Source organism: Globicephala melas, chromosome 19 (assembly GCF_963455315.2).
Source record: "Globicephala melas chromosome 19, mGloMel1.2, whole genome shotgun sequence".
Lineage (NCBI taxonomy): Eukaryota > Metazoa > Chordata > Mammalia > Artiodactyla > Delphinidae > Globicephala > Globicephala melas.
The window spans coordinates 18,145,072-18,271,895 of record NC_083332.1 but is presented as its reverse complement, the minus strand read 5'-3'; the positions used below and the strand labels follow the sequence as shown (position 1 = coordinate 18,271,895).

Sequence of the window (126,824 nt, the reverse complement as noted above, 5' to 3'; positions counted from 1 at the left end):
CAAACCAGCATTTGCGTTTAACCACTATCCACTGATGTAACTTAACATTATTTCCAGTCTCCCCCCACGCCTCCAACACACACACATACACTTATGCATAGTGAAAATACAAGAGAAAAGTTAAACTCTAGAATTTGGCCGGTGTTCCAACCACCAAAACTTAATCTGTATCAGCGTTTCAACCTTTTTTTCATTATCACGTCCCTAAGGAACTTTTTTTTAGACTTTTCCTGATCACCCCCCTCCATGAAATTTGAATACCTAAGATATACTGTATATCTGCACTTTATATATTAAAAGAATAAGGTTTTTTCCAACCCCCAAGAGCCAATTTTCTCCCTGTTGGGGGCGGAGGGGGTAATATCACCACGGAGAACGTATGCTCATATAAATGAACTGGTTGGTGACAGTTGTGAGAGGAAACAAACTTTGTTTCCTGGTATCTTGACTGAAAAAAATTTAAAGCCATCAAGAGACTGTGATTAAAAACCTCTCAGAGGTAGCTGTATTCGTTCCTCCATCATGTGGGGAGCACAAAAGGACAGAGCCTACCTACTCCAATCTCCACACAACTATTGGGGTCGTTTGAGTCCTAGCAGCTTTCAGGCCTGGTGAGATGCAATGAAGCCTGTGAATTCCTAAGCATAAGTCCTTCAGGCTAGTTTATTAACATCCATGGGTGGACTCAGGAAGATCTGGGGACAGCACGTGGTTAAGTGTTAGTGAAAATCCAACCCAGTGCTAGATTAGCCATAATTTAAGGCATGATAAAATATCTGAATTTGAGGGTATTAGAAACACATACATTTCTGGCTGAAAGTCCTACTTCGTCCTACCAAAAAAAAAAAATCCCAAGCCAGACTGTACACCTTGGCATCTGTTAGTAGGAAATGTCTATTTCTAGGGTTTTTAGACACCTGTTGTATATACCTGTTTTGCAGGGAATGACATTAGAGCAGTCCAAGGGAACAAATTGGAAAGACCAGCCAAGGCTGGTTTGTGGACTAGAAGAGCCAACATCTAAGAATCATCACACTTCGCCAAAAGCTTATTATGTGATAAAGCACCATCATCTGCTTTAACTGGATAACCTGACTATTCGTGTCCTTATTCAAAAACATACAATAGTTATTCTAACCATGGAAATGGAAAAGAAAGGCGTAGGTGGAAACAGCAGACAAGTAGAGGGAAGAAGAGTACCAGGTGTTGAAGAAAATGAACCAACCTTGACAATGTTTAAATATTTTGTTAACTTTATTTAATAGAGTCCTTGGATAATTATACACCTATGCTAATCTGCCTATAAATTTCATTCTTCTAAACCATTACAAATCTAGTTAATACGAAGTTGATCAAAGGAAGAGAGAAAAAGTAACTAACAATATTACATAATACCTTTTCTTAAGAATCTTCCCAGGGAAGGAGGCAAGTATTTTAAAGGCGGGGGGGGGGGGTATGGGGAAGGACTCAGGTGTAATGCTGATTCCTGTGCAACTCTGGAATGATCTGTGAGCACTGAGAAAGCTGATCTCCAGGACTCAGCATGGGTTGCCTAAGACCAAGAGTGCCAAACTAGGCTCGGAAGAATGCCGTAGACACGGCTGATCTCTGAGGTCTCTGACATGGGTCATACGCAAGGAGTGTATAAAACAACCCATGGGATGTAGGAAGAACATATTAGGATTTCCATATATTGCAATACATAATGTGTATATATATGTATGTATACACACACATATACGTGCACACGTTCACACACAGAGAGGACAAACATTTTTGATTGATGAAGTTTTGAGATCAAAAAGTTTGGAGACTACTGCTCTGACTTTTATTAAGACACTTGAAAAACCAACCCTGTGGACGAGGTGGCAAAATAAGATTGCATGAAACTACTGTTGCAAAAATATGTGTAAGTGGGCCAAACTGTCTTCAACTGAATATGTGTTTCTGTAAAAGAATACTCAGTATTGTAAAGATCTCATTTCTCTCAAAGACTTCTTTACCTTTTATACAATTCCAGTAAAATAATCTCCATGGATTCTTTTTTGGAAACTGGTAAAAGATTATAAAGTTTATATGAGCAAGAAAATATGCAAAACTTGCCAGAACATGTGTTTAAAAGAAATACAGTATGTAGAACTGTTGCAAACTAGTTCTTTTTAAAAATCATTTAAACACAATAAATGAGTTTACAAATAGGCCATATACGTACTAGAATTAGTATGTGATGCAGATAATTCAAATCAGTAAGGTAAGAATGATGGTGAAACAACTGATTCTCCAATTAGAAAAAAAATTGTCAGATCTCTCTCTTCATATTAAAAAGGTGCAATATTTTTTAAAACTAGGAAAAAGTATTTTTAAAATTTTACAATCTTGGGATGGTAAAGGTTTTCCTAAGTATGTTGGAAAAACCCAGAAGCTTTTATAAAGGGAAGATGATAGACTTGATAACAGAAAATGGAAAACCAATGCAAAGCGAAACACACTATATGAAGTACACAACACTGAGAAATACCTGCAAGGTATACAACAGAAAGTTAATATCCAGGGACTTCCCTGGTGGTCCAATGGTTAAGACTACGCACTTCCATTGCACGGAGCACAGGTTCGATCACTGGTCAGGGAACTAAGATCCCACATGCCACGCGGTGCAGCCAAAAAAAAATGTTAAAATCCATAATCTATAACTAATCCCTTTATATAAAGATTAAATCGATGATTGGCCAAAGAACATGAAAACATAAATCACAGAAAAAGAAATACAAACAGCCAATAATGTCCTGATATTATCTCCACCTAATACATTTAAAATGATATATCATTTGTCGCCTAAGATTGGCAAAGATTAAAAATATCCATTGTTGACAAGGACACTGAAATAAGCCCCGTAATGCACATTGGTGGAAGTGTAAATTAATACAATTTTTAACCTTTTGTAATGTAGTTTGCCAATGTTTATCCTAATTTAAATTCTAGCAATTCTATTTCTAGAAATATATCCTAAAGAATTACATAAATATAAGGATATTCTCTATGCACTGCATGTAACAGGGTAAAGCTGGAAACAATCTAAATGTCCAATTAGAGGGCAATATTAAATAAATGATGATACATCCATACAGAGGATGACTACTATATTGAATACCCATCATTGTATAACAAAATTACCCCTAAACTTAGTGGCTTTAAAACAAATATAAACATTTATTATTCTTACCGTATCTGTGCATGAGATATTTGGGAGTGGCATGGATGACATGGAGCTGGCAGATCTTCCTCCTAGGTGGCTCACTCACATGGCAGGCTGGTTGTTGGCCAGAGGCCAGGTGCCGCCCATGTGGCCTTCTCTACACGATGTCTGAGTGTCCTCACAACATGGTGGCTGGCATCCCCCATAAGTGCGCAATCCAAGAGAGGATAAGGCTAAAACTAGGATGTCTTTATGACCTGGCCTCAGAAGTCCCACACTGTCACTTCCACCGTATTCTATGCATCACACAGAAAAGCTATGATTCAGTGAGAGGGGAGTATATAAATATCAAGCAGCAAGGATCATTTAAGCTGAAATTTAAAGGCTGAATAGTAGTTAAGTCAGGCACTTATAAAAACTTGGAAATTTATGAATAGGAAGTAGGGATGAGGCTGGAGAGGTAAATGGAGCCTGACTCACAGCAGTACTTTCAAGCTTGTTAAGGAGCTTTTTATATAAAGCCAGTAAGCCACCAAAAGACTTATATCTTAGTAAGATCAGTATGTTTTTTATATGGAGGGTGGACTGAGTGGACAAGGCCAAAGGGCAGGAATGGTGGTAAGGCAATCGGTTAGCAGACTATTGAAATGATCCAGACAAAAAATTGTGCCTTGGATTACAGTAGTGGCAATGGAGATGGGGAAAAGTTGGGCAAGTCCTGAGATATTTAGGAATAAACCCAATGGGACTCAGTGTTTGACTGGATATATGGGCTACACAACAGGGAGGAATCAAGTTTGGCTCCTAAGTTATTGACAGCAATTAGGAAAAGGGGGCACATGGGATGAAAAGTAGGTTTGGGGATTAGAAAAAGTTTAATTTTTAACGAGTTGAGTTTGAGTGCTCTGCACACATGGAAATTTCCAATAGGCACTACATGTATGGGACCTGGCTGTCAGGAGCTATGCCTGGACATAAACACTTACAAGTGATCAGAATATCACTGGAAATTGGAGCCATGAGCCAGAGAGGAAGAGTTTACATGAGACTGAAAAGGAATGCCAGAAAGGTAGAGAGGAGGAATACTGGGAGAGTCTATTGCCACAGAAGGGAATAGTGATCCAGAGTGTTCATACTACTAAGCCAAACTACTGAAAACTGAACAAACATCATACATCAGACAGGAAAAAGCCAATGGAGAAGGAGAGCTCTCTCCCTTGGTCCAACGCAAGATGCTTTTATGGGAAGGATGTGACTTCCCATAAGAAGACATTAATGACTTCGCGTGCAGTGCTTCTCAAAGTGTGACGTACATACAAATAACCTGGAGATTATATTAAAATGCAGATTCTGATTCAGTAGGCCTTGGGGAGAGCCGGAGAGCCGACATTTCTAAGGTCCTAGGTGAAGCCAACACAGCTGGTCCACAGACAATATTTTGAGTAGCAAGGTCCTGCTATGGCTCTCAAACTTTGCTGAACGGACCCACATGGAGAACTTCTTAAAACCAATTATTTGTCCCTGACCCCTACAGATTATGATTCGGTAGGTATGTCTAGAACCCGATAATTTCCAACAAGCTCCCTTATGATGTTGATAGTGATGCCACAGGTTTCCAGGCCATACTTTTGAGCTGAACTGTTCCAGCACAACTTAACTATTGCTGGCCCCAACAGAGGAAAAGCCAGATCCCACTGGGTTTCAAAACACAATGCAAACAAGTATTCCTGTAGACCTCTGCAGTCACAGCCCATGACCAGAGGTCAATAGAGGCAAAAGTCTACCGCTCATTACCCATCACCCCCATGGTTGCTGTATCAGAATGAATTCATTCTTAATTAACTTATTTATTACCAAGACTTACCCTCAGCAGTGGATGTCTATTGCTCTCAAATCGTTATTTTGCTTAGTAAAGCCATTTCATATGAAAACAAGCAGCTGCTAACAAGTACTATTTCCTTTACTCAAGGGACGCATGTTTCACAACAGACATTTTTTTCCCCAGTGCGCAAGACAGTTTAAGAAAAAACCCTACATAATAAGGTGGGGAGGAGAGGGGGAATTCTACTTAAGGAGGAATCAATTCACATATGTATTTATTAAACACACAAATGTATCTTATGTAAAGCATCTTAAGGCGAAAGAGAAAGATTATAAATATACAGTCCCTGTTCTCAAGTCCATAACATGAAAAAAAGACACCAACAATCATGTTAAACATGACAAATGCCACCTGAAAAAACAGCTGACATTTATTTTTATTAAAACCACCAGCAGATACCTCAACCCATTGACACAGAATGTGTGTCTGTTATTAACAGCAACAGACACACAAAGGAGGAGGAAAATATCAAACAGTGGAAACAAAGAAAGGCACCTGGCTGAAGTAATTCCTGGAATTAGACAGACGAGCAGTCCTCTTCACAGGTGGAAGACCCAGAGGACCATTCCTTAATAAAAATCAATTAACATGTGCTCTGAGAATCTGCTAACAAAAGGCTTTACCTACTGTTCATCAAAGTGTGATTAAGAAAGATATCCACGTATACAACACAGCAACTGCCCTCCGAAAAGGCTTACACTCTAGTTTGGAGACGGAGTAACATAGGAGCCTAAGAAGACAGAGGAACGTATTCTACACAAAATTTGGAAGAAGACAGCGCGCCCTGCCCCCCTCGCCAAAAAGAGGCGCGTCTTTGGAGATGCGAAAGTACCTCACTGGCAGTCGGTAAAAGACTTCCAAACACACATCACCGGCAGTTGGGGCCTGGGGGTGTTGCCAAGACCCGAGAAAGGGGCGCGCCAGGCCTTGGCAACGCGGTTAGCTGGGAGATGTCCGAGTGGTCGGACTGCTTCCGTTCACCGGGCCCTTACTGACCCCTCCACATCCACCAGCACAGGAGACAGGAGGGCACCGGCGCAAGAAAGAGTTTTTCGCGGCCCCCAGCCCGTCTCACCCTCCCCACCCGGGGTTCGACTTGAGGCCACCCTTATTCGCATCCCGGCCCTCTTCCCCCGAGCAGCGCCGCTCGCTCTGGCCTGGGGGTGGCGGGAGTCTGCGTAGGCGAAGGTGGCCTCGGGCTCCTCGGTCGGTGACGGGGGTCCAATGTCCTTCGAGGGGTGCCGGGAGCCGCGGGACACAGCGGAACGGAGCGGAACTCGGCCAACACTACAGCCCGGCGGCCGGAAGTGCGCCGCTTCCTTCCGGCCGGCGCCGCACGAGACGGGGCGGGGCGCCCCGAGAGGGGGAGGTGGCCCGTGCTGACGGACGGCTCCCGGGACCTATAAGCGCGGCCTCAGTGGCCCAGCCTCCCCGGCGCGCCCCCTCCCCGGGGCGGTGACTCCCCCCAGCCCCCCATTTCCAAGGTGCAGCACAAACCTCCGCGGCTGCTGGGTTTTAGCTTTCCCCGCGGCGCGTTGCTGGCCGTAGTGCGGCCCCGCCCCCGCGGCCCTCTGCGACCCCGGCCGGCCGGCCGGCCGGCTGCCCCCGTTCCCGGTCCGGAGCCGCGCGCGAGGACGGCTGAGGCCGCAGGTCTGTGGCTGCGTTTCGGGCCGCGGGTAGCGCGAGGGGACGCACGAGCGCGAGGCTCCGTCGGCGGCCCCGGACTGTCCGGCGGGCGGGTGGCGCTCCGCCCTTGCGTGGCGGCGTTCGGCTGAATCTGCCGCGAAGACCGAAAGCCCGCGGGCCGCCCCGCTGCGTCGCTCAGGGTGGGGGCGCGAATCCGGCCCTCGCGGCGTCTGCGGAGACCCGGTGTGGGACTGGGCGCCCCCTTGTCCTCCCGACGTGCGGGACTGGGGGCGGCAGCTTAGGAGAGAGCAAGTTTGCCGAGGGCGGGGCGCCTTCTCGGGCGACTTCTTGCTTTGGCCACGCGGGCGGAGGGAGGGGCTGGGTGGTCTCCGGCCTCGGCGGCCACGCCACTTCCTAGGTGAGCCGGAGCGAGTTACTGAACTTATTCGGCCCCTCAGCGTCCGGCGGGGACTCCGATGGTGTAGATTGGGGTGCGGAGGTGAGCTGAATAATGTGCCCTGCAGCGCCCCGGGGTGCCCAGTACGTGCTGGTTCTTCTAAGCAATGGAGAAAAAAACCACCCGCTCTCATTTCCCTTTTCAAACATTTAAGATGGCATTCCTTGTAATTTGATGGGGAAACTTTTGTTTCTTGGGTTCATGCAGTTATCACACGTAGTTGGCACTTAAACATTTGTTGCCCTTCTGTCCTAATGTGTTACGTTGTATCAGTTGTGGGCTTTTTACAACTCCGCTTGGGGCCCTTAGAAAGGTCATGATTCTAGGATGAGGTAATTTGGGGGTAAGCTCATCTGTAGAGGTACGACTTTGCCCACACTCCTTTTCTCCCTCGTTGCTCCAGAGTCTCCATTTTCGGTGCTTGCACCTTTTTCCTCTCAGATTTTTTTTTTTTTTGTATGAATGAATGAATGATATAACGTTGATTGGTGTGTTCTTTTCAGTAGAGCAACTTGTTTACCTTTAGGAATTAATAAACTGCCCCGACAGTCGTGTCCGGCAACCGGTCATAGTTAATAAATGGTTAAACGCTGTTCATTCGTCGGAGGAGTGACGCCAGCTGTTCCGGGGGACTGTAGCCAGCTTACTCACTGCCACCACTCCCCTGCCTCCCACTTACTGCTTCCAAACCAGGCCCCTGCTCCCTGCCGTCACTCCCACTGTTGCTGCCTGGTGTAGCAGCTGCCCTGATTGGCACACCCCCGCTGCCATCACCACTGAGGCATATTCCTAAAGCTTCCAGTGTGAATTGTTTGAAGGAGCACCAGTATCAAAATCCAGATACCGGAGACAAAACAGTGTTTCAGTTCTTCAAAATCAGACCATCAACAATCAACAAATTTACTACTTAATACCTTTTCCATGGTTGGTACTATAGAAAATAATATAAAACTACCTAATTATGTGACAAAATGCGTGGTAACTGCTATGCCTCGGGAAGGGGAGAGATCAGTAGGGGTTGGTGCATCCCAAGAAAGAAGGCTTCCTGGAAGAAGGGCAGGGGCTTGTCTGTGGTGCTCACCTGGGCTCCTAACTCTTGGCAGTGCCTGCCACAGGACAGGCGCTTCATAAATGTGGTTGTGTTAAAGGAATATTTGTGTTGTGTCTTGAGAGTAGCTTTGAAAGCCGGTTAAGGTTTGGATGGGAAAATGGGAGGGCGTCCTAAGCAAGGGAAAATGGCTCAGGTAAAGTCTCCAAAACACAGATGAGCACAGGCTGTATTTGGCAGAGAGGGTACGGACATATGGATGGTGGCTTAATTCTGTGTTGTTTGTAGGAGTGGTTGGAAGAACAATGCATGTGAGTCTTTGACACCATGATATCCATCAGGCAAAGAAAAGGAATACAAACCACAGAAGTTTCAGAGGATTACGTGGCACAAGAAGAAAATGTGAAGTTGGAAAATAAATTGTCATCTAGTAGGTGATTTAAATTAAAGCAGCATTTGGGATGCTTTTTTGTCTGCATATTGAAATAATCACTCTCCAATAGGATAAAAATTTGGTGAGACCTAATAGGTGAAGAAACTTATTCTATTACCTTGATATTTTAGTTTTACAGATGATTTGATCGCAATGTGATAATATTTGTTTTACAGTTATGATTAGATAAAAGACCTCTGATTAGAGCCCTTTGCTTCTCAGCTGCCTGTTCGGTATAGTTATGCCAATCTGATCCTTTGACTTTGAGAGTAATACTTTTTCCCACTGTTCAGATTTTAGTCTACTTCTAATTTTTCTGGTTTGTGTATGCTGTTCACAACTAGACAGCCTTACCTTGGGTGAGTTTCTCATTTCATTAAAGTATTGAAAGATGAATCAAACTTTCTTTTATTCTTTATTTTCAGTTAAATTCCTGAAATTTTCTAATTTGCTTTTTTTTTTTGGTGGGAAAAGTGGTCAGAATTTGGTAAATTGTTTAAATAATGTTGAAGACTCTTGCTAAGCCATACATCAAATGGCATTAATTACCAAATTCCTGCTACCCGAGTTGCTTTCTTAGGCTAAGCATGGTCAGGATTTTTTAAAGTAAGCATGAAAAATTCCATGTCTATCAGCCATTTTGGGTATCTGACAGAGTTTACATCAGCTGCAGCTAGAGCTAGTAAAGTAATTTGGGGTAACAGTTTTATTTTTTATTTATTTATTTTTTTGGTGGGGGGGGTGACAGTTTTATAAAATAAAAGTAATCTATATTGAGCAGTCATGCCATCCAACTCAGCTATTAGCAATTTGGGACAATACAGAGTATTTTCTGAAAATCTTATATAAAAACAAATACAGGTTCAAGTTTGTCCTTTTAAATTAAAACATAACTTTGAGGACTGTTCATTTTACCAAAGCAGTATTTATTCAGGTCAGAAAAAAAAAAGAAAACTAAAGAAAAGCAAAAATGAAGGAAAAAATACTCCCACAAACCCACTCATCCTGAGATTACCACCAATGACACTTTATCTTGCTGTCTAAATGTTGTTCTCTGTACATGTACACCTACAAGCATTCAGATGTGTTTTTTCTCAAAATTGAGATCCTACTCGCTGTTGTGTAACTTGCTATCTTTCTCTTGTTGTGTTATATGTCAGTCAGTGTATTTTTAAAATTTTGTCAGTGTGTAGTCACTGTGTGACTGTAGCATAATTTATTTAATTTCTTATTGAATATTTAGATGATTTTTAACCTTTTACCTATACAACCTGAACCACAGTGGCCAAATGTTTGTTTAAAACTTTATTTCTTTGGGGTGTATGCCTAGATTTGCAATTATTGGTCAGATAGTGTGCTCATTTTGGTGGCTTTTACTTCCTGTTGCCATGTCACATTCCAGAGAGGTATCCATTTATTCTAACACCAGCAGTGTTTAAAAAATGTCTATTTAAAAAAAAAAAAAAGGCGATATTTTTGTATCCTTACCAAAACAGAGTACTAAGCATTTTTAAGCTATCAAATTGGCCACTATTGTAAAAGTTATAGCTCTTTGTTTTGGTTTGCATTTCATTAATACTAACTTTTTTTTTCTATTAAGTTTATTGGCCATTTTTTCTTCTGTGCATTGCCTATTCAAGTCCTTAATCAGTTTCCTACTGAAATATTCATTTTTTTTATTATCCTGAAAGTATTTATCCTATATTAAGGATATTTTATCTTTCTTGTATGTACTATAAATATGTTTCTTAGTTTATATTCCTTTAACTTGTGTGATGGGGTTTAAAATTTTAAGTAATCAAGTTTGGGAATAGCTTTTAATGAATAAACCACACATTGTAAGTAGATCATCTAAAAGACTGTTTATATTTTAGATCTGTAACCCATTTATTCCTCTATTTAAGAAACTTAGTAGTTAAACTAGGTCAAGCACAGGTCCTAGGTGTTAAGATGAATAAGATAATATGCTGGTCCTCAAGATGCTTACATTCTAGTTGGCAAAATGGACAAATGAACAGTTAGATACAGTGGGGGAAAAAACTATAATAAAAGTATGAAAAGTATAAAAAGGTCTGTGGAATCACAAAACGGAACCCCTAACTGTCTGCTGGAGACACAGAAAGCTTCACCACTAACGGGCAGCTGGAACTTGGCACGTTGGACAGTCTGAAATAGAACTATTAACTGCTAAATCCTTTACTGACTTGGTTTTTCATCTGTTCATTTTTCTAAAAGGTTGTACCAATAGAAGATTATGGACGATTCTTTCATTTACAGTTGGTGGAACTGTTGCCCTTTGCACTGGACTTCTTACATCTGTCTACCTGGCCACTTTACATGAGAATGATTTGTGGTTTTCTAATATTAAGGTATGAACATTGTATGATTTACCCATCAGTGTCTCCAGTAGTTAGTTAGCCATTTAGATGAATGACCAAGACAGTTCCGTTTTGCCATAAAGAATCCAGTCTCTTGAAAAGTTTGGCTATAGAGTAAAATGACTTTTTCTTTGTTAGTTTAAAATAACATCAGAATTTTTATAATCAAGTGAGTTTTCCCATTATCGTTAGTTTATTCATATTATGCATCAGTTACTCTAAACCAGTATTTTTCAAGCTGTAGATTGTGAAATTGGTGTAGTAGGTCATAAGTAGCATTTTTCATAATGAAATCAAATATAAGAGAATACTATCACATGGTAAGGTTGATAATTATTTGTGAAACTTTTATTTTAATTATATGTATGTATGTACAAACTAGGTCACAGTATAAATTTTTTTTTTCTGTTGGATACAGTAAAAAAAAAAAAAAAATGAAAGAAAGAAAAAGAAAGCGAGAGCTACTGTTCTAAACCAGGGAATTTTAATCTGGCTCCATAGATGACCTTGATGTGGTGTACCTTTCTAATAATATATGCAGAAGATTGAGAGGAAGCCATAACTGTCATCAGATTTTCAAGAGAGTGTATGACTCTTTAAATACCAGTTTCCTTGTTGTCTTTCCCTTCCCTCCCTCCCTCCCTCCCTCTCTCTCTTTCTCTCTCTCCCCTCCGACATCCTTTAATTTGGCTTTGGTTCAGAGCAAGTATATCACTTAAAACTTACACATTGCCAGTGGTTTTCATCCAGATATACCTTTCTTTTCATCAGAAATGTCATGATCTTTGACCTTATTTCCCACCATGGCTTTTAATGATTAGTTGCTTACAAAGGTAAAATTGAGTTTCACAGGGCAAAGATTTATCATCTATGAGAATATTCAAAAGTATCTATGCAGAATGTGAAGACAGTTCCCAAAGAGAATTTTCCAAAATATTTTGAGCTTTGGTTCCATTATTGGAATGAGTCTCCAAAGGAGACTGCTTTGAATGACAAATTTTATTTTTATCAGTAATTTCTAGTATGTTTATTTTTAAAACCTGTCATATTACTTTATAGGTACAGCATGGATATATCTTTATACAAATAATCATGGTACCAAAAAATAATAATTCTTACCCTTCAGTGACAGTTGGTAGATTTTCTTGTCAAGAAACATTTTACTCACCTGTCTCTTTAAAATTGAGTACCTATAAACAGATTCCCTGGAATTGAGAAATTTAAAACTTATTTATTAATACAAGTATTCTGAATAAAGCCTGGAATTTCCCCTTTGTGGGCATAAAGTCAAAATTAAATGCTAGTAACTCTATAGCAAGGAGACATGGTGAAAGAGATCACATAATTTTAAACTGTAAGTTTAGCTCTTTAATTTAAAGCTTATACATGGCCCTACTAGCACCCTTAAATAGATATAGCCCATCATCAAGAAACCTGAAGAAAAGGCCAGGTCATGTATGGCTTTGTAGACTGGGCAGGAGTTGGAAGGATGTACTGATTCATCGTTTGTGTGGAGTGCAGTTGAGGAGGAAGAATTATCAGTGATGACCTTCTTTCTCCCGTTAGCAGAAGGATAGATGGGTAGATCTTCATTCGCTATGATTGTGAACCCTGTGGGAGGAGCAGATCTGAAGGGTACAGTGACTTCCGACCAACTACCCGGAGTTAAGCCACACTTTATAGGTTGAGGGCACAGTCATCCCCAAAACTGACCCTTACTTCAGAAGCCAGTCACAACTTTGGGGGACCCCAGGCTACTCTCACTTCTGACCAACTGGCTATCCATTCACTAAAATGACACAGAACTCAGGAAAGCTCTGTACTTATAATTACAATTTTATTATAGAAATAGAATACAAATCAGAACCAGCCAAAGGGAGAGGCACAGTGGGAAAAGTCTGGGAGAGTCCCAGACTCCAAGTTTCCATTGTCCTCTTCCTATAGAGTCAGGATGCATCATCCTCCTGGCACATCAGTGTGCAACAGTGTGTAGAGTATTGCCAGCCCGGGAAGCTTACCTGAGCTCTGGTGTTGAGAGTTTTTACTGGTGTTTCTTTATGTATGCATGATTAGTTAAATCATGGGCCACAAGGTTGAACTCAATCTCCAGCTGCTCTCCACTTGCCAGAGGTCAAGCTGATATCTGTTGGCTCAGAGCGCCAACCCTCTAAGCATACGGTTGGTCTTTCTGGCTTGGCCAGCTCCCATCCTGAGTCATCTCCTTAGCAAAAACCATCTAGGGGCCCACCCTGAGTCACCTGTTAGCACAAGCTGTCAGATGTGGGCCGGAGCCTACCATGAATAACAAAGATACTCTTGTCACAGGGAAATTCAAGCGTTTATTGGCTGCCTCTCAGGAACTGGAGACAAAGGCCAACCACATTCTTTTTTATGCAGGAGGCAGCGAGGCCAGAAATGATGAGTTCAGGTTTGGATACATTGTGAGTCACTTTCAAAACAATCCAAGTAAAGATATGGAGTAAGGGGAGCTGGATTTACGGATCTGAAGGCAGGAGTTCCATGTGTGTTGGAAACGGACCTTTTCATGTTACCAGCTTGTAGCTGTGTGGGCAGGATTGTTTGAGGAGTATGTAGCATGAGAAGAAAGAGACCGGAGGCCAGATTCTGTCTCTGCCTCAGACACAGGCTGGGAGAAGCTGGGAGACAGGCGCACCCTCTCACAGGCCTCCCCACACCACCCGCACCCCTTACACTTAAAGCTGAGCTCAGAGTCTTGGTGCGTTTTTCCCTCTCTATTCAAGCTCTCTGGGTTTTTCTCACCCCTGTGTCACAAGAGGAATCCTCAGATGTTGTAATCATTTCTCAAACCAGATGATAGACTGGCTTATTTTTCATCTTAGAATTATCTAGACCCAGTGGTCTCCAACAGAACTCTCTGTACTGAAGGAAATGATCTAAATCTACACTGTCCAGTACAGTAGCTGCCAGCCAGATGTAGTGATTGAACACTGGAAATGTGGCTAGTGCATCAGAGGAACTAATTTTTAAATTTTATTTAAATTGAACTTTAATTTTAAAGTGCTTATACATTTTCTGTGAATAAACCAGTGAAATCAGCCATTACCGATCAACGGTATTACTTAGCCAAAGGGAAAGCTCATTTTCAGAGTTTATACGCCTTCCTAAATTTACTCCTTTACATTTTCATCTTGGGGGATGATGGGAATATTTGAGAAGTGTAAATCTATTTCCCTTTTTTATTTGAGTTATAACTTATCAAAATTGCCAGGCTAGTTTTTTATGTAAATACTTTGATCTTTTGAATACTCTGAATTAGTTGTAATTATTCAGAGAGTAAAAATATTGCTAATAAAATAGACTAATCATATATTCAGTTTATGCATTCAAAGTAATTTTTTTAAATGTTCATAGTAGTGTTAGTATTTCATATGTGGGAACCATGGGACAGAAACTTGGAGCCGAAAAGAAGATGTTGGTTTAAATGGTCACAGAAAATGTGTATGTAGTATCCTTTCCTGGCATATTTTTTAAATTAAAAAGTCAGTTTCTTGTTGTCTTAACCATTGTGTTATATTGCCCTTGCTGCGAAATTTAAAGTATAAGAGATTTTTTTAAATATCCTTGATTGAATGTCTGCTATGTCCTTGGCACTGTTATAGGTGCATTCTACTTTTATTTTATTTAATCTGGTTGTTTCCAAAGCCCAAACATTTTAACTCTAACTTGTCCTTTAAATGCAACCTGCTTTTTTTTTTTTGCTGCTCTTTATTATAAGCAAAACAAACTAAAGGGTTTAAAGCCCATACTCTTACTTGCTGTGCTCCCCTTACAGTGCCTGGCACATCGTCAGTGCTGAGTAGACAGTGGTCTGTTGGAGTAGAGTTAATCTCTAGTGGGGAGGGAGTGGTGTAGGCAGGGGAGGCAGGGAGACACCTGGCTGCTGTAAAGAACCTGGGTTGGAATTGGAGCAAAAGGATGCAACTTTGGAGCTTGCCTCCAGAGATAGGACATAGTTAGTACTGGCAAGTGGGGAGCCAGTCATTGCATTTTTAATGATTTGTGTTTCGTAGGTGCTGGAGTAAATCTCTGTATGGTCTTGATTGTTTTTCTTTTTGGAACATTGTGTTTTTTATTGCACAGACTATACTGTGACAACAACAAAAACTTTTTTTAATGAAAAACATTACTTAGTGTTCATTACCCTTAACAAAAAACAATTTTCATTTTTCCCTTCCGTTCTTCATCCTGTACATGTATATATTTTACTTATTTATGACCCCAATATAGATAGTTTTTACAATCATCGTATGCATTTTCCATATACAATTATATATTTTCACAAACACTTACAATTATTATATAAATTAATAGCTATATACTTTAGTATTTTTGACATTTTTATACCCTTGGTCATTTCACTATTTCCATGCTCCCAACTTGGGGTAGATTGTTTCTAATTGTGTGGTTAGACCCCTAAAATTGCTTACTTAACTTCTCATTTTAAAGCGGTAGGATAAAGATGTCAGTTCCTTCTTTTGTTTAGAATTACCTCAGAGCAATGAAAGAAAATGAAAAACAGTCAGATTCCTTCTTTGATGAAACTAAGAGAGGTCTGTAATCTGGAACCACAATATATGAGGAAGGGCTGCCAAATCCAGTGAAACTCCAAGGAGTGTAGAAAGATGCTGCGAGAGAACTCCTAAAGCTGCAGATTTTAGGTAAAGCTGCTGAAGTTTAGTCCTCCAAAGTCACTGGCACATTCTGAGGGATAAACCAGTGGTCCCCTGTGTGAGACCATGGGACTAGATGTGAGGAGTAATGACAGAAGCTTCCCTGTATACACTTTGGTATGAAAGAGAAACAAGGTAGACAGGCTGAAAGGAGTAATCACAGAGACAAACCATTTTTGTAAAAGTAGAGTTTAAGCAGACCAGGATAAAGAGAGAAAACTTGCATTTTCAACAGCCCTGAAGCTGCCGATCTCTGAAGACTAAAATGAGGAAAAGACTAAAGAGCTCACTCTTGTAATCCACTCTGTATCAGTAGAAAAATTCTTGCTGGCCTGAGTTATGTCCCAGCCCTCTCCCCTACATGTAGCTGATTTGGTAAGAACTTGCCACATTTAGAAATGACTAGTAATCAGAAAGGAACTAGCACAGGATCTGTACAATAATACTGCAAGAAAAAGGGAAGAGAAAAACAAGAACAAACGATACATGAAGAACCAGAAAACTTTTACAGCAGAGACGTGAAGATTGTGGCCAAACGTGTCACATTAAAAAACAAACATAATAAAGCATTTGCCACTGTAGAAGGTGAATTCAAAGCAGGAATGTAAGAATGTATATACCATCTTCAAAGAGATTTGTAGGAAGATAAGAGGAAATGAAACATGAGCTGGCAGAACTTAGTCAAGAAATAGAATCTTTAAAGATATAACCGTAATAGAAATCACGACTATGTAAGGAGCAACACACAGGAGACCAGAATCTGCAAAAAGCAAGAAGAGAAAAGTTGGACAGGACTGATGAAAGTAAACAAAATGAAATAGAATTAGTAAAGTTAAAATATTAGAAGTGACAGCTAAGGAAGACAACAGAAAGATTGCATTATTTGTGTCCCAAAGGAAGCAGAACCATGAAACGGGGAAAAAAATGTTTAAATCTGTAATTCAAGAAAACTTTCCAAAAATAAAGGAAAACTTGAATCTACAAACTGAACGGACACGATGGGTCCCAGGAACATTTGGCCTAGAAAAATCATTAGCAGGATATAGCTACGAAATTCCTGTACCTAAATGGTAAGAAACCTTTGGACATCCAGACAAAAGATCAAGTTACCTATATGAGGAAACAAAGGTCAATCTGGCTTCCAAGTTTTCCAAGTAACATATAGTTACTCAAAGACCTTGAATGATGTCTACAAAGGACTCACGTAAAAGAAAGTGATTTATGTATTTTAACCCAGTTATTCCATCATATATAAAGCACCATTCAAATGTTTTTGACTCTGAGAAATATGTATTTTTAAGAACACCTGGAGAAATTGGTAGAGGAAAAACTTTATCCAGTCAAGAGATAAAAGGCAAAACAATGTTAGAAAGATTGTCAAATTTATTTAACTGTAGAACTAAGACTAAATAGTTACAGAACAAAATATATATGATATGAATAGTATAATAACATAAAAATGTTATTATGTAATAGTAACACAATAGCAGTGTAATAATTACATAACACAAGTTAGAAGAGGAAGGGAAAGAAAAGGTAAAAAATGGTGGAAAGGGCTTCCCTGGTGGCGCAGTGGTTGAGAGTCCACCTGCCGATGCAGGGGACACGGGTTCGTGCCCTGGTCTGGGAGGATCCCACATGCCGCAGAGCGGCTAGGCCCGTGAGCCATGGCCGCTGAGCCTGCACATCCGGAGCCCGTGCTCCACAACGGGAGAGGCCACAACAGTGAGAGGCCTGCATACCACAAAAAAAAAAAAAAAAAAAGATGGTGGAAGTATCCTGATGTATCTTTTATAGCTAAAAGTCAAAAAGTTACAACTAAAAGTGATGTCAAGAAACAGACACACAGTATATATAAAGAAAATTCCAAGAAAAATAATATCAAGTAAAATTGGGCAGGGGAGAAGTACAAATTTCATAAGATTGTCATAACTTGTTATAGAAAGTCAGTAGATACTAGCCATAGAAACGAAGAATTAAGTTACTCTCTGAAGTTATAAAGAAAGGTAACCCCTAGAACAAAAACATCAACCTTCCAAATTAAAGACATGTACACACATACACACATATTGAAACAAGCTGACACAGATCATGTAGTGAAGGATTTGTTGTAAAGAGCAGTAAAAAGCATGATACAATATCTATTAACACAAGTATGTCTAATTATTTTTGATTAAATAAGTATCAATGGGTTTTACTCACCTAATAAAAACTCTGGATCACAAAGCAAAATCCAAATCACATCATATATGCATAAGATCCTCCCAGAACAGTAAGAATCCTCCTTAGACAGATTAGACCACAGGTGTGGATAAGGACTTAATAAATGCAGAAAGGGGAAAGAAAGTATCAGACAGTATTAAATGAGGCAAAGAAGGGCAATATTTCAGTGATAAAGATACAAACCATAAGTATGACTATCCATGCATCAGATAATCACAATATTTACAAAGCAGAAACCACAGGAAATGTAAGAAGAGTATAGAAATACATTAGTATTGAGGAGTTTTAATTCTTTCCCAGTTCATATAAAAGCAAGTGGACAAAAATAAGTAAGGATATAGAAGACCTAGTGAAAATATTGAATATGATAGATCTAATCTGTAAATATCTAAAGATACATTCATTTCCAGTATCCACAGAACATTCACTAAACCATTGATAAATTAAGCCATAAGGAAAAATCTCAGATCCAAAAATACAGAAATTATATGGACAATATTCTCTAATCACAGTGTGATAGCACATAGTCTTGGCCTGTTCCTGACTTTGGGCATAAAGGTCACAGTGTCCTCTTTTGTTAATTTATTCATTCACTTAAATAAAAATTGCAGGTAACTAATTAAAAAGAAAAATTGCTTACTATCTAGAAATTTTAAAATATTTAAAATAACTTTTGGGCCACAGGTAATTAAAACTGAATTTATAGAAATTATAAATGAAATCTAGAAAATGATGAAAACCGTATTTCGGGATTATGGAATATACCTAAGAGAGTACTCAGAAGAAAATTCGTAGCTGTAAATACTATATTATGAAATAATTAATATATTGTGCAATAAATGAATTATTCCACTTATGAAATCTCACAACAGAAGGAGCGATAAAGGTAAAATAAATTGATCACCTAGAAAGTAGGAAAACAGTTCATAAATCAGTGGTTATTTGGGGAGGTGAAAACTAAAGAAATGAAAGGAAGATAAAGATGGGGTAGGAAATGAAAATATCCAAAATAAGAAATAACACAGAAATATTTATGGAGATGGAACTTCCCTGGAGGTCCATTGGTTAAGACTCCATGCTTCCACTGCAGGGGGCACAGGTTTGATCCCTGGTAGGGGAACTAAGATCCCACATGCCGTGCAGCACGGCCAAAAAAAAAGAAGAAATAATTACAGAGGTCATGAAATATGGTAACAGAGAAATAACCATAGAGACCATGAAATAAGAAAGAGCCACATGAGACTATTTTGTTTGATTTTATGCAAATTAGATGAATAGATGAGTGATTTCCTATAGGAATATATTTTTTAAATATTTATTTTATTTATTTATTCTTATGTTTTGGTTGTGCTGGGTCTTAGTGGTGGCACGCATGGGATCTTCATTGCAGCATGCAGGATCTTTAGTTGTGGCATGCGGACTTCTTAGTTGCAGCATGTGAACTCTTAGTTGTGGCATGCATGCGGGATCTAGTTCCCTGACCAGAGATCAAACCTGGGCCCCCTGCATTGGGAGTGCAGAGTCTTACCCACTGGAACACCAGGGAAGTCCCTAAAAGAACATTAATTACCAAAACAGCCCCAGTAAACACAATTATTTCTGTAGATGTGATAGAGAACACTTGAGAAATATTGTACCTACCTATCCCCCAACCCCAAAATACCAGACCCTGTTGACTTTATGGAGGAATTCTATCAAACTTTTAAAGAACCAAAATATTCCAATACTATTTGAGCCATCCTAGAACACTAAAGAGGAAGAAAACTTCCAAATTATTGCTATAAATCAGGTATTACACACCAAAACTGAGGATCAGACTGTAACTACAGTCAGTTCTTATTCCCACCAGTTATGTTATATAAAGTCACTGAGAATAGTGAATTAAGCGAATACTGAACCGTGACTCCTGGGGAAATATGTACATATGTATAGACACACTCATATCACACATAGGTTACAATCTTAAATCCTAAGAACTCCTCCTGGTAGATTCTATTTTCTTTTTTTCACAAAAGAGAAAGTGAGTTTCAGAAATGTTAAGTGAGTTGCCTGAGGCCATCCACTAACTGGTGCCAGAGCTGGGATTCAAACCTTCTGTGACTGGCCCCAGAGCTAGGGCTTCTCGCGCTGTGCTGCACTGCTGCCCTTTACTGTCTTTATCCTCTGATCATCTCTGTGTGAGAGCTGGAGCAAGAGGCAGACCACAGCTGGGAACTATGCACATCAGGCAACTCACATGTCTACAAATGACTGCAAAATACAGCAAGTATTGATTTTTGTCATTTTTGTTGTTACAAATAAATTTTAGCTAGTAGGCAAATTTGCAAATAGGAAATCCATGAATAATGAGGATCAACTGCATATAATCCAGATAATATTAAAAAAACGAAACTCAGAGACTAATCCCACTATATATATTGGACCCAAAATCCTAATTAATGCTAGTAAAGAGAGTCCAGTAGCACATTAAAGCATGCCACACCATGAAAAAGTCATTTTTCTGCCAGGAATGCAAAGGAGATTGTTGGGAAATATATACTTTTTTTTTTTTTTTTGCCATATTAGTACCTCAAGAGATGTAAAAAAAGGTATTTGAAAAAAATTCAACATCAGTTCTTTGTAAAGTACATAACTCAAAATAGGAATGGACTAGGTGAGCCCATCACATCAGTAGAATACACAAATAAAAACCATGTGATTATCTCAAAAAACACAGGAAAAGCATTTAACAAAGTTTCTCAACCTTTATGATAAAAATGCTCAACTATCTAGAAATAGAAGAGAACTTTAGCCTCATAAAGGGCATTTGTCAAAAACCCACAGTTAAGAGCATACTTAATGATAAAAGACTGAGAGCTTTCTCCCTGAGATCAGGAACAAGACAAGGACTTCTGCTGTAGCCACTTGTATTCAACATTGTACTAGACAGTTTGTCAGGGAAATGATGGCAAGGAAATGAAATGAAAGGCATGAAGTAAAACTGTCTCTCTTTGTAGATGACACGTATATAGAATCCACTAAAAAAAACTTTTAGAACTAATGAGTTTATCAGGGTTGCAGGATAACAAGATCAATATGCAGAAATTAATTGTATTCCTATACAGTAGCAATGAGCAATCCAAAAGTGAAATTAAGAAAACAGTTCCAGCGCTTCCCTGGTGGCGCAGTGGTTAAGAATCCACCTGCCAATGCATAGGAAATGGGTTTGAGCCCTGGCCCGGGAAGATCCTATATGCTGTGGAGCAGCTAAGCCCTTGTGCCACAACTATTGAAGCCCGCACCCCTAGAGCCTGTGCTCCGCAACAAGAGGAGCCACTGCAATGAGAAGCCTACACACCGCAACGAAGAGTAGCCCCTGCTCACCACAGCTAGAGAAAGCCCATGCGTGGCAACGAAGACCCAGCACAGCCAAAAATAAATTTATTAAAAAAAAAAAAAAAAGCAATTCCACTTACACATCAACAAAAAGTAAAATACTTGGGAATAAATTTAACCAAAAAGTATAAAACTTAAACCATGTCCATGCATTGAAGACAATATTGTTAAGATGGCAATACTCCCCAAGTTCAACATGATCCCTCTCAGAATCCCAGGTGGATTTTTTGCAGATATTGACAAACTGATCCTAAAATTTATGTGGAATAAGAGGCCCAGAATAGCCAAAACAGAACAAAGTTGGGAGACTCACACTTCCTGATTTCAAAACCTGCAATATCAAGACTACAATAATCAAGAGAGTGTAGTGCTGGCTTAAGAATGGACATAGAGATCAATGGAGTGGAATTGAGAATACCTTACGTTTATGGTCAATTGATTTTCAACAGAGGTACCAAGACAATTAAACGGAGAAAGAATAGTCTTTTTAACAAATGGTCTGGAGACGACTGGGTATTTACATGCAAAAGAATGAATTTGGGCCCTTTTCTCATACTACATGCAAAAATTAACACAAAATGGATCATAGACCCAAATGTAAGGGTTAAAACTATGAAACTTTTAGAAGAAAACATGAATAAATTTTCATGGCCTTGGGTTGGCTAAGCTTTCTTAGATACAACACCAAAAGCACAAGTGACTAAAGGAAAAATAGTTAAATTGGACTTCATCAAAGTTAGAAACTTTTGTGCTCCAAAGTACACCATTAAGAAAGTGAAAAGACAACACTCAGAGTGGGAGAAAATATTTACAAATCATGTCTGGTAAGGGATTTGTATCTAGAAAATATAAACAACTATTACAACTTAATGATAAAAAGACAACCTAATTTTTAAAATGAGCAAAGGACTTAATAGACATTTCTCCAAAGATGATTTACATATGGCCAACAAGCACATGAAAAGATGCTCAGCCCCATTAACTACTAGGGAAATTAAAATCAAAACCACAGTGAGATAACACTTCACACCTGCTAGCAGGGTTATTATAAAAAGACATAATAACAACTATTGACAAGGACGTGGAGCAGTTGGAACCCATCTACCACTTTGGAAAAAGTCCAGCAGGTCCTCAGTCAGACATAGAGTTATCACATGATCTTAGCAGTTCTACTCCTAAGGGTACACCCAAGAAAAATGAAAACATATCCACAAAAAAATTATAAACAAATGTACATAACAGCATTTTTCATGATAGCCAAAAAGAGGAAACAACTCTAATGTCATCAATAGATGAATGGGTAAAGAAAAGGTGGTATATCCATACGATGGAATATTATTCAGCAGTTTTGAAATGAATTACTGATACATGCTACAGCATAGACGAACCTTGAAAACATGCTAATTGAAAGAAGCCAGGCGCAAAGGACATATTCTGTGATTCCAGGAGAGGCCAATCTAAAGAGACAGAAAGTAGATTGGTGATTGCTTAGGGTTAGAGGGCATGTGGAATCTGCAGGGTGACAGCCCAGGAGTGTGGGTAATGAAAATGTTCCAAAATTGATTGTACTGATGGATTCATAACTCTGTGAATATAGTAAAAGCCACTGACTTGTGCACTTTAAAAGGGTAAATTGTATGTGAATTCTATCTCAGTGAAACTTAAAAGACTAGATGCATACTTTTTGTTTAAATATAGCATGCATACGTCTAAGACCAAATGTTAAGACCTTACTGATTAGGGAAACACTAGAAAAATGGTGTTCAAAAGAAATTTCTGTTGGCTGAAGAGTTCTTTATCTGTGCTGTGGTAATACTATAGCCATTATCCAAATATGCTCAGGAACTGAGAAAATGAACTTTTAATTGTTTTTTTAAATAAATTGATGTATGTATGTATTTATTTGCAGCGTTGGGTCTTCGTTGCTGTGTGCGGGCTTTCTCTAGTTGCGTCAAGTGGGGGCTACTCTTCGTTGTGGTGCGAGAGCTTCTCATTGCGGTGGCTTCTCTTGTTGCGGAGCATGGGCTCTAGGTGCGCGGGCTTCAGTAGTTGCGGCATTTGGGCTCCACAAAAGCCCAGGACCAGATGGCTTCACAGGCAAATTTTACCAAACGTTTAGAGAAGAGCTAACACTGAGCCCTCTCAAACTCTTCCAAAAAATTGCAGAGGGAGGAACACTCCCAAATTCATTCTATGAAGCCACCATCACCCTGATACCAAACCCAGAAAAAGATATCACAAAAAAAGAAAAGTATAGACCAATATCACTGATTAACATAGATGCAAAAATCCTGAACAAAATACTTGCAAACAGAATCCAACAACATATAAAAAGGATCATACACCATGACCAAGTGGGATTTATCCCAGGGATGCAAGGATTCTTCAATATATGCAAATTAATCAATGTGATACACCATATTAACAAATAAAGGAATAAAAACCATAGGATCATCTCAATAGCTGCAGAAAAAGCTTTTGACAAAATTCAACACCAATTTATAATAAACTCTCTAGGAAGTGGGCATAGAGGGAACCTACCTCAACATAGTAAAGGCCATATATGACAGACCCACAACAAACATCATACTCAATGGTGAAGAACTGAAAGCATTTCCATCAAGATCAGGAATGAGACAAGGATGTCCACTCTCACCACTATTATTCAATGGCGAAGTCCTAGCCACAGCAATCAGAGAAGAAAAAGAAATAAAAGGAATACAAATTGGAAAAGAAGAAGTAAAACTGTCACTGTTTACGGATGACATGATACTATACATAGAAAATCCTAAAGATGCCACCAGAAAACTACTAGAACTAATCAGTGAATTTGGTAAGGTTGCAGGATACAAAATTAATGCACAGAAATCTCTGGCATTCCTATACACTAACAACGAAAAATCAGAAAGAGAAATGAAGGAAACAATCCCATTTACCATCGCAACAAAAAGAATAAAATACCTAGGAATAAACCTACCTAAGGAGGCAAAAGACTTGTACTCAAAAAACTATAAAACACTGATGAATGAAATCAAAGATGACATAAACAGATGGAGAAATATACCATGTTCTTGGATTGGAAGAATCAGTATTGTGAAAATGACTATACTACCCAAAGCAATCTACAGATTCAGTGCAATCCCTATCAAACTACCAATGGCATTCTTCACAGAATTAGAACAAAAAATTTTACAATTCATATGGAAACACAAAAGATCACAAATACAAAAGCAGTCTTGAAAAAGAGAAATGGAGCTGGAAGAATCAGTCTCCCCAACTTGATACTATACTACAAAGCTGCAGTAATCAAGACAGTATGGTACTGGCACAAAAACAGAAGTATAGATCAATGGTACAGGATAGAAAGCCCAGAGATAGACCCATGCACGTATAGTCACCTAATTTACGGCAAAGGAGGCAAGAGCATACAATGGAGAAAAGACAGCCTCTTTAATAAGTGGCGCTGGGAAAACTGGACAGCTACATGTAAAAGAATGAAATTAGAACACTCCCTAACACCATACACAAAAATTAACTCCAAATGGATTAAAGACCTAAATGTAAGACCAGAACTATAAAACTCTTAGAGGAAAACATAGGAAAAACACTCTTTGACATAAACCACAGCAAGATCTTTTTTGACCCACCTCTAGAGGAATGGAAATAAAAATAAACAAATGGGACCTAAATAAACTTAAAATCTATTGCACAGCAAAGGAAACCATAAACAAGACGAAAAGACCACTCTCAGAATGGGAGAAAATGTTTGCAAATGAAATGATGGACAAAGGGTTAATCTCCAGAATATACAAACAGCTCATGGTGCTCAATATCAACAAGAAAAACAAAAAACAATCCAATTAAAAAATGGGCAGAAGACCTAAATAGACATTTCACCAAAGAAGACATACAGATGGCCAAGACGCACATGAAAAGCTGCTCAACATCACTAATTATTAGAGAAATGCAAATCAAAACTACAATGAGGTATCACCTCACACCAATCAGAATGGCCATCATCAAAAATCTACAAACAGTAAATGCTGGAAAGGGTGTGGTGAAAAGGGAACCCTCCTGCACTGTTGGTGGGAATGTAAATTGATATAGCCACTATGGAGAACAGTATGGAGGTTCCTTAAAAAACTAAAAATAGAGCTACCATATGACCCAGCAATCCCACTACTGGCATATACCCTGAGGAAACCGTAATTCAAAAAGAGTCATGTACCACAATGTTCATTGCAGCTCTGTTTACAATAGTCAGGACATGGAAGCAACCTAAGTGTCCATCGACAGATGAATGGATAAAGATGTGGCACATATATACAATGGAATATTACTCAACCATAAAAAGAAACGAAATTGCGTTATTTGTAATGAGGTGGATGGACCTAGATTCTGTCATACAAAGTGAAGTAAGTCAGAAAGAAAAACCAATACCATATGCTAACACATATATATGGAATCTAAAAAAAAAAAAAAATGGTTCTCAAGAACCTAGGGGCAGGACGGGAATAAAGATGCAGATGTAGAGAATGGACTTGAGGACACGGAGAGGGGGAAGGGTAAGCTGGGATGAAGTGAGAGAGTGGCATGGACTTACATATACTACCAAATGTAAAATAGATAGCTAGTGGGAAGCAGCCGCATAGCACAGGGACATCAGCTCCGTGCTTTGTGACCACCTAGAGGGGTAGGATAGGGAGGGTGGGAGGGAGACGCAAGAGGAAGGAGATATGGGGATATATGTATATGTATAGCTGATTCACTTTGCTATAAAGCAGAAACTAACACACCATTGTAAAGCAGTTAAACTCCAATAAAGATGTTAAAAAAAAAAAGTCATGTACCACAGTGTTCATTGCAGCTCTATTTACAATAGCCAGGACATGGAAGCAACCTAAATGTCCATCAACAGATGAATGGATAAAGAAGATGTGGCACATATATACAATGTAATATTACTCAGCCATAAAGAGAAACGAAATTGAGTTATTTGTAGTGAGGTGGATGTGCCTAGAGTCTGTCATACAGAGTCAAGTAAGTCAGAAAGAGAAAAACAAATACCGTATACTAATGCACATACATGGAATCTAAAAAAAAAAAAAATGGTACTGGCAGGGCAGGAATAAAGATGTAGACATAGAGAATGGACTTGAGGACACGGGGAGGGAGGGGGAAGCTGGGGCGAGGTGTGAGTATCAGCAACATACATATACTAGCAAATGTAAATGGTTAGCTAGTGGGAAGCTGCTGCATAGCACAGGGAGATACAGCTCAGTGCTTTGTGACAACCGAGAGGGGTGGGATAGGGAGGGTGCGAGGGAGGCTCAAGAGGGAGGGGATATGGGGATATATGTATGCATATGGCTGATTCAGTTTGTTGTACAACAGAAACTAACACAGTATGGTGAAGCAATTATACTCCAATAAAGATCTATTAAAAAAAAAACTTTCTGTTTGCTGTAAAGTTCTTTATCTTTGCTGTGGTAATACTATAGCCATTATCCAAATACGCTCAGGAACTGAGGAACTGAATTTTTAATTTTTTTAAATATACATTTATTTATTTATTTTTTGGCTGCGTTGGGTCTCCCTTGACTGAGTGCGGGCTTTCTCTAGTTGTGGCGAGTGGGGGTTACTCTTTGTTGCAGTGCGCAGGCTTCTCATGGTGGTGGCTTCTCTTGTTGCGGAGCACAGGCTCTAGGCACGTGGGTTTCAGTAGTCGTGGCACAGGGGCTCAATAGTTGTGGCTTGCGGGCTCTAGAGTGCCCGCTCAGTAGTTGTGGCGCACAGGCTTAGTTGTTCCACAGCATGTGAGATCTTCCCAGACCAGGGCTTGAACCCATGTCCCCTGCATTGGCAGGCGGATTCTTAACCACTGTGCTACCAGGGAAGCCCCTGAACTTTTAATTGTAATTAAATTAAGTAGGCACATGTGGCCCACATTAAATCCTTCAGGAAATCCCAATCAGTTTTCTTTTGACAGTGTCTAGAATCCGATCACCTCTCACAACCTCCGCCTTTGTCTCTACCAGGATTACTTCAGCAGCCCCCTTCCTGGTTTCCCGGCTTTGCCCTTGTCCCGTAGAATCTATTCTGAACACAGCAGCCAGTGCGATTCTTTTAAATATATAGCAGTGTATGTCTCTGCTCAAAACCCTTCACATTCAAACTCAGCATGTCTAAAACCAAACTCCTGACCTCCACACCTCCTGCACACACACCTTGTAGCTCAGGGTATGAGCCCAGAGTCCTTGTGTCTCCCAGACTGAGTGGTCCAGCCCCTAACCCCACATTACATCTCAGATTCTACTTCTGCCCCTACAGCCCCCCGACCTTATTACTGCCCCTTCCTTGTTCCCTCCACTCCAGCCACACTGTCTTCCTCGCTGATCTCCAGGGTGCATGTGGGCTGTTTTGCCTGACTGATGGGCTCTCCCCTCAGACATCCACATGGCTCACTACCTCACCTCTTCCGCTCTCTGGTCAGTGTCACTTCATCAGCGAGGCCTTCCCTGTCCACCTCCAGGATCATGGCACCACCCCCTTCCCTCCCTATACCACTTCTCTGCTTTCCTTTGTATATTTTACTTGTTTATTTGTTCCCTTCTCCTTCTGCTCTAGATTATAAATTCCATGAAGGCAGAGATCTGTGTCTCTTTTCTTCCCTGCTAAATCTCCCAGCAAAAGAATGCTTGTCAATTGTTGGTGGTCAGTAGGTATTTGTTGAATGAATAAATGAGTGGATGGATGGATGAGTGAATGAGTGAATGGCGAAGATCGATTGGAGGAAGAAGATACCAATTAGAAGCACAGAATCCAGTGGGGAGGCTAGTTTAATAGGCAAAGCATTGTCATTCCTTCTAATTGATACCTGTGTTTCCTTGAACAGTCATTTTCCTTTTTAAAAAATGCATTGTTCTTTCTCATTGAAACTTAAACTCCTTGGAATCAAGGACTGAATTCTTATCCCTTTTTGTTTCCTCAGAAAATAAACGTTCAGTTATAAGGAAAGGTAATTCTCATTTGGCCAAAAGTACTCAAGTCACTCAATTTTTTAAAGTCTTTTTTCTTTATGCTAACATTTTTTCTTATTTATTTGATTTTATAGAATTTGCACATCTTCCCATTGAATACTCCTGCAAAGCAAGGAGTCTTTAGACCAAATAGGGTTAATCCGCACAGTGGTAACTATGGTAGAACCACAACTGATAATTGCTTCAGCCGAGCCCAGTGGAAATACTGTCACTTCAACAATAGTCTAACCTAGTCACAAACACTGCTTGGCAGCTGTCATATGTCATGGCTTTTAATCAACTCTAGGGCAAGAATCATTCCATTCTAACAGATGGACATGAATTTAACCAGACAATAAACCATGTATGTGCCATAAATATGTTTGCTGACGGCATGATTCCCTGTACGGAACTTTAAGAACAGCTGTCTTATCATGAGCTACTGTTGCTTAGTGAGATGATTTGTTAACTTAATTCTGAAAGATTACATTTGTCTTTAATGTAATCTTTAATGTTAATTTTACCTTTAATGTTAATCTTTCAATGGCTTCCCCACTACCAGTTGCCTAGTTGTTTTGGGGGGGCAATTTTATAAACAAAGTTATTTACATGAGATTTTTTAAAACTAATGATATGGTTCCTTTGCAAATTTGGTGTCATTTGTCTAAAAGGGCTTATTACCTTTTGTGTGTTGCCGGGGCATGCAAAACATTAGTTGCATGCCCTGGCAACATTAATTAGTCATTTTCTTTTCTTCATACTTATTTCCTTTTAGTACCTCTGTTAAATTACTATATTAACTTCTACTTAAATGGGTTTAGCTGTACAGTTTCCTAAAAATACAATTATTTTGTCTTTCTGCTTTTCTCTGTCATCTTCAGAGACAATGTTTTTTATTCTCTCAACAGTGCTTCCCCTGTGGAACTTGTGCAATTTAAAATATGAAGTATTTGTTCGTTTTGTGTTCTTCACAGGGTAACTTCTATTGATGTACCTTTTCATTGGCACTATCCACCAGGCAAAGTATAAATTGCTGTATAAAAACTGGAAAAGTGTTTTGAGTAGAGCAGATGTTCTCTTAGCATGAAGCAGATGTAAAACTTGCAAGTGTCTGTCTAATAAAGTATAGCATTTGGTTCTATACAGCTGGTGCCAAGATTACCAATTAATCATGTTGAAAGGCATTTTTACTAGTCGGGATCTCCTCTGTTCTTTACACATTCTGGGTATGTTAAAAGAGAGAGAGATGGGGCACAAAAGTGGTTTTCTACTTTTAGTACTTTGAGTGGTTTTTTTTCTCTTTCTGCATCTTCATGAAGTCAGTCTCCTTTTAGAACCATGTCCGATAGGGAGCCCCCTACATGTGAATGCCTGTTTTTGTTCTCCAGTTTGGTTTGGGCATGAGTGTTTGATGTTAGAATATTCCATTGAAGGCAGCCACACTTTGAGCACTTCAAGGCAGCTGGAGAGAAGGAAAGGAATGTAATATACTTAATGTGGTTTTTTTTCTTATTTGCATGGGCAAAAGCTAGTATTTGCTTAGTTAATGTCACTTCATAGTTTCTGTGGTTACCTGACCACGGAGGAGGTTGAACATTCTGGAAACAATTAATACCAATTTAGTTTTATGTTATCAAAAGCAGTGGAGCAGTTTTTCCCAAAGATTAAAGGTGAATGGATTAATGTGACTGCCAAAAGATAAAACTTTACAGGTATGAAAGACCCAACACAAATCAGTAGCAAATGTAAAAGCTAAAAGAGCTACATCATTTTCTGTTGTCCTTTTTGTAAAGCAAGTGTGCTAATGAAATTAAATTTCAAAGCCCGATGAGCCTTTTTTTTCTTATGTTTGATTTCCCAAGGATAAATTTGTTTTCTGGGCTCCCCTGGTGGCGCAGTGGTTGAGAGTCCGCCTGCCGATGCAGGGGACCCTGGTCCGGGAAGATCCCACATGCCACGGAGCGGCTGGGCCCGTGAGCCATGGCCGCTGAGCCTGCGCGTCCAGAGCCTGTGCTCCGCAACGGGAGAGGCCACAACAGTGAGAGGCCCGCGTACCGTAAAAAAAAAAAAAAAAAAAATTGTTTTCTGTGAAAGGAAGCTCATTATATAAGAAGGTTTGCTACCCTGTGCCTTCTGCTTTTTTAAAAAAGAGTTAATGATGAAACATAATTGTTTTAATATCAGTACGTGGATGTTTATACTCTTTGATAGTAGAGTATTCAATGCTTTATTCGTGAATTAATTTATAATACTTTTTTAAAGGGTAGGAGAAATATTTCTTTAAATATCTTTTTTTATTTTTTTTATTTTTGGCTGTGTCGGGTCTTAGTTGCAGGCGCACGGGTTCTTCGTTGGCCCACGGCATGTGGGATCTTCGTTCCCACACCAGGGATCGAACCTTCATCCCCTGCATTGCAAGGCAGATTCTTAACCACTGGACCACCAGGGAAGTCCCTCTTTAAATATCTTAAGGGCAGATCTGAAGATAAATAGCATGACTGGTTCTTTTAATGAAATGTTTATTACTATTTGAAAAATAATTGGAGGTTGGGGAAAACAAAGATGTGCTAAAAGAAGTTTATCCACTAGAAAGTAAGATATTCAGTGTTTATCATCCTCCACCAGTAAAGTTGGGTTTGTGGAATATGGATCCGCTGTATAGGAAAAAACATAGATGGTATTACATTTTAGACAGTGTGTTGCAGAACCTGGTTTTTTCAACACTGGTGTAAAAGAATCTATAATGACATAGGTTATAATTTATTTATTTATTTATTTTTTGCGGTGCGCGGGCCTCTCACTTTTGTGGCCTCTCGCACCGTGGAGCACAGGCTCCGGATGCACAGGCCCAGCGGCCGGCTCACGGGCCCAGCCGCTCTGCGGCATGTGGGATCCTCCCGGACCGGGGCACGAACCCCCGTCCCCTGCATCGGCAGGCGGACCCCCAACCACTGCGCCACCAGGGAAGCCCCGGTTATAATTTTTTGTTCATTTATACTGTTATATATATATGAAATATAGGATCTAAGAGTATTAATAGGATTATTCCAGAAAGTCTTCCCCATTCTTGTTACCAGTTGCCTCCATATTTTATATTACTGATTTAAATTTTAAATTTCATAAAAGCACCTTACAACCAAATCCACTAATAGCTACTACTTGAAATTTTCAGTTCTTCTAAAATTGAATATTTATATAAAAGCAGTTTAATATTTCTTGTATCCATTTTCCTACATGAACATCTTTCCACCAAGGTTACACTTGTCAACGTAAAATTCACATGTAAAAGGTCTGCCCCATTTTCCTAAGAATACCTTGTATTCTTAGAATAAAAAGAAAATTATTAATCTTATATAATATTGTTAGCTTTTAGGCAGGTGTCTAATGCAGTTATAGTTCTTTTTATTTGAGAGATTTTTCTACTGTCCCTATTTTGTTTTTCACTAATATTACATAAGAATGGTGGTACTTTTTTAAGGTTTTAATTTGTGTGAAATTAAAAACGTTAACTCTGAAACATTAACTTAAATGGAACTAGTTTTCTCCATTGTTAAAAATGGTTTGTTATAGGAAATTTTAAACATCCACAAAAACAGCGAGAATAGTGAAATAAACCCCTATAATATACACCCAGCTTCAATAATTATCAGCCTTTTATTGTTTTTATTTGCCAAGATTTCTTAAGACTGTTGTCAGAGGTTTTTGTTTTTGTGTTTTTCTTTTAAGTTGTAGTTCTATATCCTGTTTCTACAGTGACAACAGATATTTAAACAAAACTAGGTCATGTAAACCCAGTAGACCTAACTTTATTTCAGGAAGTGGAGCGAGAAATCTCATTCAGAACAGAATGTGGACTGTATTACTCCTACTACAAGCAGATGCTGCAGGCTCCAACCCTCATGCAAGGTAATCACAACTAATAGTTTTATTTGGGGTCTACTGCATTCTTTTCAATATTTCTGCTAAAATATACTTTTGCACTAATGCATTCTAAATGCTTTATAGATCTTGTGTAGTTTTTCCTTGAACTTGTATAGTTTTTTTCCTTTTTAACATAATCAATCCATGAAAATGTTTTGCTTTGGAAGAAGTTACGTAATATTTTATGTAGTTCTCCTCTCCTTGCTTCTCAGCTCTACTCTATCCCTAATTATCTGTTCACAGTTTCTTGGTTTTGCTGTTAATTGTTTTCATGGTCATTTTGGAAAAGGTCTTTGTATGTGAAAGGAGTATTGTCTGAAAACAGGAGACGTTTTGGTAGTACAAATGAGAATTACAGTTGTCTTTTTTGTCCCCAGTGCCCCCATTCATTCCTTTATTTTGCAGTTACCATTTTCCCAACGTTTTCTGTGTTTCTAAGTGGTTTAGAGCACATACTCTTTACCTTTACTCCATTTAATGGAACCCTCCAAAAGGGTCTCTCCTACTCAATATATGCGTTATGTGCTTCATATGGGTGCGTATAACAGAGAATTGCCTTTTTCTAGGCTTTGTTTGGAATCAGATATATTTTTGGTAAGAATTCTTCATGGGCGATGTTTTGTACTCTAATTTTATCACGATAGGAGACATGAAATTTTGGTTGCCTTTCTTTTAGTGCCATAAAAGTTAATCAGTTGATTCCTGTGTGGATAGTTGCATTCACACATAATAAGGTTAATTACTCACCAGCCTTGCACTTAGTGGTTTTAGCAGCCATTGATGACTATTGCCTCTGTCCATTATTTCAGTAGAGTTACAGAAGTGACTCTCATTCCTCCTGCATTTATTAGCTGGAACTCTGTTAGATAGAAAACCTTTTTCTCATCAGCTATTTGATTACCCCGAGCTACAGTTTATCAAAAAAGGCAGGATAAGTGTTGATTTTTCCCCCATACAGTTGATCCTCATTATTCATGGATTCTATATTTGCAAATTCACCTACTCTCTGAAACATATTTGTAACCCCAGAATCAATAGTCCTGGTGCTTTCACCGTCATTCACGGGCATGTGCACAGCAGTGAAAATTTTTAGTTGCTTCATTTGTGTGTTCCCAGCTGAGGTCAAATAAGGTGATGCAGTGCTTTCGTGTTTCAGCTCAGACTACAGAGTCCTTTTCACAATCTGTTTAGTGCCATGTGTTTTTTGCATTTTTGTGGTTTTCGTTGGTGATTTTCCTGTTTAAAGTGGCCCACAAGCATAGTGCTGCAGTGCTGTCTAGTTTTCCTAAGTGCGAGAAGGCTATGGTGAAGGCATACAGAGAAAATAACGTGTGTTAGATGAGCTTTGTTCAGGTGTGAGTTAGAGTGCTGTCGGCCATGAGTTAAATGTTAATGAAACAACAATATATACTAAAGGTGTCTTTAGACAAAAACTCATATAAATCAAGGTCATGTGTTGATCAGTTGATGAAAATGCATGACCAGAAGCTTGTAGGAAAGTAACCCTGTATTTCCTCCTCATTCAGTATTGCTAATACAGTTTTCATTGCAATTTTATAGAACATAACTGTGGTGAGTAGTGAGAATCAGCTGTACTTACAAGTTCTCAAAATTATGAGTTGCTTCTCTAGCATTCCCCAAAGCAGGGGTTCTTATTGAAGGGCAGTTGTGTCCTGGGGGACATCTGGAATGTCCAGAGATGGTTTTGATTGTTACACTTTACAGGGGAGAGGGTGAGTGTGCTACTGGAATTTAGTGAGTAGAGGGCAGAGATGCTGCTAAACATCCTGTGGTGCTCAGGACAGTCCCCCCAACAAAGAAGTATCAGGACCAAAATGTCAAAATACTGGTAGTGTTGAAGTTGAAAACCTCTGCTCTAAAGGTGAATAATGAGTATTTTCTTTCTAATCACTATGAACTCAGTGGTTGATCTGTTTCAATTCATTTAGTTATTTGTTAAGATTATTCTTTTAGAAACTTTCAAACATATAAAAAGGTAGAGAAAATCCTCTAATGGATTTGCACTCAAGTATCACTCAATTACAGTGGTTACCAGTTTATGACCAATCTTGTTTCCTCTCTACCCCCATCCTCAACCTGGATAATTATGGAGTAACTCCAAGACATCATATTGCTTCATCTGTAAATATATCAGTATAATTTTCTAAAGAATGGCAATTCTCTTTTTTTTTTGCGGTACACGGGCCTCTCACTGCTGTGGCCTCTCTCGTTGCGGAGCACAGGCTCCGGACGCGCAGGCTCAGCGGCCATGGCTTACGGGCCCAGCCGCTCCTCAGCATGCGGGATCCTCCCGGACTGGGGCACGAACCCGTGTCCCCTGCATCGGCAGGTGGACTCTCAACCACTGCGCCACCAGGGAAGCCCATCCCTTTTATAAACATAACCAAGTTGTCATTATCACAATTAAGAAATTACTTAATATCAAATATCTACTCAATATTCTCGTTTTCCTCTTGTCTTACAGATTTTTAATGTAGTTTTGAAATCCAGATAAAGCTCATACATTGCAGTCTTTCGCTATGTCTTTGTTTCTTTTAAGCTATGGATTTCTCACCATCTTTTTTTTCTTGTAATTCTTCACTGGAAACACTGATTGCTTTGTCTGAGTTTTCCACTTTCTGGATTTTGGTGGAGCCCCAATGGTGCCATTCAGTGTTTCTCTGTTGTCTGAATTTCCTCGTAATTGGCAGTTAGATCTAGAGGCTTGCTCAGATTTAGGTTCTGCTTTTTAGCAAGAATACTTCCTAGATGGTGTTGTCCACTTCCACATCAGGGGGTGCATAATGTGCAGCTCATTCTTTTGGAGTTTAGACTGGGCCATCCACTATTAAGTTCTTAGTTAGCCTTTCACCTAGGTTTATCACCATTGATGATCATTACTTAAATCTGTTCATTACATAAGGACTATAGCGTGGTGATATTCTGATTCTGTAATTCCTTCCATCATTATCAGATGGACTTCCTCTCTAAATAAAAACGTTTTCTCATCAACTATTTGGCAACCCAGAATGTCAGTTCCTAAAGGAAAGGTGGGATAAGTATTGATCCTTTCCCTTTGTTTTAGAATGGGTTACCTCTCTAGCATCCCCTAAAGGTTTGCTTTTTAAATATTATCATAAACACATGGATTTCTAACATATTTCATGCATTTCAATCTTTTGCATTATTCTTCTTAAAACAAGTTGTCCAGTCTTTGGCCAGTGGGATGCCCTTCAAATCAGCTGCTTTTTTTTTTTTTTTTTTTTTTGGCTGCATTGGGTTTTTCGTTGCTGTGCGGGCTTTCTCTAGTTGTGGCAAGCTGGGGCTACTCTTCATTGTGGTGCACAGGCTTCTCATTGCGGTGGCTTGTCTCGTTGCAGGGCACGGGTTCTAGGCATGCAGGCTTCAGTAGTTGTGGCACACAGGCTCAGTAGTTGTGGCTTGTGGGCTCTAGAGCACAGGCTCAGTAGTTGTGGCACCTGGGCTTAGTTGCTCTGCGGCATGTGGGATCTTCCCGGACCAGGGCTTGAACCCTTTTCCTCTGCATTGGCAGGTGGATTCTTAACCACCAACTGCTGTCTTTTTGACATGACTCCAGTAGCCTTTGAAAACTCCTTTGGCATGACAAGATGTTTCAAGCCCATTTTGTGTATTTCCTACCCGTGACCTAGAATCAGCTGTTTCTCCCAGGAGCCCCAGTTCTCTTTAGTGGCTATTTATAGACCACAGTCTGGGTACTAGAGGCACTTATTGCTACTAGTTTGGTCCTTATTTCCAGACCTTTAGTGAGCAGAGTAGGAAATGTGATTTTTTTTTCCTAAAAGAAAATATGAATAGAGCTATTTTTAGTTCAAAATTAGGATAACAAGGTTTTTACTTTTTTGACTTTATATTTGTATCTTGTTTTCTTTAAGTTGAAAATTTTGGCTTCTATGACATTATCACTTATTTGTTTTATGCTGCTATGTAGAATACTTTCAGTGTAGCAATGATAATATTGCTACTAACAGTATGATTGCCTGAAAACAGTTCAAGCTGTCTTTGTAATTCTTCTTGTCCTTAGGATGTAGCCTACTAGGAATTTACAGTCATATTCCTCTATTCCCAAGAACACTGGAAAGAGTTCTTTTTATGTGACCAAGCTACCAACTCAGTAGGTTTCTTTGTTTTATCTTGCTTTTGGTTTTCAGTGATTGCTTTGTTTAAAAATTTTATATATTTTTTATACTTATTAAAAAAATGTTTACATGGTTCCAAAGTCAAAACTATAAAACAGGGAGCATTCAGGGAAGTCCACCTCCATCCCTGTCACCTCCACCCTGTTTCTTTCCTCACTCTTTAGGTAACTATTTGTATTAGTTTTTGGTTTATTCTTCTACCGTTAGTATTTTCAATATAAGCAAATACTTTATATATTCATATTTTCCCTTTTATTACAGAAAAAACCCTGCTTACTGTATACACTGTCCTCTATTTTGCTTTTTTCACTTGACTGAAATCTTGATCACTCTATAGTAGAGTATCATGATATTCCTTATTTATTTACTTACTTATTTTCTTGCAGTTGCATAGTACTCCTTGGTGTGGGTAACCATAACTTTATTCAGGTAGCCTTCTTGTCTTTGTCTACTCGGGCTGCCATAACAAACTAACATTGACTGGGTGGCTTAAAAAAACAGAAATTTATTTTCTCACAGTTCCAAAGGCTGGAAGTCTAAGATCAGGGTACCAGCACAGCTGGGTTCTGGTGAGGACTCTCTTGGCTTGTTGCTGGCCACCTCTCTTTGCATCCTCACATGGAAGACAGAGACAGAAAGCAAGCTCTCCAGTGTCTCTTCTGATAAGAGCACTAATCCCATTATGAGGGTCCCCCTCTTATAACCTTTGTCTCTACCTAATTACCTCCCAAAGGCTCATCTTCAATACCATCACATTGGAGGGGGACGGCCTTAGGGCTTCAACATAGGGGGCCATATAAAGTCTCAGTCCATAACACTCCTGTATTAGTCTAGTAGGACTGCCGTAACAAAATAACACAGAGTGGGTAGCTTAAACAGTACAAATTTATTTTCTTTCAGTTCTGGAGGCCAGAAGTCTACGATCAGGGTACTGTCGGGGTTGGTTTCTGGTGAAGCCTCTTTCTGGCTTGTAGCTGGCCACCTTCTTGCCATGTCCTTACAAAGCCTTTCCGCTGTGTGTCTGCATAGAGGGAGGGAGAGAGCCCTCTCTTGTTGGTTCCTCTTCTTATAAGGACACCAAGTCCTATCTGATTAAGGCCGCACCCTATGACCTCACTTAACCTTTTTACCTCCTTGTAGACCCTATCCAAATACAGACACATTGGGGTTAGGGCTTCAACATAGGAATTTGGGGGGACACATTTCATTCCAAAACACCTCCTGTTGATGGACTTTGGCATTGTTTCTGATCTTTTGCTTTTACAGATGGCACTGCAGGAATGACCTTGTACCTATGTCATTTTGTCTTTTTGCCAGTCTGTCTTTGGAATCTGTTCCTAGACATGGGCTTCCTGGATCAAAGAGTAAATGCACATGTAATTTTGCTAGGTGTTGCCAAATTGTCTTCCATAGGGATTATACCATTTTGCATTCCCAACTACAGTGTATGAAAGAGCCTTACAGCCTCACTAACAGAGTATATTGTCAAACTTCTTGATTTTTTCCAAGCTGCTAGGTGAGAAACGATATCTTAGTGTAGTTTTAATTTGCTATTCTAGTAGGAGTGAGGTTGAGCATCTTTTCAGATGTGTAAGGACTGTGTGCATGTTTTCTTCTGTGAACTGTTCATACCTTCTGTTAATTAGTTGGCTTGGTTACAGTAGCAAATGACCTCAATATAACAATGGAATTCTATAACAACAGATTTATTTCTCACTCTCATTATCCAGCCCCTATGTGGAACATACTGTTACCACTGCAGAGGAAAAGGGCAAGATTGCTGGTGGAAGCATGCATTGTCTCTTAAAGATTCTGCTCAGATGTGACCTGTGTCACATCCACTCACCTGCCATTGGTCAGAGCAAGTCAAATGGCCAAACCCATCCCTGGGGGTGGGAGGGAGGCTTCATATACTCTCCCAAAGGAGGTACTACAGGTCTCATGGCAGGAAGGCAGAGCAGGGAAATATAATATCCTCTTGCCCAAATTTCTGTAGAAGAATCATACGGTTCTTCTATTACATCACAGAAGTTATAATTTACCTATGTTTGTGTAAACATTTAAATAATGTCCATCTATTATATGGTATGCTTTTCATGGATAGGACTATTATATCCACAACACCTAGCACATTCTCTGGCATATACTAAAGAATCTATGAATAGTTTTGAATGAATAATTTAATTATAATTATCTTTTACTGAATTTTCAAATATCAATCTTAGGTTTTCATGGCTTAATATATGATAACAAAACCGAATCTATGAGGACAATTAACCTCCTTCAACGAATGAATATTTACCAAGAGGTTTTTCTCAGTATTTTATATAGAGTTCTACCCATACAGGTATGTTGTGTTCTGTGACATTGAATTTAATATTAGATGAAAGTCAAAGTCTGACATTTTAAGTTGAATGTTTCACATATGTTTTTCTGATCTTCAACTGGCTTGGTATAAAAACAGTAGTATCCTAATTTTCTCCACACATATTGTGAATTTTGCTTTTTATTTATATTTTATAAGATATTTTTACATATAGATGCTTCCAGGCTTAAAGTATGCAGTCTAGAAGCTGATAAATATTTTCATTTGGAAACATGTGATCACTCCTCATTTATCTTTGAAATAAAAAAACAACAACCTGGAGAGTTAGCAAATCACAGTGACCACTTCTCATGTGAATAAGGTAATACTGGATGAAGTTAGCTGTAAAACTCGTCTAAAGAATGAAACTAGGGACTTCCCTGGTGGTCCAGTGGTGAGGACTCCGTGCTCCCAATGCAGGGGGCCTGGGTTTGATCCCTGGTCAGGGTACTAGATCCCACGTGCCGCAACTAAGACCCAGGGCAGCCAAATAAATAAATAAATACTTAAAAAAAAAAAAAATGAAGCCAGAATCCTCAAGGACTTCCTTTTCTGCTTTTGTATTGAGAAGAAAGGCTGCTAGCACACTTTTACACAGGAAGGAGTGATGTACGCTTATTTCTTGGAATTAATACCAAGCTTCTGAATATTAAATTTCCACTGTCATATTTTGTAAATGGCATGAGAAGGAGTAGGGCTTCTTTAACAGACGTTTTTTATCATTCCCTTACAGAAATATATAGAGCCAGTTTATTTTTATATTTACACCTTATTTGGACTCCAAGCAATTTATGTCACAGCTCTTTACATAACCAGCTGGCTCCTGAGTGGTACGTGGCTGTCAGGACTCTTAGCAGCTTTCTGGTATGTCACAAATAGGTGAGTTGGAATCAGTATTCCCTTCTCCTTTTCTAAGGTATAAGTTAAAATGAAGTCACTTCATTTCCAGTTTAAAGAAGGTTGTTCTGCCACATTTTGTTGGAGTATTTTCTCTTTGGGTTACCTAGTGGAGGTTTTCTTATTTAGTAAGGTAGAAAGTCCTACTTTTATATGTACATCTACAGCTGAGGAACAAAACACTGAATTGTAAGTCAAGAGAATCATCTATAATAATCCCAATTCTATTACCAACTTGCTGTGTGATCAGTATTTCTCCAGCCACAAATCTCATCTCTTAAAAGGTTTATTAATATCTTTATTATCAACCTCAGTAAGATTGTATGCAGCTCATAATTAGCAAAGTATAAAGCACTGTACAAGTGTAAGGAAGTTCTTACATTATTTAATTAATATCTATTAATTTCCAAACCCTGGAGCATTATGAAATAGCATTTTTAAAAAACATATTCGAGATAAATCGAATTATTGCCTTACCTATTAAAAGCAACACCAATAGTCAGTAGCAGTCTTAAAACTTGAACATGAATTCTGATGTTGATTTTATGTTGTAATCCTCAACAAATTACTTTTTATTATAACCTTACTGAGTGCTTACTATATGCCAAGCACTTTACATCATACTTTATATGTATGATTTTAACAAACCTGTAGAGTGGGTACTATTATTATTACTATTTTGTTTTATTTTATTTTGTGTGTGTGTGTGTGTGTGTGGTATGCGGGCCTCTCACTGTTGTGGCCTCTCCCGTTGCGGAGCACAGGCTCCGGACGCGCAGACTCAGCGGCCATGGCTCACGGGCCCAGCCGCTCCGCGGCATGTGGGATTCTCCCAGACCTGGGCACGAACCCGTGTCCCCTGCATCGGCAGGCAGACTCTCAACCACTTGCCGCCACCAGGGAAGCCCATTATTACTATTTTAGAAGTGAGGTAATTGAAGCTTAAAAGGTTGTTTTATACATATACATTATATGTATAAATATATAAAAAGGTTATGTGTGCATATGTATATATATATGAGAATATTTATATAGGCATATATATTTATATATAGATAAAGGCACACACACACACACACACACACACGTGCACACATGGAGCTAAGTCTTGGTCAGAATTCAAATGCAGAGTGTGAGACCACTATGTTATGCTGCCTCTTAACATTTTATTTATTTTTTATTTATTTATTTATTTTTTGCGGTACGCGGGCCTCTCACTGTTGTGGCCTCTCCCGTTGCAGAGCACAGGCTCTGGACGCGCAGGCTCAGCGGCCATGGCTCACGGGCCCAGCCGCTCCGCGGCATGTGGGATCTTCCCGGACCGGGGCACGAACCCATGTCCGCTGGATCGGCAGGCGGACTCTCAACCACTGTGCCACCAGGGAAGTCCGCTCTTAACATTTTAATCTAACATATTATTCCTGCTAAGAGTAAATGAAAGTCTGTAATTCAGCTATACTTCAACAAAAAATAAATTTTAAAAAAGAATAAATTAAAGTCAAATTTATTGTTCCTATTAAAAGTAAATAAAGACATTTATTGGATTCCTAGTATGTATAGGGATCGTTCTTGGTACTAGGTGTACAAAGTTGAAAACTTAACTACACTTGCCCTCTGGGGGTTCACATTTTAGGGGAGTCAAGGAGCTTTTAAAAGTTTATTAATCAATGACAAAATTAAGACTCAAGTATAAAGCACTACCAGTTCTACCCCAGTTCTACCACTGCATACCTGTGGACAGGTTAGTTAAATTTTCTCAATGCCAGTTTTATGTTGCAGGCGTGATGATGATGATGATAAAGGCAAATTATTGAGAACCAAGAACCAAAATCTAAACATACTTAACATAATATGTCTTTCACTTTAGGAAATCTTTGAGGTAATGATAGTAAAAATTACTACTTTGGTCCTTTGTGTTTTCCTTGTGCAGAATAGATACCACAAGGGTTGAGTTTACCATCCCACTGAGAGAGAATTGGGCGCTGCCATTCTTTGCAATTCAGATAGCAGCAATTACATATTTCCTGAGACCAAACTTACAGCCCCTTTCTCAAGTAAGTTTTTATAATACTTTGTATATATTTTTAGTTCTCCAATTTTATCTTAGAAGCTTCAGAAAATGTGATGTTCATCGTGTCCAAGTGCATGTTAATAGTTCTTATTCCATGACCAATTTTTTAACTTGAGTTAAATTAAGTTTTCTTTTTCTAAACCTGTTGCTACTTTGCAAAGAAAATGTTTTCATTTTTGATGTTAAAAATGTACTCTGCATTATCTGCCCTTAAACAGTTATGGCAAACCCACACAAAATTTCTGCAGAACTGTCAGAATTTTTAAGCCGTTGCTCTTGAGATGTGATTTGGTGCATTATTGCCTCCATGATAATATGGAGTACACATACCATATGTGAATATTTATATGCAGAGTGTCACGTTAGGCTATTTAGAACTTAAATAACAAATGCAAGAGTTTTCAGAGCAACAGTGCATAGTTTTTCTGTTTGGTTTATAGAGATATTGGCTGCTCTTGAGAACACTTGTCTGAGAGGCTTTTTATTACTAGAGACATGTAAATTATACAAAGATTTTCTTTTTACAGAGGCTGACACTTCTTGCCATTTTCATGTCAACTTTTCTCTTTAGTCTAACATGGCAATTTAATCAATTTATGATGCTGATGCAAGCATTAGTGCTGTTCATACTGGACTCCTTGGACATGCTGCCAGCAGTGAAGGTAAGGTTTGCTCTCTTTTCTCAGTTGAGATGGTTGTTGTTTAATGTTTTATATGATAGAATGAGCTCAAAATATGCACATGCTTAATGATAAAGTTGAAGCTGCTTCTTAGCTATAATGTAAATATGCTGTAGTCAGTTGAAGCTGAGTAATTTATGCAGCCTAGTTTGATCATCTTAATTTTTATTCTGCTTATTTTACATTAAAAGATGGATTTATTTCGGGACTTCCCTGGCAGGCCAGTGGTTAAGACTCCACACTTCCACTGCACGGGGCACAGGTTCGATCCCTGGTCGGGGAACAAAGATCCCACATGTGGCGTGACCTTAAAAAAAAGATGGATTTATTTGGAGCACAAATGTCTAAATCAGTTGTCCTTTATAGAGTTGACTTAAATTTTAAAATATAAGATAGCTATTTTAAAATGTATTACTGTGTATTGTCCCACCTTTTTTCCCCCAAGGAAATCAATGGGTGTATAACAGCTTTTCTGTGGTACTTTGTAAAATTTTCATAGTAACATTTACCAGTACGGGATGTGAATCCCTATTGATTGGTCAGAGGTCACATATGAAATAAGGAAATTATAAAGGAAACCATTGTTTGTCTCCCAGTGTGTGCTGCTGTCATTTAACTGTATGGTTTTTGTCATGTGCAGAAATACGTTTTAATGTGTTGTATATGTTTTTAAGTTGCTCATAGTTACTATTCCAAAGTAACAGTAACTTAAATATTTTCCAACTATAAAATATTATCACCAGGTCTAAGGCAGCAATATAATCTAATAGAGAAGAGTTGTACTCACATATTCCATGTCAAAAGAGATGCAACAGTCTTTGGAAACTGACTGAATCTGAATTAGGAAACATTAAAGTCAACCAACACACATATATTATCTATCTACTGAGTCATAATAATAGGATAGGCACTATAGAAAATTCCAACCTGTATAAGACATTGTCCCATCCACAGGGAGTTTGCCATCTAGCTTGGGAAATAAAGATGTCTATACAATTAGAGGGATGTCTGTATATCTATAGATGTCAATTTGTAGTAACAGTAAGTGCCAGAAGTCTAGAAGAGGAGACTTCTTTTTCGGCTAGAAAGGTTTCACAGAAATGAGATTCTAGAGGTGGACCAAAAATGAGGAGACTAGAATTTGGATGGAGTTTGAGAGGGGAAGATATGAAGGTAAAATACAGTAAAGAAAGCAGGTGGATAAATGGGAAAAGTATGTGAAAAAGAATGGATACTTCTATGGGTATAGCTGAATCACTTTTCTGTATACCTGTAACTAACATATCATTAATCAGCTATACTCCAATATAAAATAAAAATTAAAAAATTAAAACTATTTTTAATTAAAAAAAGAAAGGTGGATAAGCCAAAGTTAAAATGTGTATATATGTGTGTGGGTGTATAATATATGTATGTGTGTGTATATATATATGGTATTAGATAATGATAATAAAGCCCACATGCCTCTAAAAGCTGCATGTACAAATGAAGCTGAGTCTGTTGCTGTCTGTTTATATTTGCTTTCCTGTTTTGTAAACTCTCTATGCTTTGTTCATGGAGACTTGCAAGCTAAGGGGAAGAGGTGCCTAGATACCTTTGTATTTCTTCTTGTCATACACTCTTAGGCCAGTTAGTCTCTTCATATCTGATATCACTTTTCCCCCCTTTCTAACAAGTATGTTCAAAAGAACATTGTACATTTTAACATAAAAAATAAATTAATTAATAAATGAAAGAAGAAATAAATAAAAATAAATAATATTGAGCCATTTTGAAAATACATATATAAAACTTTTTTCCTAGTGTATAATTTTTCTGTAGTGTATTTTCACAGTAGGTATCAAAAGCCTAAGAAAACACGTATGTCTTTTCACCAAATTTTGACCTCTTGAAATTTATCCTAAGGAAATAATCAAACATGTTCATTTTAGCTGGACTGTAATAAGAAAAGTCTGGAAATGACCTAAGCCAATAGCAATAGGGTATTGTTAAACAAACATGTCTTAACTATGTAACACAGTGTTAGTTATATATAACCATTAGTTTTCCTTCTCCCTTTTTTAAAAATAAAACATATGTATAGAGAGAGGAAAGTTTCCAGAAATATATGCATTAAAGTATTAGCAGTCAGCTATGTGATTGATGCTCTTATTTTCTTTTTGTTCTTTACATCTCTTGAATATTTCTGTAATGAACATCTGTTTCTTTTTCTTTTTTAAAAAATTGGAAAACAGAATAAAAGGTACTATTTTGGCACACACAAAAAACTAAAGAATAATACAGCTAATTTATTTCATATTCAGTTCTAAGCTTCGTTGAACTTTTATATTTGAAACTCTGTTGGCGTTAGAAGTAGTTAAAACTATCAGAATTAAAGGAGGAACAGTATTATAATGAAAGGATCTGGGTTATAATACCAAGTTGCTACTATCAACTCTGAAGATAACTAGCTCTTTAAACTTTGTCAAGTGATATAACTTCTTGGAGCCTTAGTTTCTTCATAAATTGGAATCACTGATCTCTAATCATATTGAATGGGAAAGAGTCAGAATAATTGATATAGAAAAAAGTAATACAAATTCAGAGCCTGATGTGGTGACAAGAAGCAATATCTTTTTCAGTACACGTCATCTTCTTTTCATGGATGATGGAAACTCTCTTACCATCAAAAGATCAAGTTTTCAGTGAGAAATGTGTACAGGGTTTTAAAATATAAAACAGAACAGTAAATGTTATTACTAAGCATATAATTCTGTTCGATTAAAGACTAAGAATGTGGAGACTACCTGTTGTGAAAACAAAACACATTAGTGATCAATGCCTAAGAGGCAATTTTAAAGTACTCCATATGGTTCCAGACAAAATGAAGGAAACGCACTTCTTATTCTTCCTACTAAGTACAATTAAAAGCCCTAGACAATATGTAAAAAACAAATATAAGAAAATTTTGAGAGGTGGAGAAAAGAAAGTAGACTACACCTGGAGACCTCGAAACCAGAGGAAGAATATGGCAGTGAGTTCACTGGGTTTTCTTTTTGCTGCATATATCTCAGACTAGATACTGGAAAAGTCAGCAATCAGGAGAAACCAATGGACTCAAACCAAAAAAGCCCCAAGAAAAGCCAAAAGGACAAGAAAGGGTGAAGCATGAATGCCACGTGGAGAACCTTCAACTTATTGGTAATGAGACAGCCCTCCCCATCCCTCCCGGGATGGTGTCAGCAGAGAGCCTAAACTTTCATCTTCACCCAGCAGTAATGAGACACTCCTTTCTTCTGCCCCTCAAAAGTCAGTGGAGGTCAAATGTCCAGGTCACCCTGGACATCCAAACCCATCTGGAGATAATGAGGCAGTGTCCTTCTTTCCTCAGTGGCATGACGCTGGCATGGTGTCAGAGGAGGTCTGCTGATGCAGAAGATTTACATAAGATTCAGAGTTCCATAACATAATACAATACAATTGAAGATCATTTGTTAACCTGAGAACCAGGAAAATCTTTTGAATGAACAGAGACCATCAGCAGGTGCCAAAACCAAGGCACACAGAAGTTGAATTACCTGACAAGGAATTTAAAGCAGCTATCATAAAAAAAAAATTCTCATTGAGCAATTACAAACACACTTAAAACAAATGAAAAATAGGAACTCTTAACAGAGATTTAGAAGATAAAAAGAAGAAGCAAATGGAAATTTTAGAACTGAAAAATTCCAATAATGAAAATAAAAACCTCAATAGATGGGCTTCCCTGGTGGCACAGTGGTTAAGAATCGGCCTGCCAATGCAGGGGACATGGGTTCAATCCCTTGTCCAGGAAGATCCCACATGCTGCGGAGCAGCTAAGCCTGTGCGCCACAACTACTGAGCCTGCACTCTAGAGCCCGCGAGCCACAACTACTGAAGCCCACATGCCTAGAGCCCGTGCTCCACAACAAGAAAAGCCATTGCAGTGAGAAGCCCACAGACTGCAGTGAAGAGTAGCCCCCGCTTGCCTCAATTAGAGAAAGCCCGCACACAGCAACGAAGACCCAATTCAGCCAAAAAAATAAATTAATTAAAATAAATTTTTTAAAACCCCAAAACTCAGTAGATGGACTCAACAGTAGACTGGAATGGTCAGAGGAAAGAATCAGTGAACTTGAAGACAGGACAATTTAGAAATGAACTAATTTGAACAAGAAAATAGACTGGAAAAAAATGAACAGAGCTTCAGAGACCTATGGGACCGTAACAAGAAGTCTAATTCATATAATCAGAACCCCAAAAGGAGAGAAAGAGAGTGAGGCTGGAAAAAGTATTTGAAAAAAAATACTTTTTGAAGGAATGTCAAAAACTTCCCAAATTTGTCAAAACCTACAGAATCAAGAAGCTGAGCTAATGTCAAATAGGGTAAACCCAAATAAACCAATGCCAAGATACATCATAATCAAACTTCTGGAGAATAAAGATAAAGAAAAAAATCTTGAAAGCAGTCAGAGAAAAGTGATACCTATAGGGGAAAACCAGTTTGAACGACAGTTGGTTTCTCATCAGAAACCATGGTGCTGAAAGAATAGAATGGTCAACCCAGAATTCTATAGCCAGCAAAAATATCTTTCAGGAAAGAAAGGGAAAGCAAAACATTCTCAGATGAAGGAAAACTAACAGAATTTGTTACCTATGGACCTATTGTTAAAAAAAAATGGCTAAATGAAGTTCTTGAAATAGAAGGAAATGATAAAAGAAGAAATGTTGGGACATCAGGAAGAGAGAAAAGGCAATTAAAAGTAAAAATATGAATAAATATAATAAACTTCCTCTCTCATCTTGAGTGTTCTAAATTATGTTTGATAGCCGAAGCAAAAATAATAATATGGTCTTATGGTTCTCAGTGTATGTAGAGGAAATATTTATGACAGTTGTAAATGAGAAAAGTAAAGGGACTTAAATTGAGGTAAAATTTCTACACTTGATTCAAACTGGTAAAATGTCCACACTAGTAGACTGTAATAAGTTATGAATGTATAATGTAATAACCCAGAACAACCACTAAAAATCTGTACACAGAGATACATTCAAAATACTATAAATAAGTAAAAATGGAATTCTAAGAATATTCAAGTTCAGGAAGGCAGAAAAGAAAACAGAAATGGAAAACGGAGTGAACAAACAGCAAATGATAAAATGGCAGATTTAAGACCTATCATATCAATAATAACACATATATACAATAGAATATTACTCAGCCATAAAAAGAAACGAAATTGAGTTATTTGTAATGAGGTGGATGGACCTAAAGTCTGTCATACAGAGTGAAGTAAGTCAGAAAGAGAAAAACAAATACCATATGCTAACACATATATACGGAATCTAAAAAAAAAAATGGTTCTCAAGAACCTAGGGGCAGGACAGGAATAAAGACGCAGACATAGAGAATGGACTTGAGGACACGGGGTGGGGGAAGGGTAAGCTGGGACGAAGTAAGAGAGTGGCAATGACATATATACACTACCAAATGTAAAATAGATAGCTAGTGGGAAGCAGCTGCATGGCACAGGGAGATCAGCTCCGTGCTCTGTGACCACCTAGAGGGGTGGGATAAGTAGGGTGGGAGGGAGATGCAAGAAAGAGGGAGGGGATATGTGGATATATGTATGCACATAGCTGATTCACTTTGTTATACAGCAGAAACTAACACAACGCTGTAAAGCAATTATACTCCAATAAAGACGTTAAAAAAATTACATTAAAGGTAAATGATCTAAATACAACTATTTAAAGACAGAGATGGGTTAGAATAGATTAAAAAAGCACAACCCAATTGTTTTCTACAAGGAACTCACTTCAAACAAACAGTATAGGTAGATTGAAAATAAAAGGGTAGGAAAAGACACAGCATGCAAATATTAATCAAAAGAAAGTAGGAGTGGCTATATTAATATCAGGTAATGTAGGCATGAGAGCAAAGAAAATTACCAGAATAGTATATACTAATAAAAGTATTAATCCACCAAGAAGACATAGCAATCCTAAATGTACATGTACTAACCAACAGTGCCACAGTATATGTGAAGCAAAAACTGACAGAACGGAAAGGAGAAACAGACAAACCCAAAAAGAGTTGAGGACTTCAGCACCCCTCTCTCTCAACAATTGAGAAACAGACAGAAATCGTTAAGGATATAGAACTCAACAACACCATCAACTAACAGGATCTAACCAACATTTATAGAACATTCCACCCAACAACAGCAGAATACCCAATGGATTGCACCAATGGATTCAAACTAGAAATCAACAAAAAGATAAGGAAATTTCCAATATTTGGAAACTAAGCAGCACACTTCTAAATAATCTATGGGTCAAAGAGGAAGCCTTGAGGAAACACTGAACTCAGTGACAACAAAAATGCAACATATCAAACCTTGTGTGGTGCAGCTAAAGCAGCACTAAGAGGGAAATGTGTACCACTACACACATTATAAAAGAGGAAAAATCTAAACCATAACCAAGCTCCCACCTTATGAAACTAGGAAAGGAAGAGCACAATAACCCCAACTCAAGCAGAAGGAAGAAAACAATAAAGAAAAGAACAAAAATCAATGAAATTGAAAACATAAAAACAATAGAGAAAATTAGCAAAATAAAAAGCTAGTTCTTTCAAAAGATCAGTAAAACTACAGACCTTCATAATTCCCTTGGAGCATTAAACATTCAATGTTAGCACACTTTGATACCAAAGTTCTGATTCTCTGTGGCAGTACTTATGTTCTAGCCAGTTAAGAACATAGACTCTAGAACCAACGGCCTCGATTTGAATGAGTTGATATAAGTGAGTCATTTATCATACTCCCTGATATTTTATGAATGTTAAAAAATGTTAATCATGTTTAATTATGAATGATAATGAAGAGCATGAGTATGCCATTGAAGAAAATTTTGATTATTCTGTATAGGAAGAATGTATTATTGCTGCCTTGTTTCTAAACTCTGAACTATTAGAACCTGAGAAGGAACATCAAAAGTACCACTGAAAAAAAAAAAAAAAAGTACCACTGATAATGCACAACTTTCTAGTATACAGTACTGCTCAGTATTACATTTCTGGCTGATCACCCAGTGTTTCTCTTGAACCTAGGATATCATTACAGTTGACCCTTAAACAACATGAGTGTCACTGCGTGGGTCCACTTACATGCAGATTTTTTCAATAAATACATACAGTCCTCTGCAGTTGGTGGAATTCATGGATGCAGAAGGCTGACCATGGGACTTGAACATCCAAGGATTTTGTTAATCCACTGTGGGTCCTGAAACCAGTCCCCCACAGATACCAATGGATGACTGTACATTTATAAAGCTGTGCAGTCTTGTAACACAGACTGCTCTTTGTTCTCTAAATATTCCTACTTGGTGTAAAAAAAGACTGCCAGCATCAAAAAACATCGTAATCCAAATAAAGACAAAAGAAGTTTTATTTTAAAAAAATGTATTCCTGAATGAGTCATTATGCTTAAAGAGTTCCTACAGATTTAATGAGGAAAATATTTACACCCCTATGGGAAAGGGAGCAAAAGATACAAATACTTCGTAGAAGGAAAAGCATCAAAAGGAATAAAATATGTAGGTATAAATTGAACAAAAGAAGTGCAGACTTATACCCAGAAAACTACAGAACACTGTTGAAAGTTTTAAAGACCTGCATAAATTGGAAAGATTTCCCATGTTCATGGATTGGAAGACTTTCTATTGTTAAGGTGGCAGTACTCCCCAAATGGATCTACAAATTGAACATGGTTCCTCTCAGAATCCCAGTTGCAGAAATCAACAAGCTGATCCTAAAATTCATATGGCAACTCAGGGGACCCAGAATAGCGAAAAAGATCATGAAAAAGAACAAAGTTGGAAGACTCACACTTTTCAGTTTCACAACTTAACTTCCAAGGTACAGTAATCAAGACAGTGTGATACAAGCAGAAGAATAGACATAAATCAATGGAATAGAATTGAGAGACTAGAAATAAACAGTCAACTGATTTTCAGCAAGGATGCCAAGATAATCATGGAGAAAGAGTAATCTTTTCAATAAATGGTGCTGTGATGGGACTTCCCTGGTGGCACAGTGATTAAGAATCTGCCTGCCAATGCAGGGGACAGGGGTTCAAGCCCTGCTTCAGGAAAATCCCACATACTGTGGAGCAGCTGAGCCCGTGCACCACAACTACTGAGCCTGCGCTCTAGAGCCCACGAGCCACAACTACTGAGCCCACGTGCCACAACTACTGAAGCCCCCATGCCTAGAGCCTGTGCTCTGCAACGAGAAGCCACCGCAATGAGAAACCCACGCACCACAACAAAGAGTAGCCCCCGCTCGCCGCAACTAGAGAAAGCCCGCGCTCAGCAGTGAAGACCCAATGAGACCAAAAATAAATAAATAAAAATTAAATTAAATTAAAATTTTTTTTAAAAAATTGGAAAACCCCATTTAAAAAAATGGTGCTGTGATAACTGGATATCTATATGCAAAAGAATGAAGTTGGACCCCTTCTTCTTACCATACACAATCATTAGCTCAAACTAGATCATAGACCTGATTTTAAGAACTAAAACTATGAAATGTTTAGAGGAAAAGATAGGAATAAATATTTATGACCTTGGAGTAGCCCAAGCCTTCTTTGATATAACACCCAAAGCACAAGTGACTAAAGAAAAAATTAGATGAATTGGACTTCATCAAAGTTAAAAACTTTTGTACCTGGAAGGATACCATCAAGAAAGTGAAAAGATGGGCTTCCCTGATGGCGCAGTGGTTGAGAGTCCGCCTGCCGATGCAGGGGACACGGGTTCGTGCCCCGGTCTGGGAAGATCCCACATGCCGCGGAGCGGCTGGGCCCGTGAGCCATGGCCGCTGAGCCTGCGCGTCCGGAGCCTGTGCTCCGCAACGGGAGAGCCCACAACAGTGAGAGGCCCACGTACAGCAAAAAAATAATAATAATAAAGTGAAGAGACAACTCGCAAAATATGAGACAATATTTGCAAATCATATATCTGAATAAGGATTTCCAGAATATATAAAGAATTCTTACAACTCTTTCAACGTTAAAATATGGACAAAAGATTAGATAGATATTTCTCCAAAGAAGATATATAAATGTTCAATAAGGACCTGAAAAGATGCTCATCATTAGTCATTAGGGAAGATTGGGAAATAATGGAGTACGGTAAAAATACTGATTGTTAGAATACAATAAAATACTATAGGCCATAACTGTAAAGGGATTTAGAAGAAAATTAAAGACTACAAACAGCATGTGCCTATTCCTAGAATATATTTATACCATTGTTTGCTTCCTCTACTTCATATATCCCTGTTCTTCTTAATGTTATAAAGTTTAAAATGTTCTGTAATTAAAAGGTAAATAAAGAGTTACTATCTTCCTTTCTTAGATTGTATTACTTGATGCTAGGTGTGTTTTCTGCATTATTTATAACTTGAGATGTATCCAACTAGTGACCAACCTGTCAGCATGTGGGAGTCTCTTGATAAAAATCTGTTTAACCATCTAATCCTTGGTTGTTGCAGGTGACATGGCTGTATGGTATACAGCTAACAGGTTTACTCCTTGTCTGCATTCTTCAGTTTTTTAATTCCATGATTCTCGGATCATTGCTTATCAGTTTTAACCTTTCGGTGTTAATTGCAAGAAAACTTCAGGTAGGCCTTTTTTTTTGTCCTTAATCAAAGTAAACTTTTTTTTTTAATTGTGTGGTTGTTTAGACCTTGTTTTCATATAGTATACAAAGGAAAATTTATAACCAAATTCCCACTAAAAAGCAGTAGGGCCATTATTTGCTTTTTTTGAAGTGCATGGTATAGCATTTGTTTTCAGGCTTTCTGATCTGCCATTCCTTTGTTCTGACGTTTATTATTTCTTAGAAAATTGGAATCTTAATTAAATTCAGGATTAGCCAGAGATACTTGTTTGACTGCCATTGGTTTAAAGTTGGAATAAAAGAGAAAAAAATGTTGACTTTTTTCATGTGTGAACTCAAGAGTGAGAAGAACATATTGCTTTGTGGAAATGTGTTTGTCACAGTCTTTAAAGTTGGTGGACACCTTGTTATTTGAAGTAGTAACACCACTCTTTCCCCCATCCTTCCATATCATATTATTGATTTTTAAGTGAGTTAAAATTAACTCTGTTTTGAGAATTTTGAGATTCCAAATAAATACCTTTAGAAAAAAATGGGACATTTCCTAGAATAACATGTTTGACATTGGCCTCATCTTTTGACTTTATTATATAATTAAAATCTCTTAAATTTACATAAAATTTAAGAGTTAGTTGTTTTTCCTTAATAATGTTGCAAAGCCTGTTTTCTGTCTTATAAGCATATGAGAAACATTTCTCATAAGCACTTTCATATCAAGAAGCTGTTTTGTTTTCCATTTTGGGAAGAATAAATACATTTTGTTATTAGTCTTTTGAGTGAGAGCTGCTATGGACAAATCTTCACAAAATTTTAAAAAACAGGCTTTTAGTTGACTATTAAAAACTGTACTTCTCATTTATCCTTTTAACCTTAATTATAAATAAACATCACTTATATTTGAACTGTTTAGATATTATTATATTTGATAATCCATAAAGTTATTTGAGGGTTATAAGAAAACTATTATGTATCAAAGAGCACAATTTACTTTTTTTATATAGGTCTTTTATTTAATGGGTTATAGTCTGTGATATATGAATCAGTGGATAAAAAGATGAATCAGTGGATCAGGTTCAGTCAGTATATGCTGAGTACCTTCTAAGTGGCCGACTCCATACTCTGGTTGAAGAGGTCTTTAAAAAAAAAAAGGACTAGGACACATTTCCTCATCATATGGAGCTTATTATTAAGTGATTCATTTACTATTAGAAAAAGACAAATTTTAAGACAATGTAACCTCATGAAAATTAGGTTATATTTTCCCTATATGTTGTGTAACCCAATGTTTTAAATTCTTAAGTAATCTCATCTTAAATGTTTATGAAGTTATATTAAAATTAAAAAATTGAAACTCAACTCTTTTAATTTCTAGAAAAACCTGAAAACTGGAAGCTTCCTTAATAGGCTTGGGAAACTGTTGTTACATTTATTTGTGGTTTTATGTTTGACACTTTTTCTCAACAACATTATTAAGGTAGGTTAATAAAATGACATATTTAATTTAGCATTACTAAAGAGTTACCAGTTTTACTTTAAACAGACTCAGTTTTACCTTTGTTTCAGTAACGGGATTATTTTCTTGATTTTAGTCCTTGATTTCTATTTGCTCTTAACATGTTCTACTTTGAACCCACCTTTTGAGTTATTAAACTTTTTAAAAACTCAGCTTTAAAAGCATTAAACAAGTATTTCTCTAAATTTAAAGCTCCTACTTTTTAGAGCGTTTTCTGTACTATGGTACTAAAAAAAAAAAAAGACATGATTTTTATTGGGGTAAGTTCATAAATAAACTGGGTTTACTGTCGGAACCACATTGATTAATTGAGATGATTTCGCCCCTCTGGGAAGGCTGGTCTCAGGACAGAAGACAGCTGCATGTACATGACAGACTCTTCTTCTGTAAGAGAATGGCAGTCTCTCTCCCTGTCTGTTGACTGTCAAAGAAAAAACAGACCCTTCACTCAGTCAGCCCACATTAAACACCTCCACTCCAGGTCCTTATCACTATTTTCTTAAACTCCATATAGTTCACTACTTATCAAAAACTTACTTGAGGGACTTCCCTGGTGGCTCAGTGGTTAAGAATCCACCTGCCAATGCAGGGGACATGGGTTCGAGCCCTGATCCGGGAAGATCCCACACGCCGCGGAGGAACTAAGCTCGTGCGCCACAACTACTGAGCTTGCGCTCTAGAGCCTACGAGCCACAACTACTGAACCAGAGAGCCACAACTACTGAGCCCACATGCTGCAACTACTGAAATCCACATGCTTAGAGCCCATGCTCCACAACAAGAGAAGCCACCGCAATGAGAAGCCTGCACACTGCAACAAAGAGTAGCCCCCACTCACTGCAACTAGAGAAAGCCCACGTGCAGCAACAAAGACCCAATGCAGCCATAAATAAATAAAATTTATTAAAATAAAGAACAAAACATTTGAGCAGAACAATCAGCATTTCTGAAAGACTGGCTGAAAGATATGCAGTCCATCCATTTCACCACTCTACATGTTCAGTTACCTGTGCCTGGATTAAGCCAGGAGAGAGCTACTTGTCTGGACCACTGTTTTTTGACTCCCCAAAGAATAATGCCTACTGAATTGCACTTGATGTTCTGTCAGCTACCTACAATTGGAAGAATTTTAAAAAATAGTCTTTGAGACTATTCACTGTTTTTACTGTACCCATGGGGAAAATTTCTCCTGAGTCTCAGTTTTAGGATTATAAGGATGTCTCTTGAGCAACTGGTTTGTTTTAATCTTATGACCCTGTGCGTAGCATAAATGCTTTTACTTCCCTCTTTGTATTTGCTACTAGAATGCATGAGCCCGGATTTGTGGCTCATATCTACTGAATATATTTTGTGTACTAACCTCAGTTCTGGATTAATCTTATTTTCTTTTCTATCGTCATTTTTCTTCTGATACAATTTCTTCACCCATTTATGTTATATGAATTTTTGTAAGCCATAAATTAAAAATAAAATAATGTGAATTAAAATTATACTCACTAATGATAAACACTGGCATTTGTCTCTTCACCCCTTGAGGGTTATTGCTGTGTCTTGAATTGTCTTTGAAAGAATGAGTCTTATATCAGTTGTATCTGCAGACAGAAAAACCCAAAGCAAAACAGGCTTTGTGGGCTATGTTCCTATTGGAGGTTTCAGATCATGATATTACCGGTTTTCTGATTTTAAAAGTTGTACTCACTGGGCTTCAGCTGTCTCCCTCTCCCTGAAACCAAAGAACCTCATCTTTTATCTATTTTGCACGTTGAACTTATGCCTAGATTTTGTTTGCAAAAACGATTCTGATAAAAAAAAAATAGGAATGGAATAGGAATGAAAAAAAAAAATGAAAAAAAATAGGAATGGAATAGGAATGAAAATCCCTGCTTTTGAATGAAATAATGCCATTTGCAGCAACATAGATGGATCTAGAGATTATCATACCAAGTGAAGTAAGTCAGAACAAGACAAACACCATATGATATCACTTATATGTGGAATCTAAAATATAATGCAAATGAACTTATTTACAAAACAGAACAGACACAGACATAGAAAACAAATTTAGGATTACCAAAGGGGAACGGGGTTGGAGGAGGGATAAACTAGGAGTTTGGGATTAGCAGATACATACTACTGTATATGAAATAGATAAACAACAAGTTCCTACTGTAAAGTACAGTGTACTGTATTCAATATAAACCATAATAGAAAAAATATATATGTATAACTGAATCACTTTACTGTACACCAGAAACTAACACAACATTGTAAATCAGCTATACTTAAATAAAAGAATTTTTTTAATGAAAAAATCCCTGCCTTAGAATTTCTCAGTTCTAAGACCTATTGTAAACATTTACTAATTTTACACATACACACACATACAGTCCTATGAAATGCAACGCTGAAAATGTGTATTCAATGGGAAATTATCAGAAAACCATGCATAAAGAACTGATAGCAATTTTTATTTTCTCCCTCCCCGATAGAAAATTCTTAACCTCAAGTCAGACGAACACATATTTAAATTTCTGAAGGCAAAATTTGGATTTGGAGCAACAAGGTATGACTGAATTTAAAGTCTGTGTTTGCTTTTTATATTAAATCAGCAGGGTCTTTAAAATGTAAGTTATCAGTTCTTAATTTCAGGCTTATTTTGAGGAAAAGTTGGAGGTTTACTTATCTTGTACTTGAATTTAACACTTTGCTTTCCCTTTGTTTCCTAGAGATTTTGATGCAAACCTGTATCTGTGTGAAGAAGCATTTGGCCTTCTGCCTTTTAATACATTTGAAAGGCTTTCAGATACTCTGCTTTTTTATGCTTATATATTTGTTCTGTCCATCACAGTGATTGCAGCATTAGCTGTTGCCTTCCGTAATCTCAGGTATGGCATATTTCAGAAATCTAATTCTATGCTTTAATGAACTTGTTCTGTGTTGCAGAAAAATTGCTAAATTGAAAATCAAAACATCAGATACAGAACAGAGTACAGTCATCTTAAAGGGGGAACGTACCCAAGTTAGCGTGGACTGTACTCTCAGTTGGTAAGGGTGGAGTAGTTAAGAGACAGTAAAAAGTAGTAGATGCCATGCACACAGGTCTGGGTTGAGGTCCTGGCTCGCATACTTGGGAACAATGTGATATTTGAGCCAGTTATATAACCCTTCATTATTTCCATTTCCATTTCTGTAGAATGAGAGCACTAAGAGTACTTACTCTACAGGGTTTTGTGAGAAATAAATAAATGAAAATTACATAAAGTACTTAAAGCAGTGCCTCATGCGTAGAGTATATTGTGTAGATTTCAGCTATCATTAGCAAGTGTTGTTATTATTGACTTGTAGTCTCTCTGTTTTGCTCCCATTATTAATTTCCTGTGTTTTTCTACCTTTCTTTCTCCAGCTACCTTTTTTATTTCTCATGAACTGTCAAGAGTTAACCATTGTTTATTAATGTTTTGTTGCATCTTGTTTAAGGGCTTATAAAGTTGGAATGGACCATAATTATTAGCATCTACTAAAAGTCTTAAGTATTAGTTGACAGTGTTTTAAAACTTAGGATGTCTGCTAATCTACTTAAAAGAGAAAGTCAGGGAGTATGAAGAACACCTACATATCAAGCTGATGGAGGTTTTTGCATTTACTATCCATGTTAAATTGAAACAAGATTAAGTGTAAGAAGTTGAAGCTACTGTCATTTGTGGAAAAGTAATGAAGCCCAGAAGGAAGCCCTTTTCCTGTGTAGCTACCTTGCCAATTAAGGTGCTGGTGAGCTGTGATTCGCAGCCACCGGAGAGCTGTGCTGGGAGAAAGTCATTACAATGAGTCCAGATCAGTTGAGGTGTTTTATGATTATTAAGAATGAAGCAACATTGAACCATGAAGCTATTTCACTGACTATAAACTATTTTAGTATCTTTCAGAAGTGTTCTTTTTATACCGAGTCCAAGATAAAAATTTAGCCCCATGAAAATAGATGGAAATTATTCTAGACAGTGTAACTTAATGTTATTCCAGACACACCAGGTGTCGACAGGACTCTAGACGGCATGCAAAGCAGGAAGTTCAGTTGGCCTGCAGTGTTGTGTGAAAATGTCTGCCATGCTCAGCGTGAACCTATGGGCCGTCCTTGGAAGCTTATTTGGTATATGATTATAGATAAAGATTTTACCAGGTAGGGATATTAGGACTTTATTAGAGGAAAGCACTACATTAATTAAAGTCATTTAAGAATTATAGTGTCTCAATGTGAATTAACGTCTAAGTAATTTGAAGGATATATTATCAATGCCAAGTATTTAAAGTATTTCTACTTTCTAGTACTAGGAAGGATGGTACCATTACGTTTATACACCACATCTACATTGGTGTGTAGTATATAACTGAAAAGGATACCCTGTTCTATACTCATGGGATTCATAGAGCTTTCCAGCTCAGTTGTGGGCACCGGGAGAGGTGTTGCAGAATTCTCCCAGGTATCAAGGGAGGATGAGAGGGTATGTTCTTGTCTGGAGTAATCTTTTAGTATCAGTGGAAGCCAGAGTTTGGGTTGTGATATATAACGTTTAAGTAAAGATTATCACCAGTGGTGAAAATTACCATAGAGTATCATTTTAATTTTCTTATGTATCTAGGGTGGTGAAAAAGAGGATTTCCAGGAAATAACAGGTCTGTAGTTACATAGAAGCATTGTACATATCCAAGTCTATTGGATTTGTGTGAAGGATAAGTGGGGCCTTTTTAGAAGTATTATTTTTATCCTAAGCTGGCAGCCCTTACTGTTGTTTCCTTTTCCCCTTGACAACAAATTGTGCAAATCTGAACCCACTCATCCATCTCAACATCATTCAAGTGGGGACAACCAGACAGTACGTGCTTCCCAGTGTGATGCAATATGGAATACATCATATCCCCATGAAGTGTACTTGCCAAAATAAATGAACTTGACTCTAATAATTAACCTCTAGATCTAATTACAAGTTTATAAGAAACATGGGAATAGAGAAATAATATAAAATGGCACCACGAGGAGACAATCGGCCAAATCCAGAAGGTAGGAACAGTTATAGGACAAATTGTGCATTTTCTTCAACGAGTAAATGCCCTTAAAAGTGGGGAGGGGGGAGTACTTATATTGATTGAAAGATAATTTAAAGAGACATTGATGAAATGCAGTATGAAAGCTTTGGATCCTCATTCAAAGAAACCACCTGAAAAAAGCTATTGCAATAAATAGAAAATAGAACGTGAACTGGGTGTTAGATGATGTTGAAGGGTTACTGTTAATTTTATGGGTGCAGTCATCTTAATGTAGCCATATTTGATTTTTTAAATCACGTTAGGGTACTTGCCTAGTGACGCAGTGGTTAAGAATCTGCCTGCCGATGCAGGGGACACGGTTCGAGCCCTGACCTGGGAAGAACCCACATGCCGCGGAGCAACTAGCCCGTGCGCCACAACTACTGCGCCTGCGCTCTAGAGCCCACAAGCCACAGTTACTGAGCCCGCATGCCACAACTACTGAAGCCTGTGTGCCTAGAGCCTGTGCTCCGCAACAAGAGAAGCCACCGCAATGAGAAGCCCGCACACCGCAACAAAGAGTAGCCCCCCACTCACCACAACTAGAGAAAGCCCACGTGCAGCAACAAAAACCCAGCGCAGCCAAAATTAAATTAATTTTTTTAAAAATCATGTTAGTTATATGTAATGAGGTATTGTGGTAGGTTAAAAATGTGATCATTGGTTCGTAAAGGAACTGAATTCCAAGTTCATGGATACATTTTTACTTACTTGTAAAAACTAGAAAGATATGAGTAACTACTATGACATCTCTAAAGATCTCTTGTAGTTTCAGTGATTCCAAAATAATATTTTTTTGCTATCTCTTATAATTTAAAGGATTGAAGGACTTTAAGGTTTTGCTTAAATTAAAATGAAATTTGTTCAGTTTTAGTTACTCTAATTATTAATGCATTTATATTATGACACTTTTAGCCTCATAAACAAATTCAAAATTGATCAGAGCTGATTCACTTTATCTTAGGGAAATAAAACATTTCTAAATATATGAAGGCATAGGTTTCTTCTTTTTTTTTTTAGTTATTATTTTTGGCTGCGTTGGGTCTTCGTTGCTGTGCGCAGGCTTTCTGTAGTTGTGGCAAGCGGGGGCTACTCTTCATTGCGGTGTGTGGGCTTCTCATTGCTGTGGCTTCTCTGTGGAGAATGGGCTCTAGGCACGTGGGCTTCAGTAGTTGCTGCACATGGACTCAGTAGTTGTAGCATGTGGGCCCTAGAGCGCACAGGCTTCAGTAGTTGCAGGGCATGGGCTCAGTAGCTGTGGCGCGCGGGCTCTAGAGCGCAGGCTTAGTAGTTGTGGCGCATGGGCTTAGCTGCTCTGCAGCGTGTGGGATCTTCCCAGACCAGGGCTGGAACATGTGTCCCCTGCATTGGCAGGCAAATTCTTAACCACTGCGCCACCAGGGAAGTCCTTCTATCTTCTTCTTTAAGAAAGATTTAACTAAATTAAAATTAGTTACCCAGCTTTAATTTTTGTATATGTACTATTTTATGCAGTGATTCTACAAATCAGCAATCCATGTATAAAATGGGAGAGTACAGAATCGGCCTGAAACCAGAAACTGCCTACAATTTAATACATACGATTCTGTTTGGATTCTTGGCATTGAGTACAATGAGGTATTTTTGTTTTATCTGTTTATTTTTTTATTTGACCACTCTTTACCTGACATAGTTTAGCAATATAATTTGGGAACTGATGATCATCTTCATTAATGATTATGGTTCCCATAAAAATGTCCTTGTTGGGGCTTCCCTGGTGGCGCAGTGGTAGAGAGTCCGCCTGCCGATGCAGGGGACGCGGGTTCGTGCCCCGGTCCGGGAGGATCCCACATGCCGCGGAGCGACTGGGCCCATGAGCCATGGCCGCTGAGCCTGCGTGTCCGGAGCCTGTGCTCCGTAATGGGAGAGGCCGCAGCAGTGGGAGGCCCACGTACCGCAAAAAAAAAAAAAAAAAAAAGTCCTTGTTTACTATCTTCTCCCAGTACAAAATAGTATTTATAACCAGTTTTTTCCTAATTGCCAATATTCCTCTACTTTTACTTATATGATGGTTCTCAAAAGGCAATGGAATTAATAAGTAACCCCTTGGCAACGGTCTCTGCATAGTTTTAGTAAGATTTTACTATCACAAATAATACAGCTGTCTCAGACTCCAGGTTTCTACACAGCTAGCACTGTTGACCTTTGCCTGCTTCTCTTCTTACAGAATGAAGTACCTCTGGACATCACATATGTGTGTGTTTGCATCATTTGGCTTATGCAGCCCTGAAATATGGGAGTTACTTCTGAAGTTGATCCATCTTTATAACCCAAAGAGGGTCAGTGCTATCTCTTTTTCCATTTCATTTTTATGACTTCTAGTATTTCTTTAATTATCAATTCTGTTGGGGTTTTTTTTCAGTTGTCCATACATCAATTTGATAAAATGGATACTAAAATTTAAAGCTACAAATAATTGATACATTATGATTTTATAAGGAATTATTTTAAAATAATTTTGTTTAATTTTAGCTTTATTTTCTAAATCATTTTTTTCCAGACCATAAGTTAGATATGTTCATTATACAGAAGTTGGAAATACTGAAAAGCACAAAAAGTCAAATTAAAAATCACCAATAGGGCTTCCCTGGTGGCACAGTAGTTGAGAGTCCGCCTGCCGATGCAGGGGACACGGGTTCGTGCCCCGGTCCGGGAAGATCCCACATGCCGCGGAGCGGCTGGGCCCGTGAGCCATGGCCGCTGAGCCTGCGCATCCGGAGCCTGTGCTCCGCAATGGGAGAGGCCACAGCACTGAGAGGCCCGCGTACCGCCAAAAAAAAAATAATAATAAAATAAAAATAAAAATCACCAATAATCCCATTATCCAGAGTTATCGCTATTATTATTAAGTATTATAATATAAACATAATTACTACTAAGTGTACAGTAATGATTAATGGCCCATAAGTGCAGTTCTGGGTTGTTCTGCCCTATAAATTCACTAGGTGGCAATATGGTAGGAGCTACAAATAGCTTATGAATGATTGACTCAGTTGTCTTGCATATCAGAGACTCATGCTCTGTTAAATTATATTTTTGTTGTTTAAAAAAAATGTATTTACAAAGCAAAAATGTAAAAGCAAAAATATTCCAAACACTTGTAATCTAAATAATGTCTTTCTTATATAGATATGTATAATGCGATATTCAATACCGATATTAATACTGCTGTATCTGTGCTATAAGGTAAGGTTGATTGTCCTCATTCCTGTCTTTAATCTATTTAGCAGAATAATTGCTTTGACTCAGTGTACTTTGTGTGTCATTGGCAAGTAGAGTGCTTTGCAGAACTTACAAATATCTACTTAGCTGCTTCTTATGGCAGTTGACATCGATAGGAAGACTGATGTTCTTCCCAAAATGGGATTTAACAGGTAAAAACATTATAACAAAAAATACTACAATTTAATTATTCTAATTAATTTTGGTTTTGACTTACTAGTCAGCTGATGCAAATTCTGAAAACAAAGATGTTTTCAGACCTATTTTGAGGTGAATAAAGGAGAAAAATTAGTTTTCCCTGTTACATGCTTTTTATAAGAGTAAGATCCTAAAATGCATCTTATGTTAACCTACATATTTTATTAGATGCTTAAAATCATCTTTGTAAGAGGGCTGGGCACATATAAATACAGTCTAAGTTTAGCCTTATTATGTCCTTCAGTTTCAGTAGGAAATAAAGAAATTCTTAATATTCTCAGTTGACTGATTTCTGAAACAGCATTAACTGTGTTTCAGTTCTGAGACTCCTCCATATGAGACAGTGAGTCTTTCATCACACCTTTGAGATTTAGAGGCTTGAATTGTTACCTGGGCAGGTAGCTAGGATTGTTTTATCCAACTGAGCTCTTATGCTCTCTTTTAAAAACAAATCTTACATATTTTTTAAGTTTAGATTTTTTTTCTTCAAACTTTATTTTAAGGTAGAACAATAGATTTCAAACTCTACTGTGTACAGTTCCTGCTTTGGGAGGGCAGCTAAAGGGAGTGGGGAGGTGGGTGGGACTCTCCTACAGAAAGGATCAGCTATGGCAGCTCAGCTTCTGGGTTTATTTGCTTATATTTTCATGTAAGATTTTATTTGAAGCAAAGGTTTTAGGCTAAAAGAAATGTGTGATAATCACTGTTAGACAATTCTCTTGTAAATATTTCAAAAAATTATGTTCTATCGTGTTCCTATCTATCAAAACATTTGCTGTTATGGGCGGACCACTGTGCCAACTCCCAGATACTAGAAAACATAGAAATAGGTCATTTCTGCCACCATGCCTCTGGGAATTTTATTGCTCTACGGTAAATAAATGAAACTTCTTACAAACATCTGGAAAGCAACAATTAAGGATTAGGCAGAGTATATGTTTAATGATGAATGAGGTAGCTTTATTACACATTGATTCTGAGGGATAAAGCACCCTCCTCACAGAGAAGATGCAGCTCATCATCATTCCTGTCTCACCACTAAAGACATACACACACCGTAACAGTCCTTTCCCACTGTCTCTGTGTGTAGGCTGAGTTCCTTTATGTCTCAAATATTTATTTGAAAATTTGTTGATTTTTTAATAGCTACTTGAGGACTTAAGTCTCTTGTTCTTGATAACATTGAGGAAGGACATTATAGAAGAAATAAACAAGCAGCATCAGCATCACCTGGGAACTTGTTAGAAATACAGATGTTTGGGTCCTACTCCAGACCTACTGAATCAGGAGCTCTGGGAGTGGGGTCCAGTGATCCAGGTTTTAACCAGCCCTGCAGGTGGTGCTAATGCACCGTCAAACTTGAGAACCCCCTGCAGAGAACAGGGATTCTCAGCAGCGGCACTGTTGACATTTTGTCTAGATAATTCTTTGTCTTAGTAGCTGTCCTGTGCATTATAGGACACTTAGCAGCATCCATCCCTTCTACCCACTACATGCCAATAGCACCAACTTCCAGTTGTGACAATCAAAAATGTCCCCTTGCGGGTGTGGCAGAATCCCTCCCCCAACCCCTCTTGAGAACCAGTGCTATGGAAGAACCAATGATAGCCCTGAAAAGGCCATCATTTCCTCAGGGAATCTTTGTAGATGTACCCTGAGTAAGAGAGTTAGTAGTCATTCTGAAGAATCTCTCCAAAGACAGATGGCCTCGCCTCTCTCAGTATTGGACTTCAGGAGAAATCTTAACGCATCCAGCTTTCACTGTATAAAACAGTTTACGTATTTCAGCTTCTCAAAACTGTGTTTGTGTTTTAATACAAAATCACAAAGAAAATAAAGATCTTATTATGAAACTGAATATGTTTTCCAACTATTGAACAGATTTATCTGTAAGAAATAAGAACTAATATTTCAAAGCCTGATTTAAGTTTTACATAGCACTTATAATGAGGATTTCAAATTTTCTTGTTCATAATACTAATTTTGCTATATGTCTGCTTAGGATAATCCTGTTTAAAAGGGAAAAGTATGTGCTAGTCTCCACTGTAAAATCAATAATAATAACATTATTGCTCTCATGTTAATTAACTTATTTGGATACCTAAAATCTCATATAAACACTGCTGATCATTTAGGAACAGCATTTAGTTAATTCAACATTTGTTTTCACGTTGTTTAAGAAGTTTATCATAAGACTGCGTTACCAGATATTAACATTTTCAGAAGTAACAGCAAATTTCAAAATAGAAAAATATCTAATAACCACTGAATTCACAGATTTCAAAATGTTTTATACAAAAATAATTAAAACATCATTTAAAAGTTGGTATTCTATTGTTATCAAAATTAATAGGGATAATGGATAATTGGAATCTTATAGAGGTATCATTTAATCAGTAATTTTTATTACATCTCTTCTGAAACCTAGGACTAGTAGTGCTGACACCTGATTTTCTGTCACAAGCACCAGCAATTTTCCTGACTTACCCACCCAGCAGACAAGATATGAATGAGTAGTAAAAATGGCCAAAGATGAAATGACAAGATAAGAAAGTGATAGGGATAAAAAAAACATCCATAGACCAGGCAGGTGCCACTTTGCTTCCAGTTAGTGGTTCTTAAATAAAAAAGATTATACTTGCAACTTTAATGAAATGTAGATACATTATCACTGGGCTTCTATTCCAATATAGGAAATGAGTTCTGCAGTTCACCTTAGCATGTATTTAGATGATCAAGTCTTTTTAGCCAACTGCCATTTGATAAAACAGTGAACATTTAATTAGTTGTTGAATTACACAGACAAGTTATATTAGAAAAGCAGTGGATTCAGAGTGTATTTTTACATTATATCTGCATAGCTTAAGTTACTCAAGTTGAGTAGGAGGCACCAGTGGCATAAATATAATACTCAGATGTACCAGATTTTCCTGGACCGTCCTACTTTCAAATATTCTTCTCTCCCTTTGTACCTGTAATTATGTTAATATTCATCAAACCATTTGTCCAGATTTCTAGTTTAAACAATATAATCACCATATCACACAATGAAAAGTTTCCAGTTGTGACTCTGCCACTGTGATCTGAGCAACTCAGGTTATCTGTCTCTCTGAGCCGAGGTCTCCAGACTAGTAAAATGAAAAATAAATAGCCATGGTGATGATGCCTTCTGCGTCATCTGTCTCCCTGAGGAGTTGTGAGGATACAATGAGATTCTGTATTCCAAAGCATTTTTGCAGCTCTAAAATGGTGCTGTCTTCTACAGGGTACATTCTACATTTAAAGATAAATTACATGAAGTTAGTTAGTCACATTTATCTCATATCCTGTGAACTTTCTCATGGTTGCTATTCCTGTCATATCCAAATTAATGTTTTACTAGATATTAACACCACATACAATAGAATTTTTATTAGTGTAAAATAAAAGCTCATTTTTTAAAGTTGGCAACACCTCTACTTCTAATTAGCTCCAGCTCACAATAATTTTGGAAACTTTTCTCAGACTTCATCTCACTTACACTAGAAGGGTTGACTGCAGAAGTGAAGTAGTTCTAACATTCCAGTTACCACGTTTATTTAGTTCACAAGTTATATGCAGTTTCTCCTTTTTCCCTTTAATCTAGTGATAGTTGTGGGTCTGGGGGTGGATTTTGGTTTTGTTTAGTTTTGTTTTTAATTTCAGTTCTGGCCAGGAATGATGGATGAGCTCTCCGAGTTGAGAGAATTCTATGATCCAGATACAGTGGAGCTGATGAACTGGATTAAGTAAGAGGATTTTTTTTTTTCAACTTTTAAATTTAAAGTGCCTTTTAAGAGTCACTGTAGACCTCATTTGGTTTTTGGTTTTTTGGTTTTTTTCTGAATCTAATTATGAAGATACATTCATTCTCAAGTTTTTCTTTAAAACTCTATATTTGCAAATAGTTTCTTTCCATTCAAAAAATATTCTCTCTAACCACAATCCCGTGAAGAAGGGAAAGTACCAATACGGAGAGGGAAACAGAATCAGAGGATGCATTTCAAACCAGTGACAGCAATGGAAATAAAGTTTTATATTCTCTGCCAATTTTATCTTTATCATTTCTTTCATTTTAATACCATTCAAATTTTCTATTAATACTGACACATAAAATATTCTTTCCTTGTTAATCACTTAAAAATTATACTGTAAACTACAGTTAATTAGAGTCATACTAGCTCAGTGCAGATTTCATTTTAACTAATCATATTGCCCAAGATTAGGCCTAGAGAAAATTTAAAATTCAAAAGCTAGAGCTTTTCCTTTCTTGAACATCATAATGCTTTCCTGTTATATTGGTTTGTATTTTTGCCTGCAGGATTGCTTTGCCTCAGCATTCAGCATCAGAATGAGACTTGTGTTTTTCAAAGTTTTGTTAATGAAACCTGCCTCTCACCAGCAAAAATAAACTTTTTTACCCAGAGCAGCATTCCTGTGCCCTGTAATATTGTATTTCCCTATTTTATAACCAAAAAGCAGCATTGTAATTATTCACACTTAAACAGGTGTCGCAAATCTTATGTGACATATTCTGAAAGCATCGGCTGTATTGTCTCCATCACTTAGAATTTTAGTAGCCATATTGGCACTTGCTGGTGACTAATGTTTACTAACCAGTACAGTTGAGCACTGCTTGTGTATTAAGAGATGGTAAATGTTTGATAGCTTAGGTCTCTTGAGTACAATACATGGATTTTATAGAGATTTGTATCTAAAATATATATGTGGCTTTGGTCCCAATGTTGGACTGGGTTGACTAGATGCAATGAGTATAATTTTTCATATATTTTCAGTGCTGAGGGTACAAAGTGGTGCTTTGTCTTTATATATTTATTTAACTTTAAATCATGGCAGACAATTATAGAGTAATTCCTTCAGTATTTATTGTGTAAGGGAAAAGAGGGTTATTCATATAAAGAAAAGCTAATTACTTTTGCATTAGCTATAGTCAACTGGAAATTTATGACATGTGCATCTGAAGGTGAGGCTGATATTTTCTATTTTTCAAATTGCACCATTGATAGGAATGGTGTAGGCTACCCAGTCTGGTAGAATCCTGAAGGTGGCAGATCTTCTGGAGCTACTTGGATTGGCATTTTAAAACATCTCACCTCTACTCCCCAGCCTTTTAGGAATTAACTGTAGTGTCATTAAAATTTTATCCTAGCAGAGTTGACTTTGGCTGTGTCAGACAGGATATACTTTTTGTAACGCCTTTATTTTCATGCTTTTGCTCACAGAAAATTATTTAAAATAACATTTCTGGTTCTGCAAAATTATGGATGAGAGCTTATTCCATGTGTAAAGAAGATAATCTTTTACTCTGCATTTGGGGAAGTGGTCTTTGTTCTTACATTCTCCTTTTACTAACAGTTCTTCTCCCTGTATGTAGACTTACTCTTTTCACTTTTTAAAAATTCTCAGCAACTGAAGGATTTGTATTGTTCCAAAAAATTGGTTCTATTGTGATCTAATCTTGACTGTTTTCCCTTCAAAGTCTTCAAATCTAAATTATTGTTTTGCAAAATAGCTGCTAGGCATGTTTGTGAAATAAGCTTAAGTGATGATGAATGTATGCCAAAATAGGGTCTGTTTAGACACAAAGTGTATTTGTTTAAATCAACATTTAAATCAGCTCTGGTCTGTAGACTTCAATTCCAAACACAAGTGCATGCATTTATTATTCTTTTAACCTGCCCTGATTTCTTCTGTTTTTAAAACATAAAGTATGACCTTCTACTTTCACTCCACTACCTTGATTAGTCACACAGTGTCTGTGATATTAGTAGGTCTGAGCTGTGCTAGAGAAAAGGCTGTGGGCTAAGGATACAGAGTGTATCTAAAAATCTGTTTGAAATTGTCTAAAGGCAGCAGCCAGACCTCTGGTCCCCACCCAGCACTGTTAGTGAGGAACACCTCCTCCCCATCCTGTCTGCTTCTGTTCTCAAATAACCAAAGTGATACACTCACATCTGTCCTTTGTCAGGGCGGTCGTGACAGCATCTATTGGGGTGGGAGCGCAGCTTCCCTTACAGGATGGCTGCCTGCCCTCCGGGATGAGTGAGAACAAGGAACAGTGACCTGCAGAAACTCGAGGGGACACAGATGACCCTCCACTTTGGCACAGGGCAACTCTTGCGTAAAGTGTTGAGAAGAAGCTACCGCCATCTCCCAGTCTGCCTCGTGTACTTGATGCTGGGGCTTCATGGTGGATGCTTCGGGATTCAATTCTCTTTAATCAGCAAGGATCTTTTGTTGCAGTCAGGCCCCCAGAGTCTTCCCTATGAGAAGTAGGGCGACATCCGCATGCCTTCCACAACCCCGGCCTGTGTGTTCACCGGGCTGGTTGCCTGCCTTCCACGTTATACTGAGGTGCTGCACGCGCTGTTTCCCAGCAGATTTAAATGCGTGTGTTCACATTAACCCCTTTTTACTGATGATGTTTCCTGAATACAAAGATTAAAAACCTGGTTTTTTGTTTTTGTTTTCTTACTTTCTGGTATCTCTTTCAGCAAAACCCAGGTGGTACTTTTATAGGTTTTATGTGTGATTAGAAAGCACGTTTACCTCATCAAGGCCAAATGTCACAGCAATTGGTAGTTCATACCTCGTTCCTTAGGGTGTTTCATTTTTGGCTCCTGAAACATTTCTTTGACATTGTGCAATTAAGATAGACTGTAGATTTGACTTCTGAAGTGCGACATTTTACCTACTTGGCTTTAGGAGATTTTCGCTAGAAATAGTTTCTTTCCAGTGATGAAGCCTGCATGTGCAATATTTTCTCAATGGGCCTGAGAAAATGGACCAAACTTCCTTCACATTTAATCAAAGCAGAGAGAATTACTGTATATTTTAAACATGATGTAGGTTAAGTTCAGACCTTAAATGCCTGTAAGCCTCTTTTATACTTAATGAATCATTTTGTGGCATTTGCATAATTCTATAAATTTTGAAGTGTAGATAAAACAAATGTTCACACATTATATTATAATGCTTAGTTTCCCCATTAGTTCAACAGTAATTAACTTGTTGAAGCTTAGAGCTTCAAAAATAAATGAGATTATTTGTTCAAAATGCCATCAGGTCTTCCTGGAATGACATTTAAATTATATAATGTAAATCCATTTGACCTGTGAGTCCTTGTCATTATTTAGTGACATTTCTTACAGAATAAATGGTTTGCAGGTTGGGCAGCCTGCTATGGAGCTTGGCAGAGAACTATAAAAACAAATTATTCTTTCATTTTATACATCATTTGTTCAGACATTGGTAAAAATTGCTTTGTTTTTCTATAATAGAGAAGTGTCATTCAGTGGATAAAAGCACATTAGCCATTTTAGACACAGACCACAGACTGTGTCAGCAAAAGTATCTGTGAAGGAAGAATACCCATCATTACATCTGTCATACTGCATATTTTAAGTTAAAGACAAAGAATCCCTTCTCCCTTTGCCTACTGAGTTTACCACAGAGAATGTAAAATACTGCGAATCTAGGTTTTTAAAGTCTAGAAAATGTGATTTTTTTTCATTTTGTTTCACTTTGCTTGTTTTACTTTTTGCATTTGCTTTATGGATAAACTTAAATATTCAAGAGAGCAGTTAAATATCCCAGATTTACCATAGGGCTAGCATATACAACCAAATTAGACAATCAAGTGAATAAACATCATCTCTGGTATGCTTGGAAGTCAGTCGTTTTCAAAGAAATGTATCTAATCCATTAGGGTACTTGTATTTTGCTATTTAAAATAAAACCAAGGACCTTTAGTGAAAGACTGTTAAAAATCCAGAGGATTGTGGCACCGGCAGTTGAGACGGACTGCGTTTCTTTTAAACTTCCTGACTCTTTACTAATGAGGCCAAACGTTAAAACTTGTCACAATCGAATGAACTTTGTTCCATTTTTTCCTCAACTCCTCTAAGCAGTCATGTGACATGACTTGCTCACCTGGTGATGGCTGCTGTTGCCTTGGGGACCGTACCCACTGGGGCGGCAGGGAGCAGCAAGTGCTCTCAGAGCCTACAGAGGAGAGACGCCGTATTTACTGTGTCTGATGTGTTCCATTTCCAGCATAGCTGCAGGCCCACAGAAAGCAGTCGTCAGTATGTGGTGGACTAACTATGGGCTTGTTTTGAAGTGTTTGCCTGTAATGAGAGCTGAGTCTATTAGCCAGTAAGCTTCTTGAAGACCGGGTATCACCAGCCCTGCACATAGCAGGCCCTCAGTAATAACTTTTAGCTGAATAAAGAATAACCTTATAACTCCCCAGCAAGCAGTTTAGGATTTTTGACATTTTAAACCTTTGTGAACTGTATAACTCATCAAAGTATTGTGATGATGGCCCAGGAAGGGGGGTGGGGGGGGGCGTGTGTGAAACCTTTGTCATTAGCCATGAATAGATACCAGGCCAGTCATCTATCTCTGCCACAACTAGAAACAGCTCTGTGCATCTCCCTGATGCTGAATCCTGTTATATATTCAAAATGATGATGCTGAGACAGCCTAAAGATTTGAATGGATACTGTCAGCTCAGCTGCTGGGTTTGTTGTTTGTGAAGAGAGACAAGTTTGGCACTCTTAGGCAGTAAGACTGTACAGACCAGGATGGTTCTCTCTCTGTTAGCTCTCCCCTCTACCTCATGCTTTGCCAGACATGGAGACCAGACTCATCTTCTCCCTGCATTCTAAATCTCTTTGGTTCAGAGGACCCAAAGGCAGCCACTTTGTGGCATTAATTTTATAACTTATTGCAGTAGAATGGTTTGTGCCAGTTAAGAGTATACGGAAGGAAAGAAGACTGGTTTGGAAAAATAGTGACACATTTTCTTTAATTTTATTTGTTCATATTTATTGTATTTAGCAATTACGGTCCACTGTAAATGAGGGCAGCATTGTATATATGGCACAGACTAAGCATTTAGTAAGTATTCATTGAATAAAATGGAATTTTTATATAAACCTTTCACTAAGGAACTCAGTGCACCTCTTTTCATTTAATCCCTCCTGTTTCCCTGACCACATGGGACACATGTCAAGAACTCCTTATAAATTGCTGGTTCAGGGGGACAGAGCAGACATCTATTTATGCCTGTGTTCCTGGGTCTGGTTGTCAGAATGATGACATCCTATGAAGCACAGCCAAGTTCACATAAAAGTTTTTCTCTTGTAATCCATTCTGGGGTCTGACAGGAATAAGGGAGGGTGAAGATTGTGTCATTCCCTGGGTGCTCCTTGTAATTCTATCCACTTTTTCATCACTTAAGAAAGCTTATTGGAATTTGAGTGAACGAGAGTGTCATTGTTAGAAAATCTTGCATTTTCCAAAAGTAAATTACTTGTAACTGTTTCAGCTTGAGCTGTAGGATGCCTTGCTTGTAGACATCCAGAGGCCTTTGCTGGGTGGCATTCGTGCTGTAGTCTTAGCATTAAAATGGAGTAAGTAGAACATCCTCCTGGAATATGTGAATATGATGAGGCTTCTCTTAGAAACTTGAACACTAGAGCAAGTTTCATGCCATAATGTCCAGAAACACTGAGGAGAACGGCCTGCTGTGGCTTTTTCTGTAAAGTATGTTGAGTTTTAATGATTTCAGTTAGACTCCTTCTCAAAAGAACTATGTCCGTCATTTTAACTCACCCTAGCATGTTGTTAACACAGGAAGGGTGAGTATACCTTGCAGTATTACTACTGGGCCTGTATCGGAGATGGTGCTTCGAGCAGAGTCCATGAAACAGCCGTATGTTCTTCACAATAAAACGACACCTCGTTGATTTGCAGGTGGCTCCCAGGTTTTAAAAAAAATGGAAGGGAATTAAATGAACTACTAAGATTCTTTTTTTCCGAGGGAAAAGGAAAGATGCTTTCACAGAAATCAGGAAGTCTTTCCTTGGCCCTCCATCACTGTCCCTCGCATCCCATGGAGAGGCAGAGAATCACAGCTTGGTGATAATTGGAAAGTGAGATCTTAATTTAATACCAGAATACCCTGTGTTCCTTAAGATGCATGTAGTCTTTCATAATCAGGACTAAAGAAAAGGAATACATAAAATACTTCCGCTTCCGCATCAGAAATATTGTACATCTTCATACTGAGTATAAGATAAGAAGATACCTGCTAGTTCAGAATCTTCTTTCCGTGTTCTTTTGTTTTTACTAATTCTTTTTTTCTAAAATAATTTATAGTAATATCTGTGATCTTTTTTTCTTGTTTTAACCAAAAACCCTTGGAATTGATTCACGGCAACTGCAGTTTCTGGCTTTATAGTTTGTTTTACTCTAGGCAGCCCTTTTAGTTAAGTTTAATACAAAAAGCACTGGCAGTCTTCTAAGGCCTCGTGTTAGAATCTGCCTCTTTGGAACAAGAGCAGGAGAGGGTTGTGGGTTTTAGCCTAGAAGACTCAGGAGATACCCACATCCTAAGACAATTCATTATAAGAGTAAACCCATCAAAACAGTAAATGAGAAGCTTCCCAATCATTGTCAAAAACAGACACGAAAAATTTCATAAAACAGTTTGAGTGCAAATCAGAATCTCGAGCAGCCTCCTGTGTTTTTCCCAACTCATAGCCCTTCCTGACATAGCTGGGTGATCCTGAGTGTGTGATGCTATCTTCGTGGAAGCCTTAGCAGTGAGGTTAATTTAGACGCCAAAATCTTTTTTTTAAAAAACATCTTTATTGGAGTATAATTGCTTTACAATGGTGTGTTAGTTTCTGCTGTATAACAAGGTGCATCAGCTATACATATACATATATCCCCATATCCCCTCCCTCTTGCGTCACCCTCCCACCCTCCCTATCCCACCCCTCTAGGTGGTCACAAAGCACCGAGCTGATCTCCCTGTGCTATGCGGCTGCTTCCCACTAGCTATCGATTTTACATTTGATAGTGTATATATGTCCATGCCACTCTCTCACCTTGTCCCAGCTTATCCTTCCCCCTCCCCATATCCTCAAGCCCATTCTCTAGTAGGTCTGCGTCTGTATTCCTGTCTTGCCCCTAGGTTCTTCATGACCTTTTTCTTTTAGCTCTAAAACTCCGAGGAAGGCTGTGTTTGCTGGAAGCATGCAGTTACTGGCCGGCGTCAAGCTGTGCACGGGAAGGACCTTAACCAACCACCCACACTACGAGGACAACAGCCTGAGAGAGCGAACCAAAGCGGTGAGTGCCTCTCCTGGCTGGCTCGTGTCCGGTAAAGCTGGGGCTTCTGCTACCTGCAGGTTATGAGGGGAAGGCAGAGCTGAAGTGCCTGTCAGGACTTGGGTCTCCAGAGTCTAGACCTTGGCCTGCCCTGTCTGTTAAAGGCATGCTGTTTCGGCCTTCTGTTCCTCTCGGGTAGAAGAGTAAATTGAGGAGAACACCTTGAGATGTACAGAGCAGAGTGTTTGAGGACAGAGTCCTCAGAACTTTGAACTGGAGAAGGAAAAGGGGCAGAGACATACTGGTCACATTTTTTAATGGGCTGTTTCGTGTGTGTGTGTGTGTGTGTGTGTGTGTGTGTGTGTGTGTGTGTGTGTGTGTGTGTGTGTGTGTGTGTGTGTGTGTGTGTGTGTGTGTGTTTCGTGTGTGTGTGTGTGTGTGTGTGTGTGTGAGAGACAGAGACAGAGAGAGAGGGAGAGAGACAGAGAGAGGGGGGGGGAGAGAATAGGCAACACAGCCACACAGTAAAAAAGCTCAGAGCGTGCAAAAGAGAACATAGTGAAAAGTCTCCATCCCACCCCTGTCTTCCAGCTACTGCTTCCCCTCCCAGGAGGCAAATAACATTACCGGTAATTTTATGTATATACAAATGTGTGTGTGTGGATAGATACATGAATTCATATTCTTTTCCCCCCTTTTTACAAAAGAACTAATTACATCTTGCTTCTTTTGGCATTTCATGTATTTTGGAGATCACTCCACATCAGCATATCGACAGCTTCCTTGCCATTTTTAAAGCTGCATAATGTTTTGTTACGTGGATGTGGCAAATTTTATTTGACCGTTTAGGTTGTTTCCCTGTCTTCTGCAATTATACAGCAATTTTCCAAATGATACACCTGTATAAGCATCGCTCTGCACAGGCACAAGGTGTCTATCCACACATGAGGTTCTTAGAAGTGAAGTTGCTGGGTCACAGGATGTGGGCATTTGTAATCGAGATAGAATTACCAGGTCTGTACGAATTCTGCCAATTTACACTCCAGTCAGTGCTACAGAAGTGTACCTGTCCTAGTCCTCGCCAGCAGTGGTTTCAAACTTTTTAATGTTTTATATCAGTCACTTCTTAATCTTGGTGGCTGAAAATTTGTTGAAAAGTCTTGTTTGAGGGGTGAGATTTAACTAGCCTAAAAGTAAATGATTTTTACTAAATACTCCATTTTTAAGAGAATCGTCTTAACATAGATTCCTGCTAAAATGGGAATTTTTCAACTAGCCCAAGTGTTCCAGATGGCCCTGAGTTAGCTAGAGGATGATCGGAGGGTACCTGGATCACCAGAACCCAAAGTTCAGCTGGGAGGTGGCCACCACTTTGACTTGAGAGAGATGCAGATAGAGGCATGTCAGAGGCACAGGGAGTCCTGTGTTCCATCCTCTCCAAGATCCAGTCCCTGCCTAGGTGCTGAGTTTTATGTCCTAAAAACTGATAACCTTGAAGGTCCTAGTGCCCTTCTTCAGTCATGACCTTCAGATCCTTGGAATGCCTTAGCCTGAGGCTGGTGCTGGACTGTAGAGAGGATGACCTCACAGTGTTAGCAATAGAAGCAGATAACCCCCCACCATTTCAGCATATCCGTTAAGACATGCTGACCTAGGCTCTCAGAACCCAGTCTCTTAAGTCAGAGACCTATCATTAGACATCAGTGGACAACAAAGGAAGCAGCTCCTCTCTTCATTACCCCTCCCCCAACACACACACACCATTCTACCTTTCCCAGCGCCAAGTCCCAGGATATAGGCCACTCACCATCTGCGTGTATTTACTTAACGTGTGTGAAGCTGGTGGTGACTGGGAAGGCGTGCCTCCTGATGAACTGCCACTGGGCGCTGCAAGTTGCTCTTCCTCCAGGAAGGATGAGAGAAAGATAAAGTGTAGGGTCTCCTGGTCAAGCTGAGTGCAGCAGGACAGCAGTAGAGCAAGGGTGCTGCCCCTGCCTGGGGCCAGGGACCCTATGGGGGTCCTGTTCCCCAACTGCCACTATCAGAAGCTGGGTCTCCTTACAAGTATCTGTGCCTCCAGACTGTACCACCACCCCCAATGGACCCTTTTAGTCTAAAGGTCCCCTTTTTAAAGGTAGAGACTGTGTTTTATTTACTTAATCGCATTATTTACCTTGGTGAAGCATTCTTAGAATTGGCATCTACTGATGAATATATTCATAACTCAACACATCCTAAATCTTTGGTGTCTAAATCCAAATGTATTCAGCATGACTCACTCTCCCCCATCCCAACAACTTTTTTTTTTTTTGAAATTTCTCACATACACTCCAGGACTACAGGTGAATGAGCAACCTGCACAGGAAGAGGTGAGGGGAGCAGGGTGTCTGCGATTAGACTCAACCCCGGTGGGAGGTTGCAGCAATAGATAGTCCTTGACGAACTTCCCAGCAGTTAAGTGGTATTTTGCCCTATTCCATTTTTATCTTGTTTTGAAGGTCTATCAGATATATGCAAAGAGAGCCCCAGAGGAAGTGCACGCCCTGCTAAGGTCCTTTGGCACCGACTACGTGATCCTGGAAGACAGCATCTGCTATGAGCGCAGGCACCGCCGGGGCTGCCGGCTGCGGGACCTGCTGGACATCGCCAACGGACATGTAAGCATGCCTTCCGCCCCGTGTGGGGCGTCCCCTGGGGAGGAGAGGATCCAGTGTGAGCCCTAAGGAGTGTAACTACCTTTATACCTTGTAGAATTGCACAATGGATCAAGCATTCACCTCCGTTGCGTTCTGCAGAACCCCTACCTTGGCACGTTAGTAACTTGCCACGGGGGCTGGAGGGGCGGGAGAGATGGGAGGGGAGCTCTTGTCCCCACTGTCACACCAAACAGAGCAACTCTGTCGTCAGCTGGTCTGTGTCACGAGGCTTTGCATAGAATTTATTTTTTAAGGTTTTGCTACTAAAGTGAAAAAACCTCAACCTTTAAAACCGCTGCTCCAAAGCATCATTTTGGCCGATACGAATGTCCATGAGGGCGGTGCGCCAACCCAGCACCCCACAGCCTGTGTGGTAGAATCTCACTCCTCTCCCTGCTCTCTCACTGGGTGTCCCTTTTCGTCCACTGGCACACTTCCACAAAGATGGCTTTCTATGGCCAAGCTTACACTCCTGAGCAGGAAAACAAGCTACTTCTCTTTTCTTCTTTCTGAGGAAAATGTTTTCGGAGATATGCCAGGTCTCAGGTAGAGAAAACATAAGATTTTCACCCTTTAGAGGTGGTGTGTGCTGTAATTATTGGTATAAAAGCGGATAGATATTTCTAAAATGAGTGGGGGGAAAAAGTGATAAACCTAGCCTACATCTGAAAAAAATAAATAAAACCTTGACTGTACAGAATTTGAGATTCAGAACACTTAAGATCTACTCTCTTAGCACATTTCAAGTGCAGAGTACAGTATTATTAACCCTAGTCACCATGCCATACATTAGGTCACCAGAGACTTACTCATTTCATAACGGCAAGTTTATACCCTTTGACCAACATGAATGTTATTGGTTAACTTGATTGTAGTAATCATTTCACCATGTATATGTATATCAAATCATCAGATTGTATACCTTAAATATATACAATTTTATATGTCAATTATGCTTCAATAAAGCTGAGGCAAAGAAAATGAGATTTGATTTTTGCTCAAGGAAAAATAACTGTCCATAACTATCTTGAATTCAGAGGAGGTGCAGACCAAATACATTTAAATTTTGCTTTGTGTGTAACTTTTTCTAACTAGGCCATCTGATGAGTTGCAGAACTTTCTCTGGTCATAGTAATTCTTCTCTGTGTTTCATTTTTTGAGAGGGAATGGTGTAGTATGTTCTTCAGGACAAGGAGATCCAAGTTCTGCTTCTAGCTTTGCCATTAAAGGTGAACATTGTTTGACACCGAACTCTGCTCTTCAGCCTCGGGTCACACTTCCAAAGGGGAAAGGGATGGACCAGATGGTCTCCAGGCAGCCATTGACATTCGTTCAGTTTAAGTTCACTAGCATGTCATTCTTAAAGAAACCCAATCCCTATTCCCACTTCTGTTTGTCTTTTGTAAATACGATTTTTTTCCAGATTGTATTGGTTTTGTTTTGGCTTTAGATGATGGATGGCCCAGGAAAGAATGATCCAGATTTGAAACTTGCAGGCCACCCTCGCTTTTGCGAAGAGATAAAAAGAAACCTGCCCCCCTACACGGCATACTTCACTAGAGTGTTTCAGAACAAAACATTCCACGTTTACAAGCTATCCAGAAACAAGTAACAGAGCTTTCTATTTAATCTCTATTTTTGATATGTGAAACTCCATCATAATGAAACTCAATAGATAATGTTTCAAATGTAATTAGGTAACCGGTACCTTAAAGCTGTGATATGATTAAGTCTACAAATGTTTACACAAGCGTTACCATCTTTGAAAGTATCTTATACATGCTTCAGTCTTTGTCTTGTTTCATTAATGTTCTTTAGCCTAAATGTTTTCAACTTTCTAAAAGTGATCTAGAATTTTGTTGTTGGGGAGAACAGTTAAGTGTTCCATAGGTAGCCTGAACAGCTGCATATCATGTTGGAAATCTAGAGCCTGTTTCAAGATTTGAAATACTTCTAATTTTTAATTGACTTACAACAGCTATAGTTGAATTGAATTGAGGGGATACATAATTAAATTATTTAATATTTTTTCACTAGTGAAGACCAACTGGTGGCTTTTTAAAAAGCTCTCTATTGTCCTGTTTCACCTAAAAATTTTATAATGTTTTTAATTTGTCATGCTTTGAATATTTTTTTAAAAATCATGTTAAGTCTTCATATGTATCTAAAATTTTTTTTTGTGCTCCATCTGAAATGTAATGTGTAGCACTTCAGTAGTACGTGTCAGTGTGTGTGTGTGTGTACACGGGCATGTGCATGAATGTTTCAATGCTGGGCACAGAAAAGTGTTACAAGTTCCATATTGTAAGTCCTTAAAGCAGCAGAAATGTTATGTAGCTGAGTAGAATTTGTTACTGTATAGTGTTACTATTTTAAAACCTGTTGATACTATTTAATCTATCCTGCAAGTAAGAAAATTCTTCTTCATTTCTTACTCATTCAGATTTACTGGGTTTGCAAAATTTTGTAAACTCTTTGTTTTTAGCCTTTGTATTTTTTACAGCCTAGAACCTTGCAAAGTCTTACTATTTTTAAAATGTTGTATCTTAACTAACTCACTACTATGATATTTTTGGCAGAGAGCATTTTCATACCAAGTTTGATTTGTGGTCTCCAATCTTACTGTGAGGGCCCTTGATAGGTGGTTCTTTTTCTTACTCAAAGGTAACCAAGTGCCTCTAAGTCATGCTTATTTGTAAACAACGAAGAGGATTATGTGTACCTTGTACCTGCTCAAAAATTTTTTGATAATTGCTTTTGTAATTAATTTCTAATGATAGGGACATGTAAAAGTTACTGATAAAAGCATATTGTGTATTTAATTAAATCAAGATAGCTAATGAAATTAACTTTCACCTCTCATGCCAGTTGGAAATGATTTAAATATTTCTCCTTGCAAATCACTGTAGACATGAAGACGGATATATCACATGTTCAAATGATTTTCTCTTCAGCTACTACTTAAGCAGTATTCAAAAAGAAATTTTACACTATCATGTTGGGTTCAAGGAAGGATACTTGGCTTTTATCAAAACTTATTTAAATAAAAAATTGACAGTAGCTGGGTTATTAAATTATGCAACTGAAACTCCTGAATTATATCTTTCTTGTATCCCTTAATAAGGTTGGAGACCACTGCAGTTTAGGATAATACAATAATAAAACATTTTAATCAGTACTGAAACTTTAATTAAGCCAGTAATGATGCATGCCTGTTGCAGCTGACAGCATGGGTCAGTCCATCCTTCAGTGAGTGCCTTACTCTAATTGAAACCAAGCACATGTAAGGTACAGCGTGTTCGACTATCTAGTTACGTTTTTAAAACCCTCTATTACCTTCTCAGAAATATTTCAATTTATTTTAAATATTCCTGTATTATTAATCTATGCATTTGGGTATTTGGAGTTTCAGTATACAAGAAACATGTACTTAAATTTTTATGCTTATCATCACCACATTGATCACATACAGTAATCCTTTTTTCACAGTTTAGGTGCCATTTGTTGCCAAAACACTTAGTGTTCAGTCTTTAGTGAAAAATATAAAGTGCCAAAAATTCTTGCAAGACAGAATCCATACATACACTCTTTCCAGAACACTGTGACCATGTATAGTTGACATTTTTATTTCCTGATGACCAAATCTCTTAATGAATCATGTGAAATATTTTTAGTGCTCCTCAGTCTTCTCTTTTATGACCTTCTCATTGGAGTACATGGGAGGAAAGAGAGGAAAAGCGGCTGACCCTGGCTCTCTAAGCTCCCTGCCACACGATCTCAGTGGCTGTGCTGATGTTTGGTAATATCCTCAAATTATGGCTGTATTTTATAGGTAGAAAGACCACTTGATTTTGCTTCAGAGTTAGCATTCAAAAGAACCTCTAAGTACAGTAAGTGCTCTTAATTAACCTTTACTTACGTGACTCACCGGGTCCCTTCACAGTCTCCATCCCTCTTGTAAGCTGACTTCGGCCCAGCACCAGTGGGGGCTGCTCTCTGGCATTCTCAGGCCTCTGCTCTCTCCTTTGAGTTCTCTGCCTGCGCCAACCTTGTCTGCATGCTCTACTTCCGGCTGTAAATACACGATTCAACATAAACCCAGGAAATTTCGCTCTAAAATGGAAGGGTTATTTCTGCAAAAATTAGCTTGAATGCTTTGGTAAGATTTGATAACGGTTGCCACTAATAAAAATTACTTTTAAATTAATTGTGGTTGGGAAAATTATAAAATATTGGGATAACATAAAATTCAAGAAAATTTCTGAGCTTAGATTGCTTCACAGATTTATTTATTTTAGTCCTCATTTCACCTTAAAAAAGATCTAGACTGATCAGAAGGTATTAAAAAGTACCCAAATCAGGGCTTCCCTGGTGGCGCAGTGGTTGAGAGTCCACCTACCGATGCAGGGGACACGGGTTCGTGCCCTGGTCCGGGAACATCGTACATGCCGCGGAGCGGCTGGCCCGTGAGCCATGGCCGCTGAGCCTGCATGTGCGGAGCCTGTGCTCCGCGATGGGAGAGGCCACGGCAGTGAGAGGCCCGTGTACTGCAAAAAATAAATAAATAAATAAAAAGTACCCAAATCATATTATTGGTATGATTTATGCAAAAATAAAACTGTAATCATTGGACCCTTATGCAAAGGAAAGGCCTCGGCTTTACATCAGAAGATGAGCAAATGAATGTACAATTATACATTTGAGGTTATGATTCCCTACTTTAACCAACTTTAACTTCATTAAATGACCAACTACTGATACCGATCACAGTGGCTAATCTACTTCTACTAGAGTTGAAAGGTTCCAGTCACTTTATTACAGACTTAAAAAGTAGGAATTCATTTCAGATATATTAGCCAGGAGCATAATTAGGTGTTATCTAGGCCATTTGTTGTCCACTTAAAGGTGATTTTCTTGACCTTTGTGAGATCAACTAAATAAATGTGTGTGTGTGTGTGTGTGTGTGTGTGTGTGTGTGTGTGTGTGTGTGTGTGTGTGTGTTGGGTTGGTGCTGGTGTTGGCAAGGACATATGTAGATATTTCATCTGGTCTGCATCTTTACAATTAAGTAAAAAGGTTTATTCTGATTGCACATGAACCTTGTAACAATTGTAGCTCATCTTTGGCCAAAACGTACCTGAATTAACTAGAAATAGTCCATTTTTAAATTTTCATTTAAACGTTGGAATTAATAGAAGGACAAAATGTTCTCAGATCATATATCTTGGCCAATATGCTCCGAAATGGTTTATATATGGCAACCTTTTGGCATAGAAGAGAGTGCTTGTCTGTTCATGGAAAAAAACTTTTAAACTGAGAGAGTGGCTTACTTTCTTGTGGCAATTGATTTTCTGTACTTAATATCCTAGGGGTAGAATCTTACAAAGAGCTTTTATAATTTGTTGTACTGAATTGTATGAAGATTGTGTACTAAATAAAGCTAAGTTACACAGGGTGAGTGTCTTTCATTTCTTTGAAGGTCAAAACCCAAGGAACTGGCTTATTGAAGTGTATTAGATATGTGCTAAATAGAGTATAATCACTAAAAGATGGATGTGATGGGGTCTTACTTGTACTTGCTAATGTTGAAGGGGTTTCTTTTTTTCACAAAATTTGGTTTGATAGCTGCTTATTTGCTTTACTTGAACCTCAAGCTTATAGTTAGCACTTGTAAAGAGAAGGCTGCTGTCAGCTGAATTTATCCTCAAAGAGAGAAATGCTGTTGTTTTGACCTTTGAAATTGTTTCTACTTCTTGACGAAACTCTCAATCTTTAGTAACTCAGGAAAATGGGTGGTGGTTCACATTTTTGGTAAGAGTGTAGAGATAACAAATATGCTTGATGTTAGGTTGTTCAAAGCAGATATTGAAATTCCAAGCAGAAATGGTCAGGGAGACGGATATACTTCCAAATAGAAGAAAACGGCAGTGGGATCTCGAATATTCGGTACTGACTCTTTAAAGTATACAATTCAGTGTACTTACACTAAAGCTATTAAGTACATGTTGCTAGAATGGTCTGGCAAATTAAGAATTACAAACAATATAGATAAGCGAGAGATTCAGGTTATGAATGAACTGAATGTGTAATGGTTTGACATGTGACACAGGCACGTGGCAGATGAAATGCTAGTTCTCTGCCCCTCATCTCAAACCTTTTCAGTTAATTTTTTTTTTTTTTTTTTTTTGCCACGTCACACCACGCAGCACATAGGATCTTAGTTCCCCAACCAGGGATCAAACCCATGGCCCCTGCCATGGAAGCACAAGAGTCTTAACCACTGGACCTCCAGGGAAGTTCCCCTTTTCAGTTAATTTGATATTTAGACATTTGCTTTGTAGGATTGTTCTTCGAAGTGCAGATAACAGAACTATAATGTGAAATCAACTTAGTGGGTTGCAACCAACATTTAGTTGTTGAGAGAGAGAGAGAGAGAGAGAGAGAGGAAAGAGGGAGGAGGGGGAGAGAGAGGTTAAGGGAAGGGAGAGAGTGGACAGCCAATACGGTAAATATAAGTTGTTTTGTGAAATATTTGTTTCAGTTATACATGTCGTTATTTGTGCTCTGGGGTGCAATGTCAAATGTATTTCTTACTGTGAGTTTATAGTCAGTTTGAAAGCCATGCCTTTATAGCAGGGAGGATTCTAGGAAGATGGCAGTTTGAACTTGGCTCTGTCTTGTCCCCCAACTCCACTGTAGAAGAACCCTTTGAACAATGATGATATTAAAGAATTATAAATTTTAGGTGTGATATAGACATTGTTATTTTCTTAGGTCTTTATCTTTTAGAATATATACTGAAATATTTACAGGTGGAATTATATATGTATAGGGTTCATATCAAAGTCATTTTGTGAGGCATGTAGATGAAACAAGGTTGGCCATGAGTTGATATAAGCTAGTTTGGGATTTTTCATATAGAAAAAAAAAAGAAATTAACAAATCAGGAAACTAGGGAGATTAAAATTTAAAAGGTAAGAACTGAAATCAATTATCTAGGGAAATAGTAGAATAAACAACCCCTCCCCACCAAAAAATGCTGCATCTTTTAAAAAGATTAATGAAAAAAACATCTGGTAAACCTGATTAAGAAAAAGAGCAAAAGAAGACATAATCCACAGATAGATAGGTTAAAAAGAAAACTACAGCCTGGCCAATACAGAGTATTTGGCAGCAACTGACAGGACTACCATCTTTTTTTTTTTTTTTTTTGGCTGTGTTGGGTCTTCGTTGCTGCGCGTGGCCTTTCTCTAGTAGTGGCAAGTGGGGGCTACTCTTTGTTGTGGTGCGCAGGCTTCTCATTGTGGTGGCTACTATTGTTGCGGAGCATGGGCTCTAGGCACGCGGGTTTCAGTAGTTGTGGCTTGTGGGCTCTAGAGCACAGGCTCAGTAGTTGTGGTGCACAGGCTTAGTTGCTCTGTGCATGTAGGATCTTCCCAGACCAGGGCTCGAACCTGTGTCCCCTGCATTGGCAGGCAGATTCTTTTTTTTTTTTTAATATCTTTATTGGAGTATAATTGCTTTACATTGGTGTGTTAGTTTCTGCTTTATAACAAAGTGAATCAGCTATACATATACATATATCCCCATATCTCCTCCCTCTTACATCTCCCTCCCACCTTCCCTATCTCACCCCTCTAAGTGGACACAAAGCACCGAGCTGATCTCCCTGTGCTATGCAGGGCAGGTGGATTCTTAACCACTGTGCCACCAGGGAAATCCAGGACTACCATCTTTGAAAGAAGGGAAGCACACAAGGTGAGTCCCAGTCTTACCCTGGCTTTCTCCCCTTAAAGTCTTTCCCAAACCATGGCACAGGGAAGATGGAGCTCAAGCGGAGAATGACAGTCTTACTGAAAGAAAGAGATTGGAGTTCAAGGATGCACCGATGGCTGAGATTTGGTAGGAGTTGGAAGGGCAGGGTACCAGAGAGGAGGGAATTGCAAAAGAGAAAATCTGAGAAGTCCCTTTGGGTCCTTGGCCAATTCATAACCTGCACATGTATAGCTTAGCAGAGAACATCTAATAAGTAACAGAGCTGAACAGAGATTTCAGAGGTTATATAGTGCTGAGGAGATGCTGGAATTGGGGTCCAGCCAGCATGAAGAGGCCATGGTGAACCCCCCAATAATGAGACCCAAGAAAAGCTATACCTTTTCCTAGGAGTAGAGGCTATTATCCTATCTTTTCCTAGGAGTAGAGGCTATTATCCTATCTACCTGTCAAAAGCAAATATAAGTCTGCTATGAAGGATGATAACATTATCCATGGCCTCAAATTATCTCTACAATTCCTTATATACAATGTCTAGCACTCAATCAAAAATAACTAGGAATAATAAAAAAGCAAGACTGAAACAGAAACTGAAATAGAAACAGAGCCACAGTCTAATTAGATATTGAAGTTTAAAGCATAGACTTTTAAAATAACTGCTTATTATATTCAAGAAATTAAATGACAAGATGGAAATTTTAGGTGAATTGAAAACAAAAAAGAACACAATGGAAATACTAGAATTGAAAAATGTAATAAATTAAGTACTCAGTGAAGGGTTAAATAGCAAATTAGACACAGCTGAAGAGAGAACTGATCAACTAGATGATAGGCTAGAAGAAAATATTCAGGCTAAAACATAAAGGAGAAAAGGATGAACAATGAAAGAGCATGAGACATATATTAGAACATTTCACTTTATCCTGTAAATGTAACTGAAGCCCCACAAAGAGAAGAAAGAGTATGGGGCTGTATGACTTTGGACAAGCTATCTGTACTATTAGCTTCAGTTTCCTTTTTTGTAAAATAGTGTTTTGATAATTACCTATATGGTCATTGACTGGATTAAATGACATGACATTTAAACCACTAGGCCTAATACTTTGTACATGGTGAGTACAATAGGTGGAAGCTACAGGGTATCACCATCATCATCATCAAAATTAGATAATAGGGCTTCCCCGGTGGTGCAGTGGTTGAGAGTCCGCCTGCCAATGCAGGGGACACGGGTTTGTGCCCTGGTCCGGGAAGATCCCACATGCCGCGGAGCGGCTGGGCCCGTGAGCCATGGCCACTGAGCCTGCGCGTCCGGAGCCTGTGCTCCGCAACGGGAGAGGCCACATCAGTGAGAGGCCCGCATACCACAAAAGAAAAAAAAAAAAAATTAGATAATAAAGACAGATGTTAAAGAGCCCTTGGTAATTTTATGTGAGATATTCTTATGTTGCTATAGAAAATATCTTTAAAAAACAAAACAAAATAAAACAAACAAAAACCTTTAGGGACTCAGAAGGAGGCTAACAAGAACAGCTTGTAAGGAAATCAACTTCTTAGTAATTTCTGAGTTACATATTTACATCACAAAGAGAGGTGTGTTTGTGTCTGTGTCTGGGTGTGTATGTGTATAGAAGAGAGGAAAAAAGAGCCATAGAAAAAGACTGAGAAGCTGATGGCCTGCATGTTTTTGGAAGCAACATCATCATTATTGAAGATAAATGTCAAAGCCCTGCCAAAAAGCACATATTCATAAAGAAAGCAGAAGTGCCTGGTTGTGTATGAATCTACTTAAGAGAGGGAGGGGAGTGAAGGAATGTGATTTCAGGATTAGCACAGTAATTAGAACAGCAGTGTGCTAATTAAGGCTCATAAATTTAATGAAACTATTAGCATTTTCTCTTGCAAGAAAAGGTGGATCCCCCTTCCCCCAGGAAATGACACCTGTGAACAATTATCTCTTATCATTGCTATTAAGATTATTTACATAACTTGTGCTCATTCAGAATTCACTGCTGTTAATGCTGTTTTTTTTTTGTTTGTTTTTTTGTTTTTACAATGCCTGATCTCATGCTAGATTCTCTCTCTGACCAGGAAACTGTTTGGGGATTGTTGCTAATTAACGGTATCGTACAAGTGGACAAAACCATTGTTAGGGGACCTACTGTACAGCTATTCTGCTCTGTCTTTGTGGGCAGCGTTTTCGTTTGTTTAATAGAAAATCTGAATCTCTGTAAGAGCTTGGTGGTTATGAACATTATGAACACAACCTTCCCTGTGCCACCATTCAGCTCAGTGATTCCTTCCATGAGAACTTAGCACCTACTCTGTGACAGGGTGAGGCCTGAGGATAGGGAAGGTCCTATGATATAAACATGAATAAAAATATCCTGTTGTACTGAGTGAAAATGGTTATGATGATATGCTTTAGACAGTGCTATAAAAACTCCTCTAAGGGAAAACAAAGTTAGGAAGTTTCATGTTGAGAGTTAACAGAAAACCTAACTCTGGCTCAAACCATAGAAAGAATTTATTAGCACATCAGGCCTTTAGGTAAGACTTAATCTAATGTCTCAGTGATTAAATGGACTCAATTAATATTTATTGATACCCATAGGCACTGGGAACACATTAGTGTACAAGACAGACAAGGTCCATGGTTTCACTGAACTTATATTTTAGTGGAGGATACACACAATTGATAAAAAATATAAGAAAATGCCAAATGTTTGAAGAGAATTAAAATAAGATGTTGTGATAGAATGTAATTAGGGGGTTACTTGGTTTTAAGTGCTCAGAAAGGCTTCTTTGAGGAGATGGCATTTAGGATTTGACTGACTAGAAGGAGGCAAGTAGGTGGGAGGAGCCTGGTGCGACTAAGGGTCAGAAATGAGAACATGGGGAAAGGAGAGAGTGGTAGAAGTATGCAGACATCAGACCACATATGCCACAGTAAAGAGGATGAATTTTACTCCAAATGTGATGGGAAAACATTGGAGGATTGAGCAGAGTAGTGACGTTATCTAATTTTTGTTTCAAAAAAAAGTATCCACGGATGCTATATTCATTTTCTGTTGCTGCCATGATCAAATTACCAAGATATGCTTAAGGGAATTCCCTGGTGGCGCGGTGGTTAAGAATCTGCCTGCCCATGCAGGGGACACGGGTTCGAGCCCTGGTCAGGAAAGATCCCACGTGCCATGGAGCAACTGAGCCTGTGCGCCACAACTACTGAGTCTGCACTCTAGAGCCTGCGAGCCACAACTACTGAAGCCCATGTGCCTAGAGTCCATGCTCCACAGCAAGAGAAGCCACCGCAGTGAGAAGACCTCACACCAGTGAAGAGTAGCCCCTGCTCGCCGCAACTAGAGGAAGCCCACGTGCAGCAACGAAGACCCGAAGAAGCCATAAATAAATATATAATTTTTTTTAAAAAAGATATGCTTAAAACGTTACAGTTATGTTTTCTCTTAGTTTTGTAGTCAGAAGTCTGCATGGCTCAGCTATTTCCTCTGCTCAAAGTCTCACAAGGTTGAAATCGAGGTTCCCTTCTGAGGGTTCTAGGGATGAGTGCACTTCCAGCCTCATTCTGATTGTTGGCAGAATTCACTTCCGTGCACATGTAGAACTAAGGTTCTCGTTCCTTTGCTGGCTCTCAGCTGGGGACCACCCTTAGTTCCTAGTGCTCTCTCTGTGGTCCTTGCTATAGCCCCCTACACCTCAGGACCAGCAAGGAGGTGTCGGAGCCCCACGCTGCTGCATCGCTTCTACCTCCTGTCTGCTGCATGTTTCTGATTTCAGCTGGGAAAGTTCTCCACTTTTAAGGGCTAATGGCATTAGATTGGACCCACCAGAAAATAGAGGATAATCTCCCTGTCTCAAGTTTATAACCTTCAACACATCTGCAAAGACCGTTTTGCCAAGTAACATGACATATTCACAGGTTCTGGAGATTAGGAAGTGGAAATTGAGGGCAGGGGGCATTACTCAGCCTACCACAGATGCCGTGTGGAAATTAGACTTGGGTGGGCAGAGGGTAAGATTGGAAGCAGGATGACCAGTATAAGGGTATTTCAGTAGTCCAATTAAAAGGTTATGGTTTGGGCTTCCCTGGTGGCACAGTGGTTGAGAGTCCGCCTGCCGATGCAGGGAACACGGGTTCGTGCCCCGGTCCAGGAAGATCCCACGTGCCGCGGAGCAGCTGGGCCCATTAGCCATGGCCGCTGAGCCTGCGCGTCCGGAGCCTGTGCTCCGCAACGGGAGAGGCCACAACAGTGAGAGGCCCACGTACCACCACCCCCCAAAAAAATGGTTATCGTTTGGGGAACAGAATGGTAGTGATGGAGAAGGAAGAGAAGTGGGGTTAATAGGAGGTGCTGATGGATTATACACTGGGAATAAGGGTAAAATCAAGGGTAACACCTAGATTTTTTTTTTGACTTGGGTAACTGGGTATATGATGGTAGTGCCTTTTCTTGAGATGGAAAAGATTGGCATGATAGTCATTATTGGTGTTCAACAAATTATCTCTGGTTCTCCCCTCCCCCTGCCTCCCTTTCGGTTGGATGCAGTCCCCTGACTAGTTCTGGCCAATGAGATGTGTCACTTCTGTGTCAGAGCATTTACCTGCCAGTGCAAAATCCTCAAGAACTCTCTCGCAGTTGGTGGCTGCAGCAGCCTGGGTCCTGAGGAAGGATGATGTGGAACAAAGCTTCCTACCAACTTGCATTCAACATGTAGGGTAAGAAATAAACGTTTGTTGTTTTAAGTCACCTTGATTTAGGGTTGTTTGTTATTGCACCTCAGTCTCACCTATCCTGACCTGACATACTGGGGAAGGAGCAAGAATAAAGAGTTATGAAGTGGCTGTGTTAAGTTTGAGATGCTTAATCAATGCTGTGTCCAGGAAGTGCGCCTCTCTGTCCACTTTGCTGCTCTCCGTCAATTAGTATTAACATATTATATATAACATTATATAATATATATTATATATAATATATAACATAACACACATATATATAACATATAATATTAACATATTATCTCCATCCTCATAGACCTCTTCCTGCTTCTAGACTAGCTGTCAGTTGCTCTCAAGATCTATATGCTGGCACAGTTCAGGTTCAGAGGGGAGACAGTATACTTCCGAGATAGCTCAAAGGTCAAAGAATGGAATTTTTCTGGTTCATGTGTCCATCTTAGAACCAATCGCGGAGACCATGGGGATGGGTTATGTTGACAATTGAGGATAGTCAGTTTCTCCCTCTGGAGTTGAATGTGAGACAAACTGCATGTAAATCACATAGCTAGGAAAACCAGAGTATTATTGGGAAGGAAGATGCTGAGAATGCATGCCCAGTACAAGAGAAGAACACATTTTCAAGTTCCTATTGTAGGTCTGGCACGGTGCTTGCTGGGTACTTTGCTTGTATCATCTTATCGGTAATGCCATCCTTCATGGAACCCATTATAAGCACTATTAATCTCAGCTAAAATTGTCGCAGATATCATGTATGTAACTTTTTTCCACCCACAGATTTCTTTTGACATTTTTTTCCCATGGAAGCTATGAAAACAGTAAGTAACATTTGTTTCCAGTGCCACAACTATGATAACTGGCCATGTAGAGAGATGTCTGCAAAACCTATGGTCTGCCCATCTGTAGCAGCTGTGTCACCTGCATTGCCGCATCTGCTTCTCAGAGAGTTTGGCCCCTCAGCCTCTTTAACAGGCAGGAGACCACATTCATGATCCCTTACCACAGCTGTCTTACCCTAAGTCGGTTATCTTCCCTAAGTGTGACTGGAAATATGACTTCAGGACGCGACTCAGCCTCCACTGGCAATTTGAATTGTGAAATCATAGGGCTGGAGCAGCTATGTGCATGCCAAAGCAGACAAAGCCAGCCTCCGCAAAGTGAAGCAGGCACAGAAAGTGGCCATAAGAGGCTGTGTGACCACCCAGTGAAGCAGGGGGAGAAATACTAGGTTGTGGACGACAAGTGCCTACCTGTCCCCCTGAGGCTGGCCTCGTGCGTTGTTCTTGGGTTCCATGAAGTAGCCCTGTTACCTTTCCAATAAATTAGTTCTTTGACTTGAGCTAGTTTGTGTGTCTGTTTCTAGTAACCAAATGACCCCTGATGAAGATACTCTATGAAGGCAAAGAGTTCTCCTGAGTCTGGCTTTCTTAAGGCAGACATCTCTTTTTGATGTTCTTTACTTTCATAAGACCATGTCCGTACAGTTAACACAGTACTTGTCATCCTGAATTATGTAAGTTTCTAGGCTTCTCACTGTGCTGTGAATTTCCTGAGGGCAGGGACTATTTCTTTCTCATCTTCAAATTCCCAGTGGACACTCAGAGTGAGCATTATGTAAGGGTTTATTGCATTGGACTCTGCAGTTAAGATCAGGTTCATATAGCCAAATAAAACTCAGTGAGCTATAGTCAGTCAGTTCCTCCCAGGGAGAGGAAGGGAATGAAATCATGGCGCCTAGCGAGCTAAGTTTCCCTTCTTACTACCTATCGAAGAAACTGATTCACCTACATTCTAAAAGGAATGTATGAAAATGAAATCTCCACTCAAAAATAACCAGGCATTCAATAGTCCAAAAAAAAAAAAAAAGGGACTTCCCTGGTGGCACAGTGGTTAAAAATCCTCCTGCCAATGCAGGGGACATGGGTTCAAGCCCTGGTCTGGGAAGATCCCACATGCCGTGGAGCAACTAAGCCTGTGCACCACAACTACTGAGCCTGCGCTCTAGAGCCCGCGAGCCACAACTACTGAGCCCGCTCACCACAACTACTGAAGCCTGCACACCCTAGAGCCCTCAAGCCACAGCTACTGAGCCCAAATGCTGCAACTACTGAAGCCCAGGCACCTAGAGCCCATGCTCGGCCACGAACAGTAGCCCCCGCTCTCCACAACTAGAGAGCCCGCGCATAGCAACGAAGACCCGACGCAGCCGAAAAGAAATAAAATTAAAAAAAAAAACAAAACCGGTGACAAAAAATATATATACATTAAAGGATATCTATTATGTTATTATTGGATACAGTGCTCTAATATTTATTAGGCCAAATTTAATTTTGTTATTCAGATATTCAATATATATAATTCCTTATTTCTTGGCTTCTTCTTGTCAGTTGTTGAGAAAGGTGTTAGAATCTCCCACTGTGGCTGTTGCGTTTGCCTATTTCTCAGTTTACTCCTGTTAATTTGCTTTATATGTCTAGCATTAAGATTTAGAGTCGCGATGCCTTCCTGGTGGACGAGTCTCTTTAACATCATGAAATGCCCCACTTAATTTCTAAATGGTGCTTACCGCCTTAGCTTACTTGGTCTGATATTAGCAGAGTCACAGCAATGCTCTTCGCATGGTATATATATATATATTTCCACCCTTCTTCTTGGAAACTTTCTGTATTCCTATATTTATGATGTGTCTCTTATAAACCTATAGTTGGGTTTTCTCCTCCATTCTGAAAATGTTTTCCTTTCAATAGGAGTGTTTAGTCTGTTTAGATTTTAGTGTAGTCACTGATTAATACATTGAGAGACTGATACTAAACAAGTGATTTTGTGTCCTTCTCAGGGCATCACATCTGAAGACACATGATACCATTTTTCTTTTTTCAATGATATTAATTTTGATCACTTAGTTAAAGGTGTTGTCCAATTACCCATTGTATAGTTATTATGAAATGATAAAGAGTGATGTGTGAGGAGATATTTTGAGACCAAAAACCCTGTTCTTCATCAATTCCAACTCCTCCCACTAGATTTACAACCCATCCCTGATCTTATTATTTCAATGTTCACATTCTTCTAGATTTGAACAGCTGAAGTCCTTCAAGCTAGATCTTGTCTTTTTTACACACCTTATTATTTATCTTAACCTTTCCTCTCTTTCCGGTACAATAAGACATTCAGTGCTCATTGTATGTGATTCCTTCCTGGGCCCTATAACCAAACGTTTCTCTAAGGGGCTCTGGTCCCTTTGATAGGAAATGGTAAATATTTAGAAACCAAACACTAGATGCTAGGTGTGCTCATTGCTATTGAGCACCATGGCTTCTAGGCTTTTTCACTGGACTATGTGAAGAAATATGGAATCACACACACACACACACACACATGCACATACATGCAAGCACAAGAAAATTTAAATACATATATGTGTGTGCATAAATATATACATACACATGACTCTGTGCCAGTACAGCCATTTCCAATTCAACTCCACAGTGTTCTTCCTTGCTTTCCCCAAAGTTAAACAAAAACAAACAAAACAAATCAATATTTATGTCTCTTCTTTTGCAGTGAGAACCCCGGTTCCCAATATTATCAATCCAAAACCACATAGAATAGTTGCAGAATTGCTATGCCTGTAAGTCACTATGAAAATCAAGCCAACTGAGAAAAGTTCAGTATTTATTTGCAGGTTTTTTTGTTTGTTTGGTTGGTTTTGTTTGGTTGGTTGTTTTTTAGACTGAGGGTATATAGTCAAAGTATTGCGTTCAAATGTTACTCGAATTAAGCACTTCCCCATTTATTGTGGTTGTTATTCTTATGAAACACAGTTGGATTCAGGGATTTATGTTTGCATTTAGTTTTAGGTTTCCCCCTCCTCATCCATGCTGTTCTGTTTGTTTTAGTATTTAGAACATTAATATGACTACAAAAGTCAAAAAAATCAAAAATAGGGCTTCCCTGGTGGCGCAGTGGTTGAGAGTCCGCCTGCCGATGCAGGGGATGTGGGTTCGTGCCCCGGTCCGGGAAGATCCCACATGCCGCGGAGCGGCTGTGCCCGTGAGCCATGGCCGCTGAGCCTGCGCGTCCGGAGCCTGTGATCCGCAACGGAAGAGGCCACGACAGTGAGAGGCCCGCATACCGCAAAAAAAAAAAAAAAAAATCAAAAATATATTCTCAGAGAACTGTCACTTTCTCCATTAATCTTCCCACCCGACTTTGCTCCCGTACACAATCCATTTTACTAGTTTCTGGTGTTTATTCTTTCTTTGTTTCTTCTTGCAAAAATAAGCAGATGTGTGTATGTCTTCTTATTTTCCGTTTTTCCTTACACAAAATGAATATATTCTTTTGCACTTTGCTATTTTTGCTTAACAATATATCCTAGAAATCATTCCATATCTTTTCATAGAGATTCTACTCATTTGTTTAATAGCTGTTAAGCCCATTAACATTTTTTTAAATATGTATGTATTTATTTATTTATTTTGGTTGCACCGGGTCTTAGTAACAGCAAGTGGGCTCCTTAGTTGCGGCGTGTGGGCTCCTTAGTTGTAGCATGCGAACTCTTAGTTGCAACATGCATGTGGTTCTAGTTCCCTGACCAGGGATCAAACCTGGGCCCCCTGCATTGGGAGCGTGGAGTCTTATCCACTGCGCCACCAGGGAAGTCCCAAGGCCTTTAACATTTATTGATATGATTGATCTGTTTGGTCTTAATGCCCTCATATTGTTTTAATTATTGTGTATATTATATTTACTGTGTTTCTTTATATGCTATGTCAACTTTCTAAAATTATTTTTTATATTTAGGAAAGCTTGTATTTTGTTTCACTGATTACCTTTGTATTTATACCTTTAATGCTCTTCATTAGGCATAAATGAGAAAAACTCATTTAACTTTTACTATCTGGTGTCTCAGGTGTCTGTTTATTCTCACCTGTTATCTATTCAACAATCAATGACCATATTCTACTTTTCCCTTTTTCCCTTCTCCTTTTAGTCATAATTTCCCTTTTTCCCTTCTCTCCTTTTAGTCATAATTTTTAGTTGAATTCTTTACACTTAGTCAGAATATATTCTGTTTACTGTTACTTCTCCACGCTTGTCTCCACCTGTTGTAAGGTTCTTATATTTTACCCGAAGTGATATAGTATTATTTGAAGGTATTCTGTAATGAAGGTGCATATTGTAAACCTTAAAGCAATCTCCCCACCTCTCTCTCCCTTGCTTTCTCTCTCTTGACCATAATTTATCTGTAGCTATTTAGACCACACTTGGAGAATTAATGTCTTAATAAAATTGACTTTATCAAAAACCTTTCCAAGGAGTTCCACTTCCATACTGGTAGCATGAGGAATTCTGTGGTCCTGCTCCCCAGTGAAATAAGCATAAACTGGAAAATAATTTTTTAAATCCAACCATTTAAAGTCTCTGGAAATTTTCTTAAGGGCATACGGCAAACAAACAAAAAACATTTATTCAAGAAAACTTGGTAAAAACAGTACAAGTCTGTGGCGTTCGAACACAGCCTGTCCCCTCGTGCTCCCCCTCGACAGAGCATGACAGAAAGGCAGGTGCAGATGAGGACACAGGGCTCCCTCCCCAAGCTCCCTGCTGGTGGCTGCGGTATCTTCACAGGAGGCACAGGTCACCAGCGTTTCTTACCCCTCAACCCCAGCTGCATGTTGCAACGAATAGATTACAGGCAAGTGTGGTCAAGGGCATGGGGCTCCATTCTTCCACCTAGGTCCCCACGGCTGGAGGCTCTAACTCAGGGATGACACACTGAAAACAGCAGGCCCTATTCATAGGGCTGAGGGTCAATGCCAGGAAGAGCAGGTTGGGAAGACCAAGAGCTACCACGCTCCACCACTGTCCTCCTCCAAAAGCAAGGGTGTCACTCAGAACAGGGCTACTCCCTCCGCCACCAAGTCCATATGACCCAGCAATCACACTACCTAAATGCGTTGAAAATTTATATCCATTTTTATAGCAACTTTATTCATAATCGCCAACACTTGGGAACAACCAAGATGTCCTTCAGCTGGTGAATGGATAAAGTGCAGTACATCCAGCAGACGATGGAATATGACTCAGCACTGAAAAGAAATGAGCTATTGAGCCATGAGAAAACAGAGGATCCTTAAACGTGTATTACTAAGTGGAAGAAGCCAGTCTGAAAAGGCTACATGCTGTATGATTCCAATTATATGGCATTCTGGAAAAAGCAGAACTGTGGAGACAGTAAAAGGTCAGTGATTTCCAAGGGCTGGTGGAGAGGAAAGGCTGAATAGGCAGAATACAGAGGATTTTTAGGGAAGTGCATCCTCCCTAAATACACGTTGGAAGCTTGTCATTATACATTTGCCAAAGTCCCTACAATGTACACCACCAGGGGTGAATACTAATGGAAACTGCGGATTTGGGGTGATTAGGATGTGTCAGTGTAGGCTCATCATTTGTAACAAGTGCACTCCTCTGGGGGGGGATGCTGATGGTGGGGGAAGGTGTCTGGGGGTAGGGGGAGCAGGGAGTAGATGGGAAATCTCTGTACTCTCTGCTCAATTTTGCTGTGAACCTGAAACTCCTCTAAAAAATAAAATCTATTTCTAAGTTAATTAAGTGAAAATCAGTCATAACACGAGCTCAAAACTAACAAAGAAAAAAAAAAAGCAGACGATTTGAGCCTGCCGTGTAACGGCAAGATTATAAAACATGAAGAATGACTACTATCCACGATCAGTTTGGGCTTTTCCAGAAAGACAGTATTAAAAGATTCGGCATATTAGCAGCTGAGATTTCAACATAAATCATTAGCCCATTAACATTTCTGTGATATTTTATGATAATATACAAACTCCGTGAGTGATATTTTAAGAATTCTAACCCAAACAACTAGTGAGCCGTCTGTAAAATCGAAGCTGCTTTCTATCTGACCACCAAAATCTAATGGTACTTGTTACATTAAGATATTCGAAATTAATTTTCCTTCACATATATAATCCACTCCATTAAACTTAAATTATAATGCATATTATTTGCTAATTTTTTCTAATATCCTTCCAAGAGATTTGGAGGAAGGTGGCACAAGGGCTAAATGTTCTGCCCCAGCGGCATCACTCGATAGCAGCATGACCTTGGACAAGAAACACATAAACACAGAAACTGTGTCTCAGTTTCCTGAACTGTAAAAAGATTAAATCAATAGTCTCATCCCATAAGGCCTGAAAGGATTAAATTAGTTAATAATTTAAAGCTCTCCAACAGTGTCAAGCATGGAGTAAGCACCTAATAAATATTTACTGCTGTTATTAACACAATCTTGACACTTCTTAAAAGGGAGTTTGGCTTGTGTAATTATTCTTCTTACCCAATGAAATAAAATGTTTACCCCTGGTGTGACGAGATCATCTATTAATAGACACTTCCACTCTTTTTTTTTTTTTAACTCCATGACCATTTTGAAACACTTCGTACCATCAGCAAAAAGTAACTCTAACTTCCCAGAGCACTGGCCGCGATGGGACCATTCCAAGCATGGTCCCGTCAGAGAGCGTTTCTAGGCGCCATCCTCTAGGCCCTCTTGTTCCCATTTCCACAAGACTCCCTCCCTCCCTCCATTCAACTCTCTGCTCAGATATTACCTTCTACGAGAGGCGTGCCCTACTCACTCTAATGCTGCTTCCTACCAGCCATCAGTGCCTACAATTACACTTCTGCTTGTTCTATTTTCTATTTCCCCCACGAGAATGTACGTTTCAGGAGGGCAAAGACTTTATCTTCTTCACTGCTCTAGCCTCTGCTTCCAGAAGCCCCTGCATACAATCTAGCTGCCTTGGCCCCCTACATAAAAGAGCCCCCTTCACCCCATCCCTTCCACCTTCCTTTCCTTCAGAGTTTGCATCACCATTCTGTTTACTTATTTTCCATGCCCCCTACTAGAACAGTGTCTAGAACACCTGCCACCAATAAGACACCCAGTAAATATTTGTTAATGGATAAAGAGTGTCTGGCACATAATAAATCCTCAGCAAACGTGCTGAATGAGTCCATGTCCCTGAAGATGTCATGGAAAGACTAAAGGAGGGTTAGATTCCCATGGTCCATCAAAGCATCATAAAAATTTCCAATCAAAAAAAAAGAATAGGGCTTCACTGGTGGCGCAGTGGTTGAGAGTCCGCCTGCCGATGCAGGGGACGTGGGTTCGTGCCCCGGTCCGGGAGGATCCCACGTGCCGCGGAGCGGCTGGGCCCGTGAGCCATGGCCGCTGAGTCTGCGTGTCCGGAGCCTGTGCTCCGCAACGGGAGAGGCCACAACAGTGAGAGGCCCGTGTGCCGCAAAAATAAATAAATAAATAAATAAATAATAACCTCATTATATCTGACAGAAGGCACACTGGTTCTACCATAAAGCCATGATTGCTAAGCTCATTTGGGCTCTCAGCTTGGCCCAGAAATCCTACTGTGTTGCTGGTCGACGTACATTCTTTCTCGCTTTCCACAACAACCATTTCAAGTCTTCTCCCCTCTTTAAACGTCTAGTCCCCTTCCCATCCTACATTCTCATACATAAAACCATGTATTAGCTATCTATTGCTGTGTAAAAAATTACCCTAAAACTTAGTGGCTTAAAACATAAAAAGCATTTGTTATCCATGGTTTCTGTTGTTCAGGAGTCCAGGGGGGGATTAGCTGGATGCCTCTGGCTCAGAGGTTTTAACTGGGCTTCAGCCAAGTTGTCAACGGGGTCCGCGTCTCCCCTGAAGACTCAAATGGGACAGGATCTTCTTCCAAGCTCATTCCCATGGTTGTTGGCAGTGTTTGGTTCCTTGCAGGTTGTTGGTTAGAAGGCCCCCTCAGTTCCTCACCTGCTGAACCTTTCCATGGGGCAGCTCACAACATGGCAGCTGGCTTTCCTCAAGTGCATTGCCTGCAAGAGCGTTCGAGACAGAAGCCACCGCCTTTCAGGTTATCTCATATTTGAAGTGGCTTCCCATGACTCTGCCGTATTGTATTCAGTGGGAGCAAGTCAGTAAGTCCAGCCCACACTCAAGGGAGGGATTACACAAGGGCATCAGCACCAGCAGGCGCCACTGGGGGCCATCTCCAATTTTACAGAGAAAATAGAAGCCACGGCACAAGAACCTTCTCATCTCCTACTTCCTCATCGGCACGGTCCTATTATCGCAACAGAGAAGCTGCCCTACCACCTGTGGTTTTGTTCCCATTTTGATCCTTCTCAAGATGCTTGCAGAACAGATTATCCCTCCTTTGTTACACGGTCAACCTCTCAATGCAACTGGGTCTTTCTCATCAGCTTGTCAGTGTACTCACGACTCTTCTGACAGAAACAAACCAATAGAAGCACAAACCAAACCAATCTAAACCCTCACATCCTCGCCTTCCAACATATCTCTCTATTTCTCTCCGTTGCTGAACAGTCCAAATGCCCTTCTCCTTTCCCCCCACAAAAGCTGCATATAGTCGCTTTTCAACCCGTTCCAAGGTAGATTTGGCAGGATGACTTGACTAGCAGAGCCCTTGCTGGTCTCCCCAGTGATGCCACGAGATCTGGTGAACCTTTTTAGTCCTTGTGCTCTCTTAGTTTTAAACACTGGCAATTTACAATAGCCAAGACATGGAAGCAACCTGAATGTCCATCGACAGATGAATGGATAAAGAAGATGTGGTGTATATATATATATATATATACACCATGGAATATTACTCAGCCATAGGAAAGAATGAAATAATGCCATTTGCGGCAACATGGATGGACCTCATACTAAGTGAAGTAAGCCAGACAGAGAAAGACAAATATCATATATTGCTTATATGTGGAATCTTAAAAAATTATACAAATGAACTTATTTACAAAATAGAAACAGACTCACAGACACAGAAAACAAACTTATGGTTACCAAAGGGGAAAGGGGGTGGGGGAGGGATAAATTAGGAGTTTGGGATTAACATATACACACTACTATATACAAAACAGATAACCAGCAAGGACCTACTGTATAGCACAGGAAACTATATTTAATATCTTATAATAACCTATAATGGAAAAGAATCTGAAAAAGAATATACATATATATATCCAAATTTATCCAAACTGAGATATATATATATATGTATATATATACATATATATATAACTGAATCACTTTGCTGCACACCTGAAACTAACACAGCATTGTAAATCAATTATATTTCAATAAAAAATAAAAATAAACGCTGGTGACCACTCCATCCTTTCTGAAATACCCACTTCCCTTATTTTCTAAGACAGTGCTCTCCTGATTCATTCTTATTTCCCCGGCCTCCCCTTCTCTATCTCTTGTGCAGGCATATCTTCTACTACTTATCCCTTTGGATGTTAGAGTCCCTCAGGGCTTGGTCCCAGGACTTCCCTTCTCCCCTGTATTTCCTCTCCTAGTGACTTACCATGTCCCCGCTTCCAGGACCACCTAAATGCATATGACTCACAAACTGAGTTCTCCAGCCCAGACAAGTACGTACTGGTCTATTCAACATCTCTTCCTTGCTGTATCAAAGGCAGTTCAAGTTCAGCATGTCCAAACAAGCTCATTATTTCTTCCTCCAAACCTGTTATTTTTCAGTATTCTCTAGTGTATTTGTTTCTGGGGCTGTTATAACAAATTACCACAAACTTGGTGGCTTAAAACAACAAACTTATGCTCTCACAGTTCTGGAGTCCAAGAGTCTGAAATCAAACCTCCCTCGGAAGGCTAGACCTAAGGGAGAATCCTCCCTTGCTTCTTCCAGCTGTTGGTGGCTCCAGGTGTCCTTGGCTTATGGCTGCATCACTTTAGTCTCTGCCTTCACCTTCACGTGACCCTCTCTTCTCCTTGTATGTCTCAAATCTCCCTCTGCCTTTCTCTTAGAAGGACCTGGAAAAATCCAAGATGATTTCATCTCAAGATCCTAACTTATAAATACCTCTGCAAAGACCTTTTATTCAAATAAGGTCACGTTTACAGGTTCTGGGACGTCCACATCTGAGACCACCATTCAACCCACTCCATCTACCTCAGTGAACAGTACCTTCATCCATCCTGCTGTTCAAGCCAGAAACCTGACTATCCTTGCGCTATCTTTTCGCTCGCTCCGTACCTAACGCATCCAGAAGTCATTCTACTTCTTCTACATGTATCTGTCACACCTCTTTACACAACCTAATCCAAACTAGCATCACCTCTCTTCTAGAGTCCTGCAGCAGCCATCTGTCTGTGTACACCTAGCCCTGTGCCCAAAGATCTGTTCTCCATATACTGCGGAGGAGGTGTTTCAAAACGCAAGTCTGAGCGTGCTGCCCCGCCCACTTCGTCCCCCATCTTTTCTCTGCTCTTATGAAACGAACTAATAGCAGTAACATAGTCCATATTTAAAATGAAAATGAATTAAGAGGATAAACTTTAAACTGTGAAGTCTTTAAAAAGGTGATACATAGCAGGCAAAGAAATGTTTTATAAAGCAATTAAGAGGGGTCACTACAAAAACGAATGATTTTGCACACACCCCTATGTTCATAGCAGCACTAGTCACAATAGCCAAGACATGGAAACAACTTAAACAACCTAACAATCGACAGATGAATGCATAAAGAAGATGTGGTACCTATATACAATGGAATACTACTCAGCCATAAAAAAGAATGAAATAATGCCATTTGCAGCAACATGGATGCAACTAGAGATTATAATACTAAGTGAAGTAAGTCAGAAAGAGAAAGACAAATACCACATGAAATCACTTATACGTGGAATCTAAAATATGACACAAATGAACCTATCTATGAAACAGAAACAGACTCACAGATATAGAGAACAGACTTGTGGTTGCCAAGGGGGACGGGGGTGGGGGAGGGATGGACTCGGAGCTTGGGGTTAGGAGATACAAACTATTCCATGTAGAATGGATAAACAACAAGGTCCTATTGTATAGCACAGGGAGCTATATCCAATCTCCTCGGATAAACCATGATGGAAAAGAATATAAAAAAGAACTTATGTGTGTGTATAGCTGAGTCACCTTGCTGTACAGCAGAAATTAACACAACATTGTCAAATCAACTATACTTCAATAAAAAAGTAAATTAAACTGCAAATCTTTCTTAAAAAGATGAATGATTTGGAACGCAGCCGGCTTGACACGCGGCACTTTAACACACTGCAGCCTAACCAGGCCCCTTCTCTGGTCTAGAAGAAAACAAAATCTCTGGACATTGATGTGCTAAAGACCATCTGCCTCCCTTCAACACTCATCATGTAGTAAATACTGAGAAGGCTGGAATCCCCTCAGAGGATTTCTGGCAGCAGCACTTTAAACTCGTCTGCTTTTCCCACGCTCATCTTTCCTCATAACTCTCCAGCTGTAATACCTGAATAGGAGCTGTCCAAATGGTTTCGAAATGGAGTGCCTCTAAGTTACCAACTTTCATACTCCTGTCACTACAGAGCAGTCTGCTCCAAGTTATGTTCTAATAATAGCTCAGTGGAGACCTTACAGGTCCAATGGAAGCAAATTTCTAGCATGAAAAATATGACGTTCACCAATCAATCATAAACTACCTTCTGGGGAGCCACGGTGTATGAGCACTACGCTGGTTCTTCTCTGGCCTTAACAAGGGTTTTGGCCCCAAACCAGTGAGATGGAGAGCAAGGTGATTTTATACAAGCGAAATGTTCCCTTCACATTTCTGTGTCTTCAGCATAGGCTTAATTCTGCTGCAAAGAGCCCTAAAATCTCAGTGACTTAAAGAGAGGAAGGGTTATTTCCCACTGTTGCTACATATCCAGCAGGCTGACTGGGGCTTTCCATCATGCTGTCCTCCCTCCTAGACTGATTGATGAAGTAGCCCCTGTCCGGGATGTGCCTGGTCACTATGACAGAGGGAGAGATGGCTTTGCGGGGTCTTGCACCAGGAGTTAAAAGGTCTGGCCTGGACACTATAAAACTCTCAGAGTAAAACATAGGCAGAACACTCTATGACATAAATCACAGCAAGATCCTTTTTGACCCACCTCCTAGAGAAATGGAATTAAAAACAAAAATAAACAAATGGGACCTAATGAAACTTCAAAGCTTTTGCACAGCAAAGGAAACCATAAACAAGACAAAAAGGCAACCCTCAGAATGGGAGAAAATATTTGCAAACGAAGCAACTGACAAAGGATTAATCTCCAAAATATACAAGCAGCTCATGCAGCTCAATATCAAAAAAACAAACAACCTAATCCAAAAATGGGCAGAAGACCTAAATAGACATTTCTCCAAAGAAGATATACAGATTGCCAACAAGCACATAAAAGGATGCTCAACATCACTAATCACTAGAGAAATGCAAATCAAAACTACAATGAGGTATCATCTCACACCAGTCAGTATGGCCATCATCAAAAAATCTACAAACAGTAAATGCTGGAGAGGGTGTGGAGAAAAGGGAACCCTCTTGCACGGTTGGTGGGAATGTAAATTGATACAGCCACTATGGAGAACAGTATGGAGGTTCCTTAAAAAACTACAAATAGAACTACCATATGACCCAGCAATCCCACTACTGGGCATATACCCTGAGAAAACCAAAATTCAAAAAGAGTCATGTACCACAATGTTCATTGCAGCTCTATTTACAATAGCCAGGACATGGAAGCAACCTAAGTGTCCATCGACAGATGAATGGCTAAAGAAGATGTGGCACATATATACAATGGAATATTACTCAGCCATAAAAAGAAATGAAATTGAGTTATTTGTAGTGAGGTGGATGGACCTAGAGACTGTCATACAGCGTGAAGTAAGTCAGAAAGAGAAAAACAAATACTGTATGCTAACACATATATATCAAATCTAAAAAAAAAAAAAAAAGGTTCTGAAGAACCTAGGGGCAGGACAGGAATAAAGACACAGACATAGAGAATGGACTTGAGGACATGGGGAGGGGGAAGGGTAAGCTGGGATGAAGTGAGAGAGTGGCACTGACATATATACACTACCTAATGTAAAATAGATAGCTAGTGGGAAGCAGCCGCATAGCACAGGGAGATCAGCTCGGTGCTTTGTGACCACCTAGAGAGGTGGGATAGGGAGGGTGGGAGGGAGACGCAAGAGGGAGGGGATATGGGGATATATGTATACATATAGCTGATTCACTTTGTTATACAGCAGAAAGTAACAAAACATTGTAAAGCAATTATACCCCAATAAAGATGTTAAAAAAAAAAAGTCTGGCCTGGAAATGGTTCATGTCTTTTCTGCTCATGATTCAGTCAACCACCAGCGGGCCCCAAAGTGCACCCTGCAATGAGCCCGGAAATGGGGAGAAGTGGAACTACTGGCAAACTGAAGATTATCACAGTCTGTGCTTCTTGTCACTAAATATTTAGACCACCCTTCTTCCCTACAAGCAATATATACTTACACCTCCAAGGGCGATAACCAAAAGTTCCATCCGATCATGGCATCAGGCTTAAAGTCCACGACCTATGGGTGTTGCACAGGAATTTCTAAATTGGGTTGAAGGAGGCGCTCTCTCCAGAGACTTAAGAACCAGATGCCAAGTTCTCTACTCCACCTCCAAAACTGTTGCCCCAGTCCCAACTTAACAAAGATAGAATACTCGTGGGCTAACAGCAGTCAACACACCCTTCAACAAGGGGAAGAATAAAAGGCACTCAGACACTCAGTCTCTTTCCTTTTCTCTATTGTATTTATTGCATTTCACATTTCCATAGCATCATTTCTCTGCCAGGAATCCCTCCAGGCGCCATACACACATCAATTGACTTAATCCTCACTACAACCCCATGAGAAAGGTATGATCACAAACCCCATTTTCAGATGAGAAAATTCAACCAATGCATCTGTTCCAGGTCCCCCAGCTAGTACGTGCTGGAGCCGACCCAGCAGCCTGGCTCCAGAGCCGCTCCTAACCATTACACTATGCTATCTTTTCGGGGTATCTCCATCTCTAGAGGTTCATTTGCAAGTAAAATCCTCAATTAAGCTTGCAACCTAAAAGTGGGAAAATGCTTATTAAGAGAAGTATAGTTTAGTCTTGGAGGGAACAGATTTGTTACTGGAATCACCAGTGCCTACTCTACCCTCATGCTGTTGTCTTCGCCCAGGATGAGTTGGTGGGACACTCACACCTCTCACAGATGGGTCTCCCTATAAGACGGAACACAGATGGAACACCTCCTGCTCTTTGCTGTCGGAAAGCCTCCACGTAGAAAGCACTGCTGCCTTGTTGTATTGCCAGCAGAGGAAAACGCCAGTGAACACTTCCACGCTGGTGTGAGTGGCGATGGAAATGGAGCTTCTGGACCCAAACCAGGAAGTATTTTTGAAGACTGCCTCATATGCAGCTCCTGATTGCTGGCTATGAAGGCATGAGCCCAAGTGCTGCCTGAGCCCATGTTCTCCTCCAAGGGCAGGAAGAGTGAGCCAGCATGCAGAGAGAGGTGGTGGTGGACCAAGAGAATCCTAGCAGCATTCGGGTCCCAGGTTCCAGTCCCTCCTAGGAACCCCACGGGGTGGTAGACCCTTTCCTTCTAAAATTTGTTCAAGTTGGAATGACATCTCTTGCGATCAAAATGGTAGATATACCACAATTTATTTAACCAATGTCCTACAGATGCCTTTGAATTTTTCTAATATTTTTGCTAATGCAAAAAATGCTTGAAAATTTTTCTTGTTCTTTAAGTGTGTCAAGAGGCTGATCCTAAAAGTAGAATCGCTTTCTACTTTTAAAAAATTACTGATGCTTTTAAGTTTACCAATACTTTAAACATTTTGTTGATATTGCTAGTCCTAAAGCACAGTGTCAAGGCACAGACTCTCCAGTAGTACATGAGGGACCTAATTCCTCACGTCCTCACCAGTACTTGCTATAATCAGTCTTTTTATTTTTTAATAATTGGGTGCAAATAAGTGATTTCATTTTTTTTTATTTTATTTTTGGCTGTGTTGGGTCTTTGCTGTTGCGTGCAGGCTTTCTCTGGTTGCGGCGAGTGGGGGCTGCTCTTTGTTGCAGTGTGTGGGCTTCTCATTGTGGTGGCTTCTCTTGTGGAGCATGGGCTCTAAGAGTGCGGGCTTCAGTAGTTGTGGCACGTGGGCTCAGTAGTTGTGGCACGCAAGCTCTAGAGCGCAGGCTCAGTAGTTGTGGCATATGGGCTTAGTTGCTCCGCGGCATGTGGGATCTTCCCAGGCCAGGGCTCAAACCCATGTCCCCTGCATTGGCGGGCAGATTCTTAACCACTGTGCCATCAGGGAAGCCCCCATTGATTTAATTTGAATTTACTTAATTTGTGTGATTAAACATCCTTTTGTATTTCACTGATCATTCATCACTGCTTTTACTTTTTTTTTTTTTAATCTACCAGGGATTTATTTTGGTGTAAGGAAAAAGATGAGGATTCCAACTATTTTTTAAACATATAGTGGCTTTTCAACACTACACTTCTCTGAACAGTTACCTTTATCATAAAATTAATTCCCTATATACTTGGGCATAATCGTGAACTCTCTGGTCTGTACCATTCATTTGTCCCTCGGTCTTATTGATTCTTATGATAAATTAAAGTGTTAATGAAATAACCTATTAAATGAGATAGATTCTAAAATAGGGTCTAAGAACTAAATTCAACTCTATGTTGTTTACATGAGACACACCTGAAACAAACACCACCACAAAATTGAAAACAAAAGGATGTATAAAAATGTACAGGGGGGAGGAGGGGAAGATGGCGGAAGAGTAAGACGCGGAGATCACCTTCCTCCCCACAGATACACAGAAATACATCTACACATGGAACAAGCCCTACAGAACACCTACCGAACGCGGGTAGAAGACCTCAGACCTCCCAAAAGGCAAGAAACTCCCCCACGTACCTGGAGGGGATTAAGAGCGCTGCTTAAAGGAGCTCCAGAGATGGGTGCAAGCCGCGGCTAACAGCGCGGACCCCAGAAACGGGCATGAGACGCTAAGGCTGCTGCTGATGCCACCAAGAAGCCTGTGTGCCAGCACAGGTCACTATCCACACCTCCCTTCCGGGGAGCCTGCGCAGCCCGCCACTGCCAGGGTCCCGGGACCCAGGGAAAAACTTCCCCGGGAGAACGCACGGCGCGCCTCACGCTGGTGCAACGTCACTCCGGCCTCTGCCGCCGCAGGCCCGCCCCGCACTCCATGCCCCTCCCTCCCCCCCGGCCTGAGTGAGCTAGAGACCCCGAAGCAGCTGCTCCTTTAACCCCGTCCTGTCTGAGCGAAGAACAGACGCCCTCCGGAGACCTACACGCAGAGGCGGGGCCAGATCCAAAGCTGAGCCCCGGGAGCTGTGAGAACAAAGAAGAGAAAGGGAAATCTCTCCCAGCAGCCTCAGGAGCAGCGGATTAAAGCTCCGCAATCAACCTGATGTACCCTGCACCTGTGGAATACATGAATACACAACGAATCATCCCAAATTGAGGAGGTGGACTCTGAGAGCAAGATTTATGATTTTTTCCCCTTTTCCTCTTTTTGTGAGTGTGTATGTGTATGCTTCTGTGTGAGATTTTGTCTCTATAGCTTTGCTTCCACCATTTGTCCTAGGGGTCTATCCATCCGGGGTTTTTTTTGTTGTTTTTTAATTTTTTTCTTAATAATTATTTTTTATTTTAATAACTTTATTACATTTTATCTTACTTTATTTTACTTTACTTTATCTTTTTTCTTTCTTTCTTTCCTTCCTTCCGTCCTTCCTTCCTTCCTCCCTCCCTCCCTCCCTCCTTTCTGTCTTTCCTTCTTTCTTTCTTTCTTTCTTTCTTTCTTTCTTTCTTTCTTTCTTTCTTTCTTTCTTTCTTTCTACTTCTACTAATTCTTTCTTTCTACTTTTTCTCCCATTTATTCTGAGCCGTGTGGATGAAAGGCTCTTGGTGCTGCAGCCAGGAGTCAGTGCTGTGCCTCTGAGGTGGGAGAGCCAACTTCAGGACACTGGTCCACAAGAGACCTCCCAGCTCCACATAATATCAAACGGCGAAAATCTCCCAGAGATCCTCATCTCAACACCAGCACCCAGCTTCACTCAACGACCAGCAAGCTACGGTGCTGGTCACTCTATGCCAAACAACTAGCAAGACAGGAACACAACCCCACCCATTAGCAGAGAGGCTGCCTAAAATCATAATAAGTCCACAGACACCCCAAAACACACCAACAAACATGGACCTGCCCACCAGAAAGACAAGATCCAGCCTCATCCACCAGAACACAGGCACTAGTCCCCTCCACCAGGAAGCCTACACAACCCACTGAACCAACTTTAGCCACTGGGGACAGACACCAAAAACAATGGGAACTACGAACCTGCAGCCTGCAAAAAGGAGACCCCAAACATAGTAAGAAGCAAAATGATAAGACAGAAAAACATACAGCTGATGAAGGAGCAAGATAAAGGCCACCAGACCTAACAAATGAAGAGGAAATAGGCAGTCTACCTGAAAAAGAATTCATAATAATGATAGTAAAGATGATCCAAAATCGTGGAAATAGAATAGACAAAATACAAGAAACATTTAACAAGGACCTAGAAGAACTAAAGATGAAACAAGCAATGATGAACAACACAATAAATGAAATTAAAAATACTCTAGATGGGATCAATAGCAGAATAACTGAGGCAGAAGAACGGATAAGTGACCTGGAAGATAAAATAGTGAAAATAACTACTGCAGAGCAGAATAAAGAAAAAAGAATGAAAAGAATTAAGGACAGTCTCAGAGACCTCTGGGACAACATTAAACACACCAACATTCGAATTATAGGGGTTCCAGAAGAAGAAGAGAAAAAGAAAGGGACTGAGAAAATATTTGAAGAGATTATAGTTGAAGACTTCCCTAATATGGGAAAGGAAATAGTTAATCAAGTCCAGGAAGCACAGAGAGTCCCATACAGGATAAATCCAAGGAGAAATACACCAAGACACATATTAATCAAACTGTCAAAAATTAAATACAAAGAAAACATATTAAAAGCAGCAAAGGAAAAACAACAAATAACACACAAGGGAATCCCCATAAGGTTAACAGCTGATCTTTCAGCAGAAACTCTGCAAGCCAGAAGGGACTGGCAGGACATATTTAAAGTGATAAAGGAGAAAAACCTGCAACCAAGATTACTCTACCCAGCAAGGATCTCATTCAGATTTGATGGAGAAATTAAAACCTTTACAGACAAGCAAAGCTGAGAGAGTTCAGCACCACAAAACCAGCTTTACAACAAATGCTACAGGAACTTCTCTAGGCAAGAAACACAAGAGAAGGAAAAGACCTACAATAACGAACCCAAAACAATTAAGAAAATGGGAATAGGAACATACATATCGATAATTACCTTAAATGTAAGTGGACTAAATGCTCCCACCAAAAGACACAGATTGGCTGAATGGATACAAAAGCAAGACCCATATATATGCTGTCTACAAGAGACCCACTTCAAACCTAGAGACACATACAGACTGAAAGTAAGGGGATGGAAAAAGATATTCCATGCAAATGGAAACCAAAAGAAAGCTGGAGTAGCAATCCTCATATCAGACAAAATAGACTTTAAAATAAAGACAATTAGAAGAGACAAAGAAGGACACTACATAATGATCAAGGGATCAATCCAAGAAGAAGATATAACAATTGTAAATATTTATGCACCCAACATAGGAGAACCTCAATACATAAGGCAAATACTAACAGCCATAAAAGGGGAAATCAACAGTAACACATTCATAGTAGGGGACTTTAACAGCCCACTTTCACCAATGGACAGATCATCCAAAATGAAAATAAATAAGGAAACACAAGCTTTAAATGATACATTAAACAAGATGGACTTAATTGATATTTATAGGACATTCCATCCAAAAACAACAGAATACACATTTTTCTCAAGTGCTCATGGAACATTCTCCAGGATAGATCATATCTTGGGTCAAAAATCAAGCCTTGGTAAATTTAAGAAAATTGAAATTGTATCAAGTGTCTTTTCCGACCACAATGCCATGAGACTAGATATCAATAACAGGAAAAGATCTGTAAAAAATACAAACACATGGAGGCTAAACAATACACTACTTAATAACAAAGTGAACACTGAAGAAATCAAAGAGGAAATAAAAAAATACCTAGAAACAAATGACAATGGAGACATGATGACACAAAACCTATGGGATGCAGCAAAAGCAGTTCTAAGAGGGAAGTTTATAGCAATACAATCCTACCTTAAGAAACAGGAAACATCTTGAATAAACAACCTAACCTTGCACCTAAAGCAATTAGAGAAAGAAGAACAAAAAAACCCCAAAGTTAGCAGAAGGAAAGAAATCATAAAAATCAGATCAGAAATAAATGAAAAAGAAATGAAGGAAACAATAGCAAAGATCAATAAAACTAAAAGCTGGTTCTTTGAGAAGATAAACAAAATTGATAAACCATTAGCCAGACTCATCAAGAAAAAAAGGGAGCAGACTCAAATCAATAGAATTAGAAATGAAAAAGGAGAAGTAACAACTGACACTGCAGAAATACAAAAGATCATGAGAGATTACTACAAGCAACTCTATGCCAATAAAATGGACAACCTGGAAGAAATGGACAAATTCTTAGAAATGCACAACCTGCCAAGACTGAATCAGGAAGAAATAGAAAACATGAACAGACCAATCACAAGCACTGAAATTGAAACTGTGATTAAAAATCTTCCAACAAACAAAAGCCCAGGACCAGATGGCTTCACAGGCGAATTCTATCAAACGTTTAGAGAAAAGCTAACACCTATTCTTCTCAAACTCTTCCGAAATATAGCAGAGGGAGGAACACTCCCAAACTCATTCTACGAGGCCACCATCACCCTGATACCAAAACCAGACAAGGATGTCACAAAGAAAGAAAACTACAGGCCAATATCACTGATGAACATAGATGCAAAAATCCTCAACAAAATACTAGCAAACAGAATCCAACAGCACGTTAAAAGGATCATACACCATGATCAAGTGGGGTTTATTCCAGGAATCCAAGGATTCTTCAATATACGCAAATGAATCAATGTGATAAACCATATTAACAAACTGAAGGAGAAAAACCATATGATCATCTCAATAGATGCAGAGAAAGCTTTTGACAAAATTCAACACCCATTTATGATAAAAAACCTGCAGAAAGTAGGCATAGAGGGAACTTTCCTCAACATAATAAAGGCCATATATGACAAACCCACAGCCAACATCATCCTCAATGGTGAAAAACTGAAAGCATTTCCACTAAGATCAGGAAGAAGACAAGGTTGCCCACTCTCACCACTCTTATTCAACATAGTTTTGGAAGTTTTAGCCACAGCAATCAGAGAAGAAAAGGAAATAAAAGGAATCCAAATCGGAAAAGAAGAAGTAAAGCTGTCACTGTTTGCAGATGACATGATACTATACATAGAGAATCCTAAAGATGCTACCAGAAAACTACCAGAGCTAATCAATGAATTTGGTAAAGTAGCAGGATACAAAATTAATGCACAGAAATCTCTGGCATTCCTATACACTAATGATGAAAAATCTGAAAGTGAAATCAAGAACACACTCCCATTTACCACTGCAACAAAAAGAATAAAATATCTAGGAGTAAACCTACCTAAGGACACAAAAGACCTGTATGCAGAAAATTATAAGACACTGATGAAAGAAATTAATGATGGTACAAATTGATGGAGAGATATACCATGTTCTTGGATTGGAAGAATCAACATTGTGAAAATGACTCTACTACCCAAAGCAATCTACAGATTCAATGCAATCCCTATCAAACTACCACTGGCATTTTTCACAGAACTAGAACAAAAAATTTCACAATTTGTATGGAAACACAAAAGACCCCGAATAGCCAAAGCAATCTTGAGAACGAAAAATGGAGCTGGAGGAATCAGGCTCCCTGACTTCAGACTATACCACAAAGCTACAGTAATCAAGATGGTATGGTACTGGCACATAAACAGAAAGATAGATCAATGGAACAGGATAGAAAGCCCAGAGATAAACCCACGCACATATGGTCACCTTATCTTTAATAAAGGAGGCAGGAATGTACAGTGGAGAAAGGACAGCCTCTTCAATAAGTGGTGCTGGGAAAACTGGACAGGTACATGTAAAAGTATGAGATTAGATCACTTCCTAACACCATACACAAAACTAAGCTCAAAATGAATTAAAGACCTAAATGTAAGGCCAGAAACTATAAAACTCTTAGAGGAAAACACAGGCAGAACACTCTATGACCTAAATCACAGCAAGATCCTTTTTGACCCACCTCCTAGAGAAATGGAAATAAAAACAAAGATAAACAAATGGGACCTAATGAAACTTCAAAGCTTTTGCACAGCAAAGGAAACCATAAACAAGACCAAACGACAACCCTCAGAATGGGAGAAAATATTTGCAAATGAAGCAACTGACAAAGGATTCATCTCCAAAATTTACAAGCAGCTCATGCAGCTCAATATCAAAAAAACAAACAACCCAATCCAAAAATGGGCAGAAGACCTAAATAGACATTTCTCCAAAGAAGATATACAGACTGCCAACAAACACATGAAAGAATGCTCAACATCATTAATCATTAGAGAAATGCAAATCAAAACTACAATGAGATATCATCTCACACCAGTCAGAATGGCCATCATCAAAAAATCTAGAAACAATAAATGCTGGAGAGGGTGTGGAGAAAAGGGAACACTCTTGCACTGCTGGTGGGAATGTGAATTGGTTCAGCCACTATGGAGAACAGTATGGAGGTTCCTTAAAAAACTACAAATAGAACTACCATATGACCCAGCAATCCCACTACTGGGCATATACCCTGAGAAAACCAAAATTCAAAAAGAGTCATGTACCAAAATATTCATTGCAGCTCTATTTACAATAGCCCGGAGATAGAAACAACCTAAGTGCCCATCATCGGATGAATGGCTAAAGAAGATGTGGCACATATATACAATGGAATATTACTCAGCCATAAAAAGAAACAAAATTGAGCTATTTGTAATGAGGTGGATAGACCTAGAGTCTGTCATACAGAGTGAAGTAAGTCAGAAAGAAAAAGACAAATACCGTATGCTAACACATATGTATGGAATTTAAGAAGAGAAAAAAATGTCATGAAGAACCTAGGGGTAAGACAGGAATAAAGACACAGACCTACTGGAGAACGGACTTGAGGATATGGGGAGGGGGAAGGGTGAGCTGTGACAGGGCGAGAGAGAGTCATGGACATATACACACTAACAAACATAAGCTAGTGGGAAGCAGCTGCATGGCACAGGGACATCGGCCCGGTGCTTTGTGACCGCCTTGAGGGGTGGGATAGGGAGGGTGGGAGGGAGGGAGATGCAAGAGGGAAAAGATATGGGAACATATGTATATGTATAACTGATTCACTTTGTTATAAAGCAGAAACTAAGACACCATTGTAAAGCAATTATACTCCAATAAAGATGTAATATATATATATATATATATATATATATATATATATATACACACACACACACACACAGGGTAAATGTAAACAAAAGAAAGTATGGGTAGCAATACTATCATCAAATATATAAATCAAGGGCAAAAAGCCTTAAATAAGTCAGAGGATGACTTTACAATGATGACGGTTACAGTCCACAATGGAGATGAGCTGATGCTTTTATGCACCAAATAACACAGCATTGGAATATATGAAGAAAAACTATCGTAGATACATGTTGAGAGAGATAAGCACAGTAGCAGGAGGAGACAACATAAAATTCTCAAAACCAGTCAGGTCAAGTACATAAATGAGTATGCCAATAGAGAAGTGATTTAGACATGTCACGTGTATATTTAGAAGGAATTTCTTGAAGTTTGTGATTATCTAAAATTAGGGGGTGGTATGAAAAAGTCAAAATATGTTCATTAGCTTTAAAAATAAAAAGCTAATGAAGGTGTTCCACCCCCTTCCCCCACTAAGTTCATATGTTAAAATCCTAAACCCCAAAGATGATGGTATTAGTAGATGAGACCTTTGGGAGGTGATTAGGTCATGAGGGTGGAACCCTTATGAATGGGATTAAGACTCTCCCACCCTACTCCCAAGTTTCTTCCTTCATGTGAGGACACAAGAAGAAGTCTGCAACCCAGAAGAGAGCCTTCACCTGACAACACTGGCACTTTGATCTCGGAATTTCAGTCTCCAGAACTGTGAGAAATAAATATCTGTTGTTTAAAAGCTTCTCAGTCTGTGGTATTTTGTTATAGCAGCCCAAATAGACTAAGACATTCCCCTTGTAGAAAAAATGAAAAAGACAGAGATGCTTTCCAATTCTCTCTGCTTCCATTACTTCTGCTGGCCCTAGCTGAGATTTCTATGATCTCCTACATTTCTTGAATAAGCAGCATAATGCAAAAATAATAACATTTTAATAAGTAAACTCTGGTTTATGGCCACAATTGCCATAGTCATTTTAACCTAATAATTTTGTTTATTTAGATTCAAGGCTCACCACAGACTTCATTCTTCATATTCATAAGTTCTTTATTTTGATTCTTCTTTTAATATGTCTTCCATCAACTAAAGCATATAATTTAAGAAGCAGTTGTGAGTTCTTAGTTCAAAGTCTTTCCCTCACCGCACTCTGCCAACAATTGTTCCATTATCTTTTGGCAACTTGAGTCTTGGAGGAAAGTCTGAAGCCAACCTAAAATTTCCCATGATAAGATGACTTTATCCTACCCTGATGCCTATAGGATTTGTATTGGTCCTGATGACTTTATACTGATTTGTCTTGTTATAGTAAGAGAACCCTTTTAGTGTACAAATTACAGTGATCTTTCTGTTTTGTCTACAAATTTGGTTTTGTTACGTTTGTTCTGTTCTCTTCGGGAAAACCCTCTGTGTGCTGCATCTTTACCGTCAGCTTTCATACCCAGCATCTAATCATGTTTCGCCTCTGCCTTTGCCCCTTGCACTTGGTGGGTTTTCCCTCGGATCTCATCTCCATGACAGCAGGACAGATTTGATTCTAAGGTGCTTCTGAGGTGGTTTTGATTTTAAAAAGCTTTCCCCTCCACTGAGTCTCCAAGAGCCACTTTCCTTCTCTTTCTGTTGTTTGATGCTCCTGTCTTTGATGTTCTGCTTGACCTCTTGCTAAATAGGCATGCCCTATGATTAAGATTAATGACAATTTCTTTGAGACTTTGGAGAAGTTTTAAATAAACGTTTCTTCAGGGAATTCCCTGGTAGTCCAATGGTTAGGACTTGGCGATTTCACTGCCAGGGCCCGGGTTCAATCCCTGGTCAGGGAACTAAGATCTTGTAAGCCGCTTGACACAGCCAAAAAAAGAAAGAAAAAAAAAAGATGGTTCCTTTTTTTTTAAAGATTTATTTACTTTTTATTTATTTATTTTTGGCTGAGTCGGGTCTTAGTTGAGGCATGTGGGATCTTCGTTGAGGTATGCGGGATCTTTCATTGTGGTGTACGGGTTTCTCCCTCGTTGTGGCGAGCGTGTTTTCTCTCCTCTAGTTGTGGTGCACAGGCTCCAGGGCGCATGGGCTCTGTAGTTGTGGCATGCGGGCTCTCTAGTTGAGGTGCGCGAGCTTAGTAGTTGTGGCGCGCGGGCCTAGTTGCCCCACAGCATGTGGGATCTTAGTTCCCCGACCAGGGATCAAACCTGCATCCCCTGCATTGTAAGGTGGATTCTTTACCACTGGACCATGAGGGAAGTCCCCAAAAGATGTTCCTTTAGTTGTGTGATCTAATTCTTGTTAAAGTGTGCATCTGCCCTTTCCACCCCCATTTTTGTTTTTTTGTTGTTGTTATTTTGTTTTTGTTTTTGTTTTTTTGGCGGTACGCGGGCCTCTCACTGTTGTTGCCTCTCCCATTGCGGAGCACAGGCTCTGGACGCGCAGGCTCAGCGGCCATGGCCCACAGACCCAGCCGCTCCGCGGCATGTGGGATCCTCCCGGACCGGGGCACGAACCCGTGTCCCCTGCATCGGCAGGAAGACTCTCAACCACTGCGTCACCAGGGAAGCCCTCCACCCCCATTTTTGTAACATCTATGCCTAAGACCCACGTTGGTTCCTTTCTGGTCATCACTGAGTAGGGGTAGCTCGCTAAGCCTGCCTCAGAATTGCATGATGCCATCACTCTTTTTTTCCTGATAACCTGAGTGTTGTTTTAATTCTTCCCTTAGAAAGAGAAGTGAAGACCTAGCTATTGACTATTCTTTTTAATTGGAGTATAACTGCTTTACAATATTGTGTTAGTTTCTGCCGTACAATGAAGTGCATCAGCTATAGGTATACATATATCCCCTCCGTCTTGGACGTCCCCCCCGCCCCCGCCATCCCACCCATCTAGGCCATCACAGAGCACTGAGCTGAGCTCCCTCTGCTATACAGCAGGTTCCCACTAGCTATCTATTTTACACATGATAGTGTATGTATGTCAAACCTAACCTCCCAACTCATCTCACCCACCCCTTCTCCCCGGCTGTGTCCACGTCTGTACTCTATGCATTAAATCTGCTCATTCTTCCAGCTGCTGGAGAATGAGTGAGAAGGGCGCGGAGTGAGCTAGAGTAACTGTGTCTTGACTTGGGAATGTTGCCTGCAAATCTTTTCCATTGTCTCCTCCGATATTTCAGGCATTTCTCTCTTTGGGGTAAGCAAGGCAACATGGCAGGAGTCCCCAGATCAAGGTAAAGTCTTACAGCTCTGGATTGGTTATCTATTGTGGCCTTACAAACAAGTCCAATACTTCACAGCAAAGACAGCAATTTGTTATTATCTCTTGACAATTCTGTGGGTTGAGTGGGCTCAGCTGGGTGGTTCTTTTGTCTCATGCTGTTTCATTCAGTTGAGGTCTAGGGCTGGAGTCGTCTGAGGTTTTCTTCACTAACATATCTGGCAGCTGGGCCAGGATGGATAGAATAGCTAGGGGCTGGTGGGGCATCTCTCTCTCCAAGTGGCCTTTCCATCCAGCTAATTTGGGCATTCTCACATGATGGTGGTGTCAGTGTAGTTGGACTTCTTACGTGGCAACCAGCTACCCCTGTGCAAGTCAGGTTTTAGATGGAGCGACTGGAGAGCTTTAGCATGCATGTGACCTGAACTGAAATGGCAGAAATTGGAGGGATGCAACAGCTGACTGCTGGGACAGAACCACTCTCCCTCTGTCTTAGGGCTGCAAGAGAGGAGTGGAGAGCTCTTGAGTATGTGGGTCATGGTAAACTGTGCTTCTCTAACTTTAAAGCACACAGAAATCCCTTGGTGGTTTTTGATAAATGCATAGTGTTGTGTTTCCACAATGAACATTACAGTGTCATACTGAATAGTTTCACTGCTCTAAAAAGTTCCCCTGTGCTTCACCTATTCAAACCCCTGGCAACCACTGATCCGTTTACCATTTTTACAGTTTTGCTTTTACCAGAATGTCATGTAATCAGGATCATAGAGTATGCAGCCTTTCAGACTGGCTTCTTTCATTTAGCGATATGTATTTAAGATTCATCCGTATCTTTGTGTGCCTTGATATTACCTACCTTTTTCTTGATGAATGGAAAATATTCCATTTTGGGCTGCTTCCAATTCTTAGTGATCATGATTACAACTGCTATAAATATTAGTGTGCAAGTGTTTGTGTGGACATAAGCTTTCAAATCAGTTGGGTAAATACTTAGGTAGATGATTGCTGGATCACCTGGTAAGACTAGGTTTAGGCTCAAAATAAACCACCAGTCTTCCAAAGTGGTTGTCCCATTTTGCATTCTCACCAGCAGTGAATAAGAGTTCCTCTTGCTCTGCATCCTTGCCAACAATTGGCATTCAGTTTTTTGGATTTCAGCCATTCTAATAAATTTGTAGTGGTATTTTATTGTTTTCATTTCTATCTCCTTAATGCAAATGATGTTGAGTATCTTTTCATGTTTATTTGCATCTCCATATCTTCTTTGATAAAGTTTCTGTTCACATCTTTTGCCCAGTTTTAAATTGAGTTGTTTGCTTCCTTACTGTTGAATTTTAAGAGTTTTTTGCATATTTTAGAAACAAGTCCTTTATCAACTATGTGTTAATATTTCTCCCATACTGTGGTTTGTCTTTTCACTCTCTTAAGAGTCTCTTGCACAAAGAAGACTTTCATTTTAATAAAGTCCAGCTTATCAGTTTTTTCATTCATGGGTTGTGCTTTTAGTGTCGTACCTAAAAACTCATCACCAACTCTCAGTCAAGAAGACTTTCATGTTTTCTTCTAGAAGTTTTATTTTTAATTTTTTGAAATTACTGCTTTCCACACTAGCTGCACCAGTTTACATTCCCACCAACAGTGCACAAGGGTTCCCTTTTCTCCACACCCTCGCCAACACTGGTTACTTTTTGTCTTTTTGATAACAGCCGTTCTAACACGTGTGAGGTGATATCACATCGTGGTTTTGATTTTCATTTCCCTGATGATTAGTGATGTTGAGCATCTTTTCCTGTACCTGTTGGCCACCTGTAGGTCTTGAGACTTCTTCAAACCCATGTGTTGTTTAGAAATATGTTGTTCTATTTCTAAGTATTTGGGAATTTTCCAGCTATCTTTATTGTGTTCTGTTACTTTCCAGCTTTCTGTTACAAATTTCTAGTTTCATTACATTTTGTTCTGAGAACATACTTTGTATGATGTATATGCTTTTAAATTTGTTAAGGGGTGTTCTGTGGTCCAGAATGTGGTCTATCTTGGTGATCTGCTGTGGTTGGATGGAGTATTCCATAAATGTCAATTAGATGAAGTTGATTGATAATGCTCAGGTCACTTACATCCTTACTGATTTTATGCCTGCTTGAGCTATCAATTACTGACAGAAGAGTTTAAAATCTCCAAATAGTGGATTTATCTATTTCTTCTAAGTTCTTTAGATGTTGGGGCTGAAACCAGAAGTCCCAAGACTTTGTTTTTATCATTCATGTCATTGATAAACATGTGCTCGTGCACACTGTCTACAGAGGCAAGAAGCAAGAGATTAAAGCACCCCTCTAAGACCCTTCTGTCAAGCGGGATTCCTCAGGCTGTCTCCCTGCACATAAATGAAGATGAATGAGTAGGCAACACAGAAATAGGCCCTTAGGGCTCTAGACCATTTACATACCAAAAGCACATTACTCAAAAGCTCCAGGGTATCAAATGAGTGTCACATTCGATTTGTTGAAACAGACATACATGTAAATAGTTGTTGCGAAATGTCACCAGACAATTTAGAGTCATAACTTTTTTATCCTAAAGTCACAAAAACTCAAGTTTAACTCTATTCAAACAAAACTATCAATTAAAAATATATATTTTGCCTAAGTCAAGAGATTGTCTCTGCAACTTCTTCCTATAGTCAGTGATTGGAAAGGGTTCCTGCACCCAATTCCAACTTGTTTGTGTGGAGACTTCCCCACACCAATAGGCGATTCTCAGATGCCAGGAGGGTGTCCTACAATTCAACTCAGTTCTGACACGATCAACCCAGAGACAGAATCAGACTCCACAGGTAAAAGGCTCAGTCCTAAAAGACCGCCCTCCACTTTAGACACCAGGAGCAAACTCAGGTTGTTACCTGTGCTTCCGACCAACTGACTATAAGCCAGAGGTTCCCATGACCCCCTCCTTGGGTTCGATTAATTTTCTGGAACAGCTCACAGAACTCAGGAAAACCCATTTACTCACTCGATTACCAATTTATTATAAAAGGATGTTAAAGGATATGAATCAACAGCCTGATGAAGCGACACATAGGGCAAGGTTCCAAACAAAGAAGCTCTGTCCTCGTGGAGCCCGGGGCATGGCAAGGTGGCACTCAGAAGCATTCTGTTTCTCTGATGTGAAAAGGGGCCGAAAAGCTGTCCTTCTGGGTCTTTATGGTGGCTTCATTACACAGTAATGATTGACTAAATCATAAGCCAATGATGATTTATTCAACCCCCAGCCCCTCTCGCCTCCCCAGAAATCAGAGGGTAGGACTGAAAATTCCTACCCTCTAATCACAGGGCTGGTTCTCCAGGCAACCAGCCGCCTTCCTTGGGTGCTTCTAAACGTCACCTCGTTCACATAATAAAAGAAACTTTTACGTAGGAAATTCCAAGGGTTTTGGGAGCTGTGAGCCAGGGACTGTGCATGAAGACCAAATATATATGAGAAATGTATTTTGGTCACCTGAATGACTAAATATATATTTCCTGTAAATCACAATATCTCTGTGATTGATAGATTTAATTCTTTAGAAAGATCATAAAGTTTTCCGTGTTTAAAGCAACATTTCTTTTAATAAAGCTTTGTGTCCTGATGATGGAGAGAAGGTAGAAAAGGAGTCAGGCAAGGAGAAAGCTGACATTCCACATTGACCAAGGTCCTATATGGCTAACCAGCCCTCCACCACTGTTATTTCAGCAATAAGAGAGGCAGCACCCCACCTCTGACACCAGACCTGTCCTGGGACATATACACCATCCCTGAAGGTGTTGCAGGGGACAGAACTGTAGAGCCAGACAGGCTTGGCCAGAGCCATTGCTCAGCCACTTGCTGGCTCTGTGAGCATAGCAACCTCACTGAGAATGGGGAAGGTAACGATTCTTCATCTCATCAGGCCATCATGAGAATTCAATGAAGTGATGCATCTGGGCCTCAAACAGGGCCAGCACATCACAGGTTCTCAGCAGTTGTTAATTCCTCCCCTGCCCACCACTTCTCACCCCATATCTTGAAAATATTATTTAAGAGACACCGCCAAATGCATAAGAGACATGTGCGTTAAACCTGCACTTAGGTATGCCTTCTCACCCGTCACATTAGCAAATATGGAAACCCTATGTGACAGAGGTGGCATTATAGGATGGAACATTCAATAATAGTATCGGGACGATCCGTATAGAAAGGAAGCCCTAGCTTTTACCTGATGGGTGAAACTCTTCATGGATTACAAAGGTTTAAATGTGAAAGGCAAAACTTTAAAAATGCCTAGGAGCTAGCACAGGATAACATATGACCTTGAGTAGAGAAGAATTCCTTAAATGAGATACAGAAAGCACCAATTGTAAAAGAAAAATTAATATTAATATATTGTACATTTATATATAATATTTATATTAATTTATAGTTATTTTAGTATACTTATATATTTTAATAATACAGATTATATACTACATATGTTTATATATAAGTATGTTTTATGTTATCTTATACATTATATAAATTATATTCTTATATTAATATTAATGTGAACATTAAAATTAAGAACTTTTGTTCATCTAAAAATATTATGCAGGTTGTATAAGACGTTAACAGCAAGGAAGGTAGATAAAGGATAAACAAGAACTTTCTGTATTATGTTGCAACCCTTCTATTAGTCTCCAATTATCTCAAAATTAAAACTTTAAAACCAAGGATAGAGAAAGTGAATTGACAAGCCATAAAATATTTGCCACACATATGAGCAGCCAAAGGATTAACGTCCTGACTATGTGAAGAACTGTTACAAGTCAATAAGAAAAGAAAATACAAATAACCCAATAGAAAAAAAGTACATACACACACACAAAATACTAAGAACAAAAATAAAACAAAAACATGGAACATATTTCACACAAGAATGACCCATAAACATAATCATGACTCAACCTCATTAGACATCCAGGAAATGCAACTGAAGACCACAGTGAATACGATGTCTGTGACCTGCCTTAAACTACTTCTGTAAATACACGCAGCTGGGTGATGGGGAAATGAGGCCAGTTACATTACTATTCTCTCTACTTATAAACACTAGAAAATGTCCGTAATAAAAGGTTTTCCCAAACCCCACAGTTAGATACTATATTTAGTTTGCTCAGGCTGCCATAACAAAGTACCACAAACTGGAGGGCTTAAACGACAGAAATGTATTTTCTTAAAGTTCTGGGAGCTGGAAGGCTGAGATCAAGGTGTCAGCAGGTTGGGTTTCTCCTGAAGTCTCTCTCCTTGGCTTGCAGATGGCTGTCTTCTCCCTGCATCTTCACATCATTTTTTTCTCTGCTCATTATCTGTGTGCTAATTCCTCTTCAATGAGGACCCCGGGCGTACTGAAGTAGGGCCCACTCTAGTGACCTCATTCTAACTTTAAGGTCTTCAAAGACCTTACCTCCAGATGTGGTCACATTCTGAGGTTCTGCTGGTTAGGACTTCAACATGGGAATTTGGGGGGAACACAGTTCAGACCATAACAGATACAATTCTCCACCCAACTGATTGGCCAAAAAAGAAGCCTGACGCATGTTGGTTGATGAGCACACAGACCAGCAGGAACTTGCCCCACTGCTGATCAGAGTGTGAACTGCCAAACCACTCTGGAAAAGACCACAGCAATTTTATAAAGTTGAACACACACGTATTCTATGATCCAGTAATCCCTCAACTAAAGGAAATCCTGCACATGTGCCCCAAGAGACATACAGAAAATTATTCATTAGAAACATGATTTATAAAAAAGAATGGATGTACAACCAAATCACTTTTCTGTACAGCAGAAATTAACACATTGTAAATCAACTGTATTTCAATTAAAAAAAGAAGTGTGATTTATCATTTCCAAAAGAAACAAAAAGGCAATAACCCCAAAAACAGGAGATGGGATATATGAATAACAACACAAGGAGGTACAAATGAAGAGGTAATAACAGGAGAGAAGTTCTCAGTTATAATGTATATGATACTTATATAGCTTTATATGATAGCAAAAATCATGTTCTAATAATAAGGGGCTAGTTAAATAAACAATGGTAGAGACATACAACAAAATGTCATGCAACCACTAAGAATTTTGTTCTCAAAGACTATTTTAGGATACTGAAAAATATATCATTTAAAAATTTCAGAACGCAGAGAGACTGAAGATAGTGTATCCAGCTTCCTTTAATGGCAAATGCCTAAAAATGGCACGCACGCATATTCACACGTATATGTGTATTTTTTAATCTATGACAGAGTCCTCAAAAAACGAAGAAATGTCTTCAATAAACCAGCAATTATGAAGAATCCCTGAAATTCAGAAGGCAGATGGGCCTGAATTGGAGGAGAACTCACCCGGCCAAACCATGCACAAGAGTGGACTTCTGTGGACCGTGGGAGCAGTCAGGGTGCTGGGAAAGGAAGGGGCTGCACATTCCAGGAGGTGTCCAAACAGGTGCTGGCCACACTGCAGCAGTAACCCCCAGGCAGGTCCACTCAGTCTTCTCCCCAGGCCATGCCAAACAGTGGGCAAGAGCAAAGAGAGTGAGTTCCTGGGAATCCACCAAGTAAGAAAGGGCTGTATGAAAAAGAGCATGTAATAATCTTGGAAATGAAGGGATGGGCCAAGCAACAGAATGGACAGTGCTGCAGAGCCAGTGAGAGAGCTCCTTGCGGATTTGGATGCACATGAGACCAGGATGGAAAGCCTGAAGGCTGAGAGCCAGAGAGAGATCCAGGAATTTCAACAGCAATTCAGCTGAAGATCCAGGAGGAAAAGGGAGGAGAAGAAAAAAAACAAAGGAAGAGTAACCGTGCTGAAGACACCTGAGTCCCCAGATTAAAGTGCCCTCTGAGCATCAGTGGAAAGGAGACCTACCCAAGACACAGTGTGTGAAATTCAGAACAGCAGAGAGAGAGAGAAACTCTTAGAAGTTTCCAAATAAATATTTCCTACAATGGACAAGAATCAGTACACTTCTCAAGGACTATTCTAATTATAGGACAACAGAGCAATTTCTTCAAGGTTTTGAGGGACAATTATTCTGCACCTAGAATACCATTCTCAGCCTGAGTATCTTTCAAAATGAAGAGCCAGATGACAAACACAGACTCTGAGGGGCCATGAAATGTTCCAGATTAGTGAAGAAAGATACTAATACATGTAGAGTTAAACCTCGGTTATCAGATGAATGTTACCTATGACCTTAACAGGAGAGGAAGGAGCAAGGGTCTTACAACATGGAAGTCAAAATCTTGATCGAATTTAATAATCTGTTGGATCACTGATTCCCAAGAAAACCCAGATCATTATTTTCTTGGGAAGCCGCACCCCACCAAGTGAGAGGTTGTTTGCACCATCTGCAAGGGTGACATATAGAAGATGTAAAGGAGTTTGTTGGAAGAGACAGATGTGTTTTTCACATCCTCGAAAACCTGAAGTGTTATGGAGACATGAGCACCTGGAACAAAACGTTCTTAAAGCTAAACCACTTTGCCGTACAGCAGAAACTAACACAACACAGCAAATCAACCATACTTCAATAAAAATTAATTAAAAAAAAAACAAAACTAAACCAAAAGTGTGCAAATCCCTGAGCCTAGTCAGGTGAGTTCTGTTGCACTGGGAGTTACTCACATCTACCATTATTTGTCATGCCCTCTGTTTCCAGGCCAAGCCCATGCTTTAAATCTCTAACTGAGCTTGGAGCAGAGTCCAGCCCTGTGCTACCTGAGCCACCTTCAACGCTGCATGTAGAAATACCCATGCAACCTGGACAGGCCTTCCACAAGGTTTTTTCCTAATACTTAGTGACACAGGGTCATTTTCTTCTTATCAAATCATAATTTAAAAGCATATTACAGGAATTCCCTGGTGGCACAGTGGTTAAGAATCTGCCTGCCAATGCAGGGGACACGGGTTTGATCCCTGGTCTGGGAGGTTCCCACATGCCGCAGAGCAACGAAGCCCATGCGCCACAACTACTGAAGCCCATGCGCCACAACTACTGAAGCCCGTGCGCCTAAAGCCCGTGCTCCACAACAAGAGAAGCCACTGCAACGAGAAGCTCGTGCACTGCAACGAAGAGTAGCCCCCGCTCGATGAAACTAGAGAAAGCCCGCACACAGCGACGAAGACCCAACGCAGCCAAAAATAAATAAATACATTTAGTTAAATAAATAAATTAAATAAACACATATTACAAAAATTTTTAAATGACAATAAAACCTGAGAATTTGCTAAACATAGCATTACTGGATCTTACATATCATAAAATCTTACCACAAACAACCACAAAGTAGAAAAAGGTAGTGTGATGGGCAATTTCATGTGTCAACTTTGAATTCCTATCCTATATAATGATTTATAGCTTCATAATCACCAAACAGGTGAAACAACATTTTTAGGATGAAAACCTGACCTGATAAGATTTTAAAATTAAGTTCTTTTCTTTCGGCCAACATTTCAACATGGTGCAGTAAATAGAAAAGAACTGGATTGTAAGATTTTTTTTTTCTTGGCATAAAATTCTCTTAAGCTCTCTGTCTTTATATAAAATGAGCATAAATTGGATCTATAGAGTTTTAGCTGAATAATTAACTTAGAATTGAGCTTCCTATTGTAATAAGATTGAAAAAGATAAGTTAAAGCAGGCCTGTGATCATTTTACCCCAAAATACAGTTTCTTCATTATAAGGAACCAAACAGAAAAGAAGTTAAAGAACTTCCTTAATGAAAGCACTGAACTGCCACAAACCTAATAGACTATTAGAGCCTAGATGAAGATGGAAAATTGCCTAATAAAAATTGCAATTTGCACAGATTTTCCCCATAATTACAAAACTTATTAAGTTCCATTTTCCAGATACCATAATGGGGTTCACCTTTCATTTAATGCGATCTGTGATCACAGACTACTGCAAGCAGCAAACGTTGGTAAAATCAAATCCATAATTACATTTTTGGTTCATACATGAAAGACTGAAATATTCATTAGCTGATATATACACTATTTGTTAAAATTAAATAGAATGAAAAATTCTGAAGAGGGTTTTACTCAATCCTTTAACTATCTTTATCAGGCCGTTTGGTCCATTGACTGTACGAGGTAAGGTTATGAAGGTTACAAAACAAGGAGAGGAAACATTTTGGGTCTAAATTCATTCAGTCTGGTTCAATACGGTAAGTGTTTATTAAAATCCTCCTATTTGTCTGGCCCTGTCTGAATTAAGCAGGTATCATAGGTGCCAAATGCCTGTTTCATGGTGAACGTTGTAAATAGCAACTACTTTACAGTTTTGTGGTAGAAGAGATAAGTAAGACTCCAAATTTGTCATGCCTCCCTGAGGCCACACCCTTTTTCCATGTGACTTTGTAGCTCCTCCCTTCAGGAGGTGTGGTCTGGCTCCCCAGCACTTGGATCTAGGCTTTGCAAGTTTGGCTGAGAGACCACACTAGACGTGCAGTTAGGCAAGAAGAAACCTTGCAGCTTCCTCTTCCGGTTCTTGGAATGTTCCAGCTGCCACGTGAGCAAGTCTGCACTAGACTCCCAAGTGATGCGGGGCCAAGTGGAGGGAGAGGTCCCGCTGACAGCCAGCATCAAGGCCCCAGACCTGTGAGGAGACCATCTTGGACTCTCCAGCTGCCAGATAACTGTAGTTATGTGAGAAACGCCAGGTGAGACCAACAGAAGGATCCCCCAGCTGAGCCCAGCCAACACATGGAATCGAGAGAAATAATAATTATTGTGGGGTTTTTTGCCTTTATTATTTTTTATTTATTTATTTATTCATTCATGTATTTAGTTTTTGGCTTCATTGGGTCTTCGCTGCTGCACGCGAGTTTTCTCTAGTTGGGGCAAGTGGGGGCTACTCTTTGTTGCAGTGCACGGGCTTATTGCGGTGGCTTCTCTTGCTGCGGAGCACGGGCTCTAGGTATGTGGACTTCAGTAGTTGTGGCACATGGGCTTCAGTAGTTGTGGCTCGTGGGCTCTACACTGCAGACTCAGTAGTTGTGGCACACGGGCTTAGTTGCTCCACGGCATTTGGGATCTTCCCGAACCAGGGCTCAAACCTGTGTCCCCTGCATTGGCAGGTGGAGTCTTAATCACTGCACCACCAGGGAAGCCCTAGCCTTTATTACTAATAAAAATGTTCAGACATAAAAAAGTAGATAATATAGTGTAATGAATCACCATGTGTTCATCACCCAGCCTTGACATTTACCAACTCACAGCCAATCTTGTTTCATCCATACCCTACCCAGCCCCTATCCAACACACACACAGAATTTCATCTTTTCATTTGTAAATATTTCAATATATATCTTCAAAAGAAATGGACTTGGGCTTCCCTGGTGGCGCAGTGGTTGAGAGTCCGCCTGCCGATGCAGGGGACACGGGGTCGTGCCCCGGTCCAGGAAGATCCCACATGCCGTGGAGCAGCTAGGCCGGTGAGCCATGGCCACTGAGCCTGCGCGTCCGGAGCCTGTGCTCTGCAACAGGAGAGGCCACAACAGTGAGAGGCCCGCGTACCGCAAAAAAAAAATTTTTTAAATAAATGAATAAATAAAATAAAAAGAAATGGACTCTTTTTAGAAAAATAACACCACCTATAACAATCATTTCTTAGCATCATCAAATGTCCTGTCCATGTTCATATTTCCCCAACTGTCTCATAATCTTTTCCCCACAGTACGTTATTTGAATCATGATCCAAACAAGGTCTATGTCAGAAACTGGCATTTGGTTAACACATCTCTTAAGTTTCTTTTTTTTATCTGTAGGTTTCTCCTCTCTTTTTTTCTTGCCATTTGTAAAAAGAAATTGAAAGCCTCCACTCTTAAGCACATAATGTAGCTCCTTATGGCCATTTTTACAGCTATGCGTTTGGAGGGAATACCCTCCTCCCAAACATACTTCTTTCTTTCTTTTTTAACTTTCCTTTTTTGAATTTTTGAATTTTATTTTATTTTTTTATACAGCAAGTTCTTATTAGTTATCCATTTTAGACATATTAGTGTATATATGTCAATCCCAATTGGGAGATTTGCAAGCAGATTCTTAACCACTGTGCCGCCAAGGAAGTCCCGCAACGATGAAGTCTTGCAGGGTGGTCTTAGAGTACTTCGCATCTGTATACAGTCATCCCTCAGTATCCACGGGGGATTGCTTCCAGGACCCCCGCAGATACCAAACTCCGTGGATGCTCAAGTCCCTTATGTGAAAAGGCATAGTGGGTCCCTCCTTATCCCCAGGTTTCACATCCATGGATTCAACCAATCATGGATCTGATCAATTGTTGAATCCATGGATGTGGAACCCGCGGACACCGACCTGATCGTGGTCACATAGTGGACTCTCAAATACACAAGTTGATTGAGTTTGATTGGTTAATTTATAATGAACTAAAATCCACTGATATTTGTCCGAATGTTGCCCTTTTACAGAGCTC

General features: G+C 39.4%; 1 protein-coding gene across 5 annotated transcripts; it reads left to right on the top strand.

Annotated features, from left to right (window-relative positions):
* Nucleotides 1–6,563: 6,563 nt before the first annotated feature.
* DPY19L3 (dpy-19 like C-mannosyltransferase 3) lies at nt 6,564–81,513 on the top strand. 5 transcript variants are annotated; one of them, XM_030874499.2, is made up of 19 exons: nt 6,564–6,725; nt 8,495–8,636; nt 10,875–11,008; nt 32,162–32,252; nt 38,671–38,792; nt 39,544–39,689; nt 41,638–41,761; nt 42,306–42,440; nt 52,018–52,149; nt 53,521–53,622; nt 56,151–56,224; nt 56,388–56,546; nt 60,235–60,357; nt 60,947–61,058; nt 61,909–61,965; nt 65,884–65,966; nt 73,251–73,383; nt 75,861–76,019; nt 77,509–81,513. In XM_030874499.2, the coding sequence occupies exons 2-19, from the start codon at nt 8,534–8,536 to the stop codon at nt 77,668–77,670; spliced, it is 2,151 nt and encodes a 716-aa protein (XP_030730359.1). In that variant the 5' UTR covers nt 6,564–6,725; nt 8,495–8,533; the 3' UTR covers nt 77,671–81,513. The 5 variants fall into 5 exon arrangements, with proteins under 5 accessions (XP_030730359.1, XP_060144450.1, XP_060144448.1 ...); XM_060288465.1 differs by lacking the exon at nt 6,564–6,725 and adding an exon at nt 6,922–7,200; XM_060288466.1 differs by lacking the exon at nt 6,564–6,725 and adding an exon at nt 8,064–8,082.
* Nucleotides 81,514–126,824: the final 45,311 nt, after the last annotated feature.

Coding starts and splice junctions, on each gene's coding strand:
- DPY19L3 (XM_030874499.2), top strand. CDS start 8,534: ATGATATCCATCAGGCAAAGAAAAGGAATACAAACCACAGAAGTTTCA. Junction 8,637..10,874: donor GGAAAATAAATTGTCATCTA/GTAGGTGATTTA, acceptor TTTTTCTAAAAG/GTTGTACCAATAGAAGATTA. Junction 65,967..73,250: donor GAGCTGATGAACTGGATTAA/GTAAGAGGATTT, acceptor TTTTTCTTTTAG/CTCTAAAACTCCGAGGAAGG.